At 45.9% G+C, this 111,168-nt stretch overlaps 5 protein-coding genes and 1 non-coding gene across 10 annotated transcripts; 4 read left to right on the plus strand and 2 right to left on the minus strand.

Moving 5' to 3' along the window:
* Positions 1-6,614: 6,614 nt before the first annotated feature.
* On the plus strand, positions 6,615-23,484 carry col1a1b (collagen, type I, alpha 1b). The gene is made up of 51 exons (XM_068582526.1): positions 6,615-6,814; positions 8,451-8,645; positions 9,145-9,170; positions 9,355-9,390; positions 10,028-10,120; positions 10,432-10,500; positions 10,611-10,655; positions 10,771-10,824; positions 11,077-11,130; positions 11,314-11,367; positions 11,495-11,548; positions 11,653-11,706; positions 11,812-11,856; positions 11,967-12,020; positions 12,128-12,172; positions 12,278-12,331; positions 13,067-13,165; positions 13,252-13,296; positions 13,391-13,489; positions 13,705-13,758; positions 13,855-13,962; positions 14,317-14,370; positions 14,553-14,651; positions 14,777-14,830; positions 14,946-15,044; positions 15,142-15,195; positions 15,294-15,347; positions 15,449-15,502; positions 15,762-15,815; positions 15,946-15,990; positions 16,120-16,218; positions 16,764-16,871; positions 17,361-17,468; positions 17,666-17,719; positions 17,852-17,905; positions 18,009-18,116; positions 18,391-18,444; positions 18,554-18,607; positions 18,706-18,867; positions 18,976-19,083; positions 19,708-19,815; positions 19,939-19,992; positions 20,127-20,234; positions 20,326-20,379; positions 20,476-20,583; positions 20,719-20,772; positions 20,904-21,011; positions 21,119-21,404; positions 21,491-21,681; positions 21,775-22,017; positions 22,138-23,484. Exons 1-51 carry the CDS (start codon positions 6,733-6,735, stop codon positions 22,282-22,284), a joined length of 4,356 nt encoding a protein of 1,451 aa, XP_068438627.1. The 5' UTR covers positions 6,615-6,732; the 3' UTR covers positions 22,285-23,484.
* A 411-nt stretch (positions 23,485-23,895) lies between these two features.
* Positions 23,896-30,724, minus strand: sgca (sarcoglycan, alpha). Its single transcript, XM_068583099.1, has 12 exons — positions 30,642-30,724; positions 29,337-29,483; positions 28,993-29,121; positions 28,755-28,906; positions 27,718-27,784; positions 27,433-27,631; positions 27,154-27,328; positions 26,174-26,388; positions 25,936-25,962; positions 25,163-25,345; positions 25,053-25,079; positions 23,896-24,955 (listed from the first exon to the last, which is right to left on the minus strand). Exons 2-12 carry the CDS (start codon positions 29,371-29,373, stop codon positions 24,949-24,951), a joined length of 1,218 nt encoding a protein of 405 aa, XP_068439200.1. The 5' UTR covers positions 29,374-29,483; positions 30,642-30,724; the 3' UTR covers positions 23,896-24,948.
* Positions 30,725-31,843: 1,119 nt separating this feature from the next.
* On the plus strand, positions 31,844-51,821 carry LOC137789470 (neurabin-2-like). Of its 2 annotated transcripts, XM_068583097.1 has the most exons (11): positions 31,844-31,920; positions 32,192-33,805; positions 41,936-42,068; positions 43,784-43,904; positions 44,157-44,261; positions 46,115-46,247; positions 47,844-47,996; positions 48,116-48,169; positions 48,726-48,955; positions 49,043-49,139; positions 50,350-51,821. In XM_068583097.1, the coding sequence occupies exons 2-11, from the start codon at positions 32,336-32,338 to the stop codon at positions 50,398-50,400; spliced, it is 2,547 nt and encodes an 848-aa protein (XP_068439198.1). In that variant the 5' UTR covers positions 31,844-31,920; positions 32,192-32,335; the 3' UTR covers positions 50,401-51,821. The 2 variants fall into 2 exon arrangements, with proteins under 2 accessions (XP_068439198.1, XP_068439199.1); XM_068583098.1 differs by having other exon boundaries at positions 31,861-33,805.
* Positions 51,822-51,859: 38 nt separating this feature from the next.
* On the minus strand, positions 51,860-55,674 carry LOC137789613 (histone-lysine N-methyltransferase PRDM9-like). The gene is made up of 6 exons (XM_068583335.1): positions 55,310-55,674; positions 55,127-55,213; positions 54,658-54,938; positions 54,502-54,569; positions 54,221-54,411; positions 51,860-54,126 (listed from the first exon to the last, which is right to left on the minus strand). Exons 1-6 carry the CDS (start codon positions 55,395-55,397, stop codon positions 52,061-52,063), a joined length of 2,781 nt encoding a protein of 926 aa, XP_068439436.1. The 5' UTR covers positions 55,398-55,674; the 3' UTR covers positions 51,860-52,060.
* Positions 55,675-55,951: 277 nt separating this feature from the next.
* Positions 55,952-56,022, plus strand: trnag-ccc (transfer RNA glycine (anticodon CCC)). The gene has a single exon. It is a non-coding gene; the product is annotated as a tRNA-Gly (tRNA).
* A 1,090-nt stretch (positions 56,023-57,112) lies between these two features.
* On the plus strand, positions 57,113-62,321 carry fbxw10 (F-box and WD repeat domain containing 10). Of its 4 annotated transcripts, none has more exons than XM_068583456.1 (12): positions 57,113-57,628; positions 57,838-57,999; positions 58,585-58,715; positions 58,796-58,909; positions 59,003-59,109; positions 59,190-59,399; positions 59,472-59,593; positions 59,782-59,936; positions 60,044-60,186; positions 61,024-61,182; positions 61,294-61,517; positions 61,590-62,321. In XM_068583456.1, exons 1-12 carry the CDS (start codon positions 57,133-57,135, stop codon positions 62,066-62,068), a joined length of 2,502 nt encoding a protein of 833 aa, XP_068439557.1. In that variant the 5' UTR covers positions 57,113-57,132; the 3' UTR covers positions 62,069-62,321. The 4 variants fall into 4 exon arrangements, with proteins under 4 accessions (XP_068439557.1, XP_068439558.1, XP_068439559.1 ...); XM_068583457.1 differs by having other exon boundaries at positions 59,472-59,581; XM_068583458.1 differs by having other exon boundaries at positions 61,709-62,005.
* Positions 62,322-111,168: the final 48,847 nt, after the last annotated feature.

Consider the following 111,168-nt stretch of genomic DNA (forward strand, 5'->3'; position numbering starts at 1 on the left):
TTATTGTGCGTACTAAAGCAGAGTAACCTATAGACAAAAGGACAGGGCAAAGCTTTGACTAACTTTCCCAGATGTTGGGAAAAACCAGTGTCGAACCAGCCTGACGAGACTTCAGGTCAACTGGAAACCACACTCAGGGAGAAACAGGAAGAAGACATCAAATCCTCACTTTAGCTGCATTTCTCTTCAAAAGGCATCAGAGGTGAAAGCAGCAGTAAGTCCATCTATCTGGATGTACATATCTCATTTAGAGACAAACACATAGACATTTGTGCCACTTTTTTCCATTTTTTTTTTAAATTTTATGTGCCTGCCGTCCAGAATAGAATATTCCATCCCAACGTAATTGTGGTTCCTCCCCTTCTCTCTGCACTGTAACACGCACAGTGAAATATGACACCCTCTTTTGGTTTTTGTCTTGTGGCCTCCGACGGCGCGCTGACACGTCGATAATCAACATGAACGTCTTCAGACGAGGAGGGGACCCTTTCCTATAATCCTCCATGGTCATATAATCAGAAACAGGCATTTTTCTGGAGCTTGTGCACAACATCTTTGCACATATTTTGCAGCAATCTCGACATAACACTGCAGAAATGAATTTTACTTCATGAGGCACTAAGAGCAGTCCTTCAGATAAACTATTTCTCTTTCTCTCTTTTTGCCTTTCCCTTGTTTTTAGTGCCACGCTTGCCAGCAGTCTTGCACATTATCTGCAGTCGGGGGGGAGAAGGATCCAGTCATATTTTCCATCCACTCTCTCTGTGTCTGACTGGATGTCTGCGCTGGTGGGAGAAAAAGAGTGCAGGCAGGGAGAAAAAAGAGGGAGGGATGGAGAGCTGGAGTTGGGATGAGGGGGGCTGGGACTGTGGAGAAATCCAGATGCAGAGACGAGAAGGAAAACCAGAGAAATAGAAGAGAGGAAAAAAAAAGAGCCAGCTGAAAGTTTGTGAGAGAGAAAACAGGCAACAAAAGCACATCAAGTCCTGAAAAACTTTAAACCATGTGGGTACAATAAGCTGTAATCTCCTTCATTTCATCAAAAGATTAGCATTCAACATAAAGCTGTCGTTGGATAGTGGAGGACGTGGTGCCTTGATGGTGACTTTGGGTTTTTAGAGCTGAGCTGCCCACCATTTTCTCTCACGCCTCACAGGGGAGGCGACGTGTCGCGAGGGGCGGAGCTTACGAGAAGCCGGGGCTGTCGATCAACTGAGCTTATGTTAAAATAGTTTGGCATCCACTGGTAACTTACTGTGGGACATTTTACGCAATCTACTCATGATGATAAATGCAAATGATCGTCAGATTTGAACAATTATTTTGTGTAAATTTACAGAACCTGGGTCAAGTGTGTTTTATATAAGTCAAATAACTATTTTTGCTAATGTCCGACAAAGGTCATGGACATCAATAATCCTGATACTATAACTATTTCTAGTAATAATAGTATTATTAAAATATAGAAATAACAAAAAAAAAGATTTTTGTTTTGTAAAACTATCTGAACCTTGAGAAAAAACTTATATTTTATTTTCAATAAAGATGAAGACTGTGGATGAAATATGAAGCCACATGTGAGCTGTCAGTTAGTTTAGCTTAGCATACAGACTAAAAACAGCTAGCATGGCTTCATCCGAAGGGAACAACATCTGGCTATTTTGAGATGTATTCAACAAACAGATGGTAAAGAGATGAGATATTATATGGTTGTAATAACTAATGACGCTGTACTACAGTCACAGTGTTAACTCTTGGATAACATTGTGGATTTAAACAAAACTACTTGGTTATGATTTAGGAAAACATGGTGGTTTGGATCAAGCTAAGTACATTAGTTTGTGTGTTTCTTACAGATATTAAAGGGTCGGCTTCCTCGTGGGAGTGTTGATCTCCATTTCTAAGACGAGAAGAAAGTACGTTTCACATTGATGATTGAAAGTTACAGAAAAGCTTTTTTTAAGATACTGAATCCCATGAATGAACGTCTCATATTGGACTTAACTTCTGGTGATTCATTGTATACATATGCATCTATAGCATAAGATCCTACCTCCCCATCGCCTGCCAAGCGCAGAAAATGACTGTCTTGGATGTAAATGACTGCTCTTGTGGTGGTGAGAGTGGCGCTCAGCCAGCGAGCACCAACCCGGCCTGCAGACGCAGAAGACAAAAGTCGGGGCCTCCACCAGATGATTGCAGTTCGCGTCGGGCTCTGCTTGAAGTAACAGTAAGAAGTGGGCTGAAGCGTTCGCCCTGTAATTGAGGATTTACCCATAACGCCGCGTGGATGTCTCTTTCTGTTTGTTTTTTTTGCTTCATATTTTTCATCTGATGCTTCTGCTGTGAATGAACTTGCAGAGTCTGCCAGCCGGGGCGCCTGGGAGGTTTATTTTCACCGAGGCGGCTGGTGGAGGCACACTAGTGATTTGCTGGTCTGTACACGTACACGGCAGACTGGAGATGACTGTGAGCGAGTCTCTCTGCAGGAGACATTGACTTATGTCAGGCTACTAAATGAGCTGTGGTGGCGTCATTACTATGGATTTATTTTAAGATCAGCCATTTGACTTCTGGAGATAGATCGACATTTTAATCCAAGACAAATTTCCATGTGCAGACAATAAACTATATCCTATAATATCTTCTCCTATTCTATCCTATTTTATCTATCCTATCGTAATCCTATCCTATTTGTATTTTAGCATAATCCCATCGTAATCCCATTGTAAACCCATCGTATCCTATCATATCCTATTGTATTTTGTCATAATCTTATCATATTTTATTTGTATTTCATCGTAATCCCATCGTATCCTATCATATCCTATTGTAATTTATCATAATCTTATCCTATACTTTTGTATTTTATCGTAATCCCATCGTATCCTATCCTATAATATCCTATCATATTCTTATACTTCCAAATCGAATGAGTGAACAACCTTCGTGCATCGCACAGACAAGGGAAAGAAGAATCCCCGAAATAGAAAATAGAATAATAGAAAATAGAAAATTTGAAGATACCACAATCACCAACATCAATAAGATTATATATTGTTTTATGTCTGTTTTAAAAGTGACTAGAGGGCTAAAAAGGCAACCACACTGGTTTGAATCCAGATGCATCTCTCTCTCTCTCTCTCTCTCTCTCTCTCTCTCTCTCTCTCTCTCTCTCTCTCTCTCTCTCTCTCTCTCTCTCTCATCTCTACTATCAACACATATGTGTTTTAAGCAAAAGTCACTGCACGAATGCATAAAGAACAGAGTAAATGTTCTCAAACACAAACTCAAAACAACAACTGCTATATTCATAATTTATACATCTGACCATCACAAAATATTTAACATTAAATTTAACAAGACTAAATTAACTAAACTAAGTTTGCTCCTTGTTTGGGGATTGTACATTTCAGGAGTTTTTTTCTGCTTAGAAATCAAAGAAATACATTTTAACCACGATAACTCCTCCAGAATGCACGTAATAGAAAACTGATGATTATTTCAGTTTGGTTGTCCTCTTCATAACAGCCATTTAGAGTTTAAGGAGATACTGTAGAGTGATGGATTTTATTCAGGATACTGTACAATTTTCCTCATCACACCCTGTAATCTGTCTGCAGCAGGTGGGCTCACGATGGAGCTTCATGCTCAAATACGCATGAAACAACAGTAATTGAAAATCATTAAAATAAAAACCATCATAATGGACTGGAACAGCAAGTAACAGTGGCCTCATGGTGGAGTGCTGATGAGACATTATACTTTAAAACAAAGCCAAAAAAAAGCAATAAATGCCCCGGGGCACCTTCAATAAGGAGGAAAATGAGCCTGCAGGCGGTAAAGTGATAGAAAAGAAGTGTGAGAGAGGGGAAGACAGAGAGGGTTTGGCTTTGTTAGAGTTTGGAGCAGCAGAGATCTGCAAGTAGAAACACGTGGACGCGGCCAGGCAGATGCTACGTGTTGCTGGCTACAGCTCACAGGCTCGCTGGGGAATGCACAGTTTGGGCCTTTTTCAGTTACTGTGCCTCGTCTTCATGCTGCATGTAAACCTGCAGGTGAGAAGATGCTCCAAAAAACGATTACCTCGAATAAAGTCATCCACTTTGAGTCCCTAAACTGCTTCGGGGGGGCGGGACATGCTTCAAATAAGCGCTTTATTCGCATTAATAGGATTAAAAGTCATGAAATCTCTGGAGCTGTGACTATAAAGACACTTTTCCTACAACCTCTCACATCTCTTGTTCGTAAATAAGGTGTATGCAAAGATTCAGTGTCTCCAATCCAATCATGTTTGCGCTCCTTCTCAAAGACTGTAGTGGATTGTTTATCTTGGCTGAAGAACCTGACAGAGATTTCTTTGCTTAAATATGTTAAATATCTTGTCCTCCGGTTAGAAAAACAAGCAGCTCAGTGACATTTCAATGCAGCTGAAATGCCATAAACTCGCTCTGAGCGCTTCCACCCAAAAACCACCGGCCTGAACTCTGAGAGACTCGCCACGAAACAAAATATATTCTACATTGCAGCAACTCCAAACACCAGAAAATTACCAGTTCTATTTAAACACCGTCCCCGTGAGCGACGGCTTCCTTTCTCTTCGTGGAAAGTCACTGAGAAAGTGTTGCTGAACAGACCGGTTCACCTCGCCATCAAACCAAATTCATTATCGCGCCAATGTTGTTTTAAAGCTAAAATAGCAGATGGAGCGCACGGGCACACGTCTTATCAAATGCTTTCCTCTCAGACCAACAACATGGTCTCCAAACAGGACTTCCCTATTTTCATTTCATTCAAAACCCCCTGAAACCTGTGATAACTGTGTCAAGTTAACAGCACTTTTTTTTCTTCTTGCACAAAAAAAGTCATTTAAATGGGCGTGTCTTATTTTGAAAGTGCACTTGTGGCAGTTTAAATCACTTTATTGTTGCAATAACTTTTTTTTTTAGTGTGCTTCTTTAATATGAAATATGAAACACAAAAAATATTTGAAAAGGAAGGACAGAGGATACTGAAGAAGAGCTGCACTCGGATAAAAGTCGCCTGGTTCAATATCACGATGTATTCATACATAAAGGGTGTTTTTGTTGCTCCTGCAGTGTTTTATTTACCTTCATCAGAACATGCAAAGCATCATCACCATCCTCAAGAAAGGTGCTGGAGATTGACAGCTGTCTGTCCTTGAGGCCGATGGCTGAGAAGAGACGCTGCTTTCAAACTAAACACATCTTTTTCTTTTCTCAAATAAATGCAAGGTCTATTTCAGAATTTAAAATTCCTTTGTTTCTTTGTGCTATACAAAAAACATAAAAGGATATTTAATGATTTGATGAGTCCACTAGTGGAACATGCATCTGTGCCTGAAAATAGCTAAAGAAAACGAAGCAGGTTCTTCTAGTTGAATGTCAGAAGAAGAGGACAACGTCAGAAAGTAAATGAGAGGTCAACCCGGGCCACACTGCAGTTGTAGAAGCTGCAACGTGTCCACACTGTAACCAGACGGCTTTGTGGATCTGCCAAATCCTCTCTTCTCTCTCTCTTCTCTCCCTCCCTCCCTGACTCTAACATCATGGCCATGCCTCTTTTGGAATGGGTTGATTTATTTTTTATACACAGTTTGCTGTACATGCTTTAAAACTCATTTTGGATTCTAGATTACTGACTTAAATAAAACAAAGATCAAAGCAACGTCGTTGGCAGACATTTTATTTCTTTGCAGGAATAAGTGTGAAAGGGTTCAAATTCCTAATTATGAAGGATAAACGCTAACATTTCATACAGGTATAACACCTGTGTGTGTGTGTATGTGTGTGTGTGTGTGTGTGTGTGTGTGTGTGTGTGTGTGTGTGTGTGTTAATCATGTATACATTTGACTGCAGCCTGCAGGTGCTTGATACTCAAAAGGTGAATAGGTCCAGAATAAAACAAATATGTAAAAAAAAAACATTTTTTGTAATCCCTAATAACATCTCCATAAATAACAGAAGCATTTAATTACTTTAAATTATCTTGGCAATATTTCAGTGTCCATCTGGTTTGCTTCTCCGTGCGTAAAGTGCGCACGGAAGACATCTTCCTGACCCCATTCCTTCCTCTTTAAAGAAACCACTGAGCCCAAGTTATCGTCAAATTTAAGACATTTAAGGAAAAATAACTTCCTGTCCAACTGAAATCAATCCAGTCCTCAGCTGCTGAGCATATTCTTGATAAATTAGGGTCTGGTGATTAAGGCTAAGATCTAAATGAAACTATTCAGCATCCCAGACCATTGACAATCAGCTCAGCGACACAATATATCAGGTTAAAGACCGAAAAGACAAAAAAGAGCCTCAATTCAGAAAGTCCACGGTGAAGCAGAAGAGGAGCAAAACACGTCTGAACGGCGGCGAGCCGGCGCGTAAATGTTGCCTGCACCTCATCGTCCACGTTTGAGGCTGAAACGTGAACTTGTTTGACATGTTTGAAGACGGGCCTCCCTCCTCTCTGGTGAAGGAGGGACTCCGTGACTAGAACATGCACAAGTTATCTGATGCGCACGGGACCTCCCCCCCCCAAAAAAGTTCGGGCATATAAAAGCCAAGCTAACTCATTTGTTTAGGCAGTAGGGAGTTTCTGCTAGGGTCTGGATTTGGAGTTACACACACCGGACCCTACCCTGTATGAGTGGTGTCTGAGGAGACGAAAAGGATTCCCCCTTCTATCTCAAAGAATTTACATGTCTAATATTTAGACATGTTCAGCTTTGTGGATATTCGGTTAGCGCTGTTGCTGAGCGCAACAGTGCTTTTGGCCAGAGGTCAAGGAGAGGATGATAGTAAGTATCCTTTTCACACATTGCCTTTGGGTTGTTTTTGGAGGTGGGGGGACTGTCACTGTGGCAGCCTCGGGATGTTGGAGAGCCCGCAAAGGATGCTGAGCAGTTTGCTGGATCTGAACGTCTTCCAGTGCGCATGAGAGTGGGAGATGTTGCATAGCGAGGCGTTTTGGTGCTTTTGTGTGTGTGTGTGTGTGTGTGTGTGTGTGTGTGTGTGTGTGTGTGTGTGTGTGTGTGTGTGTGTGTGTGTGTGTGTGTGTGTGTGTGTGTGTGTGTGTGTGTGTGTGTGTGTGTGGTTTGGGGGGTATCTGGAATCGTAAAGGAGCCTATATAACGCTTTTTTCCCCTATGGTTTGCTGCTCTCACTGACGCGCATGCACTCGCTTGCCTGCGCGTCGGAGCGCACGGAGAGCTGCTCTCCCTCAAACCTTGAGGGGAGCAGCTGCACTTTCTCTGATGCACAGTGACAGCACATAAAGTTCAGAGAGAAGTCGAAGCAAAAAGCACGAACAGAAAACAAATTAGAGAATGGAAAACCCTTTTTGAGGAAGTCTTAATGCATTTAGCAGTTTAGTCGTTTTTGCCATTTGGAGCAAAATCGCATCCCAGGCGTGCCAACAATGTCTGCAGACTTTTTAAGCACCTCGATGTTTTTTTCTCAGTAGTTTTAACATTAAGGCATCACAAAGTGAGCAAGGTTTTTAGGGGGACCAACCCCTAAAAAGTGGAGACTTTTAACCAGTTTTAAGGTTAAACTTGTGCACAAAAGCTTCAAACGAAAGTCACACTGACTCACACAACATAATTATCCATTTTGGTAAAAACTTGGTTTGTTAGTTGGAGAAGAAAAAAAGACAATGGAAAAATCGCCTCAGTCTGACGTCGACAGTGAAAAAAAGTCTAGACGTCAATTAATCACCAGGCAGAGAGAGAGAGAAGGAAAGAGAGAGAGAAGGGTGCGGAAGGTCTCGTTTTGGAGGTGAACAGCGCCGCTCGGTGGCCAACACTGGAACTGTGCAGCCGTCCTCCAAACCCTCGGTCCTCCCACCTCCAAAGGCCCCAACCACACACATCCGCCAGCCTTTAAAGTGATTAGGCCCACTGGAACTTTCCACTCAGAGGTTTTTTTTGAGTAGAAAGTCTTGAATTACGTCCGTTTAGAAATGTTGAATTGTGACTTTTGCTCCATTTGTCGTGTTGCATGATGAGAACTTCTCACCAGGTCCAAATACCTTCAACCTGTTTATGGACACTAGTGTTATACTTAAAAACTATACACCTGCTGATAATCACTCACTAAACATGAGATTTACTTTAAAAAGACTCACTAAAAGTGTGTTTCTAGGACTTTTTCTGCATCTTGATGAAGTTTTGAAGAAGAAAAAAAGTCTTAAAACTGAAAGAACAACCAGGTCTACATGGGGAAATTCATAAATAACCATTTTTACTGAATATTATGTTGCTTTGCAGACATAATCAGGTGTCTGATCTGAGCTTATGGCCACTTCTGGTTCCCATAGGATGCACACGTGCAGGTTTCTGTTCAGATTATGATGCCAAACCTCATTCATCATGATGTCGGCCTCTCTTTCTTCTTCGTCGATTCCAAAGCTCACCGCGTCTTCTCTCCTCTCAGGCCCATTCGGCAGCTGCACGTTAGACGGACAGTTCTACAACGACAAGGACGTATGGAAACCGGAGCCCTGCCAGATCTGCGTCTGCGACAGCGGGACCGTCATGTGCGACGAGGTGATCTGCGAGGACACGTCCGACTGCGCCGACCCCATCATCCCAGACGGAGAGTGTTGCCCTATCTGCCCCGACGTCGATGGTACTTCGCCTTCATCCTCCCCCCACCTTTCCCCTTTCACCAATTCTGTGGTTTCAATTAGCTTCGTGGCGCCACCTAGCGCCTCCCACCTCACCTGTGACCGCCCGATGGACTCGAGGCCCTAAGCCCGTGCCTGCTCTCCCGAGGATTTTCAAAAGAGAATCACGCTGGATTTACCTTTTTTGTTCGTTTTATGTTCAATATGCTTTCTTTTAACTGAGGATTTTGAGCTGCTCTTTTGGGGGAATCCTGGTTTATGTCATTTACCCGACGGGCCTTCCCGTGCGGTGACGCTGCAGGGTGCAAAACAACACTCACGTCGTGTATTTTAACTCCTTTTTCCACGATGGAAAAACATTAAGAATCCAATAAAAAATGCATGTTTGTCTGGATTCTGCTACTTCGACATTGAACATTATTTTTGTTTAAGTTATGGATGTGTCTCTTCTAAATGTCCAAGAGGTGTTGACGTTTTCTTTTCCCTTCGTTGCTTCTGTAGGACCCCAGGTTCCAGGAGAGATTGAGGTACTTCGCCCTTTAATATTTAATCTTTTCACATCTGTGTGATTATAATACATGTCTCTCTTTGGACATGCATGGCCTGGTGAAGTCAGTCAGTACACCTGCTCGTATGTTAGATGCTGCACCTCTCAAACTCAGGATGAAACACTGCTGTGTGGCTTATCCTCATGTCTCTGTCTGTCCATAGCCAACAAAAGGAGCTGTTGGCCCCAAGGGAGACAAGGTAGGTTCACTCACTACGGGCCTTTGTCTAATAACTATTGCATAAAAGGACAAAAACGAATATTCATTTCCTTGAGTTTGATTATTTTCATTTACAAATGCAGACGGACAATGTGTCCCTGCTGTGCTGGGCTGTTTTTTGGGGGGGAAATATGAACTTATTCAGTACAAATCATGCATTGTTGCTGTGTGCGGTTTATTTTCAGAATTTTTTAATATTTCTGAAGACACAGAATAAACACAGTGGCGTTAAATCTTTTCATGAGTCCATGCACACTCCTCTAAATGCTGTTTAGCCTGCTGTGACGTTATTGTTCTTGATGACCTTTAATAATTAGGTCACAAGGTCAACAGGTCATCAAAAGTTGAAAAGGTCAAATAACGGGAATTGATGGATTACTATTGACATTTATGATAATTGTGGAAAGCACAACTTGGAATTTAACACATTTTCAGGCTTTTTTGAGAACGAGGCGTGATCCAAAAGCAGCATTGCTTTACAGTAATTCGCTAATACAAACAATAACTTCATAGAAAAGCCTCGTTTACCAGGTCTGCAAGGCAGGAAATCATTTTTTTAAAATTAAAACCAGTGAAGAATATTGCTAACCGACTGTCTCTCCTTACTTCCTCTACAGGGTCCAGCTGGTCCTCCCGGCAACGATGGCCTGGATGGACAGCCCGGTTTCCCCGGCCCCCCCGGCCCCCCCGGCCCCCCTGGCCTTGGCGGAGTGAGTACCTCCATGTCCCGACATCCAGGAAGTTTTTAAGAAAGAAATGAACCTTCATCACAGATGACTCGACTCAGTTTAGATGAAACTAGGGATGTTTAGAGCCTCTGGTTTTAGGTCTGGGGGGGAAAATGCAGAATATCTCGGGTCGATTAGACCGGTTTATGACATTTCGCCTTAATATTTGAGCAAAAGGATCAAATGTATTGCTCCTCTGCTGAGATAGAACCTTTACACGCGTGTGATTCATGTGCTACGTTAACTCTTTAAGATCAGTGACTAATCTCACTCTTCATCTTCTTCTTCTTCAGAACTTCTCTCCTCAGATGAGCTACGTCGACCACTCCAAATCCAGCGGCCCAGCTCAGCCTGGCCCAATGGTATGAAGCCGTTGCTCTCTCTCTCCATCTACCTCTGTTGCTAAAGCTCCTGTTTGGACTAAATCTGAACGAGAATCTAATGTTTTTTTCCATCTCGTGTTCATCAACAGGGTTCCATGGGTCCTCGTGGTCCTCCCGGACCCCCCGGATCCTCCGTAAGTAAAAGATTTAAACCGAGCTGCTTGCCACAGATGTGTGACGTCTGCGGCGAATGCATTCGCGTTAAAGACGACGTCGGGCTAAATATCCGTTGTTCTCGTTGTCCATCAGGGTCCTCAGGGTTTCAACGGACCCCCCGGTGAGCCCGGTGAGCCCGGAGCCTCTGTGAGTATAACCAATGTCATACTAAATACATAATGTTTCCCCTTATTTGTGAGAAAAACCCAGAAATCTGCACAATTCCAATTTAAAAAAAAAAATTTGCTAGTGAGAACATGTCACTTCCTGTGTTCTACTTCCTGTTGTAATCACTGACACGCACCAATTGCAAATACCCCTAGTCAATGACAGTGGATATTAACACATTCACAATATTAAATTTGTTGCAAATTCATATTTTTATTCTTGTTTAATTAGGGTGCCATGGGATCTCGTGGTCCCGCTGGTCCCCCCGGAAAGAACGGAGATGATGTGAGTGATTTATTGATCATTTCCACCCGAGGAAAGACTACACATCCAGTTATATATATATATATATATATATATATATATATATATATATATATATATATATATATATATATATATATATATATATATATAGTATAACTTGCCTGAAGGAGACTTACTTACCTCTCTGTGTGTCTTCGACAGGGTGAGCCCGGCAAAGCCGGTCGACCCGGAGAGCGTGGAGCCGCTGGCCCTCAGGTGAGCGATTGGGGGCAAAGGTCGAGAGTCGGTCGGCCCCCCAAAAAAAGATTGCTCCAAGTTCATGTTCAAACCGTCTGGTTGTGCATTACAGGACGTTATCATAACTCTTGATTTCCTCCCGCAGGGAGCTCGTGGATTCCCAGGAACCCCCGGCCTTCCCGGCATCAAGGGACACAGAGTGAGCATTGATTACAACAAAATATACAACAAACAAACAAAAACAATCGCAGTTTTGAGACAATCACGAAAGAGGTGACCGACCGTGATTGATCTTGTGCACAGGGATTCAGCGGTCTGGATGGATCTAAGGGAGACGCCGGACCCGCCGGACCCAAGGTAGGCCTGCAGGATGCGCCGTTTGCCGAAAACACACAAGCATTTTTAACATGAATTCAACCGAAACTTCACCCTGAACTAAATCCCTTCTGCGTCCGTCTACAGGGAGAGTCTGGAGCATCTGGTGATAACGGTATCCCCGGCGCCATGGTACGTTTTTCCCATCTCATCTCAGGACATCACACTTATTCACATCGAGGAAAAAAAAATGGGATTAATATTAATGCCGAGCTAATATTGTCCTGCGCTCTTTTCTCTAGGGTGCTCGCGGTCTTCCCGGTGAGAGAGGTCGCCCCGGACCTCCCGGTGCTTCTGTAAGCGCTGCTATTCCTCCCCTGCTAATAAGACACACATACGATTTGAGTGCATGCAAATATGAGGCCTGCAAATCCCTTCAATCTGATCTCCTCTCGCTCTGCAGGGTGCTCGTGGTAATGATGGCAACACCGGCGCTGCTGGACCCCCTGTAAGTATTTCTAGATAAGGTCATATCACAAGGGTTTTTCGATGCAATGTAATTAGCGTTCCATCAGATTTCGCTAACTTATCTATTTTTATTTTTATTTCTCAGGGACCTACTGGACCTTCCGGTGCCCCTGGATTCCCCGGTGGTGCTGGTGCTAAAGTAAGCCTCCCAAAACATGTTTTCATACGCGATGCATCAGATTGTTTTTTGGTTTTATTGTTTTATATGTTTGTCTCGCTTTCATTCGGCTTTTCCGTTGTTATACTGCCTCGCTTTTTGTCTGTCAAAGCGCAACTCTTTTTTTCCAATGTGCTACATGAATAAAGTCAATGAAGTTATTATTATTTGACCACATTTGGGGACATTAACAGTCAGAATAAACCCCCGTCCCTCCACTTCTGTGGGATTTGTTGGTATTCCACATGTCTTCACTTTACACCATCAACCATGAAGTCAGCGTGCCGTAAAAGACAGAAAAAGTCATAATTGCGTCTCCAAGGTGAACACTGTTGCCACCAGATGGCATCAGCAGACCCGCCACAGCAGCTTCATGCTGCTGCATCCCTCCTCTCTATTATATATTGTGGCATATTTTCAGAAAACCATGCTACACATACATGCAATGAGCCAATTTAAAGATTAAGGTGGTGACTATTTCCTCTCTTTATTTGTACTTCACAATCAAAGTGCAAGGTTTTTTATTTCGACTGTAAATGAGTATCAATAAACTCGGACAACAGACTATCACTGAATTAAAATGTCATTTAATTGTATATTTAAGTTTGACGTTGACGCGCCAAGACAAAATATGTTGTGATTTATAATTGATGTGTTTAGAAACGTACGATATTTAGGTTGCAGGTTTTTCTAAGACATTTTTGCTTCCCCCTACAGGGAGAGACCGGTGTTGCAGGAGGCCGTGGAAACGAGGGACCCCAGGGAGCTCGTGGAGAGGCTGGTAACCCCGGACCATCCGGAGCCGCTGGACCTGCTGTGAGTCGAGAACCAGGACTGCATAATGTCAAACCCTTGAGAAAGCAAAATGCAAAAACACTGTTAAACACTTCCTCTCTCAACAGGGCGCCCCCGGATCTGATGGCTCCGCCGGCGCTAAGGGTTCTCCTGTAAGTATATCGCACCCACGTGGGATCACGTTGATGCCGCTTAAATCCTGCGTGTGACCTTTTTCTGACCCCTCGACTCTCCAAACCCCTACAGGGTGCTTCCGGTATTGCTGGCGCTCCTGGCCTTCCCGGCACTCGCGGTCCTGGTGGAGCTCAGGGAGCCGTCGGCGCTCCTGGTCCCAAGGGAAACAACGTGAGTAGTGCTGAGAAATTTTTGGTTCTTACCCCCATAACCACTGTATGAGATTATTCCAGGGTCTCCCGTAACACACAGTGTAAAGAACACAGCGCCATGTGTGTAAAATCTGAAATAATCGCAAAACATATATCATGGTTTTAAAGCACATTCTTTTTCAATGTAACAGAGATTGAAAGAAACATTAAATGTGTGTGTGTGTGTGTTCACAGGGTGATCATGGACTTCCTGGACCTAAGGGAGAGCCCGGTACCAAGGGAGAGCCTGTAAGTTTCACAATTTCTTAATGAACCATTCTGTATGTTTTGAAGGGATGAGTGTTTTCTAATAACCTTTTTTTATTTTTTTAAATATATTTCCAGGGCCCCGCTGGAATTCAGGGACTTCCCGGCAACTCCGGTGAGGAAGGCAAGCGAGGTGGACGTGGAGAGCCCGGCGGTGGTGGACCCCGCGGACCTGCCGGAGAGCGCGTACGTTGCTTCTTCTTTCACACGTCCAAACCTCAGTCGGATACCGTCGAGGCACTTGAGAAAGAACGACACACTTTTATCACCGCGAGGAAGAACATCTCCCCATAACTTGTATTGCATGCTGCTCATGTTAATAAGTGTTCTTAGAAAGACTTCTGCACATTCACAGTATGCTAAATTCCCAAGGGGATTCACGATGGATAATGTGGTGTAGTGATCACATTTAGTCATATGGTTGAAATTAGTACAGAATGCTTTTTTGGACCTTAATGAACATGGTCCGGCTTTAGTAACTGTAGCTTGGTTAATACATCGCGGCTACTGACATGGTTGTGCGTCTCTTTTTCCTCTCAGGGTGGACCCGGTGCCCGTGGTTTCCCCGGTGCTGATGGATCTGCTGGCGGCAAGGTGAGCATCTCGCCAATGAGTTTTGTCAAACGTCGGTTGGAATACCATCACCGGCACAAGCAAATGTTTACCTGTTAAGGAAATGAATCCTTCCAGTGAACCGGAAGTCATTCGGTCACTCACGAACTTCAACCACTCGTTCCCATCCTATCCCTTGACTCTCGCCTCCGCTTGTCTGATAGGGAGCCCCCGGTGAGCGCGGTGCCAACGGACCAGCAGGAGCTCAGGGAGCCACCGGTGAGGCCGGAAGCTCCGGTGCTCCTGGTGCCCCTGGATCCAAGGTAAGATCTGCAACATATTCCCCATCCGTTGAGCTCTCTTTAAAGCTCACGGCGCCGTGGCATACGCTCAACATGTGAGCGCTGTCCGTCTTCATACTCACCGGATGGTCTTTTTCTCACCGCAGGGTGTGACCGGTAGCCCTGGAAGCTCCGGAGCTGATGGAAAAGCCGGACCTTCCGTAAGTACTGGCCGAATGTGTACCCAATGCAATAAAAGAAGATCTGCAGCTTGTTGATGATCCATTCGTTCGTGGTAGGAGAGTCTCTGAGAATCTTTTCCCGGTGATCTTTTAGGGTGCCACTGGACAAGATGGACGCCCTGGACCCGCTGGATCTGTCGGATCCAGAGGACAGCCTGGAGTTATGGGATTCCCCGGACCCAAGGGAGTCAATGTGAGTGAACGGAGGGACTCCAGACGTAAATGTTTCTCAGAGGGAAATCCCTTTTACGGTAGATGTAAGTCTGATATTTGCTCTTTTTTTTTAACAGGGTGAGTCTGGCAAGCCCGGCGAGAGAGGTCCCAGTGGTGCTACTGGTCCCATTGTAAGTAAACAATGCTTTTAACAAGCGTAAACAATGCTTTTTTGACAACAAAAAAAGCACAAAAACACTTGATAACTGGTCATGCTTTTGTTCCCTAGGGTGCTCCTGGCAAAGATGGTGATGTTGGTGCTCCCGGATCTTCCGGTGTCGCTGTATGTATCTCGTCTATCTGAACTTAAACCAACGAAAAAAACAACATTAAAAGTGTCGCCAGGTTTCTCATCGCCGGGTTCACTGCCTTCCTTTTTTTCAGGGCCCTAGCGGAGAGAAGGGAGAGCAGGGACCCGCTGGACCCAGCGGATTCCAGGTAGGTCGTTGGTTTTTTTTCCATGTGTTTGACGTGCCTCTGGGTCATTGCTCACTTGCTATAACCCTGACATCCAAGCATGCATTATTGCCAAATGAAGCTGTCAATGAATAGAGTGTAAACATGGAGAATTATGCATCAACACGACCATCAAAGACATATGCAAGAAGTAGAAAGCGGGAATCTTCATGGAAGATTCAGGCTTTTTCAGTAAGGACTCCATCTCTAACCCTGACATCTACCTCTCCTCCTTGTGCAGGGCCTTCCTGGACCCCAAGGTGCTACTGGTGAGACTGGCAAGCCTGGTGAACAGGTGAGAGTCACACTGCCATGCGCCGTGTATTTCATTTAGTGGGGGATTGAGTCCAGATATCTTACTCTTCGTTGCCGTTTTTCAGATATTCCTTGATTAAATTACTCTTTTTTTTGTCCTTTTTCTTCAGGGCGGTCCTGGAGATGCTGGACCTTCTGGCCCATCTGGACCAAGAGTGAGTTCATCCTACGTTTCAGAAACACAAAGCTCGATCTCTCGTCCACGGTGAAAACACATGTTCCTCGGGTCTTGATATTGGTCATGAGCCTCCTTTTTTTGTGTCGCTTCCTCTTCTGCCTTATAGGGAGACAGAGGTTTCCCCGGTGAGCGCGGTGTCAACGGCATCGCAGGCCCAACTGGAAGCCGCGGTGCTCCCGGACCCGCCGGTAACGATGGAGCCAAGGTAGGTTTGACAAAAAGAAAGAAACAAGCTCACAAAGTGATATTGAAATAAAAAAAGAATCGAACGTAATGTCAATCAACAAAGAGTAAAAATACCGGCAAGTCATTTTTAATTTTGTGCCAAAAAAGACCCCCTTTTTCTTGAAAAGCACACAATATGTCAGAAGTAATACACAATATACGAATGAATCACCATATAAGACAGTTTACGCTCATTCACATGCGCTGTGAAGCCAGTTTCAGGATATGAAACTTCACATATCCATATTCATACACGACTTTTCTTTTCTTTCACATTACTAATCACACATGCACACTCTCCTGTCCTCAAATATTTACATTTAAAGGGCAGGTTTTCTGTTTTCCATCAAACACACCTTACTAACTAACATCCTTCAGTTGCAACAAACACGAAAAACATGAAACCGTGTGCTCACATCACATTGTTGTCCACTGTGTGTTTCACATTTCAGTTGTTGGTTCACCTGCAGCTGATTGAATATGACCAATAGATGATAATGTGTATATTTCTGTGTGTGTGTGCAGGGAGAGCCCGGTGCTGGTGGTGCCCCCGGTGGTCAGGGATCCCCCGGTATGCAGGGGATGCCCGGTGAGCGTGGATCTGGTGGTCTGCCTGGTGCCAAGGGAGAGAGAGTAAGTATCACACCTGTCCTGCATGTCTACTGTGTCTATATACGTATTATGACACACAGCAAACCTTTGTAGTAGTATTTACAGAGCTTAAGGGAGAGGAAATAACTGATTGTGGGTAAATCCACCTGAAAAGTGTTTGAATTTAGGCCATTGTCTTCAGATATTTAGTAAATTTTTGGGGTTAGAATTACCTGAAAGATGGGATATTATGGGTGAAAAAGTGGCACACTGCTTTTTTATGAACTTAAAAGCAAAAATCAACCACTTGTGTTGTGAGACAGGAAGGGAGAGCACAGTAATGAGGCACATATGAAGAAAGAAAACACTTTTTTTGCTGCGGACAGGGTGTAAAACAGGGTGATAATTAGTCAAAAGTGTCTGTCAGCAAGTGAAGAATCGCCTGAATCGATCAACCAAATATAAAAACGAGTGTCTTCTTTCACCTGAATCAGGATGTGAGCTTAGCTTAACAAACGTTTCTCTCTTCAGGGCGATGCTGGACCCAAGGGAGGCGAGGGCGCCGGTGGCAAAGATGGCGTGCGTGGTATGACTGGTGCTATCGGAGTCCCCGGACCTCATGGTGCTCAGGGTGAGAAGGTGAGACCAGGTTTTAACCTCCGAACATCAGTTATCCGGATCTTCTTTCGCACATATGTTCTTCAACATAAAATGGCGTCTTCCTTCTTCCACACTTTTCTATTTAAATGTGGTTTATTGGCACAATGTTTTCTGTGGAAAGACTCCAGATATACATGTTTAGGATGACCGCTGACCTCTCCACCTCTTCTTTTTAGGGTGAGGGCGGTGCCGTTGGAGTTGCTGGACCCACCGGTCCTCGTGGTTCCCCTGTGAGTATCCCTGATCAATTACTAGAAAACAGACATATACCTTTTTTACTGGATAGACATCTTCAGTATAAGATAGGCACAATGTGATAACAGGGCGCAATCATGACCGAAGTGTCTTCGTTACTTTGACAGGGCGAGCGTGGAGAGAACGGGCCTCCCGGACCTGCTGGTTTCGCTGGATCTCCTGTAAGAAAATCACACATATTTACAAAAAGGATATCTCCCATAGCCGGGACACGAGAAAAGCCGGTCGTGTTGAGCTCTTTCTTCTCTTGCCCTCCGACCTCAGGGTGCTGACGGTCAGCCTGGAGCCAAGGGAGAGTCTGGTGACTCTGGACCCAAGGGAGACGCTGGTGCTCCCGGACCCGGCGGACCCATTGGAGGCTCTGGTCCTCAGGTAACAAAAAAACGCAATGACTGTGGCAACTTCTTGACTTTTACTTTAATAGTTCTCTACTTTTATTTCATTATTATATGTTTTATGAGTTATGAGTTAACAGAAGGTAAACTGCTGCCGGGACAAAAGACTGTCTCAATCATTCGGTCGAACACTTTGGCATCCTTAATCGCTCACAGACTGAACTTCTGAGTCCTTTACACAGTGCAGTGGAAGCAGGCTATGTTTATTCCCATATTGTAAACATGATTTCCTCATTGTTTTCTATTAACAGGGACCTGCTGGCCCCTCTGGACCTAAAGGTGCCCGTGGTGGCGCTGGACCCCCTGTGAGTATCCCGTCAAACATGCAGGATGTCGTAGGATTTGATGCCACATTTAATGGCGATGATGGTGAAATCCGAGCTGTTTCAAGCTGCCGTCTCTGTTGTCTCTTAGGGTGCTACTGGTTTCCCTGGACCCGCCGGCAGAGTTGGACCCCCTGGCCCTGCCGTAAGTGTCACCCAGTCCACCCAACCAGCAGTAACACCTGTACACTGTTTCTACAGCCCCATTCACTCACCCGAATCCCCATGCTGCGTGTCTCTCAGGGATCCGGCGGACCCCCCGGAGCTGTCGGACCCGTTGGCAAAGATGGAGCAAGAGGAGGCCGTGGTGAGACCGGACCCGCCGGTCGCCCTGGCGAGGTCGGCGCTGCCGGACCCCCAGGACTCACCGGAGAGAAGGGATCTGTTGGTTCTGATGGAGCTCCCGTGAGTTATGATCCTGCAATAGATGTTCTGTCGAGGGTTTTGTCCCACGGTGGTTTGTTTTTGCATCATGCATCTTGCTGACTGAGCGCCGCATGTCCTTCTCCGCAGGGTACCGCCGGTAGCCCTGGACCCCAAGGTATCTCTGGACAGCGTGGTATCGTGGGTCTCCCCGGACAGCGTGGAGAGCGTGGATTCCCCGGTCTTGGTGGACCCGGAGTAAGTATTCACCATGATCCCGTAGACACTCAACAACTGAGCCAAAATAGACTGATAATGACATTACTTCAGACTTTATCACGAGGAGATAAAAAGAAACCTGCATTCTTAATACTGGCCATCAGGGGGCGACTCTTCTGGTTTCAAAAAGAAGTCTGATTGTACAGAAATCTATTCGAAAATGACTCTACTTCTATCTATATTTATTCCCTCAGTAAACATTGTAAACATGAGTTTATAGTCTCACTCTCTAGTTTCAAGTCTTCTTCAATACAGCATGATGCAGGGTATGCTTTAGGGTGGGGCTACAAGGTGATTGACAGGTCACTAGCGCGGTCTTGCCCGGTCTGGTAGTTGTTTTGCAAGACTTTTGGTCTCCCTAAGATGTCTTATTTATTAGCTTTTGCACTTAGCTCCGCCCTCTCGCGTCACTTCTGGTTGCCAATAAACAAAGATGGCGACAGTCAAAAATGTTGAAAATGGCGTAGGGTGATGTCATTGTGACTTTGTCCATTTCTTATTTACACTACACTACTTACCAAAACCTCTGCATTCCTGAACCATCTCTGAAACAAAATCCCAATGAGCTTCTCCTGAAAAATGACCTCTCTTGTTTCTCTTCAGGGTGAGCCTGGAAAGCAGGGATCTTCTGGACCCGTCGGAGCTCGTGGACCCCCCGGACCCGCTGGACCCCCTGGACTGTCCGGTGCCTCCGGAGAGACCGGTCGCGAGGTACGGGACCTGTAGAGTACCTCGGACAGCCAGGGCGGGGTGTTGTCTTGCACGTTTCTTAATGCATTCGGTGTCTAACGATGCCATTGTTGACGATTGACCGTCCTCGCTGTTCTTCCACAGGGATCTACTGGTCACGATGGCGCCCCCGGTCGCGATGGAGCCGCTGGTCCCAAGGTAACCCACCTCTCCTCTGGATTCCCAACCTTCTGAGCAGCATTTCATCTTCAGTGCAGCATTGCTTCCCAATAGAAATAAGCTTTATCTCGCCGCCTCGCATTGTCTCACTGGAGATTTTACCCCCCTTATAGGGAGATCGTGGTGAGAACGGTATGTCCGGACCCCCTGGACCTCCTGGTGCTCCTGGAGCCCCCGGAAGTGCCGGCCCATCTGGCAAGACTGGTGACCGTGGAGAGTCTGTAAGTCTTCGTCCAGCTTCTTCTGGAAATACGTGACAAAGGTGCAGATTCATTTGATCCGATCCTTTTTCTCACCCTCTCTTCATTTTAGGGTAACGCTGGCAATGCCGGTCCCGCTGGCCCCGCTGGTGTCCGTGGTCCCGCTGTACGTTTCATCAGAACATAATAATGCACCAACAACATAAATTAGGCTTGAGTCTTGATCGGTTCAGCTTGTTGACCTCTCGTTGTTGTGGTGCAGGGCCCCGCTGGTGCAAAGGGAGATAGAGGAGAGGCCGGTGAGGCCGGAGAGAGAGGACACAAGGGACACAGAGGATTCACAGGAATGCAGGGTCTGCCCGGCCCATCTGTAAGCAAAACACTTACTTATTCATGTTCGAGCGGTAGAGTGACGAACAACTTGAACTTTTCACGCTTCGCAATGTAAACTCTCTTTCTTAAATGTGTCATGTTTCATATTCACACCTTCTCTCGTGGCCTCCAGGGTGGTTCTGGAGAGAGAGGACCCGCTGGCGCCTCCGGACCCGCTGGACCCAGAGTAAGTACATCTGTTTTTTTAGTTGTTATTTACACAAAAAACATGTATTCACTTCCAATCTGGTACTTGGAGAGTGAGAATGAATTGATTGTTTTCCCCCATTAAGTGATCATGTGGCTTTTGCTCCATAGGGACCTTCTGGATCTAATGGCTCCCCTGGTAAGGATGGCATGAACGGTCTGCCCGGACCTACCGGACCCCCCGGACCTCGTGGTCGCAATGGAGAGATGGGACCTTCCGTAAGTTGCGCTACGATCTTTTTTGTTTTAAGCAGCTACTCATGTCCATTCGGACACTTCCACTGTGTCTGCAGTTTCTAAACGTCTTGTATCACCAACCAAAACAGGGACCTCCCGGTTCCCCCGGACCCGCTGGACCCCCTGGACCTCCCGGCAGTGGATTCGACTTCGTCAGCCAGCCCCTTCAGGAGAAGGCACCCGATCCCCTCCGTGGCAGCCACCACTACCGCGCCGACGACCCCAACATGATCCGCGATCGCGACATGGAGGTGGACACCACCCTCAAGACCCTGACCCGCAACGTCGAGAAGATCCGCAGCCCCGACGGTACCCAGAAGAGCCCAGTCCGCATGTGCCGTGACCTGAAGATGGCCCACCCTGAGTTGAAGAGCGGTGAGCGCAGATCGGAGACCCAAAGAAGCTTTTTCTAGAGACAGACGAGGACGAGATTTGAACCGTTTTATGTTCCTCTGTTGCAGACCTGTACTGGGTTGACCCCAACCAGGGCTCCACCCTGGATGCCATCAAGGTCCACTGCAACATGGAGACTGGCGAGACTTGCGTCTACCCCAGCGAGTCCACCATCCCCATGAAGAACTGGTACCTCAGCAAGAACATCAGAGAGAAGAAGAACATCTGGTTCAGCGAGTCCATGACCGGTGGATTCCAGGTAAAAAGTCAAAAAGATGCTGTTGGATCGTAGGATATGTGCCAATCGAGTCCAGTGACAGTAAAAAATCTTTCCCTCCCCTCTCACACGCAGTTCCAGTATGGCAGCGATGGCGCCGACGTCGAGGACGTCAGCATCCAGATGACCTTCATGCGCCTGATGTCCAACCAGGCCTCTCAGAACATGACATACCACTGCAAGAACAGCATCGCCTACATGGACTCAGCCACCGGCAACCTGAAGAAGGCCGTGCTCCTCCAGGGATCCAACGACGTCGAGATCAGAGCCGAGGGCAACAGCCGCTTCACATACAGCGTCAGCGAGGACGGCTGCACGGTGAGTTTTAAAAAAATATATATTTTGTACACTTTTCGGGGGGGAAACAAGAGTTTTTTTAGCAGTTTCTTCAGCATTTTTCAGCAGTTTCTGACCCTTTTCTTCTTTTTTCCTCCGCAGTCACACACTGGCTCATGGGGCAAGACAGTCATCGACTACAAGACATCAAAAACATCCCGCCTGCCCATCATTGACATTGCTCCTATGGATGTTGGTGCACCTGATCAGGAATTTGGCGTCGAAGTTGGCCCCGTTTGCTTCTTGTAAAAAAAGAACGAAATATGGACATGACATTGTTGTTTTTTTTTCTAGCAGTCATCTCTAAATCTTTTTTTCTATGCATTCAAAACTCATTCGGCTGCCATTGGTCCACATGCTTAAAACCACTCTACGGAAGACGATGTTTGTGTTTTTTTACAATCAAGTTTTTGGGACTGCTACTTCAACCAAAACCAACCACAAGGACACTTTAAAAAGAATCTTTTGTTTCCACTGGCAACAAGAAAATAATATATATGCTTGTGTAAAATTTCCCCCTGGAGATTGAGAGAAAAAAAGAGAGAGAAAAGATCCACACACAATGAAACACAGGTCACTTTTGCCATTTTTCTACCGCTGCGGAAGGACATTGAAAACAACAAGTGATGTGTACCATTTTTCTGGTGTTAAATAAATTGTAAAAAGTGTGAAAGTGTCTTCTTGTTCTAAATTCTTGAGAGGGATAGAAAGAGAAAAGAAAACACCTGAACGTTGCTCAGACACCAGCAAAAAAAAAAGAGAGCCCAAAAACAAAAGAGGCTCACCTCCATTGCAATATGTAGATGGAAACCTCAACACAAGAAGTCGCAACCTTTTTTTTTTTTTCTTAAGACGAAAAGGGAATTTTTTACACAAGTCTATTGTGGGGAAATCAAAAACATTCAAAGGTGCTATTACCATTTCAAAGAGGTCCAGTTATTGGTGTTTGATGGTGAAACCCTCGCCGTCATACTGTAATTATTGCCACTAATGCCTGCAGAACCTTTGGTGCTACTAAATTGACTCGTTGTCTTGTTGTCTATGCAGGGCAATTGTTTTCTTCTTAAGTGTTCTGCAAAGGTGATCACTGCAGATGTAACGCATGCCATCATGTCTTTGTACATAAAAGCAAGTGACTCTGGTTCAATATCATGTCCCTGCACATTTGTTCAGTGTTGATCCCTCTTGTCTGTTTGCTCCCTCTTCACTAAAAACGCCTCTCCAGCCCCCCAAAAAGAAAAGAAAAACAGCACACATCTCCCACCCTGTTGTTAATGTTGTTTGTTGATGTCTTTTCGCGAAGGGTTTCTTAAAAAAGAATTTGAAGCAGACCCACTTTCATGGTTTAAAACAGAGATTCTGTACTTATTTTGTACATGTATAATACATTGAGATGTTTTTAATTATTTTGGGTGCTGAAATAAAGCATGTGAAGTGGTCTACTCAGTGGCTGGGTTTTCACTGTCCTCTTTTGCAACTGTTGTGAAACTGAAATCAGGTGTTAGGAGAGTCAGTCCTCATCTGCATTGCACATGTTCATAGCGAGAGAGTGAAAGCAGGAGGCCGAGCATCACACACTGAAATAGAGTTAAAATAGGCTTCAGGAATCAACCGTTCCACAATAGTTGCACTGAGAATATTTCTATTAAGCAGCAGTGAAAACAAAGCCAATATCCAATACTCCAACCTGGCTTTTCCTTATCAATACACACACAATTGTTACTTTAAAAAAAATTAAATATGCTAATAAGTTTCTTTAGAAATTGGAGCTAAAACTGTATAAAATGCAGCAGACAGACAAAAATCAATCATTCATCAAACCTTTTTACAATGTCTGATAATGAAGTTGTCCATGCAGACTGTGGCTTATAAAACATTTTATTAGTAGAGAACGATGGGGGAATATGGAAAATCAAATAATTATTTGAACCATTTGACCAACTACACTCTTATTTTATTCTAATGGCACCTAACGAAGTAAAAAAAAAACATGATCTCTCACTTCAAATATCCCATGTCGACCTCAAACCTCCCAAATCAGACGTAGATACACTGGTGACCCCTGGTGGAGGGCGAGCGCAACAACATGCAAATAAAACAAATTCAATGCTGAATCAAAAGGATCGTAAAACTGCTGCTGCACTGCTCTCTGCTGGTTTGTCTTTGAGCCTCAGCAAAAGAAGAAATGAGGTTTCAAAGGTCTGAAGAGGTGAAATGATCACAATCAAGCAAAGACTTGCACATGAGCACTACAGAATCACAGCTGCTCTCCAAATAAAATACGTTTCTTGCTTTTACAAACTGCAGCTCTGCTCTCGCTGTAAGTGTTTAACTGGGACATTCCTGTGAAGGTAGATTTGTGTCTTCGTTACGCAAGCAAATCTCTCGTTCATAAGTAAATTTTCTGACTTCAATTACCAAATCTTTGCGCTCAAAAAAAAAAATCTTTGCACTCAACAAAAAATATACAGTTAAAAAAAAGAAAGAAAACGCTCTCAAAATATTTTTTCTGAGAGCGTTTTTTTAGAGCAATTTTTTTAGCGTGTTTTTTTTTTTGAGCAAATATTTTTTGAGAGCAAAGATTTGAGATTTGAGTTTTAAAATGTGTCACTGGCAAAAGCGAAGCTTTTTAAATTGATTAGCGCTGCTTTAAACCCAGAGAGGGTCGACATGTGGTGCCTGAAATAAGAAACCTTTGATATTTTAGGCTTTGCTGACAACATCAACGACGACTGTAAGTTTTTAATATGTTTTATTAGTAGAGAAAAAAAAAGGGGTAATATGGAAAATCATAAACGGCAAATATTAATTTGACAAACTACACTCTTATTGTATTCTAACGGCACCCAAAGAAGACACAAGAACACGATCTCTCACTGCAAATATCGACCCATGGACTTCACGGACGACTTTTCATTTCCTGCAACAACAAAAAAACCAACAACAACAAGGCGATGAGTCAGCGTTCCTGGATCCATCCACGAAACTACGGATCGGGTCGAGTACAGCGGCTTTACCTGGGCAACGTGTCGCTGTACGGATCGCTGGGAAGACAGGAGAATACAAAGAAGTGACGCAACAGTACTAATAACAGGAAATATGTGATGGATCATCTGTGCGTGCTCACTGCTGGGCCAGGATGAGGGGGATCCTCGGGCTGTCCGACTGCAGCGGCGGAGCTCGCTCCCCGGTCCGGCAGTTGAACATGGGCAGCGTGGACAGCGGCGGACGAGCGGCGCGCTCCGCGGCGGCCATGTTCCTCAGCTCGTCGGCGTTCCCGTGAATGGTGTGGTGGTGGTACAGCTGAATCCTGCAGCGGGACGCAGCGTCGCACCGTCAAGCACGCGGCTTTTTGAGACGCAAATGAATGCTTCAAAACTTCTTGGTTTGAAAAATAAACTGAGAAAAACATCATAGTTTGGCATAAAATGAATGTGAAATTCAAAATATATTTAAAAAAACAAGGAAAAACAAGTATTTGGTTGACATGAAACAGCAGTATCACTCAAAATGTACTTCACAATGCCGTTTTATTTTCTTTATATATATATATATATATATATATATATATATATATATATATATATATATATATATATATATATATATATATATACCTACCTTTCTAGATAAATATTACTGCTGCATTTATGTGCATATTGTATTTTAACTTCTTTGCATCCTGTTTTATATACTACACTATGATATTATTATAGTATATTATATAAGATCCTGAGATTTTTGTCGCTGTCTTGTGAGAACCAAATATCTCCAACAAGTCAACTCTCACGAGCCCAGAGGAACGTGAATACTCAGATGAAGTACAAGTACCTCAAGATGTCCCTAAAGTGCAGTACTTGGAAACAGCGTCAGTCAGAGAACAGCGAACAAAGTACTTACTGATTTGTTCTCGCATTCCTCTTCGCACTATGAATGAAAAGAAAAGAATAAAGTGTCACGTCTGTGTCACAGCTCATCAGGATCTTTGAGTATTTTCTTAAAGGGCCAGTTCACCCATTAACATCCTCCCGGCGCCCACCAGGAATCCATCGCATCGGCCGCATGGATGTCCACAAGGGGAAAGGGGGTGAACTGACCCTTTAATTCACTCGTCAGTAGTTTCAAGGCGGATGCGTACACTCCCTCCCGCCTGCCGAACATGATGTAGGCCAGCAGCAGGCAGAGCACGATGGCGAGGACCAGCGGCACGATGACCGTCACGATGTAGTCCGGGAAGAAGTCTCTGCTCGGGGGCGACTCGGGGGGGTCGAAGTCGCCGCCGCCGCCGTCCTCCAGGATCCCCGAACCCACCGCTGGGGGAGGCGGAGCCGGCTCCCGCTTCGTCAGATCAAACTGCCCGGAAGGAGAAGGTCAAAAAGGTCAACGGCTGTTGGGATACGTTGGACGCTGCTAACCTTTAGGAAACCGTGCGAAAATCCTCCTGCGCCCATTTTAAGTCCCAGCATGCCCCATTCGGACAATCTTTTGGCATGAAATACATAATTTTTTCCATTTTTCAATGAAACAACACAGTTTTTTGACTGAAACTCCTTCCTAACAGGACAATACTTTGTTTTTTGTGATTTTTGTTGCAGATTCTGATTCTTTAGGTCCTAATCTTTCCAAAAAGGTGTCTTATTGATCGCTCCATGAGGCATTTTACTGTTTTCTTCAGTATTGCACAACAAAACGTGAATTATAGAGAGAAGTCTGGAGGGATTTACATCTCCAGGCCTTAAGAAATGCTAAAATATTCAAAAAAGACCATCGGAAAATTGTTTTTGTTGAGTTTAAAACATTTTAACCGGCGTCACAAGTTGACACATTTTTGAGTCGCTTATTTTTCTCTCATAAACTGAGGGAGAAAAAAACAACAATATTTGGGATAATCTAAATTTATCTTCATTAAATGTCGAAATAGATGGAAGACAAGTGGACTTTCACTTCTTTGGTGGCCTCATTAGATGGATTTCACAAAAGAAAAAAAGAAAATGGTAAAAAAATATATACTCTTATTAAGTATTACGCTCTAAATATTCTTGTAAAGAAACTTCAGACATATTTCTAAGAGATTCCACATGTAAAGTCGTCGTATACGTTTCCGTTGCCGGGCCTCACCAGCTCCGTCTTGCACCAGGTGATGCAGTTGCTGGGGATGTTGCAGAAGTTGCAGCCTCCCGGGACTTTGACCTTGACCTTGTCCCCCGCCGCGCACTGCTTCTGATGCTCCTCCGTCGTCACCCGCATGAGACAATCGGAGAAGTACTGCTCCGACCCCACCTTCACGTACACGCTGGCACACAAAAAAACAGACGTCCGTGACCTCGCCGTGACCTCGCCGTGACCTCGCCGTGACCCCCGGGGGTTCAAACTCACATCTCCCGTCTCTCTGCTTACCCTTCAAAGTGTCCCGCCAGAGGGAGCGGCACCCTGCCGCCTCGGTCGAGGGCGTTGCTGATGTTGACGATGTCCAAGGCCTCCGTGTCCCACAGCTTCTGTAAGTCCTGCTTTACCTCGTCCTGAACAGAAGGGGGCAGCACCTTCTCAATCTCCCGCAGCTTGAGGAAGAACTCGGCTTGGAAGGGCAGCATCTTCTCTGTGAGTGACAGCCAGGAGGTTACTGTTTGCACACGCCCCCTTAGTTTAACTGCAGGTGCAGGTGTGATGTGAAGTGGAGCGTACCCGCCGTGGCTTTGATCACCAGGATGTGTCTGGCCGCTTCGTAGCTGCGCTTGTTGATGGCGTAGATCTGTCAGGAGAAGAATGGGCCGTTTGGGCCATTAAACTATAAATTTTGTTTTTATTTCCATTTTATTTCTGCATTAGTTTTCCTACATTTCCCACAATGCCTTCTCGAGCCCGTCTTCATACACTGAGCATGTTTGATTTTCTGTGACATAACTTTATTTAAATATCATGAAGACACAACCTGATGTGAGGCTTTATGTCTGTTGACCATAAGAGTATTAATATTATTCAGTGATGTAAACTACTGTACATTATATTACATTATAATACATACATTGTACACTAATATTATAGTCGTTGTTTCTGCTGTATTTACATGTTTAAATTGGTGAAATTATATATTTTATAACTTATAACTGGTCTGGAAACATTTTTTTGTGATTATGACGAAAGATTGGTACATTGTAATAGACATTTTTGATTAGCTTCATAAAAAAAAAGAAGAAGAAGAAGAAGAAGAAAAGAGAAAAGAAGAAGAAAAAGGAAGAAGTAGAATATTAAGAACAAGAAGAACAAGAAGTAGGAGAACAAGAAAAGAAGAAGAACAAGAAGAAGAAGAAGAAGAAGAAGAAGAAGAAGAAGAGCATCTCATGGGTCATTCAGACTCCAGAAGGAAGAGAAAGACTGTAGTTTTTTAAACATGAGTGTTTCAAAGTGAAGCTGTAATCTGAGGTTTCGTCCCAAATGTAACATGTTCTCCAGCTATAATCCTGTTTCATTGAGATAAAAGTGACACTTATCTCTTCTTCAAAGACGTCTTTCTTCCTAAATGTTCGCTGCTGCGTCAGAGACTTTTCCTCCCGAGGCTCTGGCAGCAGGACCCGACATTCACCCTCAGAAAGCTGCACATTCCTCCGCTTTGTCTCATTCGTTTGGCCCATTTATCAAAAGCAGAGCGCCGTACGAACATCCACCCAGAGCCAAAGGTCACGCGCAGCACGGCAACAGTGTTGCATGATCGCTTCACACACCTCTATTATACTTTTCCCCGGAGACGTCGGCGTGCCGTACAGGAAGCCGTTGTCGTAAGGGTGCCTCTGGGTGAAGCGCAGCCACTCCGGGAGGTCCGGGAAATTCTGCCGATTGCACTTAAAAATCATGGGGTCGTCGTACAAGCGGCCGGCTTCATGAAGAGCAGAAGAGAGACGTCACGGGGGAATGAATACGGCGTGTTTTCTTTGGATTTCTGGCGGAATAAACGAGTCTCACCGTAGAGCTTTGACAAAGGTTCAAAGTCATTCTGGAAAGTCTCTCTCAGCAGCTCGTATGTGAAGAACTTCCCCACAGGAATGGTGACTTTGATCTCTGCGCCGGCCTCCAGGAAAGTGGCCACACACACTGTGTTAAAGTGTAAAACACACACACAGAAAGATATTTACGAATTGTCAAGCAGAACCTTGAATGTGACACACAAGCTCTGACGTTGAAGTCTTGAGAGTTTAAGTTTTACAATCCCTGGACTCAAATGTTAGTAACACCGGATTAGTTGTTGAAAAGCTTTCCAGACTCGTTGTTACACACAAAGTCAAACTGTTTTGAGGAATAAAACTCGCCTGAGAGAAGGAAGACCCAGCTCCGGCAGCCTGCCATCTTGTTTTGGCCTTTGATTGACAGGGCCAAGCGGAGAGGGGCTCGGTCACCGCCAGAGACATGGCGGAGCTATTTATAGCTCGCTCACCTCATAACATCCGGAGGGGCGTCTGTGAACGTGAGCGTGGGATGAATGAAGATATCGAGATATGAAACAACACACTGAGGTACTTTAGAGGCATGGTACTTGTTTCATGTCTAAAGAAACTACTATAGTATAGTTTTTAGGTATTTTACTTCAGTATTTCTATCTTCTGATACTTTATACTTCGACTTTGCAACACTTTCTGAGGGAAATGTTGCACAATTTACTTAAATATATTCATCTAATGGCTTCAGTTTTAAGATTTTTATATATATATATATATATATATATATATATATATATATATATATATATATATATATGATATAAGATGATATATATGTATATATAAAACTTATTTTACTACTGGCCTGAAGTAATCTCTACATTTATAATAATCAATAACGACATTATTAATGCAGGTGAAGAAATTTCTGGTCGTTTCTCAACTTTTATTATTTGATGTTCCTTTTCATTTTCCATAACAATTGTGGGAAAATAAGCTACATTGAATATAAATCATTGTGTATCTATGAGGTATCAAATTAAATATGATTTATTGATCCCACGTGTGCAGGGACATTGAAGTATGCCGTAAAATAATAGAAGCATAGATGTGAAAAGTAACCTTAACTTTATAAATGTATGTATTTATTCAATTCAAGCTGTTTTATATGTTTTCTTAATAACAAACGTATACGTAACAGGAGATAATAACGACATGTAGGAACATTTAGGCACAAAACATCACAAATAAGTGACAAAAATCAGGAAGTTGCAATATATGATTTTTACAGATTGCAGGATTTAGTGTTTGTGTTGTGAACTAGTGGGGAAACTGTTTCTAAATCTATTTATTATATGATAATATATTATATTATGAGCTGACTCAAGACCAGGGCAGATCCTTGTGAAAGCGAGCGAGGTGTCACTACTGCCTTCCTGAAAAGTGATGCGCATCCTGTCAGACAGCACTTCCGTCTTTTCAGGCAACACTTCTGCAGTTGTGTCCTTCAGACTAGACCTTCAACTGCTGTGAGATAAAGTACACAACGTGATAACGGACAACGTGGAGGGACAGTTGTGCCAATAAAGCTCTCATGTTGTGCTCAGTGTGAGAAACAGCAGCATGAATGTGTCGTGGCCTTGCACATGAAATCACCTCCCCCCTAAAAAGCAATACCTGAAAGCGAGACGGCGTGGGAAGATGAAAACAGCCAAAAGGGAAAAGCTTTGTCTTCCCTCTGTCAGTGATCATGTTTCGTGTCTTTCAGCGCAGATGCAGAATGCAGGAAGCAACAATGTGTCCTGCGAAAGTGCAAAATGTGTCATTGGCCGCGAAGGTTTGACGTGATGAGGTGTGGCTGGGTCCTAAAGCCTGTCGTGTTATCTGACGGCCACCGTGGTAAATGTAATAATGACTGTGTGCGTGTGTGTGTGCGTGTGTGTGTGTGTGTGTGTGTGTGTGTGTGTGTGTGTGTGTGTGTGTGTGTGTGTGTGTGTGTGTGTGTGTGTGTGTGTGTGTGTGTGTCAGAAGACTTTTCCTGTGCTGCTGGGTAATGAACCACGTTATGAGTTATTATTTTGTGTAGAATTAGATTTGCTATCATATGATATGAAGAAGTATTTCTCTTGTCGGGTGTTTTACAACATATGGGCAATCATTTTACTTTCTATTTAGCTACACATCAACATTGAGCTGTTTTAATTTGAACCATCTAACCTATACATTCATTTTGACTTATTTCAACCTTTATTTGTTATTTTTTATATAACATAATACAATTGTTTATTCTTTATCTTAGACAAAGTTACTTCACCTGCTTTGTCCACCACTTTTTCACTATTATTCCTTAAATTTGAGCTATTTCAACCATTTAACCACCACTTTTAGTTCATTTTTAACTCGTTACGCTACTTTGACTACTTCTCTGTTTGCTTGATAACTCAGGTACTCTCAATACGCACATATGTTTTTATTATTAATTAACCACTATTAGTTATTAAGATAGACCTCTATTCTTATTTCCATATATCAGTTACCTCCTTTACTTCTATTAATTTAGTATATTTCATAAGTAAGAAGTGAAACAATGGCCTTCCCATCACTCACTCCAACACATTATGGCTAACACACTTCTAATAAGCATCGAAAATTAGGATTATGTGCAGTAAATCGCCCAGAACAGACGGATATGCTCCTCCACACACGTACACACACACGTACACACACACACACACACACACACACACACACACACACACACACACACACACACACACACACACACACACACACACACACACACACACACACACGCTACAGAACACAAGGAGCACTAGGACCCAGCGGCTGCCTCCTCCATGCAGCAGCACTCTGCCGCTGCGAGAGGAGAACCAGAAATCTGCAGCTCCCAGAGTGAAGAGATCAAAATGATGCTGCCTGTAAAAAGGGATTAAACGTAAGCAAATCTGTCGTCCGCTGCGGTAAACCAGCGGCTCATTGCCGTTCTACTTTTCCCTGCTAATCATTTTATTTTTTCTAAATGACTAATGCAATTATCTGTGCGGGTTAGGGCTTTTCTTTGAGGCATTGTAGTAACTGCACGCCAGCTAATGACAGATGCATCGTGCTTCACTTTCTCCGTTGCATTGGACGGCGGATTGCAGCGGATGCGAGCAGGCCTTTAATACGATCTGTTGTTTTTGTTTCTCCCCCATCTGCCGGTCTAGTCTGGGCGCCACCTCGCTCGGATCGGCTGCTGGTTGGAGAGGACCGATTTTTTTTTTTGTGGTTTGGCACCGAGAGGGGCGTTGAGGAAACGGAAGACATGCCGTCGTCGCTGAGCATCCGTCGCGACGCTTGACCGACCGACCATGATGAAGACCGAATCCACATCCAAGAGCGCCGGCTCTGGCTCCACGCTCAGGAGCCCATCCCCGCACCGGAACGCGTACGAAGCGGGGATGCAGGCCCTGAAGCCCGTCAAAGACAATGCCGCCAACGGGGACCTGCAGGACGGCCCCCGGGGGCGCAGGTACGGCTCCAACGTGCACCGTATCAAGAACATGTTCCAGCAGATGCAGACCACGTCCCCGGCGGACGCGGAGGGGGAGGAATGCGCCAGGAACCCGGAGAAGTCGGTGCGCCTCTCCCTCCCCAGAGCCGGCAGCCTCAACGAGAACGTGGACCACAGCGCGCTGCTGAAGCTGGGATCCACCGTGTCGGAGCGCGTGAGCAAATTCGACGTCACCAAACCGGAGAACGGCCACCAGCGGGCCTCGTCGCCCAGCTACTCCAAGCTGCAGGAGACCCGCCGCATCTTCGAGCAGCAGCAGCAGGAGAGGCAGGAGAGGCAGCTGCAGGAGGAGATACAGCAGCAGCAGGAGGAGGAGGATGAGAGGCAGGAGGAGGAGGAGAGGCAGCAGCAGCAGGAGGAGGATGAGAGGCAGGAGGAGGAGGAGAGGCAGCAGCAGCTGCAGCACGAGAAGCTGGCCACCACCAGAGTCCTGCTGAAGAGCGACAAGGCCCCGGGCTTCCAGGATGGCAGGTTGGACGCGATGGCTCGCTTCAACGGCAGCACGGAGTCCCTGGACAGCCTGGACACCAGCGAGGCCGTGTCCCCGACGGTCAGCCAGCTCAGCGCCGTGTTCGAGCGGGCGGCCGAGCTGCGGAACAACCTCCACCGGCTCTCCTCCACCCCGCCGCTGCCCTCCCGCGGGGTCAGCGCCAAGGTGGGCGTGCTGAACTCCAAAATCATCACGAAGAGGGTTTGTGCCTTCGCGGCGGGCAACGCGGAGGAGGATGCGAGCAATCAGACGGGCCGCGAGGGGCCTCCGAGGGGCCCCAGGGGGAGGATGGCGACTCCGTCTGAAAGCTTTAACGGAGGGCAAAGCCCCCCGGATGCTGCTGAACTTTCTGCGGGAGAGCCCGAGCACGAGCAGCGGGAAAAGACGGTGTCCGACGCGGGCGTTGAGGTCAAACCCGAGGGACACTTTGGGGCCAAGGGGCCCAACGGCACAACGCTGCAAGGCGACATCCACGTATCCGTGGAGAACGGAGACGCCTCCGCCTCCACCCAGAAGCAGCAGAGCTCGCCAAAGGGTGACGGGACGCACGAAGAAGAGCGGACTCTCAGAGAGGAGCGGCCGGGGCGCGAGCCTGTGGATATCAGCACCTACAGCGCGGCGGGGGAGGACTTTGGAGGGAGCCAGGTGGACGAGGAGGAAGACGAGGTGGACGACAGCTACGAGGCCGAGTCCAGCTGCGCGGAGATCTCTGGGCTGCCGGCGGAGGAGGACCCGCCTCCCTCCAGGAAGATCCGCTTCAGCACGGAGGCCATCAAGGTGAGGTGGAAGAACTCACGGAGTCAATATGAAACTGTATATACACACACACACAAAGACCGAGGTGCTGATTTGTGAGCGTGCCCATGTTGTGTTGTACGTGTTGAGAGTTCATTTTGACCTCAAAGCTTATCTACCGCGCTGCAGACGCAGTCAGCACCAGTGTCAGCTGTTTTAATGAACTCACTCTGCTTCTGCCTGTCAGAAGGATGCTGACATTTTGATTTTAGCCCCCCCCCCACCCCCCCTCCTGTTTCAACACGGGGCTTTGTACACACTACTAACACCCCTCCTCTCGCTAATAGACGGTCCTGCATTCCTCCTGTGCAGCTGACACCGGCCTCCCAAAATGTAGATACTGATCTGAAATGCAGTGGGAGCTGCTTCTGTAAATAATTGCTGGGGAGGAGGAGGAGGGAGGAACAAAGAGGGCCTGGATAATTAGTCCTGTTTTTAGAGAAGTGGACACTGCTGCTGTGGTGGCCAATGAAAGGCCGGCGGACAGTCTATGCGGGAGCTGTGTGAGGAATGGAGTGTTTTGTGTGTGTGTGTGTGTGTGTGTGTGAGAAAGAGATGGAGGATGTGAGAAAAGGAACACTCTTGGATCAGTGAGATGCGAGAAGAGGAGGATGAGGAGGGGGAGGAGGTGGAGTTGATTTAAAGTGTCTCTCTGTGTCTGGGGGTTGTGTAATGATCTGGAGAGGAGCATCAGATATCCTCGGTCTCGCTGCTCTGCCTCGAGGTCTGAGGCGTACGCAGAGAGACTCTGCCAGCCGGAGTGGTGGGCACGGAGGCTGCACATCACACACACACATTCCCTCGCTGCAGAAAAAAGCCATTTCCAGTGACGAAGGGCTCCTGTAACACATCACGAGCAGTGGAGTCGAAAGTTGCTCTCGGCTCTCTTATCGTGGATGCACATCGCCGAGAAGCGCCGAGTCACTGGAGCTTGGTGTTTCCATAGGTTCTGTTTTATGTTCACACAAACTTTTAACACTTTTTGCAACAATTCCTCAGATGTGTCACGGGTCAAAATATAGATGTATGCTTTAAATAAGTAGTTCAACATGTTGGTATATATGATTATTTGCTTCCTTAGCAGGAGTGAGATCAGAAGATTGAGACTGTAATGTGAATATGAAGCTACAGCCAAAAGCCGGCTAGCTTAGCTTAGCACAATGGCTGGAAACGGAGGGAAACAGCTAACCTGGCCTCGTCCAAGGGGAAGATGTCTTATGAGTGTCTCCAAACGTTCTTTTTAATATCCAACTAACTTAAATGATAGTAATGGTAAAGCGACAAACGGTAGGAATGTATGAAGGCTGAGTGGAGAGAAACTGACGTAAACAAGGACGTAAATGCTACAGGTTACAAAATATAAAAAAATAAGTCAGCTTTAGCTTCAAGGACACGCACAATATTCACATTTTAACAATTACTCTCCCACTAAATATCCGCAAGAAAAATAAGAAACGTAGCCTACGAAGTATTTATTTGCAGCAATTTCTATTAATTTGCCAATTGTACGCATATACTGTATATGTGGGAAGCCAATGTTAGCTTCCAATATTCACCCAACCTGGATGGAAGCAAACTGTCATTAATCCCATAACGCCGATATAAAGTAGGCCTTGAGCTCAGCACGTCCACCACGCAGTGGCAAAGCAGGAAGAAACGTCTCAAAAGCAGACGTCCATCACATTATTTTATCCTCGCGAGATCAAAGATGGATCGCAGGAGGAAGCAGTATTCGTGGCGCTCATGAAGAAGTCACAGCGCCCGAGCTTTGATTTACAAAAAAACAAAAGGCCGAATTTGGTTGCGTCCCTGCAGCCGTCATCGGAGAATAACCTCCTACTGAGTCCTTTCACACTGTATCAGTGTGGCCTTTGTTATGGAGATGGGTGCAGGGGTGGATGAGAGTTGAGGAGGAGAGAGAGTGTGTGTGTGTGTGTGTGTGGAGGGGGGGGGGGGGTGCTGAGGTCAAATGGGAGGGGCCTTATCATGCTGCTCAAATGTCATGTGACTGTGTTTAACTAGCAGGCCTCTGAAGTCACAGTGTCACTTGCTTTCTCTTCCAAACAGGAAGTGCCCATTTTTAGCGCATATTTCCTCCTCCGTGCAACAATTTCGGGGACACAATTAGGTCTTTTTGTTGTTGTGGTGATGGCGGCGGGACGTCTGGACACGTTTTTTCTTTGTCCCCCGTTTTACACCACACAGTCCTGTGTGTGTGTGTGTGTGTGTGTGTGTGTGTCTCTGTCTCCGTCCTCTCCCACTGGCAAAGAAGAAAAATAGCAGCTCTGCTCCGGGTAGAGAGTTCACACTCGAGCCTTTGTTTTGCTCCTCCTGACACTCTTTCTCTCGCTCCCTCTTTTCTTCCCTTTCGCTCTTTGTCACCAGGCTCCTACTGTCAGTAAAAATAACTCGCGATGTGATCGTCACAGACCTGCCTCGCTTTTCAGGGCCCCGCCGTCCTCGTTCGAACGCAGGGAGCTGCCTCGACATCGTCTTCATTTATTCGCTTTGTTTCAGCTTCGTTCTGTATCAGTCGGAGTCAATATCAGTAGTTCATGATGTAGCTTAAATTATTCATCCCATTGTTGGAGCAAAAAGCTTAAAAAAAGAAGAAGAAGAAGCGTAGAATAAGATAATCTCCACTGGATTTGCGCTGTGTTGCCTCCAAACCAGAATAATCAGATTTAATTCCTCCAGAATCACCTTGCTCAGTCATCATCTAGCCTAGTTTCACTCTTTTTTTTTATTTTTTAGATCTCCGATCACACACACACACACACACACACACACACACACACTTTCCCGTGGATTTCTGCTGCCTACGCAAGTCCTCCCAGCAAGAACACCTATGATTTTGTTTCGCACTGTATCATTAACACAAACAAACTGTCCTCGTATTATAATAAACCGACGGTGTCGGATTTGACACACACAGGAGGAGGAATTGCAGTTTTTTGAAGCCGGCTGCAACAAAAATTGCAAAAAGGTTAATAAATGGGAAAAATCAGACCGCTCCACCTGCACTATCGACACTTTCTGGACCACTGTTTACTGTTTTTCTGTTTTCTCAATGTCTTTTTTAGTCTTTTATATTCATCTTATGTATATAAAAGTACGAAGAGCAAAGAAAAATCGGAGTCAAATTCCATGTATGTGCAAATTTATACGGCCATTGTGTTTACCGCTCAGGTCCGACCAGGAGGGAGAGGTAATGCATCACCACGTGTCAAGTTATCCTCAAACTGTGGACTACTTAGACTGCAGTGTTTCATACGGGCCGTTACTCACAGCCAGAGGAGAGAGAGACCAGACAGATTATCAGCAAGGTCACTCTGCCCCACTTCTCGGTCCTGCAGCGGCGGCACCTCGCTCCGGTTACCTGCTCATGTTGTCTCAGTGCGGTTTTGTCTTTTCCAACCTGTCAAGCTAAAAAAAACAACAACAACAGCAAACTGTTTGGATTCATCTTCCTGAAGTCTTTCAAGTCTTTCAAGATGAGGCAGATATAAAAAAAATCCTCCCTGTCTGTGACACTCAAGTCCATTTGTTCATGTTTGAGACGTAAATCTTTGAAAATAAGTTGCAAATATTCCGTTTTTTTATTATAATATCATTGAAAAAGACTAAATGAGTCCCTGGAACAGCTGGTGACTGTAGTTTTGTGGCAAACGTTACTCAAGCTTGAGTAAATATTGCATTTGTTTCGAGCTCAAAACAAACTGCAGCGTCTGCTTTCAGCGTAATGAAGGAACGCGTCACCTCATGATTAAAACAACATCAACGGAGGTCTGTGACACAGAGAGATGAACTATAAACTATACGGCTTTGGTCATTTGTTAATCTTTCGATGGATAATAGGAAAAACACAGGACATCATCACCCCAATCCTTTAGAAGGACACAACACAAGAAGCAAAGTAAAAGAGGAAAGAAAGTTAAGATGATATAAACACAATTAAATACGCTAAATAACATTGTATTGTATAGAATAGAAAATAAATATATATCTTGTGATTTTATAGATCTGTGCACATGTAAACATACAAGATATTAAGTATAGAATAAATCTATTATACAGTTAAATGACTATTAGCGACTTTGCACTCAAACCAGATGTAACCAATTGTTTGTGTGCATGTGTGCATGCAGATAAATTATCATAACAATGCAACTAGTATGAGCTGTTCTACATAATCCAGTCGTGTGGTTGCCGTTCCCTCGCTGGCTTTATTCTCGTGCTGCCGTGCTCCTCCTCGGGGTCGGCGAGCGCTGAGCCTAAACACGACTGCTGACCGCCGGCCGGCCCGCCAGAAAACAGACATGCTCTGGTGCCGTGCAACCGTCACCATGACCGACCCACCGTATCCATTTCATTGGCTGGAGGAGAGTCGTCCTCGGGGGACCACATCCTCCATTTCTGTCTGCAGCGTTTGCACATCTGGGATCTGGATTACCCCCCCCCCCCCCCCTCCTCCCTCACCCCACACACACAGTTTAAGGAGGATTTAGAAGCAATTACCTGCCACTTCTGGACTTGTTTAACCTTCGGCGGTTGGCAGAGCTATTCATAATGGTGCAATTAAACTGTTAAGTGGAAAAGTGCTGTTTCTGGTCTGCATATGCTTAACTTTGACAGCTTCCATAAAGCGTCCCACGAGCGTCCTCCTGACCCCCAAGAAAAGTGGAATAATGTGGCACAGCGTCTGACGTCGTGAATGCTAATCGTGTTTTTTAAGGTAGAAATGGGAGAGGTTGACATAACAGCTGTGTGAGTAACACGAACGATGATGGAAAGTCGGCGGCTTCAGAGTGGAAACGCGCTATTTCTGTTGCGAAAAAAAAACAAACAAATGGCAGCGCCTCCACACGTCCCATTGGCTGAATCCAAAATTAGACCTGTTTTTTGGGAGAGTGAAGAGGGAAAGAAGTTGACATGCTGCTGTGGGCAGCGGGGGGGATGCTGGTACTGACTCCCATAGTTAGAAAAAAAACACCACAGTGTTACCCAATCACATTGCAGCCAGTCGAGATGTGACCGCACTGAGCCTCCAGAAGCAGCTCTATCATTGAGCCACGTCTCTGTCCCGACATTGACAAAATGGTGGTTTGCGACTGGTTATTTTTACTCCCCTTTGCAGCCCCGAGTGGGTGCTCTGGACACAAGCTGGTGAGTGGCTCTCGCTAACTGCCCACAGAGCTTTTGTAGGACATCCCAGGCGGCTGATATTAGAGGGAGGGAGAGGGAGAGGGAGGGAGTTTCCTGGCCATCTGTTAGCTTCTCTGACCTACTATCTGCCACAACTGGAACAGCGTCCTCCTCTAGCACCCGCCCTCCCTCCCCTCTCCCCATCACCCTGCCTTTAATCCCAATGTTTGTCTTCCAAAGATAGCCACCTCCTCTACAACTCTGCCTTCGTGGGTGAGGTCGGGGTAGAGCGGGTTGCGTCGTCTCTCACGGGATCGTGACGCCGCGGACGAGAGGAAGGGGGGAAGTGAAAGAGTGAATTCAGTGAATTCAGGATCCGAGAGGGTCGGCCTCGGCCGCATCGTGACACAACCGTCCTGAGCTTGCCCCGAGGCTGCAGGTCACGGCACACATCCGATCATGGCTGTGTGTGTTTTGTTGTTTTCCCAGTGCCACGTTGATCTTCCTTGGCATCGCGGCCACCAGCTGGGGCCTCTTGATCTCTAAAAGTCAAAGGGGTGAAGCCGGGCACGCGGGCTCGGACTGCGCCGCCGTTGTTGTTGTTGTTGTCACGTCCAGTTACTTAGGATGCAAACAGTGTGTTTTGTGTGTCTGTAATCCACATTCTGCTAATCCCTCTAAATACGAAGGTAACCTAGATCAAAAGCCGGTCGACTTCAGCGCTGCTCCCACGCTATCTGTCATCTGCAGTGTCGCCGGGTTCACTTAGTGCATAGTGTGAATTAAAAACACTGCGCTACCTAATTATATTTTTGCATGATGGATGCATCACATTTGTTGTGTTTAATTGTCTGTAAAATGTAAAACAAATTAAGTAAATGGATTAATTGCTCATAATTTTCTAGACCCAGCCCTCAAATTGCTTGTTTACTCTGATCAACAGTTAACAAATAAATAAAAAAGTATAATTTTCAACATTTAGAGCATATCCATGATTCAGAGTCTGGGCAACACCACAAAAAACAGCATAAAAAAATGGAAAACTTGTTTTTCTTCTTCGTCTGTGAACTAATCAATCTGATTAAAGGATTAAAAAGAACATTAGTTTATTTAATGTCACAAAATCACTGCATTAAAAGAATACTTTAGATAAATAATCCCATATAAACACATTTTAAACCCCTTCCTCAAGAGTAGGTGAGGCTTTAAATTAGAAGAAAAAGCCCGTACAGTATTCAATGAGGCATGCAAATGCAGGATAGCGAACACATCTGAGAGAGGAGGTTGCTGCTTACGTTTTCAAAGGCGCTGTCGAAACTGACAGGCTCTTTACTGTGAGGTTTCCAGGGAGACAAAGCGTTAGCATCTTAAGCTACGAGCCGCTACTTTTCTAACACAGATGGACAACCTAAACAGCTGAGGGGGAGAAGTGAGAGAAAGTAAACGAAGACTCAAGAAGAAGAAGACACACACACACACACACACACAGAAATGTGTTAAAATGTCGCTTCGCAGGAAGCGAATGATTGTGAGGAGAAAAAGTTGAGAATGGAGTTCGAATAAATTAAAGAATGTGTGAAGAGAGAGAAGGTCCGGCACTGAACTAGTGCGGCTAGTGGAGCATGTAGCGTGGTGCATGCATAATCGTCTTGGAACACTCTTTGTGTGTGTGTGTGTGTGTGTGTGTGTGTGTGTGTGTGTGAGCAGCAGCTGCAGAAGGCCTCCATTAGCATGCTGGATGTGGTTATGTAAACTGTCATGCTGGTGGCCCGGAGTGAATGTGGGGAAACAGAGGCCTCTGTCTCATTGAGAGCAGCTTCAGCGGTTGTGATCGATTGTGTTTGATACGCATTACCACTGTGAAAGCGGCACAGCTCGGACACGACGCGGCTGTCTCACTTGAAGCGGTCGATGCTTTTAAATTGCATTATGTGCACATTTACATCGGCGGTCGGTTTTTTATTAAAACCATGTATCCTGCTTGTCTGTCTCAGCTGCATACAAGCTACTAGCTACCAGCTACTAGCTACTAGCTACAAGCTACACCCTCTGAGCACCTGGTGATGATATCTAGACTAAAGTATTATAGCATTTCTTCACCCCGCCCCCATTGTAATCACATCAATCTTTCCCTTTTTATTAGCGTAAGAGGATACATATCACAGGCACTAAACTGAAAAAACTGGATTAAATATATGAACTAATATTCTGAGAGAAACACCGCAGTGTAGTTTGGATTTGATCGCATATGGTGAACCCACAATCAACACTCCCTTTACACCTGTTAAAACACACTGGCACACAAGTGATTCAACGTTTTACCACGCTCCCCAGGGTGCACAGGAAGTGGTGTGTTTTCTGTTTTCATCAGCAGTTACTATATTTGGAGCGCATGCTAGAAGAACCATGTCGAAGCGCAAAAACCAACGGCGACAAGTCGCAATGGTGGTAGAGAGAAAAAAGAGCAGAAACTCTCGGGACACACGTCGCCTCTGGGCTCACACTGACTGACCTTTAGACAGACAAGCAACACCACAGAGAGGATCCGTTATCACCGGAGAGGGGATTCATTTTAAGGAACAGTTTGACATTTTGCATGCTGAATATGAAGCGACAGCCAGTACACATGTTAGCTTAGCGAAACGGGGGAAAACCGCTAGCTAGCTTCTGTCCAAACCATAAATTGTTGCTTTCACACTTAAGTTTCTGAACAGATGACAAATGTTTCTTAACAACCTTCTTATGTTCTGTTAAGGATGGGTTTTAAGCCTTTGAACAGAGGCTAGCTGTTTCCCTCCACTGCCAGTCTTTGTGCTAAGCTAAGCTAACCGTCCCCTCGTGGTAGCTTCATATTTCACAGATATGAGCGTGGTATTAATCTCATCCAACTCTCTACAAATAAAACAACAACACTGCCTTCCACAGTCAGGAACAAAGATGTTTAAGTGTCTCTGTTTCCCCGTCCAGGTGTTTGCCACCTACCCCAACGAGGACTACGACCGGCGCAATGAAGACGTGGATCCCATGGCGGCGTCCGCGGAGTACGAGCTGGAGAAGAGGGTGGAGAGGCTGGACCTGTTCCCCGTGGAGCTGGAGAAAGGTACAGCACATTGCACAGATGTATTTCTCAACGCGCGCGGTATCTTAAGGTTTCAAAGCTTTTATTTCAACCTGCTTTGGGGCACCGGGTGGGCGGCTCGCATTAAAAATTGGATGCTAAATTGAGAACGAGTCATCTCACATTCACAGAAAGGTATTTGAGAATTAATTTTGTATTTTTTTTTTGTGATTAACTTCCCAGCGGACAGTTTAATCTGTGCTTTTCTGTCTCTCTTTGAAGGCGAATGAAGAAGGAAAAAAGTGCCACGTTCTTTATTACTTATGTAAAAAGGCCTTCAGTGCCCATCAACTGCTTTCTGCCAACATCTCTGCTTCTCCCAGAGAGCCACACTTCCCTCAACATCCCTTTAACATTATAGTGCATTAATGTATTTATAGACCACTATATTTAGAATTGCGTATGCAGGTAACACAGGACACCATATGTGACCATGTTATGAATGATCTGCTGTATATTATAAAACTATATGAATCCTAAAGGAGATTAATCAAAGATGACAAAAGAGGGATAAGAAGAAGAGGGAGTGGAAAAAATAAACCTCATGCAGGAAATCTGGGTGGAAATCACATGTCACTTTCACCTTTTTCACAAATATAAATCCATTACAGCGACACACACATATTGCTGCTCCCAGTTCAAGTGCAAAGAAAACATCTCACATCCCTCCTGATCCTCGTAGAGCCTCCAGTTGGTCTCAAGGCTGATTTAAGATCCTGCTAATACTTCTCAAATCCTTTCATGGACTTGCTCCTGACTCTGTGGATGATGTGCTGCAAAGAAATGCTGCATCATTTCCTGGTAGACCCAAAAAACACCCCCCCCCCCTCACCCCTCCCTACACACACACACACACACACACACACACACACACACACACACTCTTATCCACAGACTTTCTGCTCACTGTACCCCAAAACAAACAGAGCAATACCTGCTGTGAAGCTGCAGTCTGCAGTGTTACACTTATGCTTCATTAAAACCTACTTATTTTTTCTTGCATTTAAAGCTGTCCGCTCATTCTCTCAAATGTTTTTTGTCATTTATCCTGTGGGATAAACAGATAGTCAATGAAAATATAGTACGTCTGCCCTCTATTAGTTGATTATTTGACTAATCGGTCATTTTGGTCTCACTCGACATCGATTTCTTTTCTCAATAAATAGTTTTTTATGCTTTTTTCTGGTAAACACAAGCCTTAAAGTGGTGCTTTTCTGTGATTCTGGTGGAGAAACTTAATTAGTCGACAGTTATAACAGTTTTAATCGTGGACATTTTACTTCTGCAAGATGAGTTAATTGAGATATTTCGATGCTCTGTGCAGTTCTTTTGCCCACGAGCAGCCAAAGTGACGCACGCGGTCGCCACCCGTTAAGTGTTATTCCGCTAATTGGCAGCTGTTGGCAGTAGTGTGCAAAGCAATGCAGTAATGAGCCGACAAAGCAGTCAATCATGGGTGTAAACAATACACATTTTCACGAGGAAGGGAGCGCATTGTACCGGCTTCAAGGACACACACACACACACACACTCTTTTACTTACTTTCTCACGGACAGGGAGTCAAAGACTCGCTTTTCCCGCCCACGGAGAGTTGTAGCGTGACGCTGAACGCGTCAAACTGACCAGAAGCTGTTAAATCGCAGTGACGGCATTGGTAACAGCTGTTGTCGTTGTTTTTCCCCCCACTCTCCTTCAGACGGCGAGGGCCTGGGCATCAGCATCATCGGGATGGGTGCCGGGGCAGACATGGGCCTGGAGAAGCTGGGCATCTTCGTCAAGACAGTCACGGACGGAGGAGCAGCGCACAAGGACAACAGGTATGTTAGTTGAATGATAACTAAAAAAGGTTTTTTTTTTGCCTTTTTGCATGTGTCAAACTGAGGTTAGCAGTCTTAGTTTTTCCACTTGTCCCTCTGATTCCTGGCAACTGCCGATGGGGCTCGCTGCCAAGCCGTGAGGGCTTATAAATGGAGTGTGTGGGCTTCAGTGTTAAAAAAAAAAAAGATGAAGTCCACAGTGGAGCCATCACTGTGAGTCCTGAATGTCTCTCTTTTAACTGCATTCTCCAGGATCCAGGTGAACGATCTGATCGTGGAGGTGGACGGGACCAGTTTGGTGGGAGTCACCCAGAACTTTGCCGCCTCCGTACTCAGGAACACTTTAGGAACTGTCAAGTAAGAGTTTCCCTCCGAAATGTCCTGGTTTTTATTACAGTTGATCAGTGTAGGGTTTGTTGGCCATACAAGCCGGTCTTACACTTATACCACTATTATATTAAATCCATATTTCTATATATTTTTGTCTAGAAGCTAAAATACCTGCAAAACTTAAAAGGGATATTTCCAAATTTTGACATTTTTATTTGTGAGTGATTTTGTGGGTGTTTGTGTCTGTCCAGAGCACCCACTTGGGACTGTACACAATATTTACACTATTTTCACTGCTTTACCTCATCGTCAGGCAGCCCTCTCTCCCAATGGGAACCGAAGCCGTTATATCCATCCGTGCTTTCTTCAAAGCCGAAAGACTTCCCATTGACAAAGTCGCTAATTTTACCTCACAGAACGAGGACGTTTCTGGTTTACCGATGCCACGACTGGTTTGTTGTTGTGTGTGTAGTTGTGTGACTTTGGTGAATGCGAACTAAGTCCTTGAAACAGTAAAGTCACACAACAACAACACAAACTAAATAACAGATAGCAACAGCGGTAGACCGGCAACTCCTCTGTTCTGCGAGGAAAAAACAACTTTTTTATCAATGGAGCTTTTGCGGCTTCACTTCCTGTCAGAAAGGACTGTCTGGTGGCGAGTTAAAACCTTAAGAATATGCTGAATGTCGCGTACTCTCACACTTTGTGTACATGGTGAACATTACCTGCTAAACGCCAACATGTTAGCCTGCTAGCTGGCTAGTTAGCGCACTTCTCTCGTAGCCACCTAGCTTGGTGACCAGGACATTCGTCCTGCTGCACTTTGTTGCCTCCGCTCGCTGCATTCTTGCTTCAAAAGACGGTTTCCTCTCGATAAATATCCAGCGCCAGCCCGGACTGACTTCTACCACATCCTGCTCAGTCGGCGGCTCGGCAGACTGCAGATTTATATCTCAACTCTCGCAGGGGTCATGATTATACCCTTCAGCGTTTGCGAGGCTCCTCTCTGAGACATCCTGAGAGAGGTTTCCGAGAACCAGGGAAAACACCGTTATCGGGAACAAATACACTTGGCCTCGAAAGTATAATTCTCAAATGCCAGCGGTATATTTGTAGCCGAGCTCTTTGGCGCTTTTTGAGCTAGCTGACGTGCCCCTTTTGTAATTCAAGCTCATTCATAATTCAGGGTTTTTGGTGGGCAGCGCTAGAAGGGTGATTGTTAGCGTCGTGTGACTCGTGAAGATCAGAGACCTCCACACGTACAGCTCATACATTATGGATCCGCTGCAGCGATGGCGAAGGGCACGAGAGCTCAGACCTATTCATGAAAAGACAAATAGATAAGGGGCAGGAAGTGCGTTTGTGGGCATTTAATTACCCGGTTTAAAAGGCTGCAGCGGCCAGCTTAATGACCGCCTCGTCGTGATTCACTGTGGCTGTAATTGGATGAAGACTTGCAAGCCTCAATCAGCAAGCATATAGTGCATCTGATGAACTGTACACTGAGCTGGAGGAGAGGCAGGGGTTTTGATTTTAATCACAGAAGAGGCCGAACCCCACAGAGACCGCCTTTGTTCGCCTCCAAACAGGAAGACGCGTCCTGTCTGAGAGAGCCGGCACATTCCTGACTACATTAATACATTTAAACTATACCAAACTCCAGAGGTTTTATTGGAGATGAAAAACACTTTCTGTAGTCCTCATAGAGCCGGTGTTCGTGCTCCTGAGTGGACTAGAGTAAAAAAAAAATACATGTATTATTTAGCATGCACATGCAGTATCATACCAAATCACACGAAAGGGGCTATTTCAGTTCAGTTGGCCACATGGATGCATGAAAATTTCATTGGATTCATGATATTTTTCCCCAAACACAGGTTCGTGATCGGGCGAGAAAAGCCCGGAGAGCAGAGCGAGGTGGCCCAGCTCATCCAGCAGACCCTGGAGCAGGAGCGCTGGCAGAGGGAGATGATGGAGCAGCGCTACAACCAGTACATGGACGAGCAAGAGGTGAGGGCTTTTCATTCAGGAAACCTCTGACACCAAGGGTGCTGGTGCAGAGATCCAGGGTGCAGTACAGAAGTGAAGGTGCATGCACACTCGCACACACGCTACCATGTTCAACGCTCTTGAAATTGATTAAATAGAAGATTCAAGCCATCAGATTTTAAAAATTCTGACATCGTCTCGTCGATACTTAGAGAGGATCCATTCCAGCTTGTCTGCAGGTCCTTAAAAAGTCTCAAAGTGTGTTAAATTCCACGTTAAGGTCATTATGTAATCAGTTGTTGTGCTCAAAATGAGTCAAATTCTCCTGCAGCAGAGTCAACATATAACACATCGTCATATTTATCTGAAGAGGGAAATCGGCCCATTGCGAAATTGCCATGTGGGAGAAAGTAATGTCGCCTGAACATCCAACAAAAGCAGCTGTTTCTGCCTAAAACTGCCTGCTGTGTGATACAAAATGTGTAGCGTGATGTTGACCTGCTATGCTTATTTAAATATTTTTAAAAAGTCAGAAAATTCGTCTCCAATTTCACTCAAATCTGTCGAAACCTTCAAAAGAACGCATGGACTCTCCCTGCTTTAGAAAATATATTCATCAACATTTAAAGTCATCAAGTAATCAACAAAAACATCACGAAATAGCTTTAAAGTGGAAGACATTTTCATTCTGTTCAGGCACAAAATACTTCCTTAAAAAATGGATGTTTTGCTCTGCGTGTCCTCGGTTCCCCTTTCGGATTATGAACAGAAGTGACCCGCTCTGGTGCGGCCGCTATTGTGTCCAGCTTGTCGCATCAGTCCGATCAAACGATAAGCTCGGCGCCGGATCAGGATGACTCAAATGCGTCACCCTCGGATGTCCTCTTGCTCTCTTAATCTCACGTGTCTCAGATGTTCTCTCGTTTTTTTGTCATTCTTTACGTACACGGAGCAGAAAGAACAAACGGCGCTTGTAGTTTCATTGTGACAGCAGAGAGGAAGTTGGCTCATTCATGCAGCAGGATGGCAGGTGGTTCTTGAAAAGCAGTCGGTCTAATGGAAGGCAGTGGAGCCTCCTCCTGGGAGCTGTGCGCCATCTAGTGGCCGTCTGGTGTCACTGCACATACACATGCGCTTCTAAAGACGCCACTAAATCACTATGTAGCTTTGCTTTCCTGTTTTTTATGTGATATTTCATTCAAATATGTATTCATAAATGTACACAAATGTTTGAAATCCCCAAATTCCTTTTGAAAACCCTTTTTAATAGTGTGTGTAGTGAGCGTATGTATATATTATGTTTGTGTGATGTCTTGAGCTACCTAAATTTCCCTTAGGGGATCAAGAAAGTATCTATCTATCTATCTATCTATCTATCTATCTATCTATCTATCTATCTATCTATCTATCTATCTATCTATCTATCTATCTATCTATCTATCTATCTATCTATCTATCTATCTATCTATTTATCTCTCTCTCTCTTTCTCTCCCTCTCTCTCTCTATTTATCTGAATTCCTACACGATGGATGTTTGAAAATGTTGGCGAACTGGCCCTTTAAACGTAGCGTAGCTGTTCCTAACCTGGACCTCCTTACCCCCGCCTCCACCTGCAGGGCGGTGAATACGGCACAGACGAGGAAGAAGACGAGGATGAGGAGGTCAGTCCGGCGTATCCCAGCGCCATCGAGGTGTTCGACTTGGCGGAGAACGAGGACATGTCGCCTCTGGAGACGGACCCGGAGAAACTGGCACATAAATACAAAGAGGTGAGAAGGGAACTCCTTAATTGGAGCATTTTTGTGTGTGTGTGTAATCACAGCTTGTTTCCTCTAATGTGCTTGATGGTAATTAAAATGATCATCTCTCTCTCTCTTTGCTGTTAAAGCTGCAGATAAAGCACGCCGTGACCCAAGCTGAGATCCAACAGCTGAAAAGAAAGGTAGGTTAAAGGATCACGTTTAATAAGCATGAATCCTTCTGTGAGATTGATCATTTTAACCTGTTGGAAACTGTGCGCCCATTTTAAGTCCCAGCATGCCCCATTCAGACGATCTCTTGGCATAAAATACGTACTATTTTTCCATTTTTGAACCGAATGACACAGTTTTTTTGACTGAAACTCCTTCCTAACAGACCAACACTTTGTTTTATTGTGATTTTTGCTGCAGATTCAGATTCTTTAGGTCATAATCTTTCCAAAAAGGTGTCTTATTGACCGCTCCAGGAGGCATTTTTTGGTGAATCTGGCTCATATCATGCTGGATGTTCATAGTTATTATCAAAATATCTTTTAAAAGTGATTTTTTTGCAGATATACATTTTTTTCCCAAGACTTTGCTGAACAAATACATAGAATGAACACAAGTATTGGACTTCATTTGGGGTTCGACGACTCAAACACAGTGAAAAAGAGGTCTAGGGACAACATTGGTTCAGTGTTCACCGGGTTAAGGATGAGAGATTTCATTTAAAACGTTGTGCCCTCGTCTCTCCAGCTGCACCACGCGGAGCAGGAGAAGCAGCGCTGGCGTATGGACAAGGCCCAGCTGGAGCAGACCCTGCAGGAGAACAAGGAGCGCATGGAGAAGCTGGAGGGCTACTGGATGGAGGCTCAGAGCCTGTGCCAGGCGGTGGACGAGCACCTGAAGGAGACGCAGTCGCAGTACCAGGCCCTGGAGCGCAAGTACAGCAAAGCCAAACGCCTGATCAAGGAGTACCAGCAGAAGTGAGGCCGCGTCGAGCACGCGTCGTTGCATTGGTCGCGAACCGGGTTACACAGTCTGACACTGACACTCTCTGCGTCCGCCAACAGGGAGATCGAGTACCTGAAGAAGGAGACCCAGCGCTGTGCACAAGTTGGAGCTGAGGCCTCTCTTCTCAAAGAGGAGTCTGGGGTACTTCAGGAGCAGGTACGGGGTGACCTTCACATAGGCTTCATATAAGGCTTTATATAGGCATCACGTAAGGCTTCACATAGGCTTCATATGAGGCTTCATATAGGCTTCATATAAGGCTTATATAGGCTTCATATAAGGCTTATATAGGCTTCATATAAGGCTTATAGGCTTCATATAAGGCTTCATATAGGCTTCATATAAGGCTTCACATAGGCTTCATATAAGGCTTCACATAGGCTTCATATAAGGCATCTTGAGGCATCATATAAGCATCTTAAGGCATCACATAAGGCATCTTATAAGGCTTCATATAAGGCATCACATAAGCCTTATGTGATGCCTTTTATCATATGGCTTCATATAAGGCATCAAACAATGCATCATATAAGGCACAATATAAGGCATCTTAAGGCATCATAAGGCCTTACATTTCGTCCCGTCTTAATGGCTGCTCCGTCATTAAGGCCCTCTCCAGTTTTGAGTTGCAAAGAAACTTTTAATTGCTTTGTTTGAGGCTGTGTTAACAGCACTTATGAGAACAATTTGGATCAAAACTGCTGAGTCTGCTTGCGGTCTTCAAACAAACAAGAGAGAATAAAAAAAAAAGAGACTCAGACTAGAGTCTGGATTTTAAATGGTTCTGTTTCACACATTGCAGATCTGTTCAGACTGAGAAAAAAACATGTGAACGAATGCAAACATCTCAGTCTCTATGAGATATGCATGATGAGTCATATACATATATATATATATATATATATATATTATAAATACACACACACAGCTGTGACAGATTTAGCATCTGAACTAGCACACAAAAAAATACCTCAGGAGATAATTAATTTAATAGAATACCCTCAATGCGCAGACTCCCACGCCAGACAGAAGAAGACAATCAAAGAGCAGTTTTTCCTTTATTTTTGAAGGCACAACGTTACCACTTTCTACAAACCAAACCATAAATATGTATTTCAATGCAGTGAAACCTCAGGAGGACCATATTTAGGCGGTATGTTGCGTCCCGACGTGACTCACGCTGCAGTATGTGGGGGATGATATTTTAATGAAGTGTGTGTGCGTGTGCGTGTGTGTGGTTTGCCAACAATTTGAGGAAACTTCATGTACTTTGTGTGTTGGTTGAACGTGGCTGCATCTCTCTCTCTCTCTCTCTCTCCCTCTCCCTCTCTCTCTCTCTCTCTCCCTCTCTCTCTCTCTCCTCCAGGTGGCTGATCTGGAGTGCCGGGTGGAGGAGCTGAAATCCGAACCTTTATAAAAATGGAAAAAGCCTTTTTGTCCGCTGAAGCAGAGCTTCACTCGCTTGAAAGGAGAAGATGGTGTTGTTGTTCCTGACCTGCAGGGTATTTTTCCTCGTCGCCACCTCGAGCTCGGTCGCACACTGTACCCGTGTCCTCCGGCTCCAGTGTTTCAGCCACTTAAACCCTTTTTAACCATGTTTTTCTGTTACCATTTACGGGGATTGTGAAGAACGGTTTTTATCATCGCAAATACAGACTCTGTTGAGCTCTAGATGTACTGTTCCTTTCCAGTATTTAATCCCTTAATTTGTGGTTTTGTGACAGACCCAGGCTGTTGCTTTTAATTGCCAAAAAAAAAAAAAAAAACTTTTTTTCTTTCCATTTTTTCGCCTCGTTTTGTGACCTTTTTTTTGTACAGATGTGATACTGTGTGGTTTAACAATCAGTTTGGTTTGTAAAATTTTTTAATATGTGTATAACATTTAACATAATATAAACTAATGAGATTGAGGGTTGTTGTATATTTTACGTGATGTAAATTGGGTGGAGATTGCACTGAAGGAGACACCGACGACACGGTGCTTCACTGGAACGGAGGAAGAAACGGGAACGATGTTTTTGAGGCGTCTTTCGAAGTAGTAGAAACTGTAAAAAACCCAACCTTCTCACTTAACCTTTGAGAACCACCTGCTGCCTACCTTTCAGAAAGTGTTTGTGTATTTTTTACACACCAAAAGACTCCAAAAGGCGTCCAACCCCCTCCGGTTTCAACCCCTTTGCTTATTTCAAATAAAAAAAACTACAAAAAAACGACAAAAAAAGGACCACAGAAACAAAGCCTCCTCACAACTGCTGTGCCACAGATGACAATGGATCTCTTCTCCCCTCCAAATGGATGTTGTCAAGGACTTGTGTACCTGGTATTAGTTAGGACTACTGATATAAGAAACATTACTGGGACTGGGATTGTGGAAAGGAAGCCGTTTACCAGCAGCAAAGATATCGATTTTAAAAAAAAGCTTGTGTCTCGAAAACCAGCAGCTGCACTGGACACCGCTGTGTGTAAGCACATGGAATAATACACTGCCAGGCCCACGCCTGTTTCAATTTACGCACAGTTTGAAATGAAATAGAGTCTACTTGTGTCAACTGTCATACCAGTATGTTTGTATAGTTCAGGTGAGACTGAAATATTTTAATTTTACTTAATATTTATAATATAGTCAAGGTGGAAATATGAGCTAACAAGGACAAACACTGACAAAAAAAAGCAATGTTCAGTAGACAAACAAAGAAAATAGATCTGGATGGCTACAGAAACAAAATTAAGATTAATGAATTGAGGAAAAAAACAGGCATGGTTATGAGTATTTTCATAATATTAAGGCTTGTACAGTGCACATGCTTTGCATTGTATGTTTTGTGGAATAAATGGTCAACAGTGATGGTGAAGTTGGTGTTTTTCATTTTATTTCACGTGACAAGCGCAAACTTCTTTTCGTCAATCGCGGTCTCAACATACAAATCCAAACTTTTTTGGGGTTATGCAACGCTTTCGCTTTGAACAAACTTAAATTAACATTCAACATTCAACTCCGCGAAGTACTTCGGACAATTTTAGTGCAAACCTCGGCTCCTTCTGCGGGCGCTCCCCAAAAAGTCCTCGGGGCCCCGCGACTACAAGTGCATCTTCTGGTGGTGCCTCCTGAGGTGATAGTTCCTGGAGAAGCTCTTGCCGCACTGCGTGCACTTGAACATCTTCTGCCCCAGGTGCAGCATTTGGTGCGCCTTGAGGCTCTGCGGGCGGCTGAAGCTCTTGCAGCACTCGGGGCAGCTGTGGGGCCTCACGCCCGTGTGCTTCCTCTCGTGCCGCTTCAGGTCCCCGGACTGCCGGAAGCTCTCGCCGCAGTGCGTGCACAGGTACGGCTTCTCGCCCGTGTGCGTCCTGAGGTGCACGTTGAGCTGGCCCGTGTACGAGAAGCTCTTGCCGCAGTGGGGGCAGGTGTACGGCTTCTCGCCCGTGTGCACGCGCTGGTGCTGCTTGAGGCCGTAGTGGTTGGTGAAGCCCTTCCCGCAGTCGGTGCACAAGTACAGCACCTTCACCTGCTGGAAGCACGTGTGAGACTTGAACGCTTTGCCGCTTGCGCAGCTCTTCCCGCAATGCGGGCACACGTACGTATTCCCTCCTTCTTCCTCCTCCTCCTCCAGCTCCTCCTCTTCCTCTAGCTCCTCCTCCTGCAGCTGCTCCGCGAGGCTGTCTGGGTCGCAGCGAGACAGATACTCCACCGGGTGGTGCCTCTTGACGTGCTTGATGAGGTAGCTCTTCATGGTGAAGGAGAACTGGCAGAAGGAGCACGGGAAGAGCTCGGACGAGCAGTGATACCTCATGCAGGTGTTGCTCTTCTGATGCTGCTTGAGGTTGCCGGTCGTGGAGAAGACTTTGCCGCAGCGGTCGCAGCTGAAAGACTTGGCGTCCCGGTGCACCACCTGCTCGTGTCTTTTCAGGAAGCCGGACTTGCTGAAGGTCGCCCCGCACTCGCCGCACTTGAGCTGCTTCGACGGGCACTTGTGCGCCTTGAGGTCGTCCGGGTCCCCGTACGTCCGCTTGCAGCGATTGCAGCTGAACCATTTGTGCGTCGTCAGCTTTGCGTTGGCGGCGGCGGCCGGCTTCTTGCGGGCTGCCGCCCTTCGCTTCGGGGCGATGAGCTTGGTTATGGCCGCGATTTTCGAGCCGGCTCCGAGTCGCTGAGGCCTCTGACGTTGCCGGACGGACTCGACCGCTTCAGCCGCCGACGATTGCGGGGTGAAGTCCGGATCGTGGCTCCGATCGTCCTCTTGACTTTCCTCCTCCGTGTGGTGCTCCGTGATGTGCTGCTGGAGGGCGTCCACCGAGGGAAACCCCAGCGAACACTCGGCACAGCTGAAGGGCATGGTGGCAGGTTCCTCCGGGGCCTCTTTCACCTTCTTGACCCTCTTGCTTTGCTTCTGGTGATGCCGCAGGTGCCGGGTCAGGTCGTTGTACTGGCCGAAGCACTTCTGGCACACGGTGCAGACGTACGGCCGCAGCCTCTCGTGGACGGTCGCCTTGTGCTTCCTCAGGGTCGCCTCGTTCGAGAAGCTCCTGCCGCAGTCCGAGCAACCGAGTTGGGACGTTTCCGCATCTGCAGCGGCGGCGCTCTCGCTTTCGGTGACATCCATAGCTTCTTGTGCATCCTCGCTTTCGTTCACGTCCTTCGTTCCCTCAGCGACAGCCGGATCTGCAGAACTGAAGAGCTCGGACGTCGACGTCGAGCTCTCCTTTGTCTCACCGAGATCCGGATCGGGAACAGCGCCGGCGTCCTTGGCCGCCGCCGCCGCGCTCTTCCTGTGAACCAGCTGGTGCCTGATCAGGCCGGACGCCTGCGTGAAGCTTCGCCTGCACTGCGGGCAGCAGTAGGGGCGCTTGTTCGAGTGGACGCATAGCTTGTGCCTCCGGAGGTGAGGGATTTGCTTGAAGATCTTCCCGCAATCGCCGCACGTCATGGACTCGACGGAGTCAACGTAAAACGCCGCGGGGGGAGCCGAGTCCGCATGGGAGGCGGGACCTTCGGCTCGCGCCGCCTCTGCAGGAGCCGGCGCCGCGTCGCCCCCTTCGGGCTGCGCGTGGAAGCGCTCCGCGTGCCGCTGGAGGAAGGACTCCGTCGTGAAGGACAGCTGGCAGCGTGAGCACGGATAGATCTGAGACGTCGCGGTCGCGTTACTCTCTACAATTTAGGAGATAAAAACAAAAAGAATCAGGACAAAGTTTTTAAAAATGTTATTTGTGTGTCGAGGGAAACCTGGGTAAGTAAAAGGTACCTGTTGCGTTCAACCTCATAACCCACACCTGGCTCCAAGCTTCACTGAACCGCGCCAGAAATTTGCCGCTGGGCCACACCATGAGCTCGTCTCCCTCGTGTATGGCGCGACAGCAGTGGAAGAGGATGCTGCCTTTGTACTGGACCGCCAGCAGGTTGGTCTCGTCTTTGTTACGAGCGCATTTCACGTACCTGCGTGAGAACAGAGAAGAAAAATCTGTGGCGTAATCTCATCAAAATGAACTCCGAGGCTGAAAGAGAAACAGAATTAAAATACATTACCTCATCCAGTTGGAGTGAGATTCTCTGGTCGCGTCGATGTACTCGTATTCATCTTTTTCTTTGTAAATCTGCAGGGTGTTTGACAGAATACGCACATTTAACGACGGCTCACCGCAGCAAGAAGTATTTAGAAGAGAGGGTCGCATCTGATCTCACCTCCCAGGAGAAGTCGCTCGCCATGGCGCCTTCCCTCGTCGCCGCGTCCCCCTCGTACGGTCCGAAGTGCATTCCCGGGGACACCGTCGGCCCGTGATTTATGACCCCGACGCCGGCGTTGGGAACGCTGGATCTGCCCACCGTCAGGCCGTATGGCAGCGTGAGGAGGGCCCTCTGGGGGAGGCCCGCGCTCGCCGGAAAGTCGAGGATGAAAGACGGGCCGATGGGGACGCCGGCGGGGTCGCTCCGGTCCTGGAAGAGAGTCAGACACTCCTCGCAATCTGGGAAAACAAAAAAAGGAACACGGCAGTTTAACTACATGCTATTGTACGTTGAATAAAGGGAATAAAGACAAATAATGCCATACTCTGCAGTGCTGTTCTATCTTTGGATGGTGTGGGAACTTTGTGTTGAGCCCAGTGATGCTGTGCATGTGAGGAAGAGGAGGAAAGGAGTGTCTCATGCTTACAAAAGTCAACCTCGGGGTTTTCTCCGTGCCCCACGGTGTCCAGCAACTTCTGGATTGGCGTTTCTGCTGCCTCCAAAACCGGCATCTCTAAACAACAACAAAAAGGCACCAATTAGGGGAAACGTATAGATTAAAACAAGTCGCATCACCTGTTTAAATGTAGCACCAGTACACGTTTCATACCTGCATGGCTGTTGGTTATACACTCCTCTGTTATCACGACCTCCTCAATGGTCTCGACCCACTCCACCCTGGTGCTCTTGGCCGCCATGAGTGCAGACTTTTTGGGGGGTGAGTGGATGGGAACTAGCGCTCCTGAAGACACATTACTCCACCGATGCGCTGCGCAGCGTTAGCACGGCGGGCTAAGAGATAGCAGCTGCTTGTGCGGCTCTCATGCATCATACAACACGATGCAACTACTTCCTCAATGCAGGGTTTGTATTTTAGAGGAAACGTGGGTTGCTGCTCGAGAAGCAGCGGCTGTAATCCTCCGTGTATTTTGCTCCGGGGAGATCTGGTTTTAGTGCCTCGGACTGGACCTGACACCAAACTATCCCGAGACTGACGCAGTTTTTGCCCCCGGAAGCAAATCAATCCCACTTTCAGCGTAAAAGTCGACACTGACGTCTTTCTGCTGTCCTTTAAAATAAAAAGTAGTCACTTAGCTGATTTTAAATCACCGTAAATGCCGGTTATCTACTAAATCTCTTTCGCCCCAAAAAGTAGCATTTTAGCATTTAACACGAGCTTTATTTTGGTGAAATTGGTGACGTATGTTATCAGTTGGGTATTTATAGTCTGTGGTCGGGAGGTATTACAACGGCGCCGCTGGTGTAGTGGTATCATGCAAGATTCCCATTCTTGCGACCCGGGTTCGATTCCCGGGCGGCGCACGTGTTTTTTTTTCTCCACGAGATACTTATTTTAATAATATTTATAGTTGTACAGTCAAATTGAGCCAATTACTTTTTTTCAATTCATGGATGGATTCACAAAATACACATTGTGTATATATTTACTGACGCTAACTTATCGTACACTGTAATTCACTTTAATGCATGCACTGGTGCAATATTCACTTTAAGTACTTTATACAAATTCTTTATTTCATCTGTACATTTTTTGTATTTCATCTGTATATTTTATATATTTTTATTCCATATGAAGATTTTATATATTTTTATACCATCTGTATATTTGTATTCAATCTGTATATTTTATTCCATCTGTAAATGTAATTTTCATTTTTACTGCTAATTGTTTTCTTAAATCTTTACTCTTTTTTAAACCATTCTACTGTTTATATTACTTGTGTCTTTTTATCTTATTATTTATTACTTGTGAACAGTGCTACTGTAATCCTGTAATTTCCCCACTGAGGGACTAATCTAACTTTACCATATGACATTTAATTGTTATATTGCTGTACTATACTACAGGTTATCTTGTATTTTATTATTAGGTTCAACCTTATACTATCTAATTTATTCACCTTCTTATACTGTAGTATATTATAACACAAAAACACTGTGACTTCATGTCACGACCAACACAATACTATTATCATCATATTGTTGTGCAATACAGTTATATCTTTCATATTTTGTGTCTTTTTTTGCCTTAAGTTTATTGTATTTGTGTTAGGGTGCAAAATAAGCTTCATTGCATAGAATAACTGTCTGTGCATATGACAGTAAAAACAACTTGAATATTAGTCTGTTTACAAATATACCAGACTTGCTGCAATTATTCAGATTAATTTCTTAATTGTTCATGTATAGTTTTCACTTTGACTTCTTTTCCTATATGTTTTGTCCATAACATATTCTAGCAAAGTCCATCACAAAGACTTCCCAGGACAAAGGAAAACCTCGAGCATCCAACCTGTTGTCTGGCAACGCGCTGAATGAAGTTGTCCAAAGAATCAAAAAGCCTCAAAAAACAACAACAACTGTTGCCTCGCGACCACAGAGAGCACAACAGAGACCCCATGCAGCGTGGAAATGAAGCCAGCAGGTACATTTGGTGAAAGTGCGCCGAATGGTTGCGCCGAGATGTGCGGGATGTGCCCGCCGTGCGCCTTTGCGCCGACGCCGCCGGCCTCCACTGGGAGTTTGTGGAAAGTGTCCGACTACTTCAAGAGGAGCTTCGTGCTGGAGCTGCTGTTGCGGTGCAGGAACACCCGAGTGCTCGAGGGCCTCCACGGCGTGCTGGCTGCGGCCACGTCGGGGACTTTGTTCAATTACGCCCGGTCACGCAGCCCCACATACACGCTGGACTACCCGCGCCGCCGCGGTGCAGACTGGCCGCTGGACGAGAAGCCAGTGGGCATGGACGTGAAGGGGATCTGGCGCTGGTTCGACAGCAGCCCCCACTGGGTGCAGTCACGTTATCTGTCCCATCTGTTCTCCCTCTGCGACTGCGAGCTCTTACGCATGGTGGCGAATTTAACCAGCGTGCTCCTGGTCAGACAAAAACGAGGGTTTCTGCAAATTAAAGGTAAAAAAAAAAAAAAAAAAAGTATTGTACTGTAATTCAACGTTTCCACCGCTAGGTGTCAGCAGAGGGCACATACAGTTGCAGAGCTGCCCGTTCAAGAGATGGCTTTTCATTTATGGAGGGATGAAATGAAAGCAGATCTTTTGCTCAATCACACTTTGCATTGTATATTCTGATTATTATCACTTATGGTAATCGTGTGCACACAGCGAGTTGTGGCAATACCAACTGGCATGACGTGACCAGTGATGAAGACTCTGAGGACCCGGCTCTCATGGTGATGCCCGGATCCTGGAAATCTGTGTCTGGAGTGAGCCGGCACCGAGACTTCATAGGCTGCCTCCCGGTGGATCTGTCAAAGAGGATATTAGGTAAGGCAACACACACATGCAGGCTGCCAGATTAATATTATTGATATGTTTTAATTAATTTGAAGGATTTCTGGACGCAGTTCATTTAATAGTGTGCACTTCTTTAGTGTCGACACACACAGTCAAACAGTATTGCAGTCCACTCAAGAGGAACCCATTTTGTCTCTAGACCTCTTTTTCGTTGTATTTGAGTCGTTGTAGGAACCCCAAATTAATTACAATACTTGTGTTTATTGTATGTATTTGTTCAGCAAAGTCTTGGGAAAAAATGTATACATGTATCTGCAAAAGAAATCACAGCCAGATTCCCCTAGACTTAAAATTGGCGCGGGAGGATTTTCTCACACGGTTTGCAAAAGGTTAAGGTCTAATGTTACCATGGGATGCAACTTTATCACTCAAGAACGCTCTTAAAACCAGCACATTCGAGTGTGCAGCCATGAGAACGACCTCGCCATGCAACCGCTTGGCTGTCTCCTGCCGATGACAAGTAACTCAACGTTTGGTATTTCTCTAAATGTACTCTAATGTATGTCTAATGTACTGTTCATATTATTACTGCTACAACCTGCTGTGTTCTTCCAGGTCTGTTAGACGAGAACACGCTGAGGAGCTGCCTGAAGGTTTGTCAGTGCTGGATGCCTCTTGCGCAGGAAACGTTGGAGGAAATCAAGTTCAGGAAGCTTTTCCAGAAAGAAAACAGGGCAATAATTGAGGTGGGTGATTTAGAAGTATTGATATTTAAACGTTTTTATTTCAAGGATTTGTGAAGTTTATGATTTTCTTCCCGTTCTAGATGTACAAAAGTGTGAAGAAAGTCAATCCTACTTACGCCAACGTCGTAGAAGTCCCCGTTCCCGTCGCGGGGGATGAGGACGAGGACGAGGACGTTCACTCTGAAGTCCAAAAGGTCAACGGACCAACATGGCGGCTCTGTGAGCTCCTTTCTTCTTCTCATGGATCATCTGTGAATCGTCATCTCTTATGACTTTTGTATCCACAGGCGAAGCTGTTTGGAGCCGCTTACGCCAAAATCAAAACCAAGACGGTGCAAATGGAGGAGCGAAACGTTTACTGCGGTGCATATTTCACCACGGTGCTGCTCGAAAAGTGAGTTGTTTTTTACGCTAAAAGTCTGCACACTGGATGTGAAAATGACGTCGTGAGTCTGTGTTTTGTGTCCCGGACAGAGAAGACTCACATCGGGTGGTGGACTACAGAGGTGGAGCGCTCATGGCGACGGGCTCCAAGGACCGCGTGGCGTGCCTGTTCCACGTGGCGTCCGAGATGAAGGCGGTGGCGGTGGCGACGCTGAGCGGCCACACCGGCGCCATCCAGGCCGTGCTGCTCTGCGAGGACAGAGACCTGCTGGTGACGGCGGGCCGCGATATGAGTATCAGGTGAGGAAGAGGAGAAAGAGGAGGAGGAGGAGGAGGAAGAGGCGCTAACTCGTCGACCCATCACACCTGCAGGTGTTGGAGTCTGAAGACCGGCAAGTGTGAGATGCTGCTGAACGGTCACACTGGCACCATCAACTGCCTGGACGTGCACGCCGACAGGCTGGTGTCTGGAGCTAAAGACTGTAAGGTCAAAGGTCAGCAGATTTGGAGCGATGCGTATCATTGTTTAGACCTTTTCAACACATTTTTTACCGGTAATCGCATTTGTTTTCAACAGTGAAAAAGACCCAAGAAGAAGATTATCTGCCAAAAAACATCCATTCCTTGCATCCAAGAGTACTTGTTTTTATTGATATGGAGAATAATCTGTGTGTTTTCACAGTGTGGTGTCTGCACACGGGGAAGGAATTTGAGGGCTTTTGGTTCCAGCACCCCGGCTCGGTGCAGTGCGTGAGGATCAGCACGAGCTTGGTGTACAGCGGCTGCAGCCGGGGCCTCGTCAGAGTTTGGGACATGGAGAAGGCGTCGCTGCTCCGGGTGAGAACGCCAGTCGTCCGCGGAGAAGCGGTACGGACACGTTTAAGCGCTACGTCGTCTGGAATTGATGAAGTCTTTGCTCGTGTCGGTCTCGTTGTCCCCTGAAGGAGATCGACACCCACCGGAGCTCAGTGACCTGCATGTTTGTCGACGAAAGGCACTTTTTGTTCGCGGACTCCGGCGGGAAGGTCGCGGCCTGGAGCGTCAGCTGTGACGTTGATCACTGCCTCATGACCTTCAAGCACCCGAAGTAAGCAGGAACTCTGATCCCATCATTTCTCTTTCATTTGAATGGATTTTTAATCACAGAGAATACAAGAGGTTTTTTTCTTCTAAATTTGTGGGGTTTTATTTGGAAATTTAAATATTTAATCTCAGAAAGTCAAGTTTTTAGTATGGAAACCCATTTCAAGAAGTAAAAGAAAACGATTATGAGATTTTAAAAAATCATAATTAGGAGATAAAGTCAAAATCATGAGAGAGATCTCATAATTTCGCATTTAGAAAGTCATAATTATGAGATAGATTTTCTATCTCATAATTATGACTTTCAATCTCATAATTTCGACTTTATAACTCATAATTGTGACTTTCTTATCTCATAATTTCGACTTTATAACTCATAATTTCGCCTTTTCACTCATAATTACTCATAATTTTGCATTAAAAAAGTCATAATTATGAGATAGACTTCCTATCTCATAATTTTGACTTTATAACTCATAATTATGACTTTCTTATCTCTTAATTTTGACTTTATAACTATCTCTAACTTATTTTCTCATAGTTTTTTTCTTTTACTGACAGAAATGGGTTTCCATACTCTTCTTTGTAAAATGACACTTTTAATCTTGTAAATAAGTCTATCTTCTTGAAATATTACCACTTATCCAAGGCTGCGTTGTTGTTTTTCTTCTTGAATACGCTGTATAAATGCCCAGAAAGTCACTTTAACAATTTATTTTAATTCAATTCAGCGTTTTCTTTGTCTGTTCATGTTTCCTGACAGTGTGATCCATTAGTAACTAATCCAAACACACTTAAAGTAACCGATGTTCTGGTAACATACATGTTGTCTGTCCTGCAGGGAGGTCAACTCTCTGACTCTCCTTTACCTCCGTGTCATCACCGGCTGCGTGGATGGAAAGATTCGCATTTTTAATTTCCTCACCGGCGTTTGCCTGAGAGACATCACGACGGAGACCGAATCCGGCCGCCTGCTGTCGCTGCACTGGCACGACAACCGGTGAGTACGTTTACTTTATTTTATTTTCCTGGAAAACCTTCCCTCGTGTGGCGCTCGGGAGTTCAAACCCATTCGCCCCTCGCACTTTCTTTTCCCACGGCCGTCCTTCAGAATAATGGTGAACACCAAGTCCGCTGTGAAGCTCATCCAGTTCGCCAAAGTCTTCTGGGATTACACGGAGGCTCGGAGCGCTTCCTCTTCCGAGACGTCGCTCCGAAAGCTTCCCGCCGTCTCCTCCGCCGGGGCCGATCGCACCCAAAAGATGCGCCACTGTGACAGGAAACCGGAGGGAGCTGGGCCGCTGTACCACACCCGCTTGCTGTCCGTCCTGCAAGGTGAGCGCGCTCAACGCACGTGTCAAGAGATGGCGGAAACACGTGTCGTGATCAGCTTTTCCCCTTTCGTAGCCAGAAAGCGCTGCGAGACCCCGAAACGCTCGCTGGCGCTGAGCGAGAAGGCCACGAGCGAGCGGGTGAGGCGCAGGGGGCTCCATCACCCGCTGACGCGCGACTCCATGCTCCTCAAGGTCAACGCCGTCCAGAAGGCGCTGTGCATGGACGAAGTCGGCGTCAACATGGAGCGCAACGCCGCGCTGCGGGACTCCTGGGGCCCCCGCTCGTCCCGGGACCCTCCTCCTCCTCTGCACCTCGGGGACCAGACCCGGGCGTGGACCGCCCCTGACCTTCATCCCGCGAGGGCCAAGACCTGCGTTCCCATTTTGAAGAGAGCCAAGGCGGGAAAAGCCATCCGGGGAAGAGACGTCTGCACCGCCCCCGCCGACGTGGCCCGGAGGTCGCTGCCGGACCTCGGACGGGCCGCGAATATGGGCGCAAGCTTGCCGAGGATCAGCCCGGCGGGTCCGAGATTGTTGGATCTCGTGCTGTGAGCAAAAACTGTCCGAGGGGAAGAAGAAGCGGGGGAAAGCCTCGTGAGTAAAGTCACATTTATTCTAATTATATGACATGATGTGTGGGGAAGATCTTTGTTTCCATATCTTTAAATGTGGTGTTTCATCAAAGCTCCACTAGAGGTCACCATTGTATCATCACCTGGATTATTGTACAGTAGTTTTGCAGTATGTTATTTTGAATTTGTTTATTTTAGTTGATGCTAATAAATGGAGGGAGAAGGGCACAGTTTCAGAGTCTTTTACATTTGTTTTTAGGTAGTTTGCATCTATTATGTAATGAATCATCTGAAACAAAAAGAAGTATTTCCACATTTTTCTCTTTTGTGAGTCCAACCGTTATAATAATCCGCTTCACACCTGCTGTTTGTGAGTCTTTCCCTCTGTTCCCATGCACCAATTCTCCTTCAGTTAATGCATCACCCTGAAAAAACACTCAAACTTCACCAATCAAGCGACAACAAATACGTCTGCCATACTTCAAACAAGATGAGTGCAGTCATCCGAGCGAGCCAACTAAGTTTGTCTCATCCTGAGAGAAAGAGAGGCTTCACCCTCCAGCCCCCCCCCCCCCCCTCGCTGCCTCCAGGGCATCATTAGGGCGCGAGGAGGTTGAAGATCAGGCAGAGAAGGTCCTCTGCTTTGACAGCAGCGGCGTGAACACAACAAAAGGCCTCCGAGGAGAACCGACCGGCTGAGACGTCTCGCTTTGGAGGAGCTCTTTCTTTCAGGAGCGCTCATGAATTATTCCTCCCGTGGAAGTGTGACGTCGGGCCGACAATGCAATCCTGGGCTTAGCTTCGTCATGCAGCGCGGCTCCCCCTCATTGTTTCATCAGGTACGGAGTCTCTGGTCTCTTGTGTGAAATCACAGCAAAGTTAGAAAAAGGCAAAGTGTTCCTGCTCTTAGACCTTCTGCTCCCTCGAGCTGGTCGGCCGGGGAGGAGGAGAGAGGTCCAGGTTCATTTGTGCACCAGGAGAAGCTTGAAAGAAACGACGGTGAACCCTCTCTCGCTGTGAAAGAAGGTGTTTTATTCAACGGTGTTGGAGGCCACTGCGTACGACCTCCCGGCTGACCTTTCAGGCCCGCGTCGAGCTCCATCTCCAAAGGCGCATATTTGCATCATAGTTCATTTGTCAAATCCATTTGATCGTCTCTGTCACGCCGTGTCGGCAGCAGGCTCGAACTCTCCTGCCGGTCACGGTCGAGAAAAGTGATTATCCAAATTACATTTTATTTATTTCTTTTTGGGAAAGGTAAAGGAGGGGGGGGGGGGGGGGGGTATTTGCATGTCACTCAGACGGGTGGCTGACTTGCCCCCGAGCTGTCCAGATATGACGCCCTCAGCAGGTTTAACGAGGGCCGCATCAGTGGATACGCAAGGGATTAAATCTGCCCTTTTGTGATGAAAAAGCAACCTAGTCTGGACGTTTGTTGTGTGTCCTGGACACCGGCGGAGAGCCGAAGATAACGCCGAAGCTACTCCGCCCGGCCGGGAGCGGTTGACGTCAACACGGAGGAGCAGGCTTGAACTTACAGGCCGGCTTTGAACCGAACACATTTCGGATCCGGTAACCAGATCCATGCGCCTTCCTGACCTCATTTGCAGATAGAGATCATAAGCGAAAGCGGATACGGCCAGAAGGAAGGAAAAAAAAAGAAAAAGGGAGGACAATTAACGGGAACACCATTACCGAGAAAACCGGGTGCTGATTGACGTCCACGGCCGGCCAACGGCAAATAGATAAGAGGGGGAATCTGATTGCTCGGTGGTTGGATCGCGGGCGGCGGCGGCGGCGCAGCAGGTTTCTGGTTTAGTGGAGTTGGACGTTCAAAGGCCCCTGATTGAGCCAACAAAACAAAGAGAGAGAGAGAGAGAGAGAGAGAGAGCGCTGAAACCGCTGTGACCACACACATCAAGGAAGACGATCAAAGAGGCGTCTGCCGGCTGCGACGGACGTGTGCGCTAAGTCGTTACTCGCAGATTAGCTCGGCGCTAGCTAACACGCGTCAAAAGAAAAAGCGCCACAGAGGCGACACCTGAATTAGCCGACGCGGACGCTAACACAAAGAGCCCCCTTGTCCCTCTACATCGCTCTTGATTTTGTGTTTTTTTTTGCGCTTGTTGCGTGAAGTCGAAACTCTTTGTTTGCGTTGTGAATTGACCGATTGTACCGCGAGACCATCTGGAACGCGTTTGTTTGATAATTGCAAAGAGATTATTTGAGAGCTGAACAAAAACAAACCAAAACAAAATCAATCACAGATAATATTACAAATATTACAGTTAAAAGTTGGATCTGATCTTGTAGCGCTCGGCCTCACGAGACCTGTTCATGGACCCGCTAATCCGGAACTATTTACCCAATCATTGTGTGTTTTTTTATCCTAATTTTACAAAGAAGATGTCGTGTGTGCACATTTCTTAAAATCTCACTTTTACATCGGCGCAATTAAACGCTCGCGCAGTCTGAAAGCGACTTTAATGGCTTTACAATCCATTTCGAAATGTGGTATTTATTAGATTTTCACGAGCATGTCAGTGTGAAAGTGCTCCAGTGCGTCACTGTTGAACAAGAGAGACGGGTGTCGCGGGTCGACCCGTCGTCTCAATGGGCTCCAGTCTTCACGCGGCGGCCCCCAGACACACGCAGGCGACGGCGTTAAGTGTCATAATTTCACTATTTTCTCAGACATAAATACGGAGACGTGCGAGTCAAAGGTCGGGCCGCATAAAACTTCCCTATTTAGAGGTCAGTAGACGGCGGATCGTCTGAAGGAGGCGGAAACAAGAAGGCAATTCACACGGGGGGCGAACAGTTACAGCAAAAAAAAAAAAACGACATCTGACTCTACTTCCTGTGTCGGAAACGAACAGAAAACGAATTGTAAAGCTGCACCACAAAGGCCTTCATGCACCACAGAAGAAGAACGAGACGGCGAGAGAGCCGCAGAGGACGAGCACCGGCCTCTTTGTTGGATGCAAAGAAACCATTTTTCTACTCACAATAATCTTTTAAACGCTTCCTGGCAACAACACCACATCCACCAACTCCTAGCTCGAGATAAGCAGCGCGCCGACAGCGTCGAGGGGAGAGGACGCTTAACGGACATCTTTATCTGGACTTTTTCCTCATCGTTTGAGCGCTTAATCGCAGCCCGACTCACAATTTAGCCGCTCGTGTCGAGTACAGATGTTTACTCTCCGCTGGATCCTGATACCGGCGGAGCGCTCGCTGCTTTGGAGAGGTCGCCTGATAAGAAAGAGGCCCTCCCTTCCTCTCCTCCCCGTCGTCGGTTGTGGGCCAAGCAACTGAAAAACTCACTTTCACAGCTGGGTTTTGACTCTGGTCCCGGTGCTGTCATCCCCGTTTTGCATTAATCAAGTAGCTGCGGCGCGGCGGTGACCTGCTGCCCTCTGCGTGATAATCCTGACGGATGTGGCGCACTTCAGTCTCCCCCTCGGGAGGTTATCGTTTCCATTTCTTCCAAACTTTCTACATCGGTTATTGCTTCAAACTTAAAACCCCCCCCTCAGAATATTCAAAGCAACTCGTTCGTTGCCATTTTAGCCTGCGGCTGGATCGACCATCTTCCTTTAACCCCGCCCCCTTGCGACAATCACAACAAATGCCGCTTTCCAGACGCGATAACTCGACGGCTGTTTGTGTCCTCGCTTGACCCCCGGCTCCACGGAGAGCCTTTTTCTTTTTTTTCGGGGGTTTTCGAGGAGAAGCGACGGGCGTCCGAGCTTACACTTTTCACAACTCAGCAGGTTCCCGGCGCATGTTGACACAAGTGCTGGGAAATAACACACACAGCCCGGGTTTTTATCATTTAGTTGTCATGTGTTTTTGGGGAAACTGACCCGTATTAGCGGCAGATGTTTTGGGTCACGGAGGGGATTGTCTGATGTGCTTTTTTTCCTGGAAGGGTCTGCTGGACGAGGGGAGATGAGCGTTTTGTGCAACCTGAAGGTCGTGGTTTGTTACTGGAGGAGGAGCCAGTTTAAACTCCCGGACCAGTCGATAATCTGGGGGGAAGCGGTTCCTTCGGTGGCAGCTGCCTCCGTACGAAGCAGACGACGCATCGACCATCACCGGCTTTAATTCAGATTTTATGGCTTTGTTTTTGTCACATTTGTCTTCACTCTTCGTTAAAGGGAACCAGGAGCGACGCTCGCTTCTCGGTTGGCCTCCGAACACACACGTCATCCCCGCTAAGGACTCTTTTTCCCCTTTTTTACCTTCGACAGTACGGGAACGGCTGCTGACGACAAGCCCTCACCTCCGGAAAAAGCCATTCCCCCTGTTTCCAGTCGTGCTAAGCTACGCTAGCCAGCTGCTGACCCTGGCTTCATATGCATCATCATGTATCTATCAGGGCGGGTGGCAAGAAAGCAAATAAGCCAAAATATGTCAATTTTGCATCGCGCGGGCCTAACGGGTCTTTCACACGCATCTGTCTGGAAACGTCTCCCTCCGAGGGATCACGCTGACCTTCAAGAAGGTTTATGAGGCCTTGGATTCACATGAAAATATTCATAAATACGACCGGGTTTCGGTGCCAGAGATGTGTCAGTGTGCGGATGAAACCGCACACGTCTCACTGAAGCCTCCGCCGGCTTTCTCTCTCTACTGAGATGCACCTATGTCTTCTGGTATTGTGATAGGTCTCTCCTCTCTCTTCATTCCAGGACTCATCCAATCCCCACATCCCTCCCTCTCCCCCCGTCTACAGCTGTTAAAACACCCCATATTATGCTCATAATCGTTTCAGTGTGTGGGGCTGCTGTTATTTTAATGTGCCAAGCTGGATGAGTCAGGCATCGAGCACCAGCTCAAGTATTTTCTGACTACTGACATTCTTCAGTGACATTATTTTTTTTTATATCACTCACTTTCCCAGAGTGGTCGCCTTATTATCAGGTGATTACCGTTTCATTTGGTGGTGTGAAACAATAAAAAACGTTCTGCGTTCGGGATACGAGCTCCTCGTCACACGCTGAACATTTCTGTAATATTTGGTCCAACTGCAACGAGACACACTGGGATACATCTGTTTGGCCGACACATCTCTGAATATGCTTTTCATAAAGCGTGAAATGGATCTGCGAGTTTACATGAACGCAGAAATAATGACCGGGGTTTTTTTTTAACAAGGTGATTTGAATTAACGGGTTCTCAAGATGCACAACTTCTAAGTTATCGGAGGTCAAGTTATCCTCCAAAAACAAAGAGCTTCACATCTTTAAAAAGGCGTTAATGTTACTTCATGATTCAAATGAGAATCAGTGATTGAACCAGGAAACTCGTGGCCATAAATGTGCTTGCCAATATGTTTTCCTCTTCTCTCTCTCTCGACTCTGGAGAACCATGACTCTGAGAGTTTGGCTGCTTTCCCCCCTGCAGACTTTTAGTAATTACAGCCGATTATTTCCTTCAACCTCTCTGAACAGCTGCGAGGAAATTAATTTGGAAAGCCAACGTGAAAAAAAAAAAAGAGAAGCAGCGCAGATACACGAGCGGCCGCTCCGGAGTTTGGAAATTTATAGTTTTCATTCGGGGGGTGAAGCTCTACAAGGTGAGATAAAGAATGTAACTGATCCTCAACGCAGCTGCAGCTCTTAACGCTTACGAGTGTTTGAAGGTGCTCTGCACAGGCGTCCGGGGGTTAGAGCGCTGCTTTTCCTCAACACTAAAAGCGTGAAGTATACAAACGACGTCGCTGGAGTTGTCTTTTCCCACACAATCCTGCACATGACGTCTCACAGTTTGCAGAAGCCCGACGAGAGAGAGAGAGAGAGTGTGTGAAATAAGCACAATGTAATATGTTGAGTGGAGGCTGGTGTGCCACGTGCACGCTGTACGGCGTAAACAGCATGAGGACTCAAGCGGAGAGAAGCGATAAAGAGGAGGAGAAGTTTCACAAAGACTGAAAGGTATCAGCTGCAATCTTTTGGCTGGATGGAATGGAAGTTCACTAAACTCTCTCCAAACACGGAGCCGCCGCTTGTGTACACCAAGGAAAGAGGACACCATGCGAGACGTTGGCAAAGCCAGAGCGCGCTTTTCTCTCCTCTGCATTTTGTGTATCGATGTGGAGACATCACAAAGACTCTCCAAAGCGCTTCAAGTGCTTTCCCCGAGCGTTAATGAAGACTAAACGACCAAACGGAGCTTCAAATATGGATTTAGTTTCATTTAACGGAATTGAATTGTATTAAATGTAATTAAATGTCATCTTAGTCATTATTATTATCATCATTTTATATATATTAGCCATGTTTTAAGGTTAAAAGATCTCTTTTCCAAGCGGTCAAGACAGCCACAGTACACTATTTTATATTAATGAGCATTTAAAACGTATGAAATGAACTTTTAAACGACTTAAAACACATGACATTTGATGACACACGTATTATTCACACAGAATCAATTCAAACACACACATGCAAAAGTTAAAACACACATTAAATATAGTGACTTTTAAGTTTGATTTTAATTTTGTTTTAATCTTGTAAAATCACAAAAACAGGAAACTAATGAAAAGAAATTAACACATTTATTTTTGTGGGGATTATGAAATCTACCGCACAATTTGTGGGACTGACATGGTCCACATATGGTCAATAAATCATTAAATATTTGTTTTGATATCTCAAAAATAAGAAAGATATGTCAACAATAAGATTAAGATAACATTTATAAACAGCCTAAAGTACATTAAAACATGTATTTACCCTTTTGTAAGTGACGTCATTGACCTGTAATTCTCTGTCAGCCCCTGAAATGAAATACAAATGAAGATTAAGAGTTTATCTTCTGATTAAATTCATCATGAAAAACACATTTTGACGGTTTCACATGAAAAAAAACAAGTGAAGACTTTTTAAAATAACGACAAATCGCTATAAAAACAAGAGACAAACACAATGATCGCTTTAAAAAAAAGAAAAGCGACTGGCGGGACAATGAGTCCTGTCATCCGGCGCATTAAACTCTGCTTTTGTTCATTTGACAATACATTCTGTCTGTTTTTGACAGGAAACTATGAACTCTAACGCAATTCTTTTTACAGACATCACCGTCTGTTCATCAAATATTTCCTTCTTCTTCTACGACTTCTAATCAAGAGCCATTTCCCTACTTGCTCCTCCCCCTCGCTGGAGGCTCGGCGGCGCTCTGTGACATCACAGGTCGGACGAGCTGGACGGAGGGACTTCAGCGCGGTAAATTGAATGTAAAATGAAATCTATTTGAACCAAATTCACAATTATAAGCTGCACTGTTGCAGCGTCAGCAACAGAAAACCAGATGTGTTGCAGTCTCGAGACGACAGCCCGCTCTTTGATCCAACCATCCCATCTGATATATATAGAAATATATATATTGTTTGTTCACAATTAACTGTTTGAGTGCTTTTAAAATCCCAAAACACACGCGACATTTTACGAGAAGTCTCATTAACCAATCAAGAGTCTCACTTTCCCTTCACGGGTGCACACGCACACGACAGGATGTGGCACACATCACACAAAGTGCACTACTTGGACTAATCTGAAATGAAACCCAACCTCAAAGGGCAACAGAGGGACTCGTTGGAGACCGATGTTTTGAAAAAAAAAAGGGTCGGTGAGTCACACTCCGACCCATCGGATCTGCTCTCCATGGCTAATTAAAATAAACCAGTGGCCCGCAATCACGGCTCCAGTTTGGCACGGCCCAGTATAAACAACAAAAAAAGAACCAGTGATTCTTAGGAAACCCCCCCAAAAAAACCAGTGGCGTGCGTCCCAGCGCCTCCCGGGGTTAGAGCGAGAGTGCCGGGCTGGACGGCGGCACAAAGGCCACATCTGGGATCACTGTGTCGTGAAAAAATCGCTCCGGAGATAGAAGAGAGAAGAAACACGCAGGCGCCCGGAGTATTACACCAAACATCCAGGAGAATAATCCCACATTCTGACTGGCTCTTTACCGCCAAGTGGCACGAAGACGTGACAAGCGGATTTTCTGGCAGCCGAAGGGCCGGCCGTCAACGTGACAGGAGGTGAAAACAAAATCCCTCCTCGTGATCCCCAACGCGGAGGTTGAGCTTTCCCACATGGAGGAGAAAGACGTGCCGGGAACCCGCTGGCAGGGTTTCGAACCATCGAACCTGAGATTTTGGGCGGTGATACTTCACTGCTGGCAGCGGGATCGTCTCCGCCCGAGTCTGCCGTGAACCTCGTTGTCCCGTCGTCTGGTTTTTATGGAAGTGCGCGTGGATCACCGGTGAGCTCTTTGTGTTTCCACAGCGTCGTGGATCGAGATCGGCTGGAAAAAAATGGAGCAAATCGAACTTTTAGAGACGCTCCGATCACGTTTTTAGGTTTTTTTTGCCGCCGTCAATGAGCCTTAAACTGATGGTTTTGTTGTTGTAGCAGCTGCTTTATAAGGTTCAAGATAATATTTTTGTCTAGAAATTAAGTTCAACCCCTCTGGAGAATAATAATCTACATGTCATCCTTGTCATTTATAGCGGTTATCTGAATAAAACCTGCAAAGTAAAATGAGTAGGACTTCATAATTCCGATTTTGAATAAAGAGACTCTTCGCAATGCAACTCAATGGAGCCTCCGTAGATTAGCCGTTAGCTCAGATGCTGCTAATACTACAAGCCCCTCCCACCTCTGGCGATTTTATAGTCAAAGCCTGGATGACGATCTCCTGATCGCACACCTTTGTTGAATATCGTCCGATTGCGATCGGCAGTCAAACGTTATTTTTACGACGACGCAATTAATCCGACGGTGCGTTTTCGCTTGTACGCATATTTGCACATATTCATGTAACCAGAGAATTTACACTGAAAGGAGAACAAATATATTTTAAGGGCACTTCCAGACACGGCGTTGGCTCGCTCCACTTGCTGTTCTTGGTCTTCGCTTTATTGAACTAACTCTGCATAGCTGGCATCTCACCCTCCTCATCCTCCGCAACGATAACACGACTTGTGCCAGGAAGTTCCTGCTCTCAGCGTTCAGACGCTGCCAGCGTTGCGAAGGGGAAAAAAAAAAAACAGGCGAGGCGCCTCACGCTTCTCTTCGTGTACCGGCGACGTGATGGTTTTTTTTTCCGTTTTTTCGGTGTGTTATGAGAAAAGAAGCGTGCCACATCCGCTCTACCATCAACAGCCCTCATCACTGCAGGCGAAGAATAACACACATCAAACCGCGCTGCACGATATACAAGATATACAAGATATACAAGAGCGCGAGGGGTGAAGGATAGGGATCACTTGTCGTGCCCGTTTCGGTGCGTAAACAATCCGCTGTAGGTCAGCGGCTGCAGCACTTGTGCTGTTACAGCACTTCTAAACATGCTTAGGATGATGAAGAAGGTGCTAACAGGGCCCCCGAGCGCCGACACAGGCGAAGAGAAAGAGCAGGAGAGTCTCTGCAGAGGGCAGGTCATGCACTGGCGTAGAAGATGGAGGACACGACGGCCCCCGTGGTGCCTTAAAAGCGCTCATAAATGCACTGGAAGCCATCGGTCTTTTGGGTCCACGCACCGACGATTGCAGGACGCCGGCAGCCAACACTGTTCTGTCACGGAGCCGTCACTCCGTTTGACTTTTTATTTGCGAAAAAGTCAGTGAACCGGAGACGAACTCAAAAGGGCAATGAAGTATTTTTCCTCGGTCTGGACCGCACGAGCCAAACGACGAGCCAGAAAACGCACATTTTTTAAACGAGAGATGGTGCGATCTGGAGGACGGCGAAGCCTTTAAATCCTCCAGCTGGAGGGACGAGACGGCGCGCTGGACACACATTCCCTGTTGAGGTCACTTTAAGATCACCTTTACTTTATTTGTTTTGCATCACCTGGATCTGCGGCTCTAATATGACACTTAGAATAAGAGCTGCCCACTTTCCAGCCTGCTCAGTGGCTTCAGAGATATCCAGCGTACACACAGGACCTCCATCACTTTCTGGTGGTGGTGGTGGTGGTGGTGGTGGTGGGAGGGTGGGTGGGGGTAAACATCCCCTCGGGGGGTGAAGCGAAGAGCAAAGCCGACCGTAAAATCAACCGTATGAAAGGGAAATTATATCTGCGGCCGCAGCGATAAAGCAGCAAATGAAAAAAAACCGCAGATAGGTGCCATGGCAGCCGGCCCTTTGAGCGGCGCAAACAAACACTCAGAGGAGGAGGAAGAGGAGGAGAAGGAGGAGGAGGGCGACTGAATTAAATGAGTTTCTGATGCACTTCCTCCCCAAACATGCAGGCGTGTGCTCCTGCTGGCGCGTCAGAGAATTGATCATGTGCACGGCTCACAGAGAAAATATGTTAAAAAAAAAAAAAAAAGAGCGACGTGGCGGAGGACGAGTCCGAGCCCGAGAGAGGAGAGAGATCCTGTTTCCAGCTGATGAGGAGGCAGACCTGGCTCGCTGGGATGAAGACGATCAGGTATGTGAGAACACTGAAAACCAGGGCTTCAGGTTTGGGGGGTTTCTCCTCATAAGACGCTTTAAATCTCCGTGGTTGCGTTGGTTTTATTTTTATGTGTGCAAATTCAGATTTTGGGGCCTCACCACTCGGCGTCCTGGAGTTAAACAGATTTTAGGAGTAAATACGAGCCTTTGAAGTACAAACAGAGTTCTGGGGGGAACCATGAAGGGGCAGAGTTAATATAGTTTAATGTGTGTCACTGCCAGATATCGCTGGCTTATCGGCAGCCACCAGCTGACAAATACATCTTTTTTTTGGTGGAGAAATTAGTTAAAAGCAGGGAGTCGGAGCTTCAAAAGCTGTTTTTTTCACTTCCGAACACTGAAGCTATAGAAGCCCATTTCCAAATTAAAAAAAAAAAAAAAAAATTTCATACTTTTTCTCATAATTCTGACTTTTTTTGTCATACTATTTTTTTTAAATGAGGACTTTTTTTTCAAAAATCTGACTTTTTTTTTCACAATTCTGAGTTTTTTTAATAATTCCGACATTTTTTTGTTAGACGAAAACTTTTTTTATATGATGACTTTTCATAATTATGACTTTCATACTTTTTTTCATAATTCTGACCTTTTTTGTTAGACGACAACTTTTTTTCATAATGATAAAAAAATGATGACATTTCATCATTTTTTTTATAATTCCAATTTTTTTTCTCATGATTATGACTTTTTTTTGTCATACTTTTTTTTCGTAATCCTGACTTTTTTCCCCTGATTCAGACTTTTTTTTTCATAATTCTGACTTTTTTTTTATGTCATTTTTTTTTCATACCGATGGCTTTTTTTGTGGCTGAAATGGGCTTCCATATAAATCTGCCTCTTGATTAGCATACTGGACAAAAACAATCTAATGAATGTTTCTCAATTGTCGGAGAGATGTTTTTCACCTCTTGTGTGTCCTTTTAGGCGTTATCTTCAAAGACAGCGGACACAATCGGGGAAAATCCAACAGGCAGAACTGCCTTCAGCTAATCAGAGTAAGTGACAGTTTCAATCCATTAAACAATCATTCAGCTTTAATGATCGATTCCAATGTCATTCTCATAAAATCAGAACTGATGAAACAACCGCAAACAAATATAAACCTCTGCGTGCGCTAAAGCTTTCAGCGAAGGCTCTCATTCGATGTTGCAGTGCATTTACAGAGCTTATAATGCTCCATTAAAGGCTCATTAGCATAAATACATGGTTCATATACAAATCACTTCTTGATTAAGACGTGTTTATGCTTCTTAACCGATGTTTAAAACCCCAAAAATACAAAAACAGATTTAGTTGTGCTCTGTTTAGATATATCAGGTTCTCAGCTTCTGAGAAATACGCTTTTTCCGCCATCTTGCTGAGCGTTAGACGACAAGATCTAAGTACGCAGCTACAGCTACAGCAGGCAGACAGTTAGCTTAGCTTAGCATGAGGCCTTGAAACAGAGGAGACGCTTGTAAACAAACACATCATACCAAAACATATCTTTTTTCACGCTGGTTTATATATTGATGAAACACACATCTAAGTACGCAGCTACAGCTGGCAGCCAGTTAGCTTAGCTTAGCATGAGGACTTGAAACAAAGGAAACGCTTGTTGACGAACACATCACACCAAAACGTGTCTTTTCCACTCGTTTTGAAGAAACACACTTTTTTAAAGTACATTAAAAGTTGGAGTTTTGTGAAGTAATAACTTAAGTTTTCCAGATTTAGTTGCCTTCGTGCATAACCAGGCTAACCCCCCATGTTTCCAGTGTGTATAGACGAAGCTAAGCTAAGCTGCTGGCGGCAGACAGAGCTTTTCAACGGGACCCTGTGTGCCTCCACCGGCCTTGAAACTAGATGCTCAGCAGTGGTCGAGGGTCCGTTTGCCGCCGTGTACCCCCACAAAGGTTTATCCCTCCACTTATCATTCCTCAGCCATCAGCAGCTCCACAGCGAGGCGACACCAGAGCCCTTCGCCTAATACAGTACACACACACACAACACACACACACACACACATGGTGATGACAACAAGCGCTGATGAATAGGAGCTGCAGGCCGTGGAGATTAATGGACGACCAATTAGAGACCGTAATTCATGTCGGATGTGTTTGTTTTCCCGAGTTGTCGAACCAAATAACACGATTCTTTTCGCATGCATTTTTCATATACTGGGGGAAGGAAAAAAGACCTTCTGGTTGTTGTGGATACAGTAAATTCTCTCAGCATCTCAGGCCAGAGCTAAATATGCAAAAGGCGTGCGAGTCGAAGACATTTTGGGCACGGCGTAAAAGCAAGACGTCGACATGCTCTTCTCTTCTCTGTCACTGTCTCTCTCTTTCTGCAGCCTTTCAGACTCCTCACACGGTGGCAGAGATCCAGAGGGACCGCTGTGACCATAAACTACCCCGGCCTCGACTGAAAGGACAGATAACCCCCCCCCCCCCCGTCTTTTTATAGCGCGCGGAAAAGTCCACTGACGAATTAAGAGGCGAGGAGATTCACGGGGGGGGGGCGGAGGGGTAAAAGCTCAACGTGGACTTCGTCTCGGTCACCTCGTGCAAACAGACAAAGTGAGAATGAGGAGAGACAGACGGGAAAGAGGACGGGTTTGGCGCTTGGATGTCGGGCGCAAATTGAGCTTGTTTAGCGTTCAACAGCTTGATAGGTGCTGAAGCAGATCTGCAACACTCTTATAGTTCAGAATCTGTGAGCCTTGTGGTGTAACTTCCAGGTGCGCCTGTTAAAAAAAAAGTGCCTGTAAAAGTGTGAAAGTTGGCAGCGAACGGATCAAAGAAAGGCTTTTTTTGTGACATAATAATGCTGAGCAGACGCACGTGGACCGGCGGCGAGGTTAACAAAGGGGAGAGTATGGATTTGCTTCATGTTAGTTTCACTTGGTGCACGTGAAGCCGGCACATCGCCGCATCCAGATGGATGTTTGTGATGCGACATTGTGGGATCAAGCATTCTCACGAAGGGGACGGAGCCGTCGTGTCAGCGTCCAGCATGAATTAAAGCGAACGCATGGGGGTAAGAACAAAAGGGTACGCGCCGGGGTTCCTCTTCAGTCCCTTCCAAGGTCATTATTAAAAAGAAAACGACAAAAAAACACATTATTTATTATGAAAACATAACGAGCACCAGAGGAATTGTTTGGCGACTCGCCGTTTTTTCCCTTTTTTCGCCCCGAGAGAGCGAGCCGATGGCGAGCGGTTCAGCGTCGCTGTCGGGTTTTGTTTGACTCGACTTGTTTACAATGGAAACCGCCGGAGGGCAAACTGTCTGCAGCGGGTGACAGAGAGAGAGAGAGAGAGAGAGAGAGAGAGAGAGAGGGGCGAGGGGAGGTCACGGGGTCAAAGCCCCGACACCGTACAGGACCTAATGTGACTCCTCACTAATGATCTGTGTACACTGGAACACACACATTTGTACTTTTGACACAATGTGTTCCTTACTCCTGTAACCCTGAACTCAAACCCTCGACTACGCGGCTAAAACACATTTTACGCAGCGATGAGGTGACTCCAGACTGCTTTTGCTCAAGTACTTTACTTGATAACGGTTTTAAGGTAGTTTTATCTAAAAAATATGATCCTATTTGTACTTTCTCTTAGATATTTCAATGCATTGTGAATGACTAAACTACCCAATGCTGAAAATCAGCTCCACCTCAATCAACCTTTGACATTAATGCATCAGGATGATGCAATGTCACAGTATTATTTAGGTCATTTTGCCTGCATAACTCAAGATTCAAGATATTTTTATTGTCATATACACAGATAACAGACCGTTCTTCCGTACAATAAAACGTTTGCTGGGTCCTCCTTACACACAGAATTACAATAAACTTAAGGTAAAAATAACAAATAAACATTGCTATGAATGCTAATAGTATAAGAGAATAAGTAAGATGTGAAATAAGGCACAAAAATACAACAAATAATGACTTTTACTGCAGAAACAGACTCATTCTAAGCTAATAAAAACACAAAATGTTTGGTTATTTAATTCAATATTATTCCATTTGTGCTTGTAGATCTCCTGCAATCCTAGACATTGGCCCTTTAAGTCCTTCTGCCACCTGAACCTTAGATTTTGACCCTTTAAACCACGCCTTGACCTCCAAACAGCCCTCGACGAAGTCAAAGCCTCACCAGATTCAATTCAACCCGAGTGAGCTGTGTGACTTTTACATTGTGATGTATGGAGGGAAGAAGACGCCTCATTAAATCTCACGCTTGTCACACGGACGACTGACCGGTCGTCACTCAGCGGGCCGGCGGTCGGGGTTGTGCAAACACCCAGCGACTCGAAAAAACGCCACGCATCGCCGACACCCTTACAATGGCTCATCGTCTTCATATTCGTCAATATCGAGCAGATATCTGTGAGATCTCGGCCCACCGGGCCTGGTGCTGTGAGGCACACCTGGCACCGAATGGCGGATCGGGAGGGAGAGGACCAGGCGTCTCCCTTCACAGCGGGACAGAGACAGAGTGGGAGATGGATGGCACGACTGGCCGGCCGGCCGGCGCTGGGTGTCGAAGACAAATGAGGGCAAAGCCAGCCAATCAGAGACCAGGAGAGGGCAGGGGGGGGGGAGTGAGTAATTTGCCGAGGGTTTAAATTCATCACCAGGATTGACAGGAATGTAAATGGAGTCAAAGTGCAGAGATTGAGCTCTATATGGAGTCCAGTGAGCTCATTCTGTGGGAAGGGAAAAAAACAAACATTATTATTATTATTAAAGGGGAATTGAAGAATACAACAAGAAGCGTCACGTAAAAAAAAAGAAGAAGCATTTATCTCTCAGTAGCAGCTCCACATGTCTTCTATACAACCAGAGGAGTCGCCCCCTGGTGGTCAGAAGAGAGAATGAAGCTTTAACACATGAAGCATATACTTCTATACAACCAGAGGAGTCGCTCCCTGGTGGTCAGGAGAGAGAATGCAGCTTTAACACATGAAGCATAGACTTCTATACAACCAGAGGAGTCGCCCCCTGGTGGTCAGGAGAGAGAATGCAGCTTTAACACATGAAGCATAGACTTCTATACAACCAGAGGAGTCGCCCCCTGGTGGTCAGGAGAGAGAATGCAGCTTTGACACATGAAGCATAGACTTCTATACAACCAGAGGAGTCGCTCCCCGGTGGTCAGGAGAGAGAATGCAGCTTTAACACATGAAGCATAGACTTCTATACAACCAGAGGAGTCGCCCCCTGGTGGTCAGGAGAGAGAATGCAGCTTTAACACATGAAGCATAGACTTCTATACAACCAGAGGAGTCGCCCCCTGGTGGTCAGAAGAGAGAATGAAGCTTTAACACATGAAGCATATACTTCTATACAACCAGAGGAGTCGCCCCCTGGTGGTCAGGAGAGAGAATGCAGCTTTGACACATGAAACATAGACTTCTATACAACCAGAGGAGTCGCCCCCTGGTGGTCAGGAGAGAGAATGCAGCTTTAACACATGAAACATAGACTTCTATACAACCAGAGCGTCCGCTCGACTGTCACAAACTTCCACAAAGCTCTCGGGCGCTTCACTTGGGATGCGTCTTTGCGGCCACGTCCCGCTCCGTAACGATGTGTTTGTTCCTCGGGGACGTCGAGGCTCTCCGTAATGGATCGCGTCCCGTCAAAGATCCCCAAACTCTTCCTCTTTACTGCCAAAGCAGATTCAAAGTCTGGCACGGACTCTTTCTCTCCAGAGCGGTACGGTTTCAATTAAGTGCTCGCGACCGGTTTCGAGAGCGCCTCCCGGCCTCGGCCTTTATTTGTGTTCTTCGTTTGTGTCTTAAAATCTCGATATGGAATAACATTTATTATGCGGCTCCTCGACACCGCGCCGCATTCCTGAAAACATCTCTCACGCAAACAAAGACCTCGCTCGCTCGCTCGCTCGCTCAAGGCCGAACGCCCACTTCACCGTCACCGGAACGCACATGCATGCGAATCCTGCACACACACACACACACACACACACACACACACACACACACACACACACACACACACACACACACACACACAGTGGCCAAAGGCCGTTCATCAGTTTGTTTATATCAATAATTTCACGTAATTACAACTCTGTTTTGTCAGGGTCCGCAGAGTTGGAGAGTAAATGCTTGCTCTTGGCTCAGAGTTATTTTTCTCATTCCAAGAGTGTGTGTGTGTGTGTTTATGTGTGTGTGTGTGTGTGTGTGTGTGTGTGTGAAATGAAGGTTCATGAATAATGCCTCTTGCCCTTGGCGTAACAAGGCGAGATTAATCCCTCCCCTCCGCACAAACACCAGGCCCCCGATTTTTTTTCTGATTAATTTCACATTTATAATTCAGTAATTGTGAGGCCGGGACAGTTGGATATAAAGCTAATGAGATTTACACACATGCTCTCTGGACCCGGGTCGCGCTCAGCTGTAAGCGCTCTTTGCGTCCTGCATTAGCGAGCGCGCCTTCATTCAACAATGTCTCGTTTTCGTGGGATTTTTCAGCGCTAACGGGGGGAAACCATTTCAACAGCTACGTGTGGAAATGGTACACATGTAACCCCCCATGTGTGTGTGTCTTGGTGATATAATAAGCCAGCGTGTGGTGCTCACCTGGCCAGGTCACGAGTCTTTACAAAGGAGGGGGTCAAGCAAATGGATGGAAGTAAAGAGGTCCGGTGGCGAGATGGTCTCTTTGTTTGTCAATAGATTCGTCAAGAAAAAGGCTCACAAATTCAATGAAAAGATCTCAAAACAACACAAATTGATCTTACTAACAAGTATTGGCGCGTTCCTCTGTGCCTTAGAGCTTTATTGTTCAAATCATGGATTTTTTTGGGCTGTTTTAGGAGAATTGACCTGTCTATTGACCTGTTTTTTAAAGACTTAGACCACAAACTGGATCGACAGACGGAGTTAAACATTGCTGGCTTTGTTTTTTCCATTGGATTAGTTCAACTATAACAACACCAACCTTATATTCTGCATAACATGCTCCTTACATGTGCAGTACAATACTCTTTAAGTGTCATATTTCATGTATTATAGAGATGTGAAATATTCCCATTCATTAGCATTCTCTCCATTGCCGCTCGACGGCGGTAACATCGGTCCGAGTCGCTCATTTAAGGGTTAAAAACTCTCCGCATTGACAAAGTAAAACTTTCCCAATCCAACTAGGGTTTAATCACCTCGAACGACGGGTTCTAGCGGACATGAGGCGTCCATATTTGTTTAGTTTTCATGCAGCCTTCGTGGTTTTTAGCACCGAGTTGGAAGATTGATGGGGGAAAGAATCTGATCCCCGGTTCCCCCGTCGCAATTATAACTCCGATGTTAACATCACAAACTTGTAATTAAAGCAACTCCGATATGACATGAACGTGACGCCGTGCGAGGGGCTGCTTTTATTCCGCCTCTCTTTTTCAAAAAAAAATTGCTTGTTTAAACTTGAATCATGTTCAGTTTCGACACCCACCGGACGTCGACAGTCAAACTAAAAAAAACGAGGGAACGTTAAACTTCATCTCCCGATCACACCGTCCGTACATTAAACGTCGAGGCGTTGGAGCGCCGGCCTTTTTTTTGGCACTGATTAGTCCCACATTCTCGTCAAAGTAGACGTGTTGTTTTTATTTTCACGCTCCAGCAGAAGACATGGCGGACGAGGAGGAGGGAGGGGGGAGAGAGAGAGGCCGTTAAAACGAGCATGACCAGAACCATACGCCGGAGCTGTGACTTTCACTGCCTCGCATATCATTTAAAAAGCCCCTCGTCTCTGGACACGTGAACCGATTCATCTCAACGGACGCTGGCTGGTTCTGTCCAGTGAAATCTGGATCCCGTTCCCCACCCCCTTTCCTCTCTCCGTCCCTCACACACACACACACACACACACCCTTCACGTCCAATATTTAATACGTACCAAGTGACAAGCCAAGGAAGTAACCAAGAATGCAGCGCGCTGGTTATTGGCCTCCGAGAAGCCGTATACAGGTGACGCTTATCCGAGCCGCGACCTCAACGTCGTGGACGCGTCTTTAATGGAGCACAATAACGCCAGGAATGTCATTGTCGAATTCACGAGAGCGTAACAAGGAACTCGGCCTTAGCGACTGACGTACAAATAGAGCGTGAAACAGAAACGTGAAACGCCCCCCCGCCTCCTCCCCTGGTTTTTTTTCGAGGCTTCACGGGTCGGCGGCGTTGATGGCGGCATCCTCTCGCCCGCCTCACACGTCTGGTTCACGTAGTGAAACGGGACATTAACTCCACAAATGAAGGAACAAAGACGGCCTCGTAACTTGACTCAGAACACTTGAAATGTCAGCGATGGTTTCCTCCTTCGCCGCTAAATGAAAATCCAGAAAGCGAGATGAGGGACTTTAAACACGAGGGCTAAAAAGTTATGGTTTTGTTTACGCCGTTGATATTTTGGAGGGTCAACAGAGAGCGAGAGCGGCCGAAAAACAACCCTTCACCGCACCACAAAAGCTGAGTTTGCAGCTTGTGCGATCATTTTAACACACACTTCTTCTGCTCTGCGTAAGAAACCAGTTGTGTTGGCTTGTTAACAACATGTCCGACGATCTGACTGCTCGCGTCCGTCGCCCCGTCCGACTTTTCTTCTCTTCTCTCCGCGGTCTATTCCCACATCTCCGCAATTACCTCGGTGAGCACAGTGTCATCAACGCGACGTGCCAAAGCTATAAAAGCGAGACCTTCGCGCTCGTAAATGCGAAGCCGCGATGTGTGGAGTTTACGACGGCTGGACCGTATGACTCAACTCCAGAGAATCCGCCTGTTCGGACGGCGGCGGGGAGAGGCCGAAACGACCGAAAAGAGGAGAAAAAAGTCAGAGGCGAATATTGTTTTTCGAAGATATTCAAAGCTAAATCATGAGGAATACTGAGTTCAGGATGGTGCGGGCGAAACGCATGAGAGAGACGGAGAGATTAGAACATTTCCAGGAAACTTAATCATCGCTTAACCCGCGTAAACACATCTGCGGACATGGCGTTCCCGCTGTGGACCGAGATAGAGAACCCACCACCGCCACATGCGATGGTGAGTACACGGTCAGGTTGAGTGGAAGTGGCCTCTGATAAAGCTTGTCCTCGTTGACTTCTTTTTGTGACTCAGCCTCCCCTTTCACTGCTGAATGAGAGCACATTTTCAGTGAGCAGACACATCATCAGCCCGGCGTCGGGACGGACGAGCGCCGCCGCAGAGGACGAGGGATACGTGGAGGCACGACGGACCACACATGTTGCTCCTGAGCACAGCAACCCCGCCCCCCCTTTTGTCTCCACATGTTCACGTCCCTCCTCATCTCCTTCCCAAAAAAACGCCCTTCCTCAAGGCCTTTAGCGCCAGACAAAAACTAATGGGATTCAGAGGACGACTGCGGCGGCGGCGGTCGTGATAGACAGAGATTTATACGCGGGGATGAGAGAGGAGGAGAGTGATGGAGTTGTCTATACCCTCCTCCCACATCTGTCCGGTTCTACTTGGCAGCACTTCTGAGCAATTCAGCTGGGAGGGAGATATGCAGGTGTGTTTTTTTTTTTTGTGTGTTTTTTTTTTTCTTCTTCGCACAAACAGATGCATCAAGCTAAGCCGAGCCGAGCGGCAGACGGACGGCGGTGTCAGATGCATGAGAGAGAAAAAATGTTTTGTTCGGAGAGAGAGAGAGCGAGAGAGAGAGAGAGAGAGAGAGAGAGAGAGAGAGAGAGAGAGAGAGAGAGAGAGAGAGTGTTTAAACAGAGAGGCTGTTTTGCTTCTTTTTTTTTTGCATCCTCTTTGTTTTGCGGAGCTGAGTCACCTGAAGCCTTTGGGGGAAAAACTTTATTTCAGATACGTTTTGCATGATTAAAACACACAAAACCTACGTCCACATGCACGTTTTTAATCAACAGGTCCTCCAAACTAAATTACAGACATGACCCACGCGTCTGTCTTTTCAATGGCCGGCCATTAATCGCCACAAAGCACAGTGAAAACATCGGATCAGACCCTTTCCCCCTCCAGCGCGTCACGCCCTCGCTGTTTCTCCACAACACTGACGAGCTTTGTCCTGTAACAATGCGTCCGGCCCGGCACCTTCGGGAGGGCGAGATGCTCTCCTCCGTCCTCCAGCTGGGTTACAGCGGGAAGCCGTGGACGAAGAGAAGAGAGAGAGAGGGGGAAGCAGGAAGTGTTTGGCGTAGCGGGGCGGCTTTGTTACCCCCCCCCCCCCCTCTCATGGGAGATAATGGCCGCCGTGCAGAGAGGATGAGGATGTTCCCTCCCCGGGGTCATGATCCACATCCACTCTGTGTGCACGGGAAGCGAGCCCTTCTGTTTTAAAACCCACAAAATGTTGCGTTTAGTGGCGCTAGCGAGAGAAAGCGGCGCGTGACGTGAGCAGAAATTGACTCATGTTATGCCACGAGGTGGACGAGACCATAATGAAGCAGTAACAGAGGTCGGGCGAGGGGTCATTGTCATCCGCACCGACGCGTAATGAATTCGGTTTGCATCCGGCAGATTAAAACCTCGACCTGATCCCGGTTAGCGAGCGTAATCCACGCGCCGATCTCGCCGGTTTTTCCGGCAACGACGAGCAAATCCAATGAAGAAAAGCAGCGACGGCTTGTGCGCGTTCTCTATTAGCGGGCGATTATAAATAAACACAGGTGATATCAAATCAAATTTGCATCAGACTCGGCACACTGAAAGACGCGTCGCAGTAATAATAATAACGGCGTCCTCGCCGGCCTCGTCTCTGCGGTGCATGTTTGGCGTGTACGCGTGATTATCTCTCTAAATCATTACTGCGTGATTTCTTTTTCTGTCAGCGCGGCTAATTTGATTTTTCAAACTGTTGACAGTTTTATTGTTGAGTTGCTTCTTTGCTGTCGGCCACGCGCAGGTCTCGTCTGAACGAGGCTGTTGGGTAATTGCTCGAACGCCGGCTCGCTACCCGCTCGCTGTTCTCCATGACCTACATGTTAGAGATGGATCTGATTAATATCCTTTCTGCCTCAAACGGCAGTAAAAAGATTCATAACCGAGCTTTAAATGACTGATGTTGAGAGAAACTGTTCCTGTAGCGTTGCTTTTTTTGGGAGCCTACAGCCCAGAAACACTTTCTCATAAACAAACTCTACCATGTGGCTTTAACCTTTTTGCAAGTCCTCCTGCTCCCATTTTAAGTCCCAGCATGCCCCATTCAGACAATCTTTTGGTCTAAAATACGTAATATTTCCATTTTTGAACCGAATGACACAGTTCTTTGACTGAAACTCCTTCCTATCAGGACAAGTCTTTGTTTTATTGTGATTTTTGTTGCTGATTCTGATTCTTTAGGTCCTAATCTTTCCAAAAAGGTGTCTTATTGATCGCTCCAGGAGGCATTTTTCGGGAATCTGGCTCATATAATGCTTGGTAGAGAGGATTCTCCAAATAATGCTTTTTTTCCCCCTTAAAGTAAAGCAGACAGGCAGAATGAATACCTTCATTATATAAACTCAGTGTATCACTCGTCATTGACACCCTGTTTGCACTCTCAAAGCCAGTGAAAACCATACATCACATGTTAATACAAGGAATGGAAACTAAAACACAGTCAAGAAGACAAAGAGAGCAGAGATTGTGCTTCACAATAAAAAAGGTAGTTGAAGGTACTCCATTTTAATTAGCACCCCAGCGTCCCTGAGCTGTAATAAAAAACTCCCAGGAAGGTGGAAAATGATATTGGGCCTTTTTTTAACAGAGATAAGTGCTTTTCCAGTCTTTTGCCTTGAACACAGAATAGGTTGTGTGTCGCTCCAGTTAATGTTTACCTGGCGGGCGGCCACCGCTTTACTATGTTGTCTAGACGTCGGCATTTCAACACAGATGTTTACAGCCTCTGACCCTCGTGGCCGCCCTTTCTCTGGGGTTAACCGCTCGAGCATAATGGACACCTTCATTCTGAAAGTTTCAGAGGTCATTGAGCCCGATCGCTGCCGACATGTTGGGACATTAGAGGCGTCGGCGCATCCCGATGCCGACGCTGATGGTCCTCAACGCGGCGAGAGGCGGATGAGTTGACGGACGGACGGGGGCGGGAGGGGGGCGTCCGGCGTGATGTATGGCCCCCGGGCGTGTCGCATTGAAATTCCTCCTGCCACAGACTGAGGAGCAGCGTGATGAATGCCCCTTCACGTCACGGACGTAAGCGCTGCCATAGATTACTGCAACACGTCGGACACCGCTCGACACAAATGTGTTTGGATGACGGCTCATCTTTCTTTCTCGTGTCTCTGGCTTCTTTTTTTTTTTTTTTGCCCTTCCTTCTTCTTCCTTCCCCTCAATATGCCAAGGGCCTTTTGGACAAACTGGTTAAAAATATCATCCAATCGCAGTCTTGATCGGAGAGAGACAAGATGGAGGAGGCAGGAGACGGCCATGAATTCTTCAGAGGTGGGTTTTGTCATTTTTGAGCGTCGATACTCGTATTAACGAAGTCGTCCGGTCCTCGTCTCGACGGCAATCGCACCTCTTTTTCCTCGCCCATATCCAAAAGCCAGAAGACGCATATAGACGCCGTCCACGTCGCCACTTGTCAGCGCCGAGGAGCATTTGTTCGCACTCATCGGCCGAGAATAAACAGAGGCACTCCTTCTGATCCGTGAGAGCGGTATGATGAGCTCGCCCCGTCTTTACGCCGATGGCTCGGCGGGTTTAGCGTGTCACGACTTATGACCTGAGGCCCGCGGCTACCTCTGTGCAGCTGGAAGCCATCTAACCCGGCATCAGACCCGTGATGGAGTAACCAGGGTGCCACAGGATCAGTGACATCGGGTCGACCCCGACCCGCCGCTTATTTTAAACAATAAGCGACTCCGACACGGAGAACAGAGGCTTTCAATCAAACTCGGGGTTGTGGAGTCGCTTTAGATTGTGGCCCGCGAAGGTTTGTTGCCTGTGAAGTACCATAAAAAGACTCACTGTGTGTATGCTGGTAGGTAAAAGGGAATAAGGGAGTACTACATTTGCATTTAGGGCTTTACGGGGGTCTCTGAAATGAACAATTCTGTTTTTAATTATCTGGTACAGACAGGGGAGCAACAAGCTCATAAACAATATATAGAAACCTTCCCCATTATAATTTCCCATGGTAGTTATTCTTTACAATTTAATAATAAATGATTATTAACATTCTTGCAATAACTAACCCATTCCGCGAGTTTTTCCTCTCTTCGTACATATGAAATACGTAATCATTTACGAATTAAGATGAAGTGCATTTATTTACCCAAGTCCCTCTTATGAGTAAAGTCTTCTTTCCATGCACTCGAATATTTAAATATTCACGGCTTTATTCTAATTAATTACACTGTAATTTGCTTTAATCTGTATAACCACACACTCAAAAAGGCAGCATATGTGTGTACAGGCGACACGCTCACTGCTATTGTTCATTTCACAAAACGAGTAAACAAATAATTGTGTAAAAGAGACAAAAAAACCTGCAATATTTTCACACCAGCGGCGGCGCGAGACGTGGCCGACACGAACATATCAGCATGACAAAAGCAGGAGGGCTGGATTACGGCACACATCCTTATTGCTGTTAATTACAGAGGGAGGAGGAGGAGGAGGAGGAGGAAGAGGAGGAGGTCTGTTTTAATTACAAAGAAGGGCTGACAAAGCCATCGCAGCAGAGAGAGAGAGAGAAAGAGAGAGAGAGAGAGAGGCCTCCCTCCTCCTCCTCTCTGTGGTTTGGCTCTTCATGGCGACCCGCTGACTTCCTCCACAACCTGCAGGCGTGCGCGGCGGCCTCGGTGCTACCGTCCTTCCAGTAAGCCGGGAACACGCTGCCCACTTTAAAGCCTGGTTATAACCTCACTTTAGCGATGGCAGCTGTTTTTGTGTGTTTTTTTTTTCCTTTCTCCCCCCCTTTACCCCAGAGGCTGTGGTTTAAACTTGTTGTGTGCAAAATGCATGCAGGTCGAGACGGACGATCAGGATCTCCTTTAGTTTTTTATTGAGTAGTGTGCAGATGTTTACCATTAGATTACTCAGAGCTTTTTGTTATATTAACCAGACTCTTTACACGTATCTTGTTTATTGTATATTGTGTATGTGTATAAGTACATCAAAATCCCCACACATGGACAATAAAGCTGAGTCTGAATGGGATCCTGAAATACATCTGAGTTTATCTCAATGTACAAATGTCCATCATTAAATATGAGTTCTGCTTTTAGCACTCGGTTTGGATTAATTATGTCTATTTCCATCTTGACGTTATTCCTGATAACAGCTCCTCCTACTAGAAATATATGCTATTTTGCTCTGCTAATGCTCCATGCCGCAGCTCATCCACCTGATGCTGTGATCATCCAGTAAAGGTTGAATCCAACGTCACATCTTTTGAGCGTGGAGGTTCATATACTCGACCTTTAAACTATTAAACAGCTGAATTTAAACTCAAAGGTTCTCTTACTGAGAGCAGCATATTCATCTCACACTGATGTGACAACATCTGACTAACAAGTGGGCCTAAATAGCTGTTTGAATCAAATAAATAAAGGAGTTTTTGCTGCAGAGTCAGAAGGGGGATTTGACACCAGAGCTCAAACGGCTGGTTACCGCCGGCGGTGATGTACTTTGAGGATTAGACGCTTTCTCTTTTTTTTATCTTCCGTTTTGGCAGCTTCATTCTTTACCCTCGTCTCTCTGCATACTCCCTCCCTCCCCTCTCCTTACACAGCACCTTTTTTATTTTATTTTCCCCGCCGCCCCATCCCTCTCTCTCTCAGTCTATCAGTGGGACGTCGACGCTTTCCATCTTCAGAGTGGGAGCTTTGTGATGGGGGTTAATGGATCGGGGCAGGATGAAGCATTGTGTCCCGCTGTCGGGGGCTCGCCATTTGTTTCCTGTGGGATCAATGAGGTGATCCTGACTGGAGATGATGGACTAACGTCTCACCGCGAAACCATTAGAAACTGTCACCGAGGGGGGGGGGGGAACGCTCCTGCCTTGATTTGACATCTTCTTCAGCAAAAATATTTACATCCTTCGGGCCTGAAGCGGACCCGTCGCAATTTTACGACAGTTTTATGCACGCGGCAAATTGAAGTAAAGCAACAACAGATGCTAATGTTTTAATCTTGGTTGATTTGATGATGACACGAGTGGGTGTTTGCACCCTTGGGAAGCTAATAAAGAAGATTCCCCCACATCGCAGCGCCTATAAGCGGACCACACTCACTGATGCGCTCCATACCTGCAGCCATCCTGAAGGTAATACCGTGGCCTGGAGGCCAGACGGCCAATTGACACCAAACACACTAATTAATTGCCTTTTGTTGAAATGTTATATCCAGTTGTTAACATTCCCCTTCAGGGCTCTGGTCTGAATGTTTCAACGAGCTTCACGTTTAGCTTCAAAAGGGGAAGTCTGGTGTTTTTAGCTCGTGATTCAGATCCACCAGTCAACGACTCCAATGTACAACAATTCTCGACGCATCTCTCGTATCGCAGCCTCAACTTTCTATATTGCTGCGTATGGCTCCTTTTTCTGAGAGCTTTTGAACTACGAAACAACTACAATAGTCGATAATATAAAATAAATCTGCATCTTTTCAATGCTAGTAACGGCAAGACCCGCCTCAGGACTTCAACTAAACAAATACTCCTGCTCTCAGACATGATTATGGCCTTTTACACTGCATGAATTAGGGTTTTTCTTACTCTTTCACTTTGTTTTCTTTGTCATATTACATCATTTTTACATACATACATGAAATATCTACCTACTCGCTGCAGCCGCTTACTTGGTTTACGTCACTGCATCATCTCGACTGTTGAATTTTCGCTTGCACGCACGCTCTTTACAGCCTACGTTGTTGAAACAGAGCGTGGAAATTAAACCAAAACTCTGGATTATGTTCGCTCGCTGCATCAATGCAGAATCGGTAACACCATGCGTCTTAGAAACCAGCGATTTCTGCACCTTTAGTTCGGGGAAATGTTCATAAAATGTTATGATAAGCAAAAGTCACAATGGACAAACATATAAGAGGTAATTCCTGAGCTGCTAATTCTGTTTACAGCCTCTCAAATATGAAGATGCTTTTCTCTGTTTTACATATTAAACTGAATATATTCGGGGTTTAGTTTATCAAAACAAGACATTTAAAGGCATCACCTTGGACTTGGAGAAACCGGGATGGTCATTTTTCATTATTTTCTGACATTTTATAGCCCAAACGATGATTAGCGGCGTTCCATCCACGCAGATTCTTTCCTAATCCCAAGTGTAAATCAAATAATTGGCTCCTCAGATATCAAATTTGCTTCTGCGCCGCCAGCAGTTCCTCTCCAGACCTCCTGGTAGACGGCTACTGGTTCCACATCTCTCCCAATGAGGTGGCCTCCTCCCACCTGTTCCCTCCTCTACTGGCTTCGGCCCAGCTGTCTGGCAGAGGCTGCAAAGTTATCAGGCTCATGTGAGAACCGTGTCATATACGAAGCGAAAATCAAAAGAAACCGGGGGGGCCTGCGCTCCTCACTCCTCCTCCGGGATCCTCCGAGTGGGATTTGACACACCCCGGGACAGCCGGATTTTCCCAAAGCCGCCGTGCAGAATGGGGATCCGCGTTTGGGGCATCTCGAGGATCGGAGCCCCTTCGCTTTGTTTATTTTATTTTAAGTCTTGCGTCATCATCTCATGTTATGGGAGGAGGCTTGAGTTTAATTTGACGTGCAGCGATGAGTCGCCGCTTGTCTTCTCCCCTCGCACGCAATCAGCTGTTCGCACTCCATCAAATTTGCCAGACATTTCTGCTACTGCTGCGCTCCCCAACCTGCCATCCCTCCCCTCTAAAGCTTATAAAATTAGCCCCATTTATCACTTTAGAGCACTTCATACTAGTTATGACGTCGGGCATCCTGCCATCACCTTGTAGAGCTCTGATTGAGTGCAACTGTGCTCTCACCTCAGCCTGCCCCTTGTTAGGTAAAGTGAATTTTACTAATGCCCGGCTTGGGCTAATGCCTCCTTTTTACAAGCCTAATAAGAATAATGGCTCGTCATAAATTCTGAGTCATCCTGATCTTATGAGACAGCTTTTGAATGAGTTATGAATTATATCATCACTTGCCGAGCACTTACTGTACGACGGCGGAAAAGCACAAAAAGTACAGCGAGTTCTTCTTTTTTTTTTACCCTCAGTAACAACATGGTGGGTGAAACACACACACACACACACACACACACACACACACACACACACACACAGATCTCCTCCAACTTACGCTATGTGGTGGATTTATTCTGCCAGGCGGGAGCGTGGAGCCAAATGTGAGGAGTTGCAGAAAATAAATATTTTTGTAATCGTAAAGCCGTGCCGCTGCTCGCGAAGCAGAGAAAGGGTCCAGCTGAGGCTCGGTCAGCGGACTCAAAGCCAAGTGGATTAGGAGACCAGATGAATTATCTGATTGCACAGAAGTCATTGAACGCAACCCAAAAGAGGACATCAATTTCTTTTCAATTAGCTGCTCGCGCTAATCTATGTAACGCGAGCGAAAGGGCGAGGGGCCGTTTGTTTTACCCGAAGCCGCATATTGGGGTCAAAGTGAGTATAAATGAAGTTGTTGCAGTAATTGAGAAGTCATGTGATTTTAATAGCAAACCCTTTGGAGTAATTTGTAACTGCACGGGAGGGAAAAGGCCATTTTTTTCCTTTTTCTTTGACATTTTCAGTAGTGGCAATTTCAGCGCGGCTAACGCCGAGCGGAGTCTTGTTGTTTGACTTGGCTGTCGCCGTCTCTTCAGAATGGCAATAGTCCTGGACATGAAATATTAGGGCTCAACACCTACTTTTTCATTCATTGCGTTGGTGGATTGCTATGCCATCTGTGGCTGGCTGGTGGTGGGATTTGTCAGCGTTGCTTAAAAAAGGTCTCCGTTTCAGCTAACGGCAGCACAGTCCAATTCAAATACGGCAACCGGCCGGGGTTCACCGCTTTCTTTTCGCTGTCACCCGTAATTTAGCGTTGGCTTGTGCTCTTGAATGTCAGACGCAAAGATTTTTAAAGCGAGTACAACATCCCCAAAATAATTCCACGGTAATTCCTCCACTCATCTCCCATTTTGTTGAGAAAACAGGTACGTGAGTGATATTCGGAAAGAAAAGCTACAAATCTCCCAGCAATGTGGAGCCAATGGGGGGGGATGTTGTGCTTGGTGGGCAACGAGACGTGTTGGCGGAGCGGAGCGCCGATGATCGACCGTGGCACCGCACTCTGGGCAACGGGGAGGCGATAATGGTTTCCTTGACATTCTCCCCAATTTGGGCTCATTTGAGCAAATCCAGCACTGCAGTCGCTAATCAGGAGGCCAATGAAGTCGCCAGTAAGAAGGTTGGGTTATCCAAATAAAAAGAACTTTCTCACCAGTGCAATGTGAAAATACCACATTGCCGAAACTGCCAAAAGAAACTGTTTTGAACAGAAATTGTCTCCAAGGCTCATCGGACCCTGAATTTGATGCTAATGCTCGCTGCTGTGGCTAGCCCCTTAGCTACATAACCATCTTCATCGTGTCCCTACAGCTCTGTGATCTCAAGACGTATGCTGCCCTAAAACTGGTCGATGAGATCAACTTTCCTCGTATAATATCGGTGTGGAGAAACTAAAATTGAGCAGACGGTTTCATTGGACAGACATGTATTTTTCCACAGGTGGAAATCAGCGGAAATTGACGTCCGTTTTAATTAGATTGTCCCGACAAAATCAGTTTCAATGGATTCCCGTGCAAATATTTGGCACATAATACCATGCTTGATGTGGTACAGCTTGAATAAAATGTGTTTTTTACTCACCAATTGACTTTACTTTGTTATATTCTGAGGTATTTGCTTCTGAGTGAAAGAAACAATCTTCGTAAAAAGCGCACAGCATATTTCTGTGGCTCATAAATGTTGCTGGTGATTTATTTTAAGGGAGAAATCTTAAGATTTTAAGAGGTTTAAGCAAGACAGATGACTATAATACCAATACTTTTTAATATAAAAGTGAAACCACTTGTGAAAACATACCTCACTGCTGGCCAAGAACCAAAGCACATTTATACTTTTCCCTTTTTATAATTTCAACCACGGACTCTGTAACTTTCCATCGCAGATGAACTTCCACTCACCTCGACTAAATTAGAGGACAGATAACTCAGATTTGGGGCAAATAAACTGCCTGAATGGTGACAATTTAGGTCAATTCAGATTAGTTTTTCCATCTAATCTAATAAAAATGAAAAAGACCAACATTCAACAAGTATTTCTACGGTTCCTTCGCTGCTCGATGGGGGAATTCCCACACAGGAGGGACGACGAGAGACAACAAAGGCCAACTCCTGACCATGTAATGCAATCAAGGATCTCCTGGGCCCATCCAGCGCCAGTGCGACCCGTCCCTGGAGGTCTTCATAAGAGGCTAAGCTACCCTTCCATCCGTCCACACGGTTCAGAGGGTAAACTAGCAGAGAAATCGGACACTGGCTCGCCCGCGAGTTCGCGGTCTGTTTCGGGGGCGAGGGTTAAACTCGGGCCAATCTCCCCCTAACGTTGAAGAGTGGCCTTTGATTGCCCCCCCCCCCCACCTCTCGCCGTCCATGTGCAGTGTGCAGCCAAAGGGGAACCCGACACTCACTTTGTTATTGAAGTGCTGCGGGAGGGCCTGATAACGGGGCTCACCGCCACAGATCCAGTGGACGAGCTGCCTCTCGGCCCCTATATAAAAGACAGTGGCAGGTGTGTGACAGATTTGGGACCCCCCTCCTCCTCCGCCCCCCTCCCTCCAGAGATGACAGACTCCTGGCCCGTCTCTAAAGACTGATTAGGCTCCTGGTTGTTGGGGATGCCCGACCACATCTGAGCCGCTGTCCTCCATGTGCGTGCGTGTGGTTTGAGATCCTCGAGCAAATGTATTTAGTCTGTTCCAGAGTTTGGTGGGTATTTTTTTAATCAAATCTTAAAATGCGATTTCATGGAAGAGATTCTGGATTATGAGTCATGTAAGGAATCAATCTGGGAAAACAAAATCCTCGACTATGTATCACTGACCCAATCTTAAACGCTTATGGAGCTCCCTTCATTGCTGGGATGTTGCTGCTTACAAACATAGAAAGACAGCAAAATCCACAAATGAGGGGCTTCACAATATGACAACACCTGTGATATTGAAATATATATATTTATATCATGTCTATGATAATCATATGGTAGTCTAGTGCCTCTTGACTCTTTTTACATGTTAAACTTTATGGCTACAGACTCGTTTTTTGCTTCCCTATAATCAGATTTTGAGTGTATTTAATTAAAAAAAAACAAAAAGAAAGAGACACAATAAAGCTTAAAGATGAATTGTATTGACTGACAATTTGTACAGATGTTATTGTGAATTATTTGGTCGTGATATTCGAATAACAGCCCTACCTTGTTGCATATACAGTAAATGTTCATATTTGATTTAGTGCTTCCCCTCGAATTGTATTTTCTAATCTTGCTTCCTCTCATCTCATCCTTTTTTTAATGTCTTGTTGTTTATCCAGTTGTAATGAGTGTCATGATTGCCTTGTTTGAAGCACTTGGTTTTTGATTATTATTATTATTATGACCAGCAATGTCAAGGAGTGCCAAGGGGAGGCTAAAGAGGGACGGCGAAAGATTGGAGAGGGGGGGTTTGAAATATGAGGGGAATGGATCCTTAAGTCTCCAACTCGACCACAAGTGGCATCATTGTCATCACCTTGTTCTGATTTCATTTCATCTCTCGGCGCCACCACTGCAGGCAATATCTGGGTATTGAGTTACAAGAGGCCCACCTCTTTATTATTTTCATGGGAACCCAAGGACGGGCAGCCTGGTGCTAGAGACGAGGGGATATTTATATGAATGCATATAATGTTGTGTTCTCAGTACTCGGGGACATTTAGCGCCTATCTCCGAATAGCATCAGAGGCTTTCAGCTCGACAGAGTCATTAATATCAGAAGGGTTTATGTGTTTCATATTGCCTCCACGCCAGCTGGGACCGCATGCCTGATGAGCTTGGCTGGTGTTGTGCGGGATGCGCCGTTGTGTTTTTCACGGCCTCGTTCGCAGTTTAAACTCGGCACGTCCGCAGCTTATCACTTTGCCGTGATGAAAAGGTCAAGTCGGTGGCCAAAAGCAGCCTGAAACCGATCATTGGGTTTTGATATTCTGGCTCAAATCTCAAGCTTCATGCAGGTTTTTGAGCAACAACACTTTTTGGCGTCAGATTTTTCTTTTCCATCTGTATTCCTCTCCGGCGGGGCAAAGTGCCTGAGATGTGTCTGATTGATTTGATCACACTGTTTTCCGATTTGCAATGTCTCGGGCACGGAGCGTTAATTTAAGACGGGGTGGGGAGGGTTTTCGAACAGACAGGGAATGTTGTTGGAGCAAGAAGTGAAATGTTGGCAGGGTTAGCGGGAGGATGTGGCTAAAAAACCTTGTAAAACCAGAAAGGTGGCTGCCGCGATGATTAGATATACTAATCAACCTGCTTAATGTAAACCATCAATCTCATGAACAAATCTGTGTTGACGCTCTGCTTCAAACAGACGTCTCTCCGCGCGTAACGCAACACTTTTCCCCATCGTTCCCACACCGTGCCCACGAGTCATTTCAGCGATACTTCGGGGGGAAAGCTGAGAGGTGAGATTGTGTTTGATCCAAATGTGTCTTCATCCTGGAGGGTGAGTGATGAGCCGAGCTCAGCATCTGTAATCCTCGGCTGTTTTTGTTTGAAAATTCGCACGAAGCATGTCCATCACAGAGAAGGGCTGCAGACAGAGTTTTACTGGAACTGATATTTGAATTCGCCTCACTTTTTGTGCGTGAGGACATATACACTTTTAATGATACTGCAGTCGTTGTGTATGTTTAGTCGTCCAAAAGAGGACATTTTTGGACATATTTTTGGAAACAGCGTCTAAAACTGAGGCCTCTGTGTGGCGCCTTTCTCATTACATCAACAGAGAGCTAGCTAGGGAACAAACTAGCTAGGAAGCGCAACACGTGCTACTGGCTGGAGATCAGACAACAAACTGAAATAAAAGACAGTTTTCACTCTTTACAACAGGTCCAGATCATAAGCTATTCACTTAACCATTAACTCAATTTTTGGGTGGACTCATCAAGCTCCTATTCCACTCGGAGAGTCAAAGCTAGTTAGCCTATCTTGCTAATGTTAGCACTGATTACAGTAGTAGCTCATTTACCTTGACCAAGTGGTTTTAGTAATATGTAACCAGATTGTAACTCACACCAGCCTCAAGTCCAAATATGACACTTTCTACCATCTTGTTCTGCCGGCCCGACTTGCCCTACATATTTATCCCGACTGAGTTTTGTGAGAGCATTTCGCGCGGTTGTGATGCTATCGCTGTGTGAGAATATGTCCACAGTCAACAGACCAACAAAACAGCAGCAGGCAAAGTACTTAAATCGGCTTCTGTGTGGTAGTTCCTGCTCCATTAGGATTCTCCATGATGACACACACACACAGACTCACACACACACACACACACACACACACACACACACAGACTCACAGGGGGAAAACAATACAAGTGTCACAGCTGGTAATAATTGTTGTACACGTTAGCAGCAGAGATTACTTGAAGTGCATGCTATTTCGACACTGGCTGAGTCATTGGCTGCTGCACACGCTCTGTGTTGTGTTCAATGCCCGCTGCATTACAAAAGAAGGGCTGGAGCTTCTGTTAACTGTCTTTTCCTTCATGGGTCTAATGGTGGAGATGGCCAATGACCATAAATGTACAGCGCTCTGCGGTGTAGAAAACGTAGAGATGAACTCATAATGGTTCTCAAACTTTTTCTTTAAATTTTATGAACAATAAGCAATATTAACGGTTGGTGCTATCTCTGGAAAACAGCACATATGATGAAAAATGTTCGAGAAAATACAAAAGTATGCGTCAAAACAAACCCCAACCATCGATTTTCGCTCAATTATGTATTTTCAGTTTGACTTTAAGACTTTAAAAGCTTAAAGATAAGCAGTAAACACCGATTTTTTTCGCCCGCGATAGTCCTCCGTTTGAATACAGATGAAGAATTAAAATGCAGGTGCTGAATAACATCCTACGGGGGTCTGACCAGAACTAATGCCCCATAGGTCGCTTACCACGCAGCGCTGGAGCAGCTGCCAGCGCACCCTAGCAACAAGTAAGAGTGACTCACAGTCCATGTATCCCAGCATGCTTTGCCACCGCGGCCTGCCCTGCCATAATGGCCGCATGGAGAGATGAAAAGAGCCATGTGACACGAGCGGACACAGTCGCTCCGGCCTCATGCTGCTCGCCGCCTTTTCAAACACGGCTCGCATGGGGAGAGCGAGGACACGGGGCGGCTCGGGCAACAAGAGTCAACACAATCGGGCCAGAACAGAAGTTGTGTTCCTTTTTTTTATTATTTCCATTCGCTACAAAGGATTTGTGCATGTTGATGACATACCTGCATTTTTTTCTTTTCTCCTTCTGCATTAATTCCAAAACGCCTGTTCTCATTTTCCACTTCAGTGGTGCAGAATATTGCGGCTTTATTTTTCAGAAATAACTCATCAGAGCAGATTCCCGGAGAAGTTTACTGACCAGAATGAGAAAAAGCGGGAGCGGCAATCTGTTTTCCCGGCGCGCACACACTTGGACTTGTATTGTCCGACGGTCTCTGCGTAGTTTACCCCCGTAACATTTTACCGTGTGAAAAAAAAAAAGCGCCATCTGTGCTCGGGAGCCAGCAAACCGCCGCACCTCGGCCATCATTCCTCCAGTCCCTCCTGCATTGTGACGGTAATGGGACTTTAAATCAGTGCCTCGCACCCCTCAGGGTTCATTACAAGGTGACAGCCCATTGTGGCTGCTCTGTGATGACAACAAGTGGCAGTGGAAGGGAAGAGGAGGAGGAGGAGGGGGGGGGTAAAGGAGAAAGTGAGGCAGATGGTTTGGAGAGATGACAATGGCGCCATTTCACAGCGTATCCTCCACCTGTGGTGTGACGGAGGCGGCTGTCGGGGGGCTTTTGATGCCCGCTGTGATGAATGCAATGGATGAACATATCTCTTACTGACAGCCTGCGTATCCATGCTGATTGAGATGTCTAGACGATCACAACAGAGCGCTTTGAACACCAACTTTGGGATGCATTTGCTCAACCTTGGGCGGAATACAGAGAAAGTTGTGGGAAGAAGTAATTGAATGAATGTGGGGATGGCAATAAACATTTTGATTTAGGACATATGTGTGGTTCCTCATGCAAGAATCCAGTTTAAATGGTTCCTACACATCTCCCTCTGCACTTAAGTACACTTAGTAATCGCAATTATTCCAAGATTTCTCTTTGCGTGCTTCCCAAAGTGCAATTCAAATCAAGTTTAACTGCCCAAGACTATGTCTCCTACGCCCAGAGTATAAGATACGATGTCATAACATCAACAAAATGAAACCCTTTAATGTCGGGGCTTCACCGTGGGGAATGTGACCGCACGAACAAAACATCCACGGCGAATTCCTCCGAGCGACACATGAATCATGTCTCCGTGTGAGCATGTGTTACAGCGGCGAGCGGGAGAAATAATAAAAAGCCAGACAAGTTGTTTTAGGAGCGAGCAGGTGGTTCCTATAGTTCAAAGAGTGCAGGGATGAGGTTGTGTTTTCTTTCCTCCAGCAGAGCACAGCCCCCCCATCTGCTCTTTCTTCCCCCAAAAGGGGTTTCTGGAGTACTTCAGAGTTGCATTATTATCAGCAAAGTGCTTTTAAATCCGCTCCTGCTCAACACCAGGATGTCTTCTGCGAGCTAATCCTCGGGGATACGGATCCGTCGCTTTCCCCCGTCGTTCTCTCATGCCTGGCGTGCCTGAGACAGCTGGGAAAACAGTCTCCCCGCTCGGCGATCTCTGCACATACAATGGGGGATCTCAGGCCACCGCAGCGCCGCTCGGCCACGGAGCGCTTTACAGTAGTGAGCCGTGTGTTGCAGAAGAACAACATGGGCTCTTCTGTGGAGGATGGAGGGGGGGGGGGTGCTCACGCGAAAGGGAAGGTATCACATTAAATGTTGTTGTTTAGCACGCAGTGAGGTAAGAAACGGCGTATCCGTGACTCATAACGCTGAAGTGAACTCACAAGGTCCCTGCACTTGGATGAAAGATGGCTAGAAGCAGATTAAATAAATCATATTACATGCCTGAAAAGTAACCTTAGCAACAAAAGCATTCACAGAGCTCTGATTCCTGTGTGCAGGTACTTTCCTATTCTTTCTTTTTTCACGTAGCGCCTATCCCACTGAGGTTTTGTGGACATGTACTATTTTATCCCATTAAAAATGCACCGTCGCTGTCTAGACGAACGCAGTGGACGCCGCGCGCCATCTTGCTCTTCTTCTGCTTTAGTGCTGGATTCCTCCTCATTAGAATAATGACTTCATAATGATAATAATTATCACAATAAGCATTTGTATTTTTGAATAAAATGTTGAAGCAAACGTTGGTGTCATCCGACTTTACCTTTTTAAAAGTTAAGGACGGGGAAATGAAGCCGCGCAAGTTCAAAGTATTAATCTCTCTTCAGGACTTTGCAGAAGTGAACAGCGTCCCTGAGACTGAGGCTTATTTTCCTGAGTACAGAGAGGATGAGAGAGAGAGAGAGAGAGAGAGAGAGAGAGAGAGAGAGAGAGAGAGAGAGAGAGAGAGAGAGAGAGGAGCCACAAGCTGCAGAGAGGAAGAGAGTGTGGGGGGGGGATAAATATAGAGAACAGTGATAAAGAGGTAATCATCTCCACTCAAAGCATATTTTATCCAGTGGGGTTATTAGGAGGATGGAGATGAGTCAAATCCGCACAGACGTCTCCTTCTCTCTCTCTCTCTCTCCCCCCCTCCCCTCCTCTCTCTCTGTATTTACCCACTCTTGATCCTCTCTCCTCCTCATCCTCGAGTCCGACCTGCCTTGGCGCCGCGCCCGGCTCGCTCGTTCTCAACCATTCAAGACAATCCAGTGTTCCACTGATTCACGCTAATAGCCGGCGAATGGGCCAGCGCCGTTTGCAATACGCGCAGAGTGAAGCTATGGTTTTTAATTAAAAGTTTCACTTAAGCTTCCTCTCTCTCTTCTGTCATCTATCATAGTTGTTCTGTACCAGCAGAGCTCTTTGAGGAAGCGGGGACGTTGCTATATGGTTTCTGAAGATAGGGGGCAGTGTTCTCAAGGGTAAAATGCCATCAGAAACAGCTGAAAGCTGCATTAGAAGTTGAAGATGGCACTATGATGGACTTTTCTTCATGCAATATGAATACAAATGATGTTTAATTACCCTTTTCAGTCTCACAATTATTCTTATTGTCAATAATCAGTATGATGTGCATGATTTTTATTAATATAACGCATTGGAAAGCAACATGTTTAACTTCCAGTGTCCACTTTACACAGTTTCCACTGTCGAATGCAATCTAACTGATGTACTTTCCAACTTCCTGCAGCTGAATCTCACTCTGCTTTGGTTGCAACACTTGCACATTAATCCATTTATGTCCCCTCCTCGTTGCTTCCTCTTTAGTTAGCGGACAGACCGGTGTCTCCCTCCTAATTCAGCGCCATCCTGAAGATGAATCCGCTTGCCTCCTGCATCAAGACAGAAATAGCTCTTAATAATGAAAGATTGATGCAAAGTAAGCTTGTCATTACATGCTGCAGTAGACAATTAGGTGCCTCCCAACACACAGCAGCCCTCTCTGATTCCCCTCCTCTTCCTCCCTCTCGTCGTACTACTTAGTTTCTCTCCTTTTTCTTTTCCCGCACTGACAAAGTTGCTGAAGTCATTTGCTTAAATTTGTTTGGTTTGAGTCCAGTGGGACAACGCAACAAGCCCGAGATTCATTCAGCGAGCTGATGACAAATAGCCGATGCCCTCCCTGCAGCAGGTTTCAGACTTTCTTCACTGCTGGGACCAAAAGCTCATTAAAATAAATTACATTTTTTTGGTCATGTGGGGACGCACACAGACGGAGGCCCGACTTTAAGAAGCACTTTCAAGCAAAACTTTTCATCATTAGACAAGAGGTTAAAGGGACACTTTAATGTTCTTCTTAATAAGCTTATTTGTTTGCATTCAATATGAAGCTACAGCTAGGAGACAGTTAGCGTAGCTCAGGATGAAGACTAGGAGCAGCTTGCAGCTAGCTTGGACCTTTTAAAGCTCACAATTAGCATGCTACACCTCTCATACAAAAACTAGCAAAGTTTTACCGGGCTTTGTGGGTAATAAAACACGATATAATGTTAGCTACTGGAGGAAGGGACTCAAATGAGTACGATGTTATGCTAAATCTGCACGTTGCTGTACATATGACGGACCACATGGCGTACGTTTCATGTAAACAAATGTATATTTGTCATATTAGGCTTATTTCCTTTCCAGGACGTCACGGCTTGGGTGTAATCTCTGGCGTGAGTTTGTCGAAGTGACGTAAAAGGGCCAAAATGCACAGTAAATTCAAAATGGCTGACTTCCAGTTGTGTTTCGGGAGTGTCTTAAAACTTGTATTCTCTCGACTGACCAGCAGGGGGCGACTCGACCGGCCGTAAAAGAAGTATTGTATAGAAATCTATGAGAAAATTACTTGATTTATGACCTCAGTAAACCTTGTGAACATGAGTTTAGGGTCTCAGTTCATTTGGTAAATTATGGTCCGTGATCCAAGATGGCGACGGCAAAATGGCCGAACTCAAGGCTTCATGACGGCAACCCACAAACCAATGGGTGACGTCACAACGGCGAGGTCCACTATGGTACAAACAAAGAGTGGTATCCATCTACCAACTCTCGGCAAGAAAGCCAATAAGTGTGTGTCCAAAAATGCCAAACTATACCCATTAATTTAAAGGCAAACACACACTTAAATTCTTTGAAATTCATGAATTTACAAGATACCGTAAGATACCTTTCCTGGCCGACAGCAGCTGTAACACTGTCCCCCTTCCAACACATTCGCCCAACACACACACAATTCTTCCACTGTTTAACCCGGTCCACTTCTCCAGGTGCTCCCATTGAAATCCCTGTTACCTCCCCTCAAGTCTCTCAACCCCCTCGCCGCTGAGGCCCGTCCCCGTGACAGTGCCTGAATGCATTCATAAACACTGGGAGGACCGACGTCTCAATGGGCCGCCTATTCCCCCCGCTATCGGCTTACAGCCTATAATTACGGCCAATCATCTTGGATCAAGCACGTCTGCGTGAGCGGGCCAACGTAACATCTGCTGCCTCGGCCGGCAGGCCAAGAAGGACTTGTATACTGAAAGGTGAGCTAATTGTGGAGGGAGGACGGGAGAAGGGAGCGTAATGTTAACAGGTACCAAAAAGCCTATTCAGAAACCGACACACAGGGGAATTATTATTATTTTTTCCTCTCCCCGGGAGCAGGTGCCCAAAGGTATTTCTTATCGTCCTTATGCCAGCGCAGCATTCTTATCTGCATAGGGGAAAATGCTCAAGGGCACGGCGATAAATATCCAAGGAGTCACATTTTGGAGTGCAGTAAAGGAAATACTTGAAGTCTGCTGTTTTTAAATGAAGCCCATCGAGATGCGAGTTCACCATGAAGATCTCTATAAATAACATTACAAGTAGTTCTGAGGCAGTTTGGAAGTTGTTAAAATGACTAATGCCCTAATGTAACCGGAGTGTGCTATAACTTTGAGGGGCTCTGTCATACAAAGGGATACTTTTGTGTTCTTCAAGGGTATATATATATATTCCCCTCTGTGTTGCAATGGCTGTGAGAGAAATATCTACCAGGGTCCACTGATCGTCCCGCTTAAATACGTTTACTTTGGTTTGCAAGGGGTGAGATAATGTTATGCTAAGTTACTCACCGAGGCTATTAATCCTCTCCAAGACGAGCCGCATCACACTGACTGGGAATGTGTGATTGGCAGCAGGCGAAAAGCTCATTTTTGTGGTCTGGGACGACGCAGGCTTTTTGTTTTTTTTTATCTCATCTGCAAACCGCCGGCCGCAAGACAACGTACGTACACAGAGCGCCGGCGGTCTTGGCACGCGTCACACCTCACACCTCCTTTCCAAAAGATTGGTTTCCGATGCTTTCTCCAAAGAGGGGAGCTACGACAGGAATGCACGCTATTAAAAACCCTTTCTGTTTATCGTCCTCAATGCATGTCTATGCGTCCACCGACGCCCATCAACAAGTTAATCAGACTCGGAGCCCTGATGATTTAAATTTGGACTTCAGTGCAAAACCAACCAACCAACTAAACCTCCTCCAAAAGAAGATCACATCCAGCTCTGAGCCTCGCTAGCTGGCCTCCCTGCTGAACAACAAGCAGCCAGAAAGAACCAGACGGGAGAGAAATAAATTGTCGCTTTTGGAAGCTGAGTTCGGCAGCACCGTCCTCACCGCAGACAACACGACAGCAGGAGCGCTGGAGCTGTCACGGCTGGAGTTTATAGGGATGAATATCGATCTCCTAATGGAGGAGAGGGAGGGCGGATTCAGGCCACATGTTCCCGGGCATCCTGTCCATCACACTTCAGGAGTCCTTATAATTAAAGTCGGTTAATAAAAGGTTCAAATGTTTTTCCTTCTTCTTCTTCTTCTTGGATTCAGCCACTCTGAATTCAGCCGGTGAACACTGCCGTCACAGTCTCACGCAGGAATGAATTGAATAAACATTTATCCAGCAAATCCGCACACTATTTGAGAAATCTTTTATTAAATTGTGTTCACACTGGAAGAATGCGCGCTATTCACATGAAAAATAATCCCACGCAGAACCGCTCGGTGCCAAAAAGTCAAGAATCAATGCTCGATCAAAAAAACAATCTCAGAGGCGTTGGCGGACTTTTTTTTTCTTCCCCCTTGAGCTTCTCCAATTCAAACGTTTTAATTGGATGCCGTTCTTTAAACATTATTTCAGCATATTTTACAGCTCAATTGCAACTGTTTGTTGTCATTTTCAATATAAAACTGTACAAAACCAATAGAAGCAACGCAAGTATTAGAGAAGTTGAGAAATTACACCACCACAAAGTTAAACAAATGATTAAAAAAGATGCTAATCAACAATTAAATACAGTTAAACATCCAAATACATCAGACATCCGATCATCACAGATGGTCCAGGTTAAACTACCAGCTATTGTCCTCATTTCTTTGCATATTTCTCCTCCTGGTTAATGAGACGGAGAGATCATTTCTCATACGCTGCTACATTAAGCGAACCATACGCTCGCTGGGAGAAAATCCACCAGAGAGCCGTGCGAATCAGATTAGCATCTGACGTGATCCGACGGGGGAAATCGCACCGCAGAAGGGGACCACCCAAGAAAAATATGATCCATTTAATAGCGTTGCTGTTTATCCAAAAGAACATAACTCATTGGTACAAATGTACTTATTCCAGGGTGCAAAAATAAGAAGAAATAAACAGAATCCAGGACATCCTTCATGTGAATTTATGTATTTTCTTGGTTATGTGACTTCCGTTAGCTCCAATAGCAGTTAAATAAGAGCGGTGGATCGTAAATGGGACCAAATATGTGTTTTTTTACTCTCTTTAGTGCTCATTTTATTCTTTTTCTAGTAGAGCTGTGAAGTGAAATAGCTTTCAGAAGACCATACAGGCGAGAAGAAGAAGTGGTTTACTGCTGAAGTGAGAGGCGGAAGAGACCTTTCATGTACGAACGAAATCCACAAATATGGCGAGTTCGGATATCACATTCCTTTAGAGAAAAAAACACACACATCTAATGTCTCTGCAGCTCAGGAGAATTCGCTATCAAGCAAATTTCATTAGAGGCGTAAAGAGGGAAGACCGTGAACCAGATCCCTTGTCGCCTCTGCTGCTTTTTTTTTTTGTCCGGGCAACACCCTGTTTGACCTCATGTTTAGTCTTAGAAGGGGGTCATTAAGGGCTTAAGCTGCAATGTAATGAAAATGTTGTGACAGCAGCAAAGGGGTGAAGTAAAAACAGGCTTTAGCAGACAGCTGAGCCTCCACTCCGGGGACCAACAGGAGGGTTTAGAGAGGGAGGGAAATGATGGTTATCTCGCACACCCTTGAGACATTGATATTAGCCTACGAGACCGGCGGATGGACTTGATGATAACCTCCTGAGCGCCGCTGAAAGCCTGTCATAGTGCCGGGGTGTTGGCTCTGAGGAGGTCGAGGCAAGGGGAGGATGGTACATGTTGAAATATGTGTGTGAAAAGTGTAAAAATTGAGCGTGGCACGCTCTCAAAACCACAGAAAAAAAATGACACGAGCAGGGGGCGGAGGAAATCTCGGAGGAAATTTGATTAATTTGGCAACAGCGGTAATTTAATCGAAAACGAAACGCTCCGCTCCCACGAATTAAACTAAATTCGAGGAGCGTATGTGTGCAAGCAGCTTGTTACCAGCTAGCAGCCACTGCCCCCCCCCACCCCATTTTTTTTCATTCATCATAATTCTGTGTGTTGTTTTTCCACCGTATGGTTGCCGGTGAGTTGGATGTGACAAAAATGAAGAGTAATGCGCTTTGTCCGCAGCTCCTTCATCCTGCTTTTGCCGCCGTTTGTTTGTTTCTTTTTTTTTTCACCGCTCGATCTCCCCGCGAGTCCAAAAAGCACTTCCACAGCGCTCGAACCAGAAATCCCAAAAACGCTCGGTGCCAGAAGCCGAGAGTCGGCCTCGCTTTTTGGACCGCGGCCGGCCTCTCCCTGTACTCGTCTGTGAGAACAAACACCACAGATATGCTACACACACACACACACACACACACACACACACGGCACAGCCCCGCGTCAGTGATGGAGAACATGACTCTGTTGGGAAAAGCTACTCAAGTCACCTTAAATAAGAGTTGTATTTCAGTCTTAAATGACCAATTGATTGCATGCTATTAAACGGCAATAGAGATGATGCAGAGGAGCGGCCGCTGCCTGATGACTAAAGGCCTTTTCCACACCGGGGTAGCGACACATAACCGGCAAGAAAACACAGAGTAATTCACACGGACAGCATCTGGCAGCGTGTCTGAGGTAAATTGTTCTCGTGTACGTCATTTTGTCGAGTGAACACTGACGCTGTGTGTATGTCTCGGGCTTTTATTGTGAAAGGCGTGGCGTGGCGTGGATCTGATATGAGGTGCCTCTGATTAAGTAGAAAAGAGCAATAAAGTTGGTTCTTTGTTCGCACTTTGAGCGTCATGATTGGTCGATGACTACATTTTACACTTCTTTTGCCGGGTAATGTTGGCGGTGTGTGTGAAAATACTCAAGACGAAGAAGAAAACAGTTGGAAAGAACTATATTTGTCAGTAAAGGCCTCCACTTGTGAGGCATTTACGGACAAATATATGTATCAAATGAGCATCCATCCATGCATCCATGCATCTATCCATCCATCTTGCAAACTTCGCCCACAAAATGTCTGTTCATCATAGTCCGTCTTCATCAAAGGCCTCGCTAATTCCTCCAGCACAGTTCCATCAAATCATTTCGTCGGCCATATTTATTATCTTTACTGTTGACGTGCAACCGCGAGGACGCTTCCTTCAGTAAGCAACCACTACGGTTGCAACCAATGTGAGCAACGTACAGGTTGACCACCACAAAACAAGGCATGAAACACCGCCTCCCCGCCTGGCAGCGCGTGAATCACTGCGGTTTTTTGACATTGTTCATCGCCCGAGGCCAGATTCTCTGCACACCAATCTTTTCATCCGTCGCCTCCACCTCCCTCCTCCTCCTCCCCGTACTTTCCTCCTGTCTCATAAATGGGCCAGTCTGCAGACAAGAAGCCTGGAGGAGGGACAGAACTATTATCTCTCTCGCAGCAGCAGCTCGTAGCAGGAGCTCTCCGGCAGCAGATAGGATTCTCAAACAAGCTGCTGTGCTCGCTCAGATTGCTCGCCAGCTCCGGTCCTTACGTCCTCAAACTCTCTAACGTGACCAGCGCCGGCGCCGGCTTTCAGACTCTCCACTCCGGAGGCGCCGACGTAGCCAAACTGATTCTTCAAGGCTACTCTGTGAGCATGTCGTACAACATATTTTACTGTTTTAGGCAAACACAGATTTTGTTTTCTCCAGGCAGGAGGCAGCACTTCAGGAAAATCGGCACGACGTCTTCATCAGATGATATCAGTGAGAACTTCTAGCATTTTTTAAGAGAGTTGTAAGAGTTTAATGTACAGCATCTTCACAATGTTAATTTGTTTGGTGTTTTTCTCAGCTCCTTCATTCCCGCCATGTATCTCTGTATACTTAGAGGTCGACTTTCCAAGTTTAAACGTGCAGCATCATCTACCATCCTGAAGGTGATGCTCATCAAGTTACCGTCAAGTTAGAGTAACACTTGTGATCTGGTCAATAACCACGTTTAAATTAGCATTTAAAAAAAAAAAGGCAATGAAAAAAAAAAGTCGATAATTTTTTTCTTCATTGTCCTCATTTTTAATTTTTTTCTTTTTGGTCCTAATTTTTTTTTTTCATTTTTTTTTTTTGTCGTATTTTTATTTTTTTTTGTGTGTGGCGGAAATGGGTTTCCATAGTTTCCTTATCAAAATGTGGTGCCTACATTACCCACAATGCAACTTCACCACCAACATCGGCTGAGACTATTTATCAAACTTCACGCCGCTCCCCCCCTGGAGACACAAAACACTATAAAAAATATATATTTTTTTAGCGTATGCAGTAGGACTACCATAGAACTAGTAGTACTATAGTACTAATATGTGAAATACCCTTAGCAGCTTGTACTGTACTGTTGTCTCCGGGCAGAAAGAGCTTCAAGGCTTCATTCTGATTGTGCCAAGTTGTGCCGGCACAAACCGCAAAGTGCTCGTCCTCCTCTCCGCGCTCGCTGCAGCTTCATCCTCTTGTTGTTCGCTGACAGATGGCGGGGCTTCCTGCTGCAGTCGCTCGTCTCCTTCAAGGTTCGACAAGTTGTGTGTCGCGCACCCGCACATCGGTTTTGCACAAAAATTGTCAGCCGGCCTCGAAAGTATCGCAATTTTTAATCTAGATCTTTGGTAAAAATATGTGTGTTGAACCACATTTATAAGAGTTTTAACTCCTGTTGCATGCTTTATTCATGCAATACATGTTTCTGGAAGAGCAATTTGTTTAGTAGCTGAATGTCTCTGTGTGTCATGTGACCCTGCCCTTGCAATATCCCTGCTGCTGACGACATGTAGTCACACTTCTGCCTTTGTGATGGTGCACAGCTGCATTGCTGTGTTGTCCTTGCGTCTATTCTGCTGCAGCCTTGTTGTTTCTTCTACCTGACAGACTCTCAGTTTCTGCCCCATTACCCCCCCATTAACGGCCTACAGCGGGGCCAGGAGGACCTGAGGTTGATTCAGGTCCTCTACAGGGATCAACCTGGATCAACAACGGCAAACTGTAAGTGGAAAAAGGCCAAAGAACTTAATTGTGTCTGTTTTTTTCATGAATGGGGCTTTAACAGATCAACTCCGTCTCATTTGGGGAAGCACAGGTGGCGGATGTGCAACTCATCCGTCATCTTCCCGCTCTCAAGCCTCACATATCTGCGAGTGGAAACAAAAAATAAATTCTCGCTATCACTTAAACGGGATGTTTTTTGTTTTTTTTCCGGCATGCTGCTAAGAAATTGTAAACTAGATGTCTGGATTGTAATTTTCTTTTCACCGGAGAATCAATAGATTCTTGCGGCGCTCCTGACTCAACCTGCTGAAGCGTGCCGCTCAGCCTAATGGACCCGCAAGCTCCCATCTGTTAGCGAAAGAGATCTCAGCGGGTCCTCTCTCCACTCACAGGATGCCGAGCGCAGACGGAAACAAGGCGACTTTTATGGGAACTCCACGAGTCGTCTGGAAAACAAGTGCGGGACGAGCACGCGGCCGTTAACCTTCGGACGCGTGGGGCAGAAAAACAGCTTTTTCTTTTTCACAAGCGAAGCATCGACCTCGCTGCGTCCGATTCAGAACCAAGATGAGCGGGTTGGCGGGTTTTGGGGATGACTCAAGTTTCCCCAAAGATCATAAAGCTGGTTCACTTTCAACTAGAGGAGTTATTCAGGGTACACTACATGCCGCACGGCTGAGTAGATTACAACCATCAAAAAAAGCAGCCGACCGCCTCCCGACCAATCAGATCGCAGGGAAAACTGATCCACCACACCTACGGGATCCTGTTGAACGTTGAAGTGCAATGCAATAAAGATTTATTGAGACATTGAGGATGGGTAGAACGATATTTATGTCCCAAAAAAATGTTTGCGCAACCATTTGTACTTACTCTGACTGAAGGAATCCCCAATGTGAGGCTCAGTGAGGCCAAGGAGACGAAGTTGGGCCGGCTTGTTTGTACATTTGCTTTGAGATCTTTTCAATTCCCTGAAAAGGATTGTGGGAACTCTGGCGGCCTTACAGCTTTTAGTGGAAGTTCTTCCACCTTTCCCCCCCCAGGACCGATCAACAGACGTCTTCTCCCGATGCATTTTCCTCTGAATTGCTTTAAAATATCCCACAATGACGCATTGCTAAACGCCGCATCTCAACAAGATGGAATATCCCTCTGTGATCAGACTAATGTGTTGTTGTCTGCCGCTGCACTCTCTCTCCTTCTCCTCCTCCTCCCAGGCCTCTCCTCTGTGTGAATTATGAACGCCTGCTCCCGGAGAGCAATGGCTTAAACCAGCGTGCGGGTATTTAACCGAACATTTAAAACATTAGCCAGATACTTGGAGCCTTGCGCCGCCAGCGACAAGAGGAGGACAGATTGAAGAAGGGAAACAGGAAAAAGGAGGCGGAGAGGAGAGACGTGGAGACATGGGAAATAGGTTGCGGTCGCTCGTAAAAAAAAAATGGTTGAAAGCAGGAAAGAAAACATGTTCCCCCTGACCGCACGAGGCTTTGATGGCACTTGATGAACTCTGGTGTGTGGGCGTGGGACAGAGACAGAAAGAGAGAGAGAGAGAGAGAGAGAGAGAGAGAGAGAGAGAGAGAGGTAGGCACCACCAGCACTTTGGCTAAATCCATCACCCACATGGTTTAATCCAATGTGTTGTTTGGCGGCGGCGTTCGCTCGCCGGCTGCTCTTGGCCGCGCTGACTAACCCCGAGCCGTCAACAGCGCTCGTCAGCGAGGGAGACAATCTCTCTGCGGTAATTGTTCGAAATTGTATTTCCACTCATTCCAGATTTATGTCAGCTGCCATTCACTGGCGGAGCTTTCGCTCTCAGTCTTTACTGGTCTGAAGGCGAACACTGACACGGCAGCGGGGGCGACCCGAAAGTCAGAGTATTCCTGAGCACTTTGTCCACGGAAACTTGATCCGTTGCAACTGTGTAAGCTCCGCCCCCTCAGGGATGTTCCAGACGTTTGATTGGACGAAACGTAAGCGCGATATCTCCAGAAAACAAACCGTATTCAAAATGGAGGCATTTTGATGTAAATACTCTTCTCACTTTAACAGTAAATGATTAATGCGATTAAAAAAAACATATTAAGTATTGTTTTTTTCTTATTGGCCACTTGGGGGCAGCACAGCCAGCTGTAAAAACAATATTGACATATTAACCCTTTAAGCACGGAGCCGTCGGCGCCGACACAAAGTGAACTGGAAGCAAAACTCATTTTACTCCAATATATTTACTCCAATATAACTCCAATATATGCACAATCTGAAAGCTAAGAAGCGTAGCTTTCTAATGCCATGCAGCATTGTTTTAAGCCCTAATACAATATAATAATGACTAATACGTGTCAGATTTTGAAAGTTAAATTTCTCCTGAAAAAAAGAGCAAAATAATTTTCCCAAAAGGACATTTTTTGACATATTTATTCATAAATAAATTGATAAAAATGTACTCGGCGGTCATCATTACAGTACTAAGAGGCTTAACATCATCTAAAGTAGATTTTCTGAATGTTTTAAACACATTTAGCAGACATTTGCATTTATCTGGAGTGATTTTTTTGTCTCAAGTGCAAGAACTGTCTCTGCTTATAGCTTTGAATTTGGTTTGTACCGATCCTGAGGGAAATATCTTGCTCTTAAGCAGATAAATGCTCCACTACGTTCACAGGCTACTCACAACAAGACTTCAGCAAACCCTTCTCGCTGAGAACAGCTGCCCAAAAAGTTGATGAGAGAATTAAAACTTAAACCAAAACAATAAAGTCGTGCACCATGAAACCAAAACAAAGAGCCGAAAGCTGCTAAAACTCCCCCTGTGGCGCTGAGAGGAACTGCAGGGGCCGGTTCTAATCATCCGTGGGTTCATCACAACAAGAGCTCCACTTTTATAAAGAAGCATTGGTTCGTGCAGCTTTAACGGTCAACATTTAAAACAAATACTTCCCTCGACATCGTGTGCTTTACTTCCACGTGAGGCCTCCGGCTCCGCAGACCTCACGCTCTGAGTCCTAATGAGACACAAAACCCTGTTTGTTTGAACAAAGCTCTGCAAACAGGATGAGCTATGAATCAGCAAATAAGATCTAACTTGTCACAGATGTGCTGGTGGGCAGGTTTGATGGTCAATTAATTAGAGGCCCTTGAAAAAAGCCACTTCCTGTAGGTTTAAGGGAGGAGGGAGGGGGGGTCATCGCTGTAATGGGATTAACCTCTCCATATTGGTCAAATTACTTAAATTGGCACGCTAATCTGATTTGGGTCCGGCTTCAGCACGAGTCTCCCGAACAACAACGACCGAAAAAGAGCCTTCATAACTTTTCATTTTGTCTGACTCTCCTGTATCTACAGTAGGTAACCGATATCCCATTATTCCCCCCCCCTCCTCCTCCCGTGACCTTTACATTTGGGGGCCGCTCCTCGAAGTAAACACAGTAATCAGGTTTCCTGGGCCTCAGCTGAGCCTAATTGAAGATACTCGACTGAGAACTCAATTGTGTAAGTGTGATTTAGTTAGTGCCTGGCCTAATTAAAGTCCTGGAAATGACCTCCAAAGTTCTGTGTGGCATTAATCAGCTAAGACACCTCATCAGCCGGCAGAGGAAGGTCTGCGAGAGCCTCACCCACACGGCATTAAGTCTGCATGTGTGTGTGTGTGTGCAGGGAGACTGATTTCCTGGTCTTTAACCTCCGGCACAGCTCTGACAGGATCAGCCACACTGTGCTCTATTGACAGCCCTAATCCCACCTCCGTGTTCAAACCCCTCCATCGCCTGCCTCCATTCTGATACTGCACACGTTCCTCATTTCCCCCCCGACATGTGGTCCCACGCACAGGGACCCGAGTTGTTTTAAGAGTTACCCCCTCTCGCCTCCACCTCCACCCAACCCCCCTCGCGCTCGAGAGACTTTCTGCTCCCCCTCCTGCGAACGTTTGCCATGGATCCGAGGAGGAAACGCATGCAAGTTTTGATTAAAGCGCTCGCTCGTGTTTTCTGGCTCCGAGCGGCTCAACCGTTAGCGCCCCGTATGCAGGTGCCAGGGCCCTTCTTCTGCACACGGCTTCATTTTTAAAAACCTGCGACTTCATGTCCCGCTTGACCTCCGCGTCCATATGTTCACTCGGACAACCTTTGGAG

The sequence above is a fragment of the Clinocottus analis genome, unplaced genomic scaffold, assembly GCF_023055335.1.
Source record: "Clinocottus analis isolate CAN_PGR_092001 unplaced genomic scaffold, fCliAna1.0.p SCAF_19, whole genome shotgun sequence".
Lineage (NCBI taxonomy): Eukaryota > Metazoa > Chordata > Actinopteri > Perciformes > Cottidae > Clinocottus > Clinocottus analis.

Coding starts and splice junctions, on each gene's coding strand:
- fbxw10 (XM_068583456.1), top strand. CDS start 57,133: ATGAAGCCAGCAGGTACATTTGGTGAAAGTGCGCCGAATGGTTGCGCC. Junction 57,629..57,837: donor AGGGTTTCTGCAAATTAAAG/GTAAAAAAAAAA, acceptor GTGTGCACACAG/CGAGTTGTGGCAATACCAAC. Junction 58,716..58,795: donor AAAACAGGGCAATAATTGAG/GTGGGTGATTTA, acceptor TTCCCGTTCTAG/ATGTACAAAAGTGTGAAGAA.
- LOC137789613 (XM_068583335.1), bottom strand. CDS start 55,397: ATGGCGGCCAAGAGCACCAGGGTGGAGTGGGTCGAGACCATTGAGGAG. Junction 55,214..55,309: donor TATAACCAACAGCCATGCAG/GTATGAAACGTG, acceptor GTTGTTGTTTAG/AGATGCCGGTTTTGGAGGCA. Junction 54,412..54,501: donor TCTCACTCCAACTGGATGAG/GTAATGTATTTT, acceptor GTTCTCACGCAG/GTACGTGAAATGCGCTCGTA.
- sgca (XM_068583099.1), bottom strand. CDS start 29,373: ATGGCAGGCTGCCGGAGCTGGGTCTTCCTTCTCTCAG. Junction 29,122..29,336: donor CTGGGTCTTCCTTCTCTCAG/GCGAGTTTTATT, acceptor ACTTTAACACAG/TGTGTGTGGCCACTTTCCTG. Junction 27,785..28,754: donor CGGGGAAAAGTATAATAGAG/GTGTGTGAAGCG, acceptor TTCTCCTGACAG/ATCTACGCCATCAACAAGCG.
- col1a1b (XM_068582526.1), top strand. CDS start 6,733: ATGTTCAGCTTTGTGGATATTCGGTTAGCGCTGTTGCTGAGCGCAACA. Junction 14,652..14,776: donor CTGGTGCCCCTGGATCCAAG/GTAAGATCTGCA, acceptor TTCTCACCGCAG/GGTGTGACCGGTAGCCCTGG. Junction 18,868..18,975: donor TTGGTTCTGATGGAGCTCCC/GTGAGTTATGAT, acceptor CCTTCTCCGCAG/GGTACCGCCGGTAGCCCTGG.
- LOC137789470 (XM_068583097.1), top strand. CDS start 32,336: ATGATGAAGACCGAATCCACATCCAAGAGCGCCGGCTCTGGCTCCACG. Junction 33,806..41,935: donor TCAGCACGGAGGCCATCAAG/GTGAGGTGGAAG, acceptor TTCCCCGTCCAG/GTGTTTGCCACCTACCCCAA. Junction 49,140..50,349: donor CTGGGGTACTTCAGGAGCAG/GTACGGGGTGAC, acceptor TCTCTCCTCCAG/GTGGCTGATCTGGAGTGCCG.